The following is a 124524-nucleotide window of genomic DNA, read 5'->3' on the forward strand; positions in this document are numbered from 1 at the left end:
AAACTGCTGCGTAGTATGCCTTTAACAGTCAAATCTGATCGTACACATGTTTCATGAATGAAGCCCGTTAATTTGCAATATACATTTGTGTGGACAATGATGTGGATGCATATTTTGTGCAACGCATCAGATATTTTGCGGACAGCCAGAGCATGTTCCAGGGTCCTGCACACCTGACAGCTGAAAGCTGCATCAAATTGGATGGATTGTACATTATGCACCGAGGCACATTTTTCCTGGCTTCAGATCAGCAATGAGAGTCTGCTGCAATCAATTTAGTGCTACACCTATGCATTCATTCTCTGCCCAGCTCACTAGATCCAATGAATGTGTTTATGGCTTCTTGCTGGCTGCAAAGCTCCCAGAATAATTTTTGTGAGCACTGTAGTTCCAAACCTGTTCCATTGTCATCTGGTATTTGGCACAGCTCTGTTGTCTGGCATATTAGGTTTGTGACAGTGATGATGAACATTGTGACTAACAAGACTATACAGCATGAAAATAGCATCTTACTTTCCTTATGTAATTTTATTTTTTAAATAGTACAGATAATGTACTAAAAGAGTTACTAAAATAGATGGGCTCTGAAACACTGAGAATTTAAGGAAGGAGTGAAAAGAATAAGGAAGATGAGACAGTAAGGTTTGAGAATGTATGTTGCAACTAGCAGGAGGGTAGGAAGACATTGCCAATGTCATCACTGGCATTGTATGGCAGTATAGTTCACTGGATAAGAATCTTAAAATATAAATATAATTTTGAGTAGAGCATCTTTTTTGGAACTACAGAATGTAAATCCTTGGAGAATTTGTCCCTGCACAATTGTGAAAGCCTACAGCCGTACACCATTGTTCTCTCAGGGACTTCACCACATTGCTATTTGGAATAAATTGGCCATGTGGGGGAGGGATGGAGGGAGGGAGAGAGAGAGAGAGAGAGACCTTCAAAAAAAAAAGTTACACAAGAGGGTATAGTATCTTCAAATACCATAAAAACATGTCCTGAGTAAGCCTATTATTCCGAATGATCACACAACTGATTATAGTATGTGTTTTCCTTCTCATCTGTAATGAATAAACATTTCCACCCACTCTCATTAAATAACCACTATACATGCTCCATTGTCTTAAAAATATGAATTCTGTATAAGACGTAATAAAAATGTAAGAGAATGTGAGGTGTTGTGTGATCAATCAATCCAGTTTAATTTATGTACGGAGTAAAGTGCAAAATAAATCTTATGGAACAAATAAAGATCTTCACACAGTGATGAGATGAGAGACAGGGCTAAAGTATATTCCTCATGTATATTAATGTGTTAGCAGTTTTCGCGGACCGGTCTTATGGGTCAAACCTCATCATAGCACTGAATCAAAATTCTTGATCCAAGAGATCCTAGGAATACTGGAGTAGTATCAGAGCATGGGCCATAGAAAAAATATTACCAAAAAATTAAATAACCATATATAAATTGATTGGCCACAAATCTAAATTTACTTAAACAAACACCTATAACACATGTAGCTTTTTAATTATCAGATCATCAGAGGGCTTTGACAGGGTACTAAATGTGGTACCTTTTAATAAAAAGGCTCAAAGAGTACTCTACATGATGAAACACATTTTCAATGGATGAATACACCATGTTCTGTATGAATGAGAGATATGAAGTGCTGTCATTCAACAGAACTATATTTTACTGGAATATAAGGGAGGAAATCAGTACTCCTTGGATTCTCCCTGATCATTGATGAAGCATGCAGAGGTTAATTGAAGAAGGGGTGTCCATCCCTCTCCCCCTCCTCTCTTTCACTAGATTAAATATGCAGCTTTTATTTAGTTAGAAGTCAGTTTAGGCAACTTGGCAAGAAGTCAGTTTGTAACAGTTAGTTGGAAGTTGGCATCTGAGCCTTGCATCAAGGTCTGGCACTCTACATTTCACCTCTGGTCTTTTGGAATATCCTGCTGTCTTTTGGTTTTTGAATTTCAGCCTTGGCACATCCTAGGATTACTTTGTGATAAACACGCTGTGGTTTGATTATTTTCTTTCATTCCTTTCTTGTGTGACTAACTTGTTTGTAACCTTTGTTATTTGTATTAAGGTAGTTGAACCTCGTCTTTAGATGATATGTGAATTCTTGTCGTAACTTAATTTCTTAATTTTAATCTGGTTTCGAGTTTTACGTTTTGATAAAAGTTGATCCAACAGTTTGCCCTGCCTATCAACAAATTTAATTTGATAGTTGATATCTTTGATAATAATTACCACATGAAATCAAAAAAATATATATTTTAACTGTTGATGCAGAAAATGAAACATATTTACAGAAACATGAAACGTGTTTATTAGTTATTAATCACAGAGGAGTAATTTGTACACAAGTACGCAAGTCAGGAAAACTTGTTCAAATGAAAAAAAACCCACTTATTTACTGTTTCTTGTTGGCTTTCTCACCAAGCCCTTAACAACTGTCAGAATCAGTAACCTGCTCAGAGTCTGTAGTGCTCACCACTGAATCGCTCTCTAGTGCTCTTTGTAGGTTTCCCTTTGTAGTGTAAATGGAGGGAGTGAATGAGTGAGCCATTCCGAACACAGCTGTGTTAACACAAAATGTGTTGCTTTCTAACACATAACATAACATAACATTAACTAGATGTGGGAGTGCGTTCAGAATTATATGTAATTTGTTGTTTTTAACACATCTGTTTTGAAAGTGTAGGGCTAGGGTTACAAAAAACATCTTTACAGCTAAGGTAAGTTCAGGGTTATGTTCATAAATAAGTGAAAAAAATAATGCTAGGGTTAGTCTTTGATTTGGATGGTCAAACTTTTTTCAATATTGAGGACTTCCACAATAGTATTATATACCTTGGTATTTTCCAGTGACATAAATATTTCAAAATAATTCACTTAAACCAGATTACATCCACAGATTCTGTTGTTGAATTGATGATTTTTAGATTCTTCATCCATTTTAATGGAAACATCCCATATCTGAGATGACTCCCAGGCCTGTAATTAGGTTTAGGGTTAAAATTATGGTTAAGGTAAGGGGTAGGGTTAGGACTAACAGTACACGTTAGGGTTGAGAAGTTTAGGGTTGTGTTCAGGAACACAACTTGAGACACAAAATAACGTAATGCCCCTTGTCATATTCTTCTTTCATATCCATGATAATTACGATCATACTGATAAAATTGTAATTGTTTGGTCTGCCTTTTTCTTGTAAACCTCACGGCATGGACTGGTGCGACAAGCCCTGTTCAATTATAACTGCAAAAAAACATTTTTTGTCCCCACCATGCAAGTTATTGCCTTGAATTACTCCCACTCTGTTTCCATTATTAGCTTGTGATGTTGAAGATAATGGTGAAATATTTTCCATTTGAGAACAGAGACTCAGAAGATGAGTAAACCTTGCCTTAGAGCAGTGGCAGTCAAGAGCCATAGATTTAAATATGCCCCACTAAGCTTGCACACGCTCCCAGTCGGACCAGGAGCATGAAGGAAGTGATCTGCAGATGACCATCCTCAGTGGAAGGGGGGAGGTGACAGAGTGGCCTTTTTTGGATCAAATCAAAACTGACACCCCATCCATAACACTTGGATTGTCAGTGTAATAGACCCATATGTTAAGTTACTTCATTATTTCTTTTCGCAGACTCAGTGTTCAGTGTAAAAGTTTTTAGCAAATAATTAGAAAAAATAACTCAATTTTGTTTCTCTGTCTCTTTGTTTCATATTCAGCTGTCTTCATAATTGTTCCCTGTCAATGATGCCATTACTCCAAAGTGAATGCACACCTTGCAATACCAAGGAACTTGCAAGTAAAACTTAAAAAGAAAGTTTGAACACTCTTTTCAGGTTCAATACTGAAAATACTGCATTGGAGAAAAGAGGGTGCAACCTTTCATTTTCAATAATACCATTACTGCCTCCCAGCAGAAATTAAATATTCAATTTTTTATTAAAATATAATTAATTTTATTGTGTTTACTTCATAAAGAATGTATAAAATGCGAAGTAGTGACTATTTTTTTGTAGAAAATCTTTTCACTCCTCCCATTCACAAACTTTATCAAACCAAATATTTCTCTTAATTTCATCCAAAGGAAGAGACAGTTTATAGACAAAATATTCTATATTATGTGGGCAGTTAAGATTGGTATAACATCACAGAGCTGTTCACATTCTATACAGTACGCTAAAAGGCTGCAGTTGATCTGTGTGTAAGTATTCATCAAAGTGAAATGATTCAGACTCAGAGCAACATGTTCTTTGTGTTCACCATGACGCACTGACAAGTGGGAGTGGGGGTAAAGCTGGGAGTCCATGGCTATTCAATATACCCAGATTTGTGTATCCAATGAGTCTTCCTAGAATACTGTATTTAGAAGGTATACCATTTCTTAATTAAATATCAGTTCCAGAAGTATACCTCTTGGGCCATGTATACACAAGCACTCAAAATAGATTATAACCTACCATTTATACTTTTGAGAGTTAAATATGGTTCTGAGCTTCTGTGACTGAATACTGGGCTTCACTGCATGCTACCTTTGAAACCCTACTGTAAAATCAAGGTAGCCACACTGAGCCAGGAATGTGCTTTTCCAATACCAAATGTCTTATCTGACTCTATTTCTTGTAAGCTGCAAGTAGGACTCTCATGGTGCACATTTGTAAGTTTCATATTCAGTCATGAGTCAAAAAGAATCTATGTGCCAAAACTGTCTCAGGCAACAAATATGTCTGATCCAAAAGACATTTGTCATTAGTTATAAGTATACGTAACAAGTTCTCCAGTCCTTCTCCCCACAAACCACACAATCCATCGTTCTTAGACGCACTACTGCTTTATTGTGCGCTCACACAAAACACGGATACACAAACAAAATAAACCACACACAATAAGAACGGGGATTAGCTGAGATGTCGCTCCCATGTGCATCTGTCATTCCTTGGCCCCGGTCTCACTGCAGGCAGAGCATATAAACAATTAGCAATTAATTGGGGTTGTAACGCCAGCTAAACCGCTCCCTCTCCGCCCAAAGATGGCGCCCTAACCACACCACCCCTCCACAGTATACTGTTAACAAAAAAATATACTTTAAATTGATACAGTCTTGTGATTACTGTGCACCAATCATTATTACAGGGGTTCCAGTAGTTGAAGCCAGTTGAGGTACGCATGAACAAAAACACTGAAAGCTGTCTCAAAAATGACATCATGGCCAAGGTGTTCCTGGTTAATGGTCTTCATGTCTTGAAAGCTGGCTACCGCCTAAAGTGATTTAAAAAAGTGAAGTTGTTCACCTGGCACATTTGTTCTAATACGAACTTCAGAGTTCTACCACTGAACCATCAATACCAACATGCCCAGGAATGATGCAGTAACTCAAGCTGAGGCAAAAAAGTTAAGGAGGTGTTCCTGCTTTTTGGCACTACTTTCTCAGACAAATAAAAGCTTTGCAAGCCCACCATTGGTGGTTCAGTGTGGTAGAATTCTTGCCTGCCACGTTGGAGGCCCGGGTCTGATTCTTGGCCTATGCAGTACTGAATGGTTGGATGAGTATGAAAATTATGTGAATCATATGCTATGGTCTTAGCAGTCACCAGATCTCAACCCAGTTGAACACCCATGGGAATTTTGGGCCGACATGTTTGAGAGTGCTCTCTAACACCACCATCAAAACACCAAATGATGGAATATCTTTTGGAAGAATGGTGTTCCATCCCTCCAGTAGAGTTCCGGAGACTTGTAGAATCTATGCCAAGCAGCACTGAAGCTGTTCTGGTGGCTCATGGTGGCCCAACACCTTGAGCCACCAGACCCTTTATGTTGGTTTTTAATTTCATTTGGCACTTGTCTACATATATATAATCTGTAAACAAATGCTAAATGTTCTAGGGGGAGGAGGAAAAGGCATTTTCATAGCGGTACATTTATCTTTGAAATCCATATTAGTTCAATTATATTATATTATATATATATTATTTCACTATTAGCATCATTATGCTGCTAGATTTGTAATTATTTTACATTTAAATTCAAAGATGTAAGAGCAATGGTGGTATAACTGTCATTGTTCCACTCTGACATCTGTGCCAATGTTTATCGTCAATAGAAAAGGTTTTGGCTTGATGTCTCCTCTCCAATGCCACAATGATCCACAGTCAGTGGCTAATATATAGTCTTTGGTTGCTTATGAAACCAGCCTGGCCAGATGGATAAATGAACTGGGTTGCAAGCTCTCCTGATTCCAACTTTATGGATGGGTTTTTATTTTTCATATATTAATTTTTGTCTATTTATCTCTGACATAATGGCATTGTTTAGTATGTAAATGAATTAACGATGAGGGCAATTTATCCGTTTTTTATTTTCTACTGTAAATGTTTATACTATCTTGTGTGCCTTTTGCAAATTTATTTATATTCATGAAACTAACCTTACATACTAATTGTAAGGACTAATAATGTACTCCTCTCAGTTATATTATACTGACGAATTGCAGCCCAGGACATTACACATCTTTCAATTTTCAATATAGGGAAAGATCACTGTCAATGAAATCCATTTTGTGCGAGAAAGAAAACAATTAGCCTTTATGATTCTGTGTCACTATTTTATTGTGCTATTCAGAAGGCAAGGGTCAAAAGGTCCAGGGAAAGTAGTGTTCAGAGGTGGTAGACCAGTGGGTAACAGGAAGAAATTAATATTTGTAGGTACAACACAAGGTGTGGGGTGATGAAAGTAAGGAACGCACAGGATTGAATACTGGCTTTAACAAGTGTGTGATTCACCTGTACAAGACACAGATTTAAAAACTTGCAAAGTGAATATGCTAATATGAGAATATAATCTTGTTAAAATACAAGAGATACAACTGTAGAGATTCCTGGAATGACTGGCATCTCCAAGAACAGACTTTTGTTACTTATGCCCAATGCTCTTTTACACCCACAAACAGAAGAGGAAGTCTTTGTGTTAAAAGCTAAATGTCTGAGTAACTCATGTCCCTGTTGAAAGATTCTTACTGGCAGCATTAACAGGACTGTGGGTGGAAAATCAGCATTTATGTTACAGTAACTGTTTGACCACACCATGTTGCTTTTGGTGCGTGGAAAACTGTTATTTTGTAAAGAATTAAATGGAAATGTGCTGCACAATTAAATATATGGTGCAAGAAAACGGTCTATGTCAATTAACATTTTTATATTCTTTTTGTGAACATAATATGTGACAAGAACACAATGCAATTAGACTTGATGGGATTATTTTTCTTAATTGCGCTCTCACTCATAAATAAAATGAAATGACATCAGATAGACATAGATAGATAGATAGGTAGATATATCTATCTATCTATCTATCTATCTATCTATCTATCTATCTCCCTTTGTCTTGTACTGTACGTCAACACCATGTGCAAACTTCAAAGCTGATTGCATAATTCATGGAACCGGGGCAGTGGATATTCAGAGCAGCTTTTTGTTTCTCTGATGGAGGAATTACATAAGTACCACGCAGAGATGAATTCAGGTCGTGTAGCAGGGAGTCTTTGTGAGTGATTAGACGAGACACTCAAAAGAATTTCATATGGATGGGTTCCGGCTCTGGGGAGAGGCAAAGATTAACCCTGTCCTGCCCAGAGGCTTGACCGGCCCGGCGTTACACAAGCTGGCTTGCTCTGCTTCACTGCACTCTATTTCTGACCGCCGAGCGTGCTACTCTGAAAATAACGACAGCAAAATACACAGCAGTTGCTGACGTCAAGCTGAAGCCTTCTCCCTTGTGATGTAGCAACTGCGTGGGCTGTGTCTCACACGCACGGTTCTCCAGCTCCACACACTGGCAATAACCTCTGTCATGTATGGCATTCCTAATGCTCTGGAGCCAGAGCTCAAATGTACAAATCCTCATAATATGTACTGTGCATCCCAGTGTCGAAATGTAATGTGTAACCACTGACACTAGGCCACATATCCTAGAATAAAGACTCAACCATGATAAAAACTGGAACATTATTTGAAATGATAACACATTTTGATATGTTTTCATTCTGACAGGGACCAATGCACCACAAATGGTAGCATTTTATTTTAACGCATATTCATTTATTTATAATACATTTTATTCATCATATATACCATGTGTTACTGTTACATGTTTTCAGTTAATAATAACGTTGAAAAGTGGGTAAAGACAAAAAAACCTGTACAGGCATCCTAGCCGGAATTTTGTAGGTGCTTGTGTGCACAGTCGGTAGTCCAAAGAAGAGTAGATGAAACAGAATGTACCCAGGTCAGGGCATGAGTAATGGAGTGGATCCAAGAGCTGAAAAATAACATGTCAAGAGGAGAGGTCAAACAATAAATGCTTTTTGGCTGTGGGAGTCTCTCTATTTTTAGCAATGAAACAGGGTGATTACCAGAGAACTACTGATTATGAATTAAAAATATGTTGCTTGTACTGACTAAAGGAATGAATGATAATACTATTGGATGATTTTGTGTATAGAGTAAATGTACAATATTGTTTTCTTAATCTGCTCCAGATTATCATCACAGGATTGCAACTGTCAAAACAATTTAAAAAAAAATGAAATTCACTAATTCTAGAATGTTGCAATAATTTCATAAGCAACTGTTCAGACATTCACTCACTCACTCAATCCCTCTTTGATTCACTCACTCATTCACTGAGAAACCTGTTACCCATTTCCCACAGGCCAAGAGCCCAGCTTGTTTTGCATGTCTAGGTCTTATTTTAGTCAAAGTCAGCAGGTAGAAAATTGCAAGACCTTCATTAGAAGATAGGGGACAGCTTGAGCACAGGCCTTGCCAGCAGATTACTCGGAGGCAAACCGTAATGAGCTGAAATGGACCCTTGTCTCATTAATTGTTTTAATGAGTAAAGCTGTCAGTGAAGAATGTGGGCTATAGAATCCAGCAGAGCATTTTAAAAAGACAAAAATGCTGGTTGCTTTAGACAGATCCTAAAAGATATCTCCATAATGTAAAAAAGAAATTAATTTTATGGTGTTATGTTCTAATTTGTCTCATTTTATGCATGCAACTGCTAAAAGGATATTCTTATAGGTACAAAGTTATTAAATGCTAAAATTCACTCATAGTTACTAATGCATAAGTTGCCATAGGCATATTTTAAAACTTTTAAGACAAGTGCAGGTTGATATAATCACACCATGTCCATTCAGTTAGTATCACAACAAAATGGTTGTTTTTCATTTGCCATTTTAGGCCAGTCTGTTTCTCATATATGAAGTTGAATGAGCCATCAACGCCAGGGAGTTCCCTCAATGCACTGAAGGAAATTGAACAGAAACTATGTGAAGATACAACAATAAACCTGTTTGTTTGTAATAACAGAAAGGCTGCAGGATCTTGCTGAGGAATGCCCAAAGTAAAAATATAGAGGTGCCATAGTGACACCTAGTGGAGAGTAGTGCCTTTGTATGAGAGGAAGTATTTATTTATTTATTTATATATGGTTGCTCTGCCTTTATAGCTCTTCATCCTTTTAGACACTTCAAAGTTTGGTATATACACATGATTTTCTTCATGTAGCTTGTGCTTTGAGATGATTTATTGATATTGAACAACTGAAAAATGAAGATTGGCATGTTCAATATTTTATGCTAAATTAAATCTTGTTTAAATGTGAGGTGATTAATTCTTTTTTTTTTTTTGCCTTGCTAATTTTTGCCCTTTGTATTGTGAGTTTGGTATTGGTTACTTGACAAGTATTTGCGAGATGATTCAAGATGGTTACTAAATCATGTGACTTTATGACATCATTACTGTGAGAATGAAGTTTGAAGCAAAAAACCTGTTTTCACTGTGAAATGTTCAAGAAAAAGTGCACATTATAATTTTGCCATAAAATCAATAAGGGCCACTAAATCGCTTGTGCAACATGTACTGCATGACCTGGGTGTATTGACAAAAAGAGGTGGCCTAATGACAAGACTGCTTATTCCTTGTATTTACTATTTGGATAATGACTGTTCAAAAGCATAAAAGGTTCAGCTTCAGCAGGCTTTCTGACACGTGGCAGTCATGCTGTGTGACAGAGCAGATTTTCCTTCACAATTTAGATACAGCACCTCAAAGGGATTGCATGAACTTTTATATGCTAAAATATGGAGTTGTTCAAAAGGAGCTGACATTTCAGTGCTGCACAGAAATTGGCTTATGAAATCCAGCATGGTTGCTTATCCATATAATTATGTCAGAGGCTATGAAGGCATCACATATCAAAGGCTACTACTGACTGCATATGGGAAGAGTATGTAGTGGCGTTGGGCGGGGCTCAGCTCTCCTTCACCCCACCCAATTACCGTGTCACACCAGCAAACACCTTTTGCTAGTTTTTTTTTGTTTTCTCAATGTCATGTGAAACAGATTTTCTTGAGAATCATATTTTACATACTTATAGTTTCTTAAAATGTTTCTAACAAGTTACTTGCAACTGGCTAGTTTTTACAATGGCTGGCATAGATGTGTGGTTTAAAGCAAGCAAATGCAGTTCAAGGAGCTCCAAAGCAGCTTGCACAGGACAATCTCCAGAGGTTGTACATGTGTATATGTTACCTGGTTTAAAAAAACAAAAAAACAACAACATTCACCATACTTTTGGTTGGAATTATTTCCTGTGAGGCATGCACCATGAAACCACTGAGCTTGAAGAAAGATAAAGCTGCTGTATACGCTGCTTTATAACTACTTGAAGTGTGTATTCTCAATTTAATCACTAACACAGGAACACAACTATACCAGCCACTGTAAAGCCAGCAGGTCATCTGAAACCTCCAAGCTTCCAAAATATCCTTCTCTACTAACAAACTGCCTTGGCCAATTGAAATTATGCCCTAAAACTAAAATATTATTTTAGAAACTCCAAAAAGTGAACTATCATTTTAAGTGGGAAACAAAATCCTGAGTTGTGAGCACATTCAGAGATGCTCTTGTGGCCACGGGGTGTCAGCATTTATGCATTTCATGTGAAGCAGGGCAGGGCATTCCAACACAGCACAGCGGTATTCAGCCTGAAATGGCGCGCTCAAGTTTATTAAAAATGTATACATTTTCGAGTGATTTATGCAAACACGTTCAAGTTTGCTATTTTAAATATCAATGGGTTAGCGTATCTTCAAGTTTTGTTTTTTAAAAACTTCATTTCGTTTCATTTTTTTTTAAATAAGAGGGTATTTACTAGCTGGTTGCCCAGTACTTACTTGCCCATACTTGAAAAGTAAAGGAAGAGGCGAAAGCACTGCTGCTTAATAAGTTTAAACATGTGGGGGGCATGTGAGTTGTGTGATTTTCTTATTACTGGTGGCTCATATGAGACAAAATATCAGAATAAAATGTAGTTTGTTTGCAGGTTGTTTGCAGTTGCTGAGCTCACTAGTGCATTCTTGCTTCTTAACAATGTATTTGTATTAACTGTAGACCCTTTTTTAGCCTTCCTGTGTATGAAATAATGATGCAAAGATGGCGCTGACATCTTTCCAACATGTCAGTTCCTCAGATTTCTGCTCTGCTAGAGCTGCCCCAGTCAACTGTAAATTCTGTTACTGTGAAGTGCAAAAGTATAGGAGCAACAACAACTCAGCCGCAGTAGAGTAGAGGCCACACAAGCTCACAGAATGAGACAAAATTTTAGAGTATAGAACCAAATCATGAGACAATATGCCATTCTCCCAAAATTATATATATTACACTGAGCGTGGCAGCGTTGGTCAGCGCTCCCATGTAAAACAAATGATTTTTGAACCTTGATATTTCTGCCATGTCAAACCCAATCTCAATGCCATTACACAGGTGGAGTACAATAATATAATTCTAGCTCATATGGGAATTGTTATTGTTATTGACTTATCAATATTAGCATTAGTCAAGCAATTATTACATGTTTAGTGTTGTTTGTTGGCTATGTAATAAAATCACTGCATGAAAGATATCATTGCTGCAACAATGATTGCATCACTTACTAACAATTCCTGGTAAACTGAACCATATCAATTCCTGATAATAATACAATAAGCCATTCTCTTTTACACCTGAAGGCGTCCTCTGGAGTAGCACTCTGGTCAGGAAAATATGTTAGGGTGTATCGTAAAGGTTTTTGCATTAAGTAGCAGTTTACACAAGAACCATGTGACCTTCTTACAACCACCCACAGTAATTAATATATTCTGTTGTCAAAAGTCACCAGTGCTTTATTTCAAAATAATGTCTTCCCAGGGAGTCGTACACTCAATGCAGAATGCTCATTTTTGATGGTATTAACATCAAATATGAATCAGGATTTATCCAGCATTTGGGGCTGAGCATTTCTGAGCCCACCAGGCACAGTCTCAAGCATCTGTATCCACTCAAAAAAAGATTTTAGTTGAGAAAAAACTTCCTCTGTGTTTTAGTAATATTTAGAGCAATTCTGACTGGAAAAAAGAACTCCCAAGAATTATCTTTCAGAAGAGACCAAGATTGTGCCTGTACTCAAAAGGGTTCAGGAATAGTAACCATTTTATTTCGGGTATCTCATTTTCAGGCTTGCATTAAAAAGGGGGAGATACATAATGAATTAATCACAAAAAACCTTTTAAGAGAAATGTTTGCATTTGCCGAAAGGCTCAAAAGACAGGACATGAAATTGATAAGCCCTAACACTAACATCAGCCTGCTCTCCAACAAGGTGTATCAGCACAGATATTTGACAACTGCTACAGCCCCTGTATATGTCTACTCTACTTCAAACATGTACTCACCACTCTGTGTATATATATTCTATGTTCTCTAGTGTAATGTAATGATATCTGGCTTATATTTTGAAACATTTTGGATTCACAAATGCAAATAAAGTATTCTGAATCATCAGTGTTGGTCTATAAACCTTTCAACATTGATGATTTTGTTTTGGCCAGTTGCTCCCTTCTCTCAACGGACGTTTGATTGAACACGAGAGCCATATCATCAAGGTTGGACTGCTGTTGGTAGGGTCTCCCTTGACATTCACGCCTATGACAAGGTTCCAGATGTAAAATACAAGACACCGTCAGATCCTGCTGAAGTTTAGAAAAAAAAGACCACATGTAAAATAGGGAAACAGCATCCCAACAATGAAGTCAGCCTTTTGGATTTGGTGTTTGTCGACAAGCACCTGGCACTGGGCCTCTCCCATTAATCACTCAAGACTCATCCAGAAATGGATGCATGGCTCGAATACTTGGGCTCACTATGTGCATGACAGAAAAACAGGGCTTGCTTCTCCGGAGTGGAAAGAAGCAGACAAGTTGGTGGAGGATGCCATACTAACGCCACATAGTGTGATATATCTTAACACATAGCAATGGGACCAGAGCCAGATCTTGAGATCAAGAGTGACCTTTTCCACATTGGGGAACTTGTTGTACTGCTAGGAATCTCAGAGTGATACTGGACAACAAACTCTCCCTCTCTGAGAACATCACAGCAGTTTGTCAGGCGAGCAGATTCTTTCTGTACAGCATCCACAGAATCTGTCTTTTCCTCACCACCTACTCAACTCAGTTCTTAGTGCATGTGCTGGTTATCTCCCATCTGGGCTACTGTGACTCCCTCCTCACTGGCCTCCCTAAGGTCTGCCATAAAACCTCTGCAGATAATCCAGAATGCGGCAATTTATCTAATCTAAAACCTCCCCAGTTGTGTCTATTTAATCCTTGTTCGCATATCCTTCATTGGCTCCCTGTATCAGCTCAGGTCAAATTCAAAATCTTAATGCTTGCCTATAGGGCAGCTAAAAGAACAACTCTGATGTATCTTGAGAAGATCATTAGACCCAACAGACTAACTAGACTTTTCCATTCTGCCGCCTCTGGGTGCCTGGCCCCTCGCTCGCAGGGCACCTGTCTTTCCTGGTCACGTCTCATCTGGGCTCCAAGTGGAGGAATGAACTACCCACAAAGTCAGGGCAACAGAAATCATCTTCACTCCAGAACCATCTTCCAACAAAACCTGAAGACCCACCTCATCAGATTACACCATGGCTCCCCTAACCCCCTATAGTTTTATTTTCTTTTTTTGCTTTGGATTTGCTTCTGGAATAATGCTATATGTATGAATAGCTCTATAAAGACAAGTTTTTTGCCAGAGATATTTACTTTTGTAATAATACAAATAGTTGGTTTTTTAGGTTAATATTACAGTTATTCATTATAAATGGGCCTTCTGTATCTTCATGGTGATATCACACTTTTCTATTCCTGAGCCTAACACTGATGTTCTCCACATCTGTTGCTCTGGATACGAGCATCTGCCTAGTGATTGTAATGTAATGTAATGACAGCCCTGGGTGACTGTGAAGAGTTACCAGAGGAAAACCTTGGCTCTGGTTGTCCATATTTGCTGAACAGAAATCCACAGAAATATATTGCGCTTGAGATGGTTCAAACAGGTGCTAATTAGCTTCAGTATTCACATAGACAAAGGTGGAGATGGAAAGATGGGGTGGGAAAAACTGGCTACTCAGCCCTGATGGCACATTTTTATTGGCTCTCATTACCATTCATAAATTGGCTTGGCTGTAACAAACACCATGATCAAATACAAGGATGATTGGGCTGATGATATATACATTTAATATCCCACTACTTTGAGGACACTTGCTCTAGACACCAAGGTAAAGAGAGGGGCACGACTGTCAACTAAGCGTTACTTAGTTGTGAGTAGGATTTCACATGCAGAGATGGTCAGAGAGACAAGAGGCCCAAACTATCAGTAAGGGTTGTCTGGAAATGTCTGGCTAAGAAACCAGTCTGGGTGGAATTTCAGCATATCTGATGTCCTGGGTGAGGACCTGCACATCTCCAGTGAAAACAAAAGAATATGAATTTGAGACAGAAATAATAGTGTTAAAGGTGTAAGCTAGAAAATGTTATGTTTGACTCTTGGCAGTGGCATGGAAATCAAGTACTGCCTGGAAAAAAATGTGGGCGTTTATTTGGGCTTATTCTGGCTGAGAGTGTATTTACCAAATATTGCACATGAACTGTCATATGGACAAAGTGACTGCAATGTCACTCATTGGCTTTCCATGGACTTGTGAAAAGTATTTTAAAGCCATGAAAGTGCAAGTTTCGTGCTGCTATGTTGCACAAATTGGAGTCAGAGACTTTCAGTAGGGAAAGGGGGGGAGGGCCTTATATGGTTATGAAGTCTGAGCACATTGATTTGTCAGCCTGGGGCAGAAAAGCCCATGACCTTGATGTCTACTTATCCCTCATCCTTACCACTTGCAGAGAGCGAATGCAAGCAAACAAGGAAAATGTCAGGCAGCTGCAACAAACATGATAAATGACATCAACATCAGGTTTCCATGAATACCCACAAGCTTTAGAAATTAAGATGTTGCTCAACCTAAAATGGAAACCTCAAATGAAAAATACTCCAGCCTGTTTGACAAATGCACGTTAGCAATGTCGATATTTTCTCTACATAAAATGCACTTTGCCGGTCGAGAGCATGTAGTTGTTACAAAGCTGTAATAAATTCAATAATGTGACTAATATGTATCGTGACATAAAAGTTCAAATGCATGTCAGATTATAAGCATCGACCCAAAGGCTCAGCAGGTCGAGCTTTATGGAATATATAGAACTGACAAGCTATCAGCCACATTTGACATGTCTTGCATTTGTCAGCTAATGTTAGCCAGCTAGTCAAATGGTTTGGAAGCTGAAGTTGCTAACTGTATTAGGATATTGGGGTAGCTAATATAGCAAATAAGCATTAGCTAGTGATGCTAGGTCACAGTACGTAGGCTATATTTGCTTGCTGCTTATCAATTAATTTGTGTAAAGCAAATTAAAAATAGTAAAGAAGTGAGTAAAAAACAACTACAGAGAATGATTTTTAGAGGGTCAGTTACTAGGGCTGTAAGCTGAACATGCCATAATGAATTTAACATGAATGACTTGATTTCTAGTGATATGACATGCAATGTGTGTGATGGTAGTCTATGTGCATTAGCCAGCTTCACACAGATGAGAGGAGGACGATGGGTCAGATTGTCTCATTACTAAGCGTGTGAGAAAATATTGTCCAAATGACACAATCACTTAACAAATCAGTATGTGGGGAGACATTAGGCGAAGAGGAAACACCTATTGTGACTACACAAAAAAATGATTGACTTATTGTTTTGTCCGCATTGGTGCCACTGACTTATAATGAAGCTAGTGGCTGAAAGACCTACGCTGGAGCCAAACATGCTGGTGGTAGAGTGCAATGTCTCTCACCAAGACCAGGAAGTGAGCTTTAGAAACAGAGCCAGGACTGTGTCCGAATCAGCACACTTGATTATGATTGAGTATACCAGTTGAGTATTATTATTATTTTTTAAAGCTGTTAAGTATCAGAAGTTCCTGAAAATTGAGTGTAAAAATTGCGGCTGGTGAGAAATTTTTTTTTGGGGGGGGCGCAGTTTTGGGGAGGACAAACAAACTGAAGCAGCACTTCATAGATCAGCAAAAAATAAATAAATAAATAAATAAATAAATAAATCTAAAACAACACAACACACTGTAATGTTGCCTAAACACTGGCCAGCAGAACTACTTGAACATATTTTGCCCTCCTTAATAATATAAAATAATATGTAGAGATGACAAAATGCCCACTTCACCTACATCACCTAAAGTTACCAACAGGCAACAGCTCAATTTCTAAATATAAAACTACTAAAGTCATTTTTACTACTACTGTTACATTCTATGAAGTCATAAAAAGAGTAGGAAAATATTAGCTAACTCCAAGGTCATTTATAGAGCCTTCTGCTGCCATCTGCTGGACAAAATGTGAATATGTGAATGCTGAAGTTTAAAGGAGGCAACAAAATTCACCAACCCACGTAATTACCCGGGATTATCGGAGCTCTCACTCTCATCATGGCCACGCAAAGCCAACTCAAAGGCTCCACAAAATTTCACACAGTCTATTACTCTGGACAGGATGTGTCGATTATGTCACCTCTTCGTTGTGCCTTCTAATGCCAATCCTGTAGCCTTCATCTAGCTGTTCAGCAATTCTAAACCTGCCAAAAAAATGTAGTCTCATACTATTCTCTAGATGGCTGCGGCTACTTTCGTGCCGTTTGCATTTTCCAGAAAGATGTTATAGGTCTTGTACCCCCGTCGTTGTCCACAACGCTTCGGTTCCGACACTTGGAAATACAAAACAGGGAATTAATAGGCATTACTTACAACACCACATCCAGCTAGCCAACTCCGTTTGTCATAACAAGAGCGGGAGAAGCCCCGTGTGTAGGCTCGTCCTCAATCACTTGCCTGCTGCTGAATTTGTAAATCGGGTCGGTCCGGTCCAAGCTCCTTTATCCTCTTTTTTTCTTCCAGCGAACGCCTTGTGAAAGGGCGTTTTTATAAGGAAATAACCGAATTTTCTTTGATTTTCTCAGTTCCACTTGAAGTTGCCATCTCCTGAAAGTACTGGTCAGCTAGCTGAGGAGCAGGAGTGACAGTCGCGCATCCGTAGTTATATTAGCTAATGGCGGGTGTGAACATGAAAGATAGCGTCGAGAATTGTCCAATCACGTTAGATCAAAAAACATAAAAACAATACCAATTCGCTGATGATAAAAGTGTCTGGGGCGCAGAGAGCTGTGCCCCAAGGAAAATCTGAAGCAATCATTTAGAGAGCAGCCTCAGGTCACCTGCTTGCCAAAAGTTGAAGGACTTACACACTCATTTGGCCGGCGCCCTTCACCCAGGAAGTATATGTATTCACACAGAAATTAACCAAATACAATTTGATTTTGGAACCAATTTTTAATGAATGCTGACAGGCACTGACAGACTAGGCTACCAGGCGCATTGTACGAGTAAACACTTTTTATTTTATAATTATTTTGCATTTAAGGGGGCGGCGCCCCAGCGCCCCGCATTAAACAACCACCACTGTCAGTATTTCTGCGTTTTCGCTAAGTAGGCTATCTTCAAGTTTGCTATTTAAGAAGTAAATTAACATTTTGTGGTCTCATACGTCTCGTTCCTCATCTACAGTACAAACAAACACAGACGACTGTGGGAAATTTAAATGCCGGTATTGCTGGGACTGCATTTAAATGTATGTATTTTATTTACTTTTTATAGTACATTGTAAAAAACTGACCTTGCACTGTTTACAGAATATCTTTGAATCAGCTTTATGCCCCCTACTGAATTGGAGTGTGAACTACATAGGTGTAGGACGCTTTATGACACTCCCATTGTATGGTTAGAATTAGGGTGGTATTTTTTGCATACTATCCATCACACACTAAATAATACTTTGAGGACACAGTAGTTAGGAGGCTGATTCGGACACAGTCCCAGTCTTGGTCCCTTGGAAATGACTGAAAAGATCAAATTGTGCGTTAAAAATGGCAGAGAATTAGCTTCATTTACAGGGTTTCTGGACTTTCTGTCTGATATTAGGTGAGGAGCTTGGTTATTTGGGTGACCCTCATAGTATGGTGCATAGTCCATAGTAATGCATATCAGTACTTCAATGGGTGCCATTCGATGTGGTTTGGACCTCCAGAGAGGCTTTACTGCCCCCATCACCCAGGAGGAGGTGGAGTTTTTGACAGACGAAAGGGTGGTCTAAATTGCACAGCCAGTCCACTGAGCTATATTGTGCATATTGCCAACAATAGTTGCATTTCATTTCTTTCTTAGCACAATGCAAAGGCCTACTTCCCCCGTGATAAAGTTTGTTTCAGTGCTTGTAAAAGAGGTAAAAAATATAAATGTTGATGAACAAACCAGGCTTTGCAAAGGCATGCATAAATAGTTTGAATGCAATCCAACTCATAAACAAGAAAGACTAATGGGCTAGTTGAAATTTTTTCACCATGACTTTGCCAATTAAACAGTATGTAGTCTCACATAAATTGCCTTGGTTCTAAATTCGATTTGATTATTAATGGGGCAAGCATTGTTTGACATTCATGGATCGTGCTTGATTGTTGTGATTGCTTCTGCCAGGCAGTTTTTTTTTTTTTACATTGCTCTCTCTGTTTTTCCAAATGTTGTGACACTTGCAGAAGATGACCAGCAATATATAGACTCCAGAATGTTCCCACATGCAGATTAGTGTAATGTGTATATACAATATATTACACTCACACTTTTAGTAACTGCTCCAACAATCACTAATTGTGTTGAACTGTACATAGCATGCATGTAGGGCATACATGTGTTTTTACCCTCCAGGGTCATCATTAGATGTGTTCTGATGAATACAGTGTAAGCTTGAAACATTAACCAGACCTGTGGTTGAATAAATCACACTGTTTTTGCAAATAGTAAATATGCTAGTTTCATTCTTTAATCTTGGATATTATATTTCAAAATGGCAAGGTGTAATATTGTCGGGTGTAATTTTAAGGAAGGTTGTAAGTGTAGAATCGGAGGGAGTCATAGTCATAACACTTTTTATTGTGGCTCCAGCAACTCCCCATTAATTTTGTGGGTGTACATTAATTTAGAAGATGCATTTATTCAAAGCAATGTACAACACAAGAAACATTTATCCACCTGAGCTATATAAACGGTGCTAGACATGGCAAACAACATTTCAAGACCAGGAAGTCTATGTGCACCATCAATAAAGTTTTTAATTTAACTGTGCTGTGTTAACCTAGAACTATAACACACATCATAAATACGCAGAGATGCATCCAATTCTGTAAAACCTAAATTAATTATATTAATTCAGACCACCATGGGAAGTTCATTTCCCCACTGGAGTGTCAGTACAGACAGACATAATTACAGGGAAGAGCATCCATGCAGGGTGTGGACAGCCAGTCGCCCCAAGGAATTGAGGGATCTGGCAGGTGGCCATAGTTTTTAGATTGATTCGAGGTACAGTGGTTGCTGTTCCTGTCCAGTGCTAGTACCAAGGTTTAAACCTGAGTCATAAGTGAGGTGAGGTTACACAGTGAGTTACACAGCTCCCTCACAGCTTGTTACAGTGGCATTTCCACTGCCAAACCAGCACAAAAGCTTGGTTTCTCATATATGTGAATTCATGCAGTTTTTAGCATATGCTCAATATATTTTGCAGCACAAAAGATTGAAGTGGCTACATGAGACATCTGAGCCAATCAGATGTATGTGCATGAATTAAGTCATTGAACATTTTTCATGTGTGCTGTACAAGCAACAAGGCTACTGTAGCAGAATAAACAGACGGCAGCTTGAAAGCTGACTTTGATATTCAGAACCATAAAATTCACAATGTTCTGTGTGGGTTTTAATTGAAAATAAACTGGTTTTGGAGAACATAGCCATGCTGAACCACATTGCATTTTTTGTCTAAATATGGACGCATGATTCCTTATAATGGAAAAATGAAGCCCAAAGTATTTTTATTATTCTTTATTCAGGCTATTAAATTCCATATCCAGGTTTATTGTAATTTGCAAGCCTTTGATTGCAGATGTTCACACTGAACTGCCATGTTTCATCCAGATGCCTTTTTACTTGGAACATTTGTAACAAGGCACTGCATCCCCATAACAATAGATTTAAATCACAATAAATGATGCATAATTCATTCCCTGGATAAAGATCCTGATTTTTATTGACTTTCTGTTTGAACGAAATGCAAAGAGCTGAAGTCATAGAGAGCAAGTCTGCGCTTCATAAAACCATGGTGGTCAGATAAATCTCTCAGAGGTTGGTATGTTCTTGAACTGAAATCGGAGATACTTTACAGCTGCGAAAACAAATCCACCTATGGGTCTTTAACATGTAACCTGTCTGGAGTGTACTGCTTTTGAACTTATTCTACTCTCTGTGTTTCAAACATAAACGCTCTGGTCTCTGGCTCATATAATAGTGTTTGTGCCAAGAAACCTGCTGGCATTCTTACACACATCACTGTCATGGCTACAAACCCCACTGTTTCTGTCCTTGTTGAAACTGTGAGATACTTGCTTCGGGGAGACCTTAACACCAATAAACAAGTAGTGAGATCAGATGGATCAGTTGTTGCTGAGCTCAACTGATGAGAACGGGTCAAGTGCACATCACAGACCAGAAATTGATACTTATGATCCAGTCTGGACCCAGCTAATAAAACATGTTCCATAAACTGGGCCTTGTTCTCAAGTCAAATAGTCACCATGACAAACATTATATTACTGGACAGGAACATAAGGACTACATATTTATGTATATTTATGCTTTGTTTTCTTCAGTATAATTTTAATATTGAAATAATGACAAACCCATAAACTATGTACTGGAAGAAACCAGTCAGTCAGTCAGACAGAAGTCAGACATGTTTGATTGAAAAGACAGGAATACTTGGATACATGATTCTCAAAGGCTTTCAGTTTAAGAAATCCAAGGTATCAATGGATTCAGGCTCAGTCAGTGTCTCATGTAACTGCAATAATGTTCCTCGCTCAATACTTGTCGAGCATACAGAGCTGTTATTTGCTCAGTTTCCATATGTAATACATGGATGCATTGCATGTACTGTGTGTTGCACTCTCAGTTTGTTCAACTTTGGCATCTGGGGGCTGGGGAGGTTAGGTTGTGACATATCTCCACGTGACCACGGTTTTACAAATGTAATAGAATTGCAAAAAATTATAGCCAATTCAGATGAAGGACCACACACTGCAAAGGGATATTTCCCACATAACAAAATGATATGCATGTCAATACACTTGAGTGTTTACTGAGTTCCTGTCAGTTGAGAAAACCAAGAGGTGTTTAAGCACACTATTAGCAATATGTATTTTGTTGACTGCAGTTTCAGAAGTTATGTTATGAAATTATATGGTAAAAATTTCAAAACAAAACATTTTTTTCAGTCATCAAAGAGAAAGGGAAGACCCTTCAGCTTTGCACTGTGTTCCTTTTCATGAGTTGTTCTGTTCAGTCAACATGTGAGCTACCGTTGTGACAAGAGGCCTCATATTAAACAAGGTACCTGCAATTTTCAGTTATCTGCAGATTAAAATCCCCAGTGCAGAAAACTGGAAAGTAGGAGTACCCACCCTTTTTTCGCCAGGTATGCCGACTGAGAATTCAATTCTCTTTTTCAGAGATAACCTGCGGAATCAACGCAGGCAGGGAATGCAAACTTAATTCTCCCAGGTTCCCCCATCCAAGTAATAACCAAATCCACACCTGCTTGACTTCAGCAGTTTGACATGACATTGACATGCCATGACATGACATTTCTTATTTTTTATAAATGTCATTGCAGCTTTTTGATGGTAAGGGTTTATTTTGAACTGGAAAGATGCAAAAATTTACAGAATTAATATATTAATAATATAAGAACTAACAGAAGAGGTTTCCTAAGAACCGTGATTTTGGACTTTATATTCACAGTATTAGTGTTTGCTAGAATGCATCTAATCTTATACAATTAAATTTATGAGCAATCTTTGCTGACAACTCCCATTACTCTTTGGCTGAAAATCCAATGCCGGTTCTGAAACGATTTCAGGGCTGCGCTACTGGTTCCTCACAAAGCTAGATGGAAATAACAGAGTCTGCAGCAGAGCAACTGGACCACCACCCACTCATACCCCCTCGGCCCCCCTAGACACAGGTCTGTACAGCATAGGCATGAAGAGGACCTTGGCAAATGATGAAAGAAACAAAACCCTATGCAGGAATACTTGGGATCTGCAGGACAAGTATTTCCCCTATTACAGAAAGTGTTTGGAGCAGCAATACTGAATAATAAAATTTTACGATGCCACAAGGGGCAGTGGATGTGATGACCCATTGCAGCAGCCTTTGAAAGAAGTAAGCTTGTAGCCATTGAAAGTGAGAGTCAAGGCCATGCGCAGCCTTGAGAGGGATTCAAGGGCAGTCTGGAAAAGTATTCTCGACCCTCCTTCATCATTCTTGACAGGTCAGTCATCCAAAGCACAGAGTAGCCTGTCATCACATCATGCTCACTATGTCTGTGTGGGCTTCAAGCTCATGGAGGTTTTGTGAAATTGTTTCACATCCGAGGATTTCTGTTGCATAGCTGTGGTGGTGGTGCGTACAACAATACAGACAGACACACGGACACTCCACGCGCTCGGTTGTTGTCTGCTTTTAAAAAAGCATTTATCCCAGTTTGGACAAAATATAAAACACTTTTATTCACACTTTCAGAAAGTACACTTTAGTGTTTTCTTGGTTGTTTCCTAAGTGTTATGACTGCATAATAAGACAGGGCAGGCCCCGTGAAAACCATAGGGATGCCCCAACTCTCTAATGCAACTGTGTCTGGTGGCTGTAGTTGATATTTGGCAGCCTCTGAATGAAACACTTTCTTTCTCTTTTGCGTTTTTCTTTTTTTTTTTTTTTTTTAACTCCCAGCTTATAAGGTCAAGGGTTTGCCCTGCTCTTGGCCTGAGGTAACAGACGTCTGAAGCCCACCCTGGAAAACTTCAGGGAGACCATGTGTTGCAACATTTTTTTTTGAAGGAAGTGGTCTGCATCTTGGGTTTTCCGAAAGTCAAAAGTTCAAATTTTGTATTAAAATACTGCTTCATCTATCAGCGCTCCCCCTCTCTACAGCCTGGCCTACTGGGAAGAGGTCAATGTTTGGCTGAAGTTGGCCCATTGTGATGAGGAAGGGGGTCATCCCCCCACAGGGCTCAGGAGTGAACCCTCTGCAGCTCCACACACATGAAAGATCGGCATGAAGCCGAATGTCAAAGACCAGACTCCCAAATGAACACACTGTCTGGCTGGACCCTATCCCCCAAGGACCACTACTTCCCCAGAGCAGTGCAAGAATGTGACCTGTTTGATAATTAATGTGAGGGCTACAAGAGACGGGGGTGGGGTGGAGGGGAGTCTAACGCCATCGTAAAACATCCCTCTGTCATTGCACACTAATGGGTTTGAAGTAGTCATGAAAATATTTTCTGCTTTCAGAAGACAGTGTGAATATTGACAACAACAAATATAATGTAAACTGTGGTTGTGTAAAGATGTATGAATATAATGTAATATGAAGGGGGGGGGGGGGGGACAAATCACCATAAAAATGGGAGATGAAATTACTGAGGCATAAGGTCTGACTTCAGAATAATTTTTATTGTTTTTTTTTCTCACAGGAATGTAATTGTGTTATGTCTGGGAAAATGTCAACGTATAAAGAAAATACATTACCTTAAGTGCTTAAGAAAAATATATCGTATAAAAGATTTTCTTTATTCAAATCAAAAAAGCGACAGAAGAAAGCAAAAATAAATAGAAAAAAATGCAATATCAGGCATACAAAATACATGTACATTTATATTCTAGCAGAATAACAAGGTGCTACATTTGGAAATACAAACACTCTGATTCCTGGAGTCTGTAGTAATTAACCTTAGAGAGAATATATTACAACTTGTTCAAGTGCTTTGAGCAGTTTTGAATATATTACAAAAGGTTTACTGCATGCCTTTTCCCATCTGACTGTTAGTAACCTTTAACTAACGACTAAATATAACATTAAAACCTTACATTTTAATGGTTCTGTATTACTGCCTGAGAGGCACTAGGTCATTTCCATCACACAGAAAAAAATAAAGCTAAGCTCAGATATTAATTTCACTAAAATACATGTACAGTATGCAATGTTGTAAGTGCTTAAGAAGAGCCAATCCTGCGAATCAAATTTAAAGCGTGACATGCCTTTGAAGCAATGGTTACCAACCCTATTCTTGGAGATTTACCATCCTGTATGTTTTCACTTTACCCTACTGGCACACCTACTACTAATTAGGAGCTCAACAACATCTCTAACTGTTAAAGATGTGCTTTGTTAGGGTGTGAGTGAAAACCTACAGTACGGTTGGTTACCACTGCTTTGAAGCATGCAGAGACAAAGGCAGGAAGAGAGCAGAGATTCTGATGACAACTTGACTTGTTAATAGGTTCCAATGTCAAAAAACATGTCAACCAACCTCTTCATGCGACCAAGCCGTTACCCCTTCAAAACAAATACAGCTGATCAAAGCATGAAGTCAGAGAACCACAGGGGAGATTTTTTAATGTATCTTTAGCATCATTTTTACAAAGAAATGTGTTCCAATTTAATTGCACATTTCCTTGTCAATAAAGTGCGGTACTTAAAATGTGTCAACTGAGTTATCAAATTTATCAAATTTATTGGACAGGGTTTATTGTGGTATTTAAACAATAAAACAAACAATAGTATACACAAGCTGCCGTGTATTTAAAATAAATAAAGTTAGCAACAGGTACTGCATGTGAGTGTACAGCAAGTAAAGGTGTAGCAAGTAACATTTGTGAACTATTATAACCGTTATTTATTGTTTATTTATATTTTTTATCATTTATTCTGTTTAGGATATCACTCAGGAAACTAGAAATTAAACTTTTCAAGGACACTATCTTTATAAATATCTTTTGAAACAATGCAGTCAAGATGTGTACAGCTTGTCATCACCAGACCTACTGAATGCTGGGGAACTCTTTCAAAATGTCACAGGTCTTCTTGTGGATGACCTCACGAAGCTTACGCACACGGCGGACGCTGGATGTGCCCACAAAGCTGTCAGGCTGCAGCACAGCCATGCCATTGTGCACATCTCCCATGATGATCACCTGCCCGTCGGTACTGGTAATGTTGGGGCAGGGGCAGTTCCAGTCCATGTTCAGTAGGGTCACCTCCAAGGGCTCCTTGCCAAAAAACTTTAGCCCCATCTTTTCATCTTTCAGAATCTCCTCCACTGTGATGAGGGCATGACCAGAGTCTTGGTCCTCCGTCAGCTCTGTCATGTGACCCAAGATAACGAAGTCACTCTTGCAGAAGCTGGTCACCATTTTCTGTCGTGGCTTACACATCTTGCAGTTCTGGTTTTTGGGGAAGGGACACATGTCTTCACAGGCTTCTTTGCTCTCAAAGTTGTTGGCATTACCCCCACAGCCCCCGTAGATGAAAGACTGGCATTGCTTTGTCACGCTGCTGTACGCCCAGCGGGGCTCATAGGCTTTGCAGGGACCCTGTAAGGTGGGAAGGCCACAGGTGTTAGCTACTTCTGCACCACAGGAGTGCATGCATGACTCATAGGTGTCAAAGTGGTTCATATTGTTGTTGCAGTTGCCATAGCTAAAGGTGAAGCAGTTGTTCTTTTTGGCCTCATAGTACCAGCTCATCTTTTCCTCCCCACAGTCTCCGCTGTCTGGTATCTTCAGACACTCCTCTGCAGGAAAGACAGTGGAATTCTTTTGGTCATCCTTCTTGACAGGGTCCCTCTGGATTACAGAAAGGGGAAAGTGTGCATGTATGGGACCAGCTGAATTTTTTGCCGTACAGGTGTAGATGCCAGCGTCCTGGATCTGGGCATTGTAGATGACCAGCTGGCCGATGTTGGTGACCACCACATTCCCACGGACATGATTAGGCTTCATGACAATGTTTTCCTTCCCTTCCATCTGTTTTTCCCAAGTGATCTCTGGCTTAGGCTTTCCTGTCACCTCACACAAGAAGCTGGCAGTCTCGCCCACAAACACAGACTGGTGAACAGGGTTGCTGACCATGATTGGAGGCTGGATGTCCATGGGCGTGGTCTCCAAAAGAGCCGTGGTTGGGCGGACGGTGGTCTCCACAGGAAGTGGACTGGTGTTAGGCCAGGTGAGATGGTACCTGCAGGTCACTACGGACAGCGAAATGCCCTTTGAGCAGGCTTCCGCATCCATGTAGCATTTGTTGTAGTAAGTCATGCCATCTGAGGCGCAGGTGAAGTTGGGCTCCCTCTCACAGCGGTCCCGGCACTTGCACACTGGCTGCCCATCCCAGATGTCACACTCAGAGCCCTGCTGGGCACACATGAACTTGTCGCATGTTGCTTCCTTGGGCATTCCCATGGGACCCTTTTTCCCCTTGATGTCCATGTAGCGGGCAGCCACACAGCTCCTGTTCCCACAGACATTTGGACAGCACTTTTCAAAAGTCTCACATTCCTGGACGGGAAAGGAACAGCACCCACGTTTATGTCTGCCCTTACACTGGACTGTTTCACAATTCATCATTCATTTAATTACTTTTCAGCAGCATTCATGTACTTTAATTTTGAACGCAAGAAATGTCCATGCATTAACTACACATTCACAGTGAGAAAGCACAGCTTTCAAATATACAAAAATGTATTATTCATTATTATATATCAAATAACATTTTTTTTTAAATCCTGAATTTCAAAGCACTTTTAAAACTAATTTTAAATTCAAATTTTGTACTTCAAATCGAAATGGGGAAAAACTTAGAAAAACCTCAGAATGAATTTATAAAATAACTTACGAATCTTAAGTTCTTATGTTATTTCACAAGTTATTTAAGTTCATAGACTTTTTATGTACGGCAATTTCACTTGATAGTAGACTGATTGCACTTGATTGCGACTGAATGTATCCATAATTCTCCATCTAGCAGCGCAAGGAAACGTAATGGCATACAGAGACTTACCTGATCAGATTCGCACTCCCGCATGCAAGTACTCATGGCATCCACCCATAAATTGGGGTTCATCTCGTTTGGACAGATACCCGCATGAGAATATACAACTCTTGGCAGAGCCATACCCTTCACGCGGCCGTCCATGAGCAGGACAATCCACTGCCCAACAAAAAACCAGATCCAGCGCGGAAACAGCATCCACCACATCTTCAGCGTTTACAGATTTCAAAGCTTTAAGGGGAGAAAATAAGAACGAAACTCTCCTGAAAAAACTATCCAAGGTAATCTGTCTTAAATCTGTTTTAATTGAAAAATAATATCTCTCAATAATAATAATAAAAACAAAAAACCAGCAAGACCTCGAGAGAGTAGAGAGATATGTTGTGCTCTTTCGATTCAATGGAGTTCTGACTCAAGTCTTGCTAGTTTCGGTAGCAGTATTTATACCCTATTACTTTCCTTTTCAAGTTAAGCCTACAACTACGCTGGCTATTCCCCCGACTACTCGCCCTTACGCGCAAGTGACAGTTATGAATTGACTCTGAGAACTTGAAAGGATTTCAGACTTCAAAAACATCAGTCGTAAAATTGGGTTGGGACACCTGCCTGTTTCGGAATCGCTGAAAACCCATTTTAACCCTTTGCACGTTTAATCTGCGTACAGGCGTGCAGTGGGAGCTATGACACGTACAGAGTTTTTTTTTTGGCCATCCACTGTTCTTTTAAGCAATATTTAGTTTTCTAATCCTTATTGTGAAAACTCTTTATAGTTGGCGGACCCCGCGGCAAGTAACCAAGGGTAGGCTACCACCCCTGCTCCCCGTACAGGTGTGATGGAAATATCTGTTCGTGGACTTTAAAGTGAGTCATTCTTCATTAAATAACGAATTCAGGTTTCACGAGGTATGTCCAATACAACTACACGTTAATGCTGTTGAAGAAAACTCCTCATTGACTTATTGGCGCATTATTATAAGGTTGGATTCGTGTTAGCCAATTCATCGTTTGCGAAATACCGAATTATTTTTTATTAGTTTGCCACACTTTTATAGCATTGGCTACGCTTTTTACAGGCATTATTAAATTGCACCTTATCCCTTCATATGGTCACAAATTGTAAAAAATAAAAAATAAAAAATATATTACCGTGCAATTCGGTGTTTTTTATGATAAAATGGCGGATTTCGTTCGATTTGTAAATATGCTGAAGTATGTTTCAAGAGGGTTTAAAGTTGTGAGTTCAAGCGCATATGAAAGCAAGAATAAACTTTGAATTAGATAAAGAAAGAAAAAACGCACTTCCCTTCAGGAATGTGTTTAGTTATTATCTCGTGTCAATTATCTCATCTAAAAAGCCCCTGAAACAACATCCAGACAGGAAAGATTCTTATGAGCAAACACCAAACTGTTCATGAGAGACACGTCTTTTTCCAAACCCAAGAGTGCAGACCTGGGGGACATTGTACTAGCAGTGCTTATAGTGTCTGTCAGAGGCTTGCATTAACATGAGATTGGCCACTGTGTGTATCTTGTGGTTTCCTGCCACAGAAAAATGTTTATTAAACTGTCTGCAGCTGAAAAACGAAATCTCTTTTTCTCTGTTGTGGTTTGGACTTGATGTTCATGGCATATACAATCCTCTCACATTTGCATCCTGAAAAAGTAGCTTGATTCCAAAGTAAGGTACACGTGGAGTGAAAAGTTCTGTTGAGGACAGTAAAAATGCCTATACTTGCTCCTCCACATTGGATTTACAGCAAGCTTATGATGTAAATCCCAAAATATAAATAAATAAATAAATAAATAAATGAGTGAGTGATAACCTTTATCCTGATCGGAGTGGTCTCATCCAGAATGACAATGCCCCCATCCCCAGAGCACAAGGGGTCACTGAATGGTTTGAGGAGTATGCAAATATGATGTGAATCGTATGATATGGCCTTTACAGTCACCAGATTTCAACCCAATTGAACACCTGTGGGAGATTTTGGACCGATATGCAAGACAACGCTCTCCACCACCATCATCAAAACACCAAATGAGGGAATACCTTTTGGAAGAATGGTGTTCCATCCCTCCAGGAGAGTTCCAGAGACTTGTAGAATCTATGTCAAGTTGCATTGAAGCTGTTCTGGCAGCTTGTAATGGCCCAACACCTTACCGAGACACTTAATGTTGGTTTTTCCTTTAATTTGTCACCTGTCTGTATGTTTGTGTATGTATGTACTGTATATATATATATATAAGTTGGGGTAACCATGCAGCCTATGAGAATGTTCAATAATTAGTTGATTTTAGCATGCTGCCCTAGTCTGGTGATCTTAGAAACATGTGTATCAGCTATCAACCATACTTCTATATGTTCCTTTGTCTGACATCTCTCCTGCCTGTACTTGGGCTGCTCGTGTTCCCCTGTCTTTCCACTTGTCCCAGTTCCACTCTGCCACTCTGTCCATCTGCCACACTCCACAGTTACAGACAGATCACATGCACACAGCATGGTAGCCCCATAATTAACAAGGTTGTACATTATTATCCCAAAAACATTCAGTCGCCCTTTTCAAGGGACCTTCACATCCTGTTAGCCCTTTTGTTTCAGTTTACAAGTGTCCCAGCATTCCCACCTCACCACTGGGAAGCTAAGGCCTCACATTCTCTGCATAGCGTGGACATGTTGGAATGAATGGATGTCAGAAATTGAGTAACAGATCTGTGCAGAGAGCCTGCCGTTCACACTGACTTTAGCACATGTGTTGTCCACAAACAGACCTTGACTTTGATCGTCTTTGATCACTTGCAGTCTTTTTGAACTTGTGCCAGAAAACAGCAAAAAAATCTGTTGTTGTGATCATTTATTTGCAAGATTCTGTAATGTATTTTTGTTTCACAGTATGGTAACTGTGATCAAAAACAAAAAAGTGCATTTATTAAAATACTAAAATCTGCCCCTTAGACAGAATGATACCTTTGTGGACTTTGGCAAATATCTATGTTTCATCTTCTGATTTTGTGACGATCTGTCATCCAAAACAACAGGGTGTAGCTGTGTCCGGTCCTTTTCTTCCACAATACCCTTTTCTTCATAGGGTTATCAATGTTTTAAAAACAAACTGTAAAAATATACAAAAAAATTCTTATGTAATAAATAATTTAAATCTTTTTTCTAAACAACTGCTGTATGTATTGTGCTTAGTTACAAACATTTTAAGTACGAAGAATGGAGATTTAAGAATAATTGAATCAGATAAAAATTTAACAATTGAAATCCATGCAAACATCTTAGAATACTTGGAATTGCCTTTTTGATAAAATCCCCAAAGCTTTTTTTCCTCTTATAAAATAAAAAAGTACAGCAAATTTATTCATAGTTATTGTAAAATTACAGTCTCTTTTGGAAGATCTGTTAGTGTGATTGCTTTCTTTGTGCCCGCTTCCTGTCCTTTATCCACATATACTGAAAAAGAACTTCACAAGCTTATGAAGATACAGTGCAGACATTGGGGGGTCCAAACTTTAATCTATTTCACAGCTCTGTAATAAATGTCACAAGGTTTGTCTAACACTGTAAATCAAAGATGACTGAGACTACCCTGCCTGTAGTCTTGCTTGTCTGAAGGGAGGACTACAGTTTTATCTGACCAGATAAATAATTTATGATCAATTGTGGGAAAGTTTCATATATACTGAGAAATACTTAATTCAGCATGTCTACATAATTGAAGTATGAAATAAATATTTTTTGGAGAACAATAACTTGAATGTTAACTATAACTTGAAATTCTAAGTGCATGTATTAATAATGAATATGCATTAATTATAATAATTATTGAACTTGTAAAGCTTATTTGTATGTTCTTAGTATATGAAACAACAATGTACAATTAGCAAATTGTACGATTCTGAGGGGATGTATATAATGTATATAATGTAACTGTATATAATTTGGGATTTTGGAACAGTGGTATTTGGCTGGCTCATATACTAGCTTGCTAAACTAAGTTACCACTAGCTACAGTAGTTAATTGATACACAAGCAGATGCTATAACAAAATGTCTACTGTTTGCTGAATATCTACCTAATACATTGTTATAGTACCTTGATTTCTGCTCCTTGTATTTACGTGCAGCTCTTTGAACTTCTTGCCAGATCTCTGTGTTTAATAAAATCCCCCAAAGTAGATGATGAATGTTACCGTATAAGTGATTTTATTAAAGAATCGCAGGCTTTATTTTGGTGGATCATTATGTCTGTCTAGATTTAGAAAAAATAGACTTTCGACATTAAGGTTTTTTGTGACATGATTACTGGAAGTAGCCAATAATCTTGTATGTCGCTACTGATCTTTCAGAAGATGTTTTTAAGTTTACTTTTTTAAGTGTTAATTGCATCCCTGTTTGAAGCTATGCCTTTGTTTGAACAAGCACCTTGAACAACATTCGGACAACAGATAGTGTGGAATTGGGACATTTGTCACGTTTATAGGAGTGGAGATAGCCACAGTAAGCCCCTGATTTAGAGTGTGGTCAAGCTGGAACTCCGAACAACTGAACGAAAGAATATCTGTACTCAAACAGTTCCCCAGACTATGCTGAGTACAGTAACATTGTTGCAGAAATGTTGTACTCTTTCTGCACATAATTCAATGTTTCTTTCTTGAGGTTTTATTGCAGGGATCGGCAACTTCTGATCATAGTTGTTTTACTGGCTCAATGATTTATTTGATCCGACCTTTTAGCTACATTTCTAACCGTGGTGTATGTAATCTACAAGTAAGGTGAAGTTATGCCACAAAGTGAAATGTCTAGACTTAGTTTGTGAGTAAAATACTTCAGTTATGACCAGCTTAGACAAAATCCCCTTGATTTCCATTAAAACCAGAAGACTACTTCTTCTGCATAGTGTTGCAAGTGGCATTGACAGAAAATCCAGTGACATACATCTAAAAATGCATAGTTTAACTTCTGTATGTACAGATAATGAAAGATTAACCTTCAGTTTAACATTACAATGGAAACAGCATTTTAATATTTTTATTTATTACCTTTATTTCAGTTTTTTCCTTATAAGGTATAATTTAAGAATAGACAGCTATTGCAAGAAGTTGGTACGTGACACCTGATGTGTAGCACCCTCTCCCCTCCCCACCCACACACATGGTTTACAGTTGTGCAACAGATTAAGAGCTGTAAACAACTCCATTTATCCTCAGGACAAGATTCCTGGAAATTACTTGTCCTCAAGTGCTCTTTGCAAAAATGAATAGTCATCCTTGCCAGATAGTCACTGAAGAAAAAAAGAACACAAATGGGATATTATTTTTTATTTAAGCTTATTACGCTGTCTGAATTTTGGACTAAAGAGAGGTGCTCAGATGGGCAAAGTGCCCAGATAATCTTATTTCCAGACATGAAGAATGAGTGAAACCAGACCAAACCCATCTTAGAGAAGGCAGTCCTTTAAAAGCAGCAAAGTAATTGAGTCAGATGTCACTTTATCTGAGCTGGGACAAGTCGACAGACTGTACAGTGTACAGAGGGTACCAACAAGTCTATATTCAACAGCACAAAAGGACTTTCCCATTGAAATGTGCCTGCACCCATGGATACTTATGACAGATGTTACTATTTGTTTAATGGACTGTGGCATTATGTTAGTGGCCAGCACTATGTTGACAAATCTTCAGTTTAGAACAAGCATGGGCATCTTTGGACAGGCACATTTTTATTCCCAGAAATTATTCTGGCTCAGTTAGTTGATTAGTTAAACTGATGCCAGCTCACTGGTAGGTTAGATCACAGTAATTGCTTCTCGAAGGGACCCAAGAATATTCTGTTCACAGCTATCATTCATAGGCTTATCAAAAATTTAGCTAAAATGTCAGATCATGTAAACAATTACTCTAGTTAAATAAGAAGTATTAAATCCAGAAATCCAAAAACAATTACCGTCCTTCATGCCCACCTCTAGTTTATAAGTACATGGTAACATTTGTTCTTAAAAATTAAGACCCTAACCCTAAGCACAATTAAATGTGTACTATGTGCAATAACAATATTAGACTTATGTATGTTCTTAAGTATGTAACTTTAAGAACATGCAAAGTATAAAGGTATGTTTTAAAGATTCTTGGATTCACAATCTTTCATTGCTTTTTTTATTGCTGTGCAATCCTCTCATAGTGTGTCTAGACATTATATTTTGTGGGCAGGTAAAGATATGTATTGTTTCAATGAGATTTGACAGTAATGAAGCCATTAAGCTAATTAAAATTCCTTTCATGTACATGCACTGTACATTAGAAACCAAGCAATGTGGAAAATAATGCAGACTTGACCCCTTGATCCAAGTACAAAGACATTTTCATTAACAGCTGTCCTGTAGTCATGCAACTAAGCTGCAAACACTTGAAATGTCACCCACTATGGGCATACTAAGCACTTCAGCTCTGCACACCAGCACAGAACCCGACAACCTCCTGGGGGGTGGACATGGTTCAACAAGTACTACAGCTAAGAAACTTTGGATAATTCTCTAAGAGGCTTCCATTTCTATACCTGGAGTACTTTGTCTGTGGTATAAATTAATTATTGTTTGTCAACAAATTGGTTCAGGAGGTAATATATTCAACCAAGGACAGAACTTCATAGGTACATGTAAAAGTAAGGCCACAGAATTATGGGGGGTGATACAAAATAACAATTAAAAATACCCCCAAAAATACAAATCACATTTTCATTAATATGAAGAATAACTCTAAACATAGTTGAGATAAACCTAATATTCACATTGTGTTATGTTCAAATTGTATTGTATTGCATTATTTTTGGCCACAACCATTTAGATGTTAAAGGCTCAGATGATATTGTGATGGTCCATCTACATGTGGATGTAGGTTCATGTTCAGGGTATCAAGGCCTCCAGCACTGATTGAGCCCATCTGACATCTTTCAGGCAACAAGGAGACTATTTCAAAGTGCTGGCACAGAGAGAGCACAGCACACCGCAGCACATGATTGATACCTGAAGGAGCAACTACAGCATACTGCATTCTTTACGTCCGTCACACAGGAGACAACTCACCTCACTTGCCCCTAATAAAGACAATACCTGATATGCCTTTGATCAATAAGGTGTTTGAGTTTGAACAAAAATTAATAAACTCTTGTCAAACATGTCTAAGGGATGATAGACAAGACCTGGGGCTATGAATGCACTGACAATAAAAGGTTGATTGTTTTTAAGCACAAGAAAACATTTTGCAAGCTTTAAACTGAACAGAATGTTTTAAATTGCTCAAGATGATTTGCTAGTAGTTTCCTGTTCTGCTCCCCGGAGGCTGTTTGGCTCTTGCTGTTGACTCCATTTAAAATTTGCCTGCGCATTGCCAAATCATAGCTTTAAGTGTGGTTAGTGTGATTTTGCAATGTGTAATTCATAAAAGATTTTTTCTGCATTTGTGAGTTTTCAAAGTCATCCACATCATCCAGTGTGTTTGAGACAAGACAATTTTTTTCTCCCCACAACAAAGGTGTCTACAGTAGACTCATTTATCTATACTCACTGGTCGCTTCCTTAGGTACACCTACTTGTTAATGTAAATAGCTTGCTCCTTCAAACAGTAAATCATGTGGATGCGACTCTGTATGTAAAGCATGACATGGTGAAGAGGTTTAGTTCTTGGTTTCCCAAACATTAGAATGGGCAAGATATGTAATCTAAGTGATTTTGACTGTGGTATGATTGTTGGTACCAGATGTGGTGGTTTCAGCATCTCAGAAAAAGCTGCTGCCCTCTTGGGATCTTCACGCACTACAGTCTCTAGAGTTTACAGAGAATGGCGTGATAAATAAAAAACATCCAGTGAGTGGCACTTCTGTGGCCAAAAGCACCTGATTAATGAGAGAGGTCAAAGAATGGGCAGACTTGTTCAAGGTAACAGAAAGGCCAAAAATTCTTAAATAACAGCTGTTTACAACAATTGCGTGCAGAATGTCATCTCTGAACACAAAACTGATTGAAACCTAAAGTGGATGGGCATGCGATCACCAAAACTAGATAACTGAAGATTGGAAAAATGTCACCTGGTCGGACGAATCTCAGTTTCTGCTGTGAAATGCAGATGGTGGGTCAGAATTTGGTGTATACAGCATGAATCCATGGATTCATCCTGCCTTGTGCCAACAGTGTAGGCAGGTGGTGGTGGTGTAATGGTAATAGGAATGTTTTCTTGACAACATTTGGCCCATTAATACAAATTGAGCATCATTTGATTGCCACAGTATACCTAAGCATTGTTGCTGAAAATTTGCAGGAACTGCATGATGGTACTGAGTCAGCATGAACCAAAATACCTATTGTTTCCAGCACTTTGTTGAACCCATGCTGTTGAACCTATGCCATCAGACTCTTCTGGAGGCAAAAGGGGGTCCTACCTGGTACTAGGGGTGTACTAATAAAGTGGCCAGTGAGCGTATGTCAGAGCCCAACCGATATATCAGACAACCAAAATATGGGGCCAATATTTGCAGTTTTTAACATACCTGCATCAGTAATCAAGGAGGACATGTAACCGATATATAAGACAGATATAGGCTATATAGTCTATTTCATAAACACCGACACATGGATGCTCCTAGGACTCCATCTACTAGTGTTTCTTGCTGTCCAGAACTTTGTGGATCATGCAACCTGGAATGTTTGCTATTGATAGTTGCATCCTGTTACCTTTACCTATAGCCTAGTCTACTTTGTCAGTGAGCAGAGCTTGTGAAAACTGTCAAGGCTAATGTATACTTTGTCCAGACACTTTCAAATAGAGTTGCTCAACAAAAATAAAAAAGTTGCAGGATGTCTGGCGTTTAAGCCTGCAGAGAGGGTTCTGTTGTTTGTATGGTAATGACACTCCTGACCTTTTGTGAAAACATGGCGGTGCCTAACGAGATTATTAAAATTATAGAGGAGGAAGAAATTTTAAATCTAGGATACTTTTATTAATTATAACTATGTGAACAGAAAAGAAGTGGTCTCTCTGTTCCACAAAAGAGGGTAAACCAGGAAGAATATGTTCTATTTAATCAGATGCGTTAATGCTGGATGAAGAAAAATCACATCTGTCCCTATAGAGTTGGGTACACACCCATCACCTGTGGAATTATCCATTATCTGTTATCACTGCATTACCACCATTAGCAATCACTGTATTTGTTATCAAGGGAACAGGTAGAGAGCAAAATATGAACTCACAGGTCCCAAATTTTTCTTGTTTTTTGGCTGGACTGAGTGACTGAGTAATGAAGTTACATCATTGGTCGGCCAGTTCGGTCCAGCTATATATTAGGTTTTGACTTGGTCTTGTTTCCACCAGGATTTGCACTTGTAAATGGAGAACTGCAAACCAAACCCAAAGCATGACACCGCCTCTCTAGGTGCTCTTGATTAAAAGTCGAAACTCTGCCCCTGTAAGTGGTTGCCAACTATGGAAAACACAACAGTACGCTTCCATGGATTATGAGCTACAAGAGACCTTTGTTTCAAGTGCTGCATAACACAGTAATAATGTTATGGGAGTGAGCTGGAAAATTCAACATCCACAAACCACCTTTATTTCTACAAGAGCATAGGCTAGCTATCGCTACCTAGACATCGGTACAGACAGGCTAATGCTACAGAATGGGTTGGAAAATTTAACAACCATTACTATGCTAGCTAGCTAGGCTAGGCTAGTTAGCTTATTATTTGCGTTCCAACTGCAATTTAGGTCTGAGCTAGGCTACATGTGATGTTGTTTTCACTAAAGGAACTAGCTAACATTTGCAAATGGCTATTTCTTTACCCACAAATAGTGGTGGTTAATGGTCCTAGCTAGCTACTGAGGGGCTAGTTCATTGTTACTGTGTTATTGTGTCTTTGTGTGTGTACTGTGGGGAAGCTAGCTACAGATTGGCTTGCTAGACTGTCTGTGATGCATTTAGGATATGCAGCAAGTACAATTTGCAAAGTGAGCCCAGGGCAGTATAAACGGGCTTGCAGCCCGATTTTTGTGGTCAGTCTGTTCCATGCGTTCTTAAAGCTTTTGCCTACCAAATAAAGTGCAATTTGTCTTGGTGAAGACCTAGCTTGATCTAGTAACTGGCTTGTCACTTAATGCGATTGCTACACTAGTATCAGAAGTGGGCCATCATATTGAAGACAAACTTGTGCGCCTACATGGAAGATGGGCAGAGTGGCTGAGCGAGTGAAAGAATTCCTCAGCAAAATTCAGCGGTTGGGACAGAGGAAGGCAGCAGACAGGAAGGAGCAGCTAGTCCAGCTCACCGAAATGTCCAACCAGTTCAAATGGATACCTCTGTGCCATCAGTCCTTGAACTGCCTCTGCACTGCCCTTGTTATAAATCGAATTCTGGCAACTTGTGAACTGGCAGTGTAAAGTTGCCAAAAGTCAACTCCCCCCACCATTTGCACTCTGTAGCCTACTGGCTATATGTTCGTTTAGGCCTATATGGTCTGGAGCGAACAAAACCTAACCAGACAATTTTTGAATTTAGAAATCCCACCTGGATGGATATTTTGGTCGCAGAACAAAATGAATGTCTGGGAAAAAAACAGGATCTGGTAAGCCTACCACACAGGGAAAAGGTCTTATTTTCATTCCTGCTCACAAATTCACTATATCTGCCATCATATTGATATTGGTCTCAGAAATCCCACATTGGTCAGGCTCTAATGTATATCCATCTGTATGACAGGTTATTAATTATTAATTGATCCAGTCATGATTTAGTTGAACACATTCATTACAAAAGAAGAAAACCAACTTACTCTGGATCAACACTGGGCCTGGCTGCACTCTTAGCTGGAACTTCCTCCATCTAACTTCCCCTGTGGTGTAAATCCCAAAACCTATTGATTCCTGGTCCTGTTATTATTTCTCATGATTAACAACTTTCCAAGTTGCCGTGAAGATGAATGGTATACTGCCCACATTTGCACAAGCAATAGCACAGGTAAATACGGCAAAAACAGCAAAGTGAATAGTGTTGTAGCTACCAAACTACATGCAATAAGGTGAATAGGAATCAACTGCAAATGGGAGATCCTTATTCACATTTTGTATGATCAACATTCATATGAAGCACTGAAAACACCAGTTAAGGACACATCATTTTAAAGATCTCTTGTTTCTTACGTGGGTCACATTATCATTTGTATAACAAATCATGTCAGACTTGTCTTCTATGGTACACTGTTGACCGAAAGCAATTAAAGAATCTTTGATCACCCCCACCAAAAAAAGAGTACTCAATGTGCCATAAACTATATATAAAAAAATTGTATAAAAAAAATAACAAAAAAACTTATTAAAAAAGCAGATGTATTGCCACAGACATCCCACTGGGAGAGACGTTGACAGTGGGGCAAAAGAAAAAACGGAGACAAGCAATAGAATAACAATGTCGACTTTGTTTTAATACACAGTAACTTCTTGCTTTGTCACCACTTGGAATATATGAGTTCTCCCCCCCTTAATATTCCCCACCTGCAGCATCAAATGATCAGGGAGGAAGGAAGCCAAACCTAGTAATATTTCATGTGGCTTGCCTACAGGGAGAAACATTACTTAGCATCCTGGCACCCTGGACTCATCCATCCTCTGCTGGGACATCACCTGTCAAGACTGGTGGGGGCCGCTGCTCCCAGCATAATGAAAAAAACAACACACAGTCATGGTCGGAAAACAGCGCTAGGTAGGAAGGCCAACAACGTGCTGTACCCGAAATCCTAGCGCAGAGCGTGAGGCGTCTTGCTGCGAGGTGTCTGAGAATAAACTTGTCTCCCATCAGGAAGTCTGCAGCGCTGCCAATGTTTGTCACTCTCCGTGAACCGCATGGCAGGGAATCTTTCAAATCTGTCCATTTATCAAAAACCCTGCTCGAGTGAACGTGTCATGACTAAGCTGATCCCTCTTGATCTGATGAATGAAAATAGCCGTCTCATCAGAAATAAATGTAATGCTTGCGGTGTTGGCACTGTGCAATTTAAATTATGCATTTAGGATATCTTGATGTTTATAATTACAGCCAACATTAATAAAGTTACATTCAGACATGCACACAATTTAACCCGAACACTATGCCCTCAGTACTGATTAAACCAGATCCATAAATATCTCACAATGACTGACTACATTCTGACTACACCAAAACATAAAAACATTACACCCTTCTTGAAACATAAAAGTACCCATCAAGAAAAATGGCAGTAATTAAGGAATTGTCCAGTCCAAAATGTCAGTGCGTTCCTTGAATGTAAAACTTCCCAAATGAATGGTAGGAGGAAGCAAGAGTCAATAGTGACTAAAATACCCCCTCTTGTGGTGTACCACAAAACACTGTCAATTTGAAAGCATCTAAAAACTAAAAACGAATCACTATCGGCAGCATAGACAACACAGAAATAAAAAAACAAGCTCAGCAACAGTTAATTACCATGCTTTATTGAAGAACAGCATTGGGTCTTCAGTAACACAAGTTAAAAAGTGCTTAAGTATTTATCAAATTACATAACACATATAAAAATATCAGACTCTGAATGCATAGGTTAAGTCAAACTACTCCTCCTACTAGAAGGTTAATTAGTACACAGTCATTTCTTCTGAGACAGTCAGATGACTTAAGCAAAAAGTATCTCAAACTGGAGACATTGATGCGTGTCTTCACAGAAGAGAAACAGGACAAGACTTATCTAACCACTCCGGTAGGACATCAAACATTCCCCTTAACTTTCAGTGAACAATCATTTTCTACAAAATACTCCTTATACATTTTGGAGCCTCCAATCATTCCATTTCTCACTCATAAATCTAGAATTGTCACACATGGTTTGCTTCCATTTTTCAATTTCTCCCCACAGTTGTTAAAGGAAGACATGGTAAATAAAAACAATTAATCTATTATGATTCATCCAGGCAGTACTTTCAGTAGTTCTCTTTTCCTCCTGTGCTGAATTCATACTGTATTCATTATAACATTGGAAGTTGTGCACTTGTAACCATTATTTTTCCCCATGTTTTCTACAAGTCTACAGTGATAAATTATTAATGTAAAAATATTATATTTCCTATAGAACATGGGTTACATTACCTCTTGGTTAACAAGGATCATATTTTAATGATTACCAAAAATTTCACAGTATTTTAAAATCAAATTAATAGCTATGGTGACCATATTTAAATTTTGTAAGACACTCTAGGTAGAAATTTACCTGCAAACAAATGAACAGGCCCACACATATGGGGTGGGTGGGGGAGGGGGTGTATGCAGGTGCACCAAGGGGGAAAAAAAGATACCTGACACAGAAAAAGATTAACGCATCACAGTCCAAAAAAATCACATCATTAATCAAATCCTGACTAATTCACATCCATCCCCACATGTTAGTTCAGCAATTTGCCATTTTCTGTGTTCATACAGCATAGAGGGATCTGAGCCAACTACATTAATGTTAGGTCACAGTAGCTACACAAATCACTCAACTTTCCAGATGTTCAAAATACAAATATGCATATTAAACCCAAAAGCCAACAAAAAGTGTTTCTTCACAGGAGATAACACAATATCACTTGTGCTTTAACACACAGCCTTAATTTGAAGAGTACAAAGAAAAAAGTTTTAAGAGAAGCATTTTAAATATGCAAAAATATCCCCACCTTAAACAATAATTTACCCCTCATAATTTAAAATTACATTCTCTATAGCAAAATGGTTCTTATGGAAACATTGGCTGTTTTGAGTACAAAACACTATCAAATTTGTCTTCATGTTTTTATTTGTCACAAATTCAGATCATAAAAAACGTGTCAATTATTGTTTGCAATCAAGCCCGAATGTAATGATATCAAATATCAAAAACAGCAAAGATCCATTTGTTATATTTCAGATCATTATCGCATATGCCATCTACGTTGACATACCCTGTTCACAAGCAGAATGCCATTACTGGGGCAAACAGCAGAGCAAATTGGATGTGTTGGAATCTGATCCCTCTCCCAGGGAGGAGGATTTGCAAACCAATTCTGTTGCAAAAAAAACAGCAGCATATACTGCAGTCTGCACTCCTCACTGGTAGAACCTTTGCTAACATAATTTTCCCCAATTGCTTTTTGAGCAACAATGATATTTATCCAGTTAACTGCACAGTAGCTAAACTAACAAGCTTACAGTTCCTGACAGTAACCTGAACTAATAATTTAAACATGGCTCTAGCTCACACATGATGAAAATCATGCAAAAAGAATGATTTGTGCTGGAATTCCTATTTTTGGGTTTTGACTGTTCGAATGAACTTAAGACAAATTAACTTTTTATAGTGATGTTAGTCATTTGAGCTGCGTATCTGTATGTCAAACAAAATTAACACAGAAACGGTCACATATCTTAAGAGCTGAACATTTTAAGCCAGTGAAACAAACTGAATTTTTCCACACCTTGAAGCAAACTTTTGTGGTACCTCAGAAGGCAATACATTAGTATTTGAATGACATGAAGAGTGAAAGTGCTCTTAAACCCTCCTCCCAAAAACACCACTGAAGCTGCGACAGTGTTCAACCTCTCCGACCACCCTTCATGAATAGTATTTAAGTACATCATTGGGTTCAGGAGGATGCTTCCATTCCAAATAAGAATCGAAGCAATAAAGCAATTTTCTAAACTGGTCACACAAGGACAACTACAAGCAACCCCAAAGACCAAATAACTTCTGAATACAGAGGAGACAATTAGACAATGTTTCAAAGCACTGCCATGCTTTAGCATTAGTGTTTGGTTTCTGTGTTGTAACACTGTACTCTACTATCACCACAGACAAAAGATACAAAATGTAAGTTAGATTTAAATTAGTAAAAGGAATTATCGCAAGTGGTGAATGTAGGGTGAATTCTTGTTTTGTAACCTAGTCTCTGTATGCAAAAAAATTAAACAATATAGCTTGTGAGATATCAGTATCCATAGGTGAAAAAGTAGCTAAACAAACAAATCTAGAATTTTTTAATGTCCAATAGACACCACCAACATGCACAGCAGGCTGGTCTCTTGAGGCCTCTACACATACACCCAACTGTAGGCACCACTACATCATCATCCACATCCATTTTCTTATAAAAGGCCTGCCCTCTTCAGAATCTTCCCCTTGTGAGGAAGTCAGACCCTGAAGAACACTGGTTTCGAAAACTCTCCTACCTGGACACCCAGCTGGATTCAGGCATTTCATGCATTTCACCTCAAACACACCTGATACAACTCATCAAGCTCTTGCTTAATTACGTCAGGTGTGCTTGAGATGGAACACATCAAATACCTGAATCTGGACAGGGGTACTCGAGGAGAGGTTTGGAAAGCACTGCTCTATAAGGCAGTGAAAAAGTCTTCCTGCTTGCCTTCATGATTCAGGGATGTTTTTTGAAAAACTGTAGGCGTACCAAAAATTTTGATGAATAAGGTATGGGAGGCAATGAGATGCTTGTGCTTTTCACATTAAGCTGGAATCAGCCGCTATAATTTGAATTAAAATGTATATTTAAAAATCTGTATTAATTAAAATACAAGACTCCCAATCAGCTTATGTTTCTACATCATCATCCATGTATAAACCCGGAAAATTTGATTTAAATGATTTACAGAAGGGTTATGAGCTTCAATTCATTACATTACAGGCATTTAGCAGACGCTCTTATCCAGAGCGACTTACATTGAGCGACTTACATACTGGAGCAATGCAGGTTAAAGTACCTTGCTCAAGGGTACAACGGTAGTGTCCAACCGGAGAATCGAACCTGCGACCTTTAGGTTACAAGACCAACTCTTTAGCCATTACACTACACTGCCGCCTATTCATGTTTGGATTATGAAAACTATTGTCTGGATCTTCTGTGGCACAGTGTTAACATCACATAAAGGCTCCAAATATCCTGACAGTATCCCCAGGCCTTCTTCAATGCCTCAGCAGTTAACGGTATTTGCAGACAAAACTTCTAACTTTAGAATCTGTGATAATGGCTCCACACTACTTACGTTCCAAACAAAGTGCCATGACACACCTGGTCATTCTCCTTGTTTTACATAATTGACTATTAGTGTCCTGTCTCATTGCAGTGTGAACAGACCCCACTTCTAACTAATAGGTCAACTTGGAGGCTTTCAAGTTGTAGCATGGTCTGTCTGTCAGACTGCCCTGTTCTCCACCCGGCAACAAAGACAGACTCTCTGCTCTCTCCAGCACCACCTCCAGCTCCTGAAAGTCCTGTAGCCTGGCCACATCTTTGTCCTGAGGATCAGAAAAATAGCAAATAAAGTTAAATGTCAACTGCAAGACACCGGATTAACACTCAGCATACCTGAAGGCCTTCGCATTCAGGTTTGTAAACATGAGAAAATTTATATTCAGTGCAAACTTCTGTTACCAGAAAGTGTAATTTTCCTTGTTATTTGCCATAGGCATTTACAAAGTCCTTAAATATAAAACATTTGTCCATAATACACCAATGAAACCAAAACAAACAGGTTATTTCTAATAGTCATGTTAGTCATTTGGTAGTTTTGTTTTATTTGTAGCGATTTAAATGTCTTTACTGACCATAATATGCAAGCAAACTACATTTCCATACAGCATTGAGTTCTACGATGTCTCCTTCCCCGCAGTTCAGCCTAACCGAGTCCTAATCTGGCTAGCTAATTTTATGGCAGTTACAACAAGCAACTCTATTTTTGGTAGGACTGCAACAACGGGGCCAGCTCTACAAAAGCGAATGTCTGTGATTGACTGAGTGAGTGATGAAGTTACACCATTGGTCGGCCGAGTTATGAAGTCACACCAACGGTCGGCCGGATCACGTGTGTTAGGTCCAGCCATATACTAGGTTTTAACCTGATCTTGTTTTAAGGATGACAGCAAGACCATTGAAGGTATGAAAACCATTATAAATCAGGGCATGTTCAGGAATGCAGAGTTACTATCAGGGACAGTTAACCGGTTCCATAAGGGCTATAATGCTCCCCGATAGGGATATGCAGCTTCTGGCAGGACAACAAAATGAACTACAGTCAGTAACTTTTCACCACTGTAACAGTGTCTCGGAGGTTAAAAGCTGGTGTGATGTGTTTATATAATCAGAAATGTAAATAGGGAAAATGGCTACATGAATGTAATTTCCGGGTACCAAATTCCAGCATGAAAGACATGCCCCACTTCTGTGGTCTATACCATCTTTGGAAGTATTGAGAAGGAAAAATATTCAACTGCTGATAGGCATTTCACCAAATAAAACGTTTAAAAAAAAACACCACAGCGGCCATTTCTGAAAACTAAGGATTTGACACAAGGGGAAGAAAGTAACAGCAAAAATCTCTGTTAGCCTTGCGGAAAGAAGTGGGATGGGTGAAATACTTGCCTTCCTCAGCATGGTATTAGGCAGCTTGCGGATCTTCTCCACGTGGTCTGAGCTAATCCCCAGCTCTCTACAACACACCCTGAGAAGTGAACGGTAGGTCAGCTCTTGTCGGTCCAACTCCACCTCAATGAAGTCATTTTCTCTGGCATTAGGGTTCTGGATCCGCACCTTCAGAACCAGCTCTGAAACGGAAAAGATTATACACACATTTAGCATATTTCCATTTGACATTGTTGCAAAACAGCCATCTTAAGTGTACTTTGAATCAAACACATAAAAGTTAAACAAAGTTGATCTTTCATCAGTTAATTTAGGACATAGGCACCCAGAACACAACTGCTTGGATTCCCAGACGTATCATTCCCATTAACAAATAAACTCTCCTCGGCAAACTGTAAAGGATAGGACAGAATTTTATGTTGCATCCATAAATGTCTAATATTTTAAGCAAAAGTGTTAAACTAAACTTCTGAAAAGATGTAAAGAAAAAACAAAATAGTGTGGCAAATACACATGATTTGAATGGCTGGGTGTTATACCTTACCTTGCACATTGACTGGGAATGTGCTAGTGAAGAAGAATGGCTGGAAGGCAGGCACAGACATGCCAGCCTGAGTTGTGTTCAGCTGAGGCGGAACAGATTGCTGTCTGCTGACAGTGGGGTTGTCCACATAGGAGCTGGAACTCCCATTGGAGGAGGAAAGAGATGAGCACACCAGCCCACTATCTTTAACTGTTTGGGCATACTCTCCGTGACTGGAATGGCGGACCTCCAAGCGTGATCCATTTGTAACAGCCTGAGGGTTGAGTGGCAGGCCATTCTGCTCTGGCACTGGGATGTAGGCAGCCTGCCTCTGCCCCTCTGTGTCAGCAAATGAGCTCTGCTCATGCTTATTTGGCTGTGATGGGGTTGGGGCGGTGGCTGGCTCACAGTGAGGCTCCTGGTCCACTGTGCCATTTCCGGAAATGTGGGACTCTAGGATCAACTCCTTTGTATCTGTCTTTCCATATGGGAACTGTGGGTTTGACAGATAATTTGGGGTAATAGGCAATTCTGGCTCCTTCACCTCAGGAATGTCTTCTTCCACTGTGAACATATTAAACATATTATTTGTTATTAGCCAAATATGCCAAAAACGTGTTAGTTTGAGTAGCAGAAAGGAGATCATGATAATTTAGGCAAACCTCCAAGGAGTCTTCGTATATCACGCTTAGACGTTAGTTGGACAGCCAATTCTCCTTTAGTTGTGAGAATTTCTTTGTCAGCTCCGGAACCAATGAGGTAGGCCACAACCTGTTCATGGTTTCTCTTACATGCCCAATGAAGACATGTCCTAGTTGAGAAACATAAATAAGCCTGCTTTTCCACTACATCACTTACAGAAAATAGGCTAGTTATTTCTCAGCTAAAATTAACACAATGAAAACGTACGTTGATCTCTGATAAAGGAAAGAACGATCATTGTTTATTATCAACATATTAACAAACAAATTTAATTCACTGGTACCACAAACAGGATTAACTCAAACTGAATTTAGCTCACCATCTGTGATATGCATACCAATTAAAAAGTGAAACATCGCTAACTTAGCCAAATAAACTTCCAGATCGAACTGCAGTAGCCATGGTGTCCATTTTCTTGATCTATGACCAGGGAGCGAGGACACCACCTTGGCCGTCATCTAGCTAATACTTGGTTCATTTTCAGAACTTTTTGTCTTAGCTACGACCATCCATATTAACGCATGACACATTCGATTACAACTGGCAAGTCATTTGCTAGACTATATAATACCTGATGAGTTATGAAGCATGCTTGCTGCTCTTTATCGGCTTACTTTCATTGAAAAAATCACGAACTATTTAGCGATCCGGTTAGAGAAGCTAACCTTAGCTAAATATTAACATGCGTTAGCACACCGAACAAACGTATCGACAGCAACCGAGTACCAAGTATCCAATTTAGCGATGTCGGATACCTTAGCTACTGATGGTGGAATAATGGCGCTTAGCTACTGACGTTAACTACCACTCCAGCTACTAGACTAACAACAAATAGTTTTACACATACCATCCATTTATTTCGTTTTGTGAATTGATATTAACTCCACTCTCCACTAAAATCCGTACTTCGTCAATGTCTCCGATAGCAGATGCCTCTCTCAACCGCTCTTGCAATTCTTTGTCCACTGATAATTTTGACATTTCTGTCAATGTTGTATGGCTTCATAAGCAACAATTGTAGCTAATTTACTTTAGCAAACAATGTTTTGCCGCTACGAAAATACAGCGAACTATACCACCTTTTGGTTATCGAGAAATAGCTATAGTCTAAGGTAGGTAGCCTAGCCTATCAGACACGTCGATGATAGCAAACTAGTTAGTCAGCCGATTACTCCATATAACATAACAGCTTTAGTTTAAATTTACCGCACCAGCTGCTTTAAAAGTATTCTTCTGGTGGTGCATTTGAGTTTCTAAAATCATAGCTAATGGTTATAGCTTAGCTGACTAGCCACGCTATCGAGGTGTCGTTAATCTTAATGTAGCTAATGCTACGTTTTTACCGACTTGCACTATCGATAGCTAGTTTGCAAGCCCACACTCGTCTTCCGTTTCGTTCCAGCTCTTTTCGTTAGTTACTCCCACTGAACAGTTCATTGGTTACTCCGCCCCAGTGATTTGGCCGCGCTTGCCACTCTTTCTAGAGAACTTTCTAGCTACTAGCTAGCTACTACCACCGAGCATACATAGGCACTGGAGAGGGTAGGTGGGCCAGGCGGTGAAGCCGTATATGCCTATTTTTTAGTCTCTGATACATGCGCAGGCACGCACGCCATCAGTTCATTGCCTTCAGCTAACTTGTCTAGTATGACCCAATGAAGACTGCTGTGCTATGTGCTTGTGAAGTCCCGGAAGTAAGCCGGTACTGCGCGTGTTGAGGTCAAAACATTGGGCCTTCCATTAAAGTGAATGGGGAATATCATACTTTTTGAAGTCAAAATAAAACGTCCTCGATGGTATTTTGAAACTGGATTGACGACTGTTATGTTTCATATGAAAAGCAGATTGAAAATATGCATTATGTAATTTAAAAAAAGCATATTTAAATGTATATTTTCCCAACACTTCTGGACCAAAACAGCCATTGCTTCAGAAACTGCTGCACATAATTAAATGTATGATGACAAAAATGGACCGACGAGGTTTTCTTTTGTTGTTAAATCACCTTGGATTTTTACATTGAGCATTCAGCAAGCTCTATGGGAGATCACATGGTGCAGATCATATGATGTAGGAACATACCATTTCTTATTTGAGAGGCTTTAAATATATATGTTGACGATGATATTTCACAGTAAATGTTTATTATACTTGCAATTAATGTATCCATTATTATTACCTCATAATTATTAAAGGAAAATAAATTCTATTTAAAGTCACTTATTATTCTTTTTTTGAAGATGATATGGTTGGTGTTCACAAAATCGGAAAGCTGGGGAAAACAGATTTTCAATGATATCCAGCTTATTTCTGTTCAAAAGTGACAGTTATTTTTATTATGCTACTGCACACGCTGTGTTGGTATTAAGAAAACTGAGGATTTGCAGCAAAATGTAACTAGCTAGGCTACTTAAATTATCATAAGGAAACGCTTATCTCTGTGATGACCAATTAAAGCCAGTGTCTCACACTTTGCGAACTGTCCGCCATTTTGTTTCTGAAATCGGAACAAATACAAAACGGTCAAATCGGTCAAAACACCGAAAGGGACCACGGTTTACTGTTGTGGTGGTCACTTGGGTAGTTGGTTAGCAAACATGCTTTCAGCTGCGCAGTTACTCGATGAGCTAATGGGTCGAGACCGAAACCTGGCACCAGATGAGAAACGAAGTAATGTTCGATGGGATCATGAGACCGTAAGTTTTTTTGTCCTTGTCAGCTCTTAGCTACCAGTTAGCTAGATACCGAGGATGTGGAGAGGCATCATACACAGTGGACATGACGCGAATTCGAATATCTTATTTGTAACCTGACGACGATGTTATGTAGGTAGTTAACATTTGCTGTCTTGTTTCAGTGATAAGTTAAGCCAGTTAACTGCACCAGGCGTTTTAATTATGTGCGCTACTGGTCGTTACCTCACTCTCGGACCTGGTAACGTAGACTAATTACTTGGACTAGCTAGGTAGACTTGCAATCCTTGCTGTATTATGACACAGGCAAAGGCTCGAGAAACGGTGCCTCTGCTTGGACGTCCAGTGCTGTTGTCAATTAGCCTAATGTTGTTAATATAAAACAACTTGTTATGGACAAACCCAAGACGAACGACCGGGAAATCGCACGACTAACTAGCGAACTACCAACATAATAAAAGGCCTAACTTAGCTAGACTAATTGAGAATTTGTGTATTTGTAAGTGTGTCCTTACAGGCTATGATAGTTTGCCTATCTATGTGCATTCGAAGTAAAAATCAGCGTTTAGCTTTTGAAGTGTTAGCATAGTCTTAGCTATAGCCGATGTATCATCTTTGAGCAAGGTACTTAACGTTCATTGCTTCAGTAAATACCCACCTGTATAAATGGATACAATGTTGATCTGGGTAAGAGCGTCTGCTAAATGCCTGTAATGTAATTTATGCATGTTGATTTAAGGGGTGGTTTTAGGTATGGGACACGTTTAAAACATGAAAATAACTTGTCACGTGAACTAACACATGCCAAATATACCATTTGACTTTAATAGAATATTCTCCCTACAGGTTTGCAAATATTACCTGTGTGGATTTTGTCCTGCAGAATTATTTACAAATACCCGATCTGACTTGGGTGAGTATTTATTCATTAAGTTTTCTGCTATCTAGTTAGGTAGTGCAAATGGGAATATTTTGAGAGACGTTAGAATTTCTGTACCATAAATTCCCAGTATTTGATGTTTTATCTTTTTGTAAAGGTCCAAGAAACTCGGTTCAAATTGTGGTTATATTCTCCAGAAGTGACAATTGATTGTCGTCTTAATATTTCTTTCATGCTTTTAATGCAGTTATAGCCATTAAGTTGTAATAATTGTGGCCTTTTCAGCAGTAAAGGACAGGGTGGGCGCGTATCCTCCGCTCATTAATATTAATATCCATAAGACACCTTGTATGTAAATCATTCCTTGTTGCTAGGTTAGAGCTGGCTGACCTGTGCAGCAACATTAGACTACCAGACAACATGAAAGAAAGCAACAAAAGCTAGGTTTTACCATTGTATAGTTAAATTGGCAGATCATTCAATGTAATAATGTTGTAACACCGAGCTACTGTACAGTAACATTAGACTTGACAACAGTCTCAAACTCTGGACATTGCTCCCGACTAAAGAAAGGCTTTGAGCATAATGGGTAAGGTGTTGGCCTTGTAACCTAGAGGTTACAAGTTCAATTCCTGGGTTGGACACTGCCGTGGCATTGTACCCTGAGCAAGGTACTTAACCTGCATTGCTTCACTATATATCCTGCTTGCTATATAAATGGATGCAAAGGAATTGTTATGTAGAAAGTTGTGTAAGTCGCTTTGGATAAGAGTGTCTGCTAAATGCCTGTGACCTAATGTGATGATTCCACATATCTCAGCTTGAAAGCTATTTAATTATCACTGGCCAACGTTAGGCCAAGTTACCGATCTACTCTACTATGCGTCTGTTCTGCAACAACTGGAGAGTGTTGCTAGCTGCAGCAGCTGGAGGGAGGGAAGGCACTGCACCATCCACCAGTGCTAGCTTTTTAGCAAAGCAACATTGTTTTGGTGTCCTCCTGACGAAAATGGGCACTACAAATATTAACTGTTAGGGTTCTTGCAATATTGAAATGCCTGTGGGCCTCCAGAAATGAAACTTATTTCTTGTGGGTCTTTTTCATTTTTTGTAAAAGAAAAAAGCTTATTGGTTTTTCTGCATCCGTTGAAGGTACAATGCTTAGGCATTTACAGCTCAGCTTGCTCCCTCAAAAGTGTCGAGAGTACACTTGCATATTACAAATAGAAAGGATTTCTCCGATTTTATTGTTTTAGTTACGTACATTGTACCCTGCCCTTGGAAACACCAAGAGTCATTTGAAAAATATTTCTGGGCCATTTGTGAATGCAGAACATATTAAAACACATCAGCAGAGAATTCAGATTTTAGTTTCCTGGACCTTTAAAATCATTAATTTACTCCGTAATAGGGTATTAAATGTGCCAAATGTGTTTTCTCTTTTCAGGACCTTGTGAAAAAATTCATGATGAAAATTTGAGAAAACAGTAAGCAGCTTTTCTTTTGTAATGGTGATGGCATATAGTTAAGCTGCCAAAGTTTTTGTAATGGTGCATTCTAATTTGTGAGTATTGTTGGCTATTTGTATAGGTATGAGAAGAGTTCTCGTTTCATGAAAGAGGGATATGAGAGGGACTTCCTACGATACCTGCAGAGTTTACTTGCAGAAGTGGAGCGTAGGATTCGTAGGGGCCATGCCAGGCTGGCTCTGTCACAGGCCCAGCAAAACTCTGGTGTAAGTGTTGTTCTTGGCCCCCACTGGTGCCGGATTTCAACTGTACATTCATAAGAGCTTTGGGTTCATGGAACATACTGGTCATTGTAGATATATCCATTTTTGTGAAATAACTATTTACATGGCCATAACTTGACCTTGCGCTTGGTCATTTTCATATTTTTTGCTAGTTATGTTCTCTGAACATAAGTACTGACATTTTGTCAGTCTTTTTCATTATAACCCAGTACTTATGTAAGGGACATCAAACTGAATAAAATTTTTACACCTCCTTGTCTCTTTATTTGTTGATATTCTAAGCATTCAGCTTCCCAGTAATAGTCTCAACAGATTGATTTACTTAATTTTCAAAATTTGACTGTTGTCTGCCCAGTTACTTAATTTCACAAATTAATATGAATCATAAGATGTTCATAAGTAAGGAAAATATATGCATTAAGGAGAAATAAGCTGTGTGCTGTACAAAGACATAGGCAGAAAATTGCAGGACACTGTTTGTGAACATTTTACTTTTAACACATCAGGAATGTTACTTAATAAAATGCAGTGTGTATACGGCATGTTTGTATTGATCTCAGATTTGTTAAACAGGCTCCAGGGCCATCTGGAAAGAATGAAGAGAAGATTCAAGTGTTAACAGAAAAAATTGAGGAGCTTGTGCTTCAGGTGCAGTATTCAGTTGGTATTGTCCAATCTTGCAGTAGCTTGTTCAGCTGAACAGAAGTGATGAACAGTGAGCAGAGTGGAATATGCAATTTAATGGTGTCATTTTTGGTGTTCTGTGCAGATTGAGGAGCTGGGCTCTGAGGGCAGGGTGGAGGAGGCCCAAGGCATGATGAAGCTTGTTGAGCAGTTGAAGGATGAGAGAGAGCTGCTCAGCTCCACAACCTTTGTGAGTAGCTTTTCTCAACAGCACTTAAAACCTGCTGCTATATACTTACATCAACTCTTGAACTGGTTCTTTAAAATTGGGACAACATGAGTATTGTCAATGCCATTTCACTTTATTTTTAAAATAATGATATTTTTTAATGAGTTACAGTCTTCTGTACCAGTGATTTATCTCGGATCAGTTTAATACTCTTAAAAAAAATAAATAAAAAAAAATCATTTTTAACAATAAGTATTACATTACTTGATGTACATACCTTGTATTGTTCTGTTTTTGGATTGGCAATGCTATTTAATATTATTTATCTTAAGATACTGTGATTGGTCCTGAAATACATTATTGAGAGTTATTATTAGTACATTATTGTACATTAATGTACATGGAAAAATATCCTTGAAGCTAGTACTTGATGACAGTTCCTTTGTTGTGAATTAAAGGACACCCTTTGCATTACTGGAAATGTTTTATTATTCATCTACTGCTTTCAGACTATTGAGAACTTTGCAGCTCAAGAGAAGCAAATGGAGGTTTGTGAAGTGTGCGGCGCATTCCTTATTGTGGGTGATGCCCAGTCCAGAGTGGATGATCACCTGATGGGCAAGCAGCACATGGGATATGCCAAAATAAAGTCCACTGTGGAAGAGCTCAAAGTGAGTGTCAGGCTTTCTTTTATGTTTTATTTTCGTATACAGTTACATTACATTCAAAGTGAAAGTTGAAACCCAGTGATATATATATGCCCACTGGTATAATTCTTGGCTTGTAGCTGAAATCTCTGGGATGTTTGCCTCTGCTTACCAGGAGAAACTTCATCGGAGGCCAGAGGAACCAGAGAGAGATGACCGAGGGAAGAAGGAGAGAGAGGAGAGGGAGCGAGAGAGAGAGGAGAGAGAGAAGAAGAGGCGAAAAGAGGAGGAAGAGAAGGAAAAGGAGAGGGAAAAGGAGCGGGAAAGGGAGCGGGAGAGGGAACGAGAGAGGGAGCGAGAGCGGGAGAGGGAGCGAGAGAAGGAGAAGGAGCGTGACCGGGACAGGGAGCGTGAGCGTGAACGTGATAGACGTAGCCGCCGCAGCCATTCTCATAGCCGCCACTCCAGCAGAACATCAGACCGGAGGAGGAGTCGGTCCAGAGAGCGCAAGAGGTCAAGGAGCAAGGAGAGAGACAGGAAGCGCAGCAGGTAGAGCTCAGGAAGCCTCTGAATGTTCATATGGTCTTATTTCTTGGTCTGCTGTGGGCATATGGTATTCAGTTGTAGCCGTGCGGTGCTGATTGTAGCTCATGTTGCTGTAGGAGCCGGGACAGAGAGCGGCGGCGCAGCCGGGACCGCTCGGAGCGGAAGTACCGCTCGCGGAGCCGGGAGAGACGGAGATCCCGCAGCTCAGACCGCAAGGCCCACAAACACCGGAGCCACAGCAGAGACCGGGAGCGCAGGTCCAGAGACAAAGGTGAGAGCGCCCCCCCTGCTGCACCACTCAATGATATGATATTTTTAAAAAAATGTTTATTTTTATTATTTAAAAAAAAAGTTATGGTAGTAGGTTCCACTCTTGTGCATATATTAACTTATTGGTGGAATGTGTCTCCAGACCGTAATGATGCCGATCAGAAGAGCAGCAAGAAAGCGGTCAGCAATGAAAAGCCCAGTGAGGTCCCCAAAGCTGAGCCAATGGAAGTGGAGGCTCCCAGGGCCGAGCTGAACGGCACCAGTGAAGACATGCATTCTGCAGGTGACACTCAGTCCAATTAAAACTGATCTGATAGGACCTCAGATCAGGTTGAGGTAAGTGTAATCTCCTGCCCATCCTGGCTCTTCCACCTTCCTCCCCCCCACCCCCCTTTTTTATTTTTAGCTGTGTTCTTGATTTTTCCCCGTTTTTCACAGTGCAGTGTAAGTATGCACGGAGGAAGATGGAACTAGACAGATGAAGAAAATAGAAACAAACACAAACCGAGAGGAAAAACCAGTGTAGTCCTGCAAAACGTGTTGAGGTACTTCGTTTTGTATCGGCTGTATATGCATTTAATTTACTTGAAGCACAAATTATAACCCAGATTCGTCAAGTAGAGTTCACACTTGCATCTGTACTTTAAGTGAAACACAAATGTTTATTAAAGCACAGTTTTTGACTGATTAAATCAGTACATAATTTTGTTTCCTTTTTATATATAAAAATTATCTAGCTCATAAATCATTGACCTATCTTTAACAAAACCATTTTTTCCTAGGTCTCGTATTTAACCATTTCCTTCCCACAGTGATTGAAGCACGTGAAAGGATCGTTGCTTTTACTTTGTATGTGAATGCAGTCTGTTAGTCTTTCTTTCCCCAATGACAAGGTTGTTTGCCATTCTGTGCTTCATTGCCTTGCATTCTAATGCAGTTTGCTCTGAAAGTCGAGAGCCAATAGCATTGGAATGATGGAAGTGTAGGGTTAATGAATTATTGCAGCTGACTTCCATACCTCGCACAGCGTTGGTGTTGTGAGCGACCCATGAAAAGCCAAATTAAAAATCAAGGATACTGTCAAACTGTGCAGGTACTCACCCCAGGTACTCCTTTCTCTACCAACATCAATGTTTGAATGCTGTTGCCTGTGAACCTTTTTTAAAGCTTGCTGTCGTGCATTTTTGTTTGATAGACTTAAAGATCTTTATTCCATTTTCCTTTTTTTCTGTGTACTTAACTGGTGATTCAGTCAGACAGCAAAGCGGTTTGCATTGTCTGCAAATTTAAGGCAGTATCGTTTTGTCAATTTGTCATTTATTTCAGCTGAAATAAATGTATGTTGTGACAAAATGTAACAGTGCCTTAATTTAATCTTGAGAGGAAAGTTCAAACCACCTTGCCCTTTGAGTGAATCGCCCCCTTACTTGTAAACTCATCACCATATATTTGCATAAATGGTGAACTGCAAATCCGCAAAGTTGGTTATAATTTCAAGATCCTATCAAAAACCTTTTGTAACAGCTACCTTAAAACCTTACTCTATGCCTTGTGTTATTACATTATCAGCTTGTATAACTGGTTATGATATGTATACATCTTCTAGTGTTGACTGGAGAATAACTATTGTTTTCTTAGAAATGCAGAGCATTGTGAAATGACCTAAAGGTTTATATTAAACTTCAGAATATGAATTAAGTGTTGGTAAATAATTGGAATTAGTAATAATTTAAACCAAAAATGGTATAGGCTGACTACTGATTTCTCATGTTCCGATTAGTTGGATCCGTTAAAGAAATGTTACATTTCTGTGGTGTATCAATTATTGGTGAAAGGTTCTTGAGGAATACAGTATTCTGTATTGTATTTCTTGTGCTGTTAGCTGCTGCTACACAAAGTAAGGAGTGTCACGTACTAATGGAGTGTTCTTTCAACATTTATACACATTAGGGGATGCCATATGGAGGAAGACCTGAAGATTACCTGTCCTGAACCTGCTATTCTGCTCCTTAAAACAAGGTGAACCAGAGATGTAATGACAAAAAAAACTCGTAAAATAGATATAACCCCTTTCAAGCTCATTTTCAGGACTGCTCATCATTTTTGATATTTTGTCAGTAATTCATACTGCACACATTCAGAGTACATCCAAGTGTGCAAGTTCTGTTACCATTTAGTAACCAGAAATACAAATATTGTACATGTGGCTTGTTTGGTTTATAATTTCAGATTTTACTACACCATTTCCCCCTGTTGTACCAGTTTGTGAAAACATTTGTAGTGTTGACTGGAAATCTCAACTAGAGTCCAAAATTAATTTGACCTGTTCCAATTTCTGCCCCTTTGTGTAAGGTGTAAGTCATAAGGATCATCTTCTAGCTTTAAAAAAAGTTATGTTTTGATTGGAGTAAATAAAAATCTGTATTTTTTTGTGTTACGCTGCAAATAATAAATGATTGAAAGTATCTTTCCTGGTATCATTACTACTTTGAATAAATAAATAAAAAATTACAATTCTTTACATTACCTCACATCCATGGAAAAAGCATCAAAATGAATTTGAATAAAAATTCTGTTACATTTTAATTTTTTTTAATAAGGGCATAAACTTGGAACAACTTCATACTTAAAATTTGGTTGTGTAATTCAAGTTTGCACAGATTTGGCTCACAAATTAATCACATTTGTATTTGAATATAATTTTTTAAAGAAAAACTTTATAAAGGAACTTAAATAACAGTACAAAAATAAGCTTAGGTCAACATGAACTTGGTGCTCATTGAAGTTACAGTGGCATAGTTCTTAGAAAAATATAAAAAGAAGATCCAGGTTACAGGTAACTACTCCATATAAAAGTATACATTCACTGGTTTGAGTTATGAGAAGGCACTGTTGGCTTTGTACAGATTATGGATGTTTTCCTCAGGTAGCTCTTTTAAAATGAACCAGCTGCAAATGAACTCAGTCTTTTTGTGCTCACGTTGTAAGTGGCCTTGAAAGGAGACTCTGCTCCCTTTATGGTCCATTTCAGCATTGATGAGATCTCCGACCACTTGTTCACAGAGCAGCTCCTTTAGAACTCAGACTCCACTGCTGTAACATTGGATTACAGACAGGGGTTTACATAAGTGGTATGGAAGTACGCATTGACAGCAAAAAGATTAAAATGCATGGCAATTTTCCTAATGGAAAGCATACCTGAAAATAGGCAGGCATTTGGACTGTTATGACAAAATTGCCACGCATTTTAATCTTTTGCTGTTAATGCGTACTTGTGTACCATTTATGTCAACTCCTGATTATGGGTAATTTTCTTCATGATGGCCTCTGCAAGTGTGTTTATCATTTTGTTGTGCTACATTTTTGTGAAGCTGGTGTAAGAAGAACACAGGATTTCTTCTGACCACACAATCCCACAAACACCACCAGAAACCAGTCTACTATTTCTTTTTAGCCAGGTATGCTCTGAAGTCACACCATCTGCGTAGAATCAATGCATGGCAAGTCTTGAGGTATTAAAGTGTACAGCAAAATGCAAAGCAGACTGGAGCAGCTTTATATTTACAATTCACAAATTAAGTAGACCTTGAAAAGAACCACAAATAGACCATGCTGAGACCGCCTCCTATAGTGGTCTGAGTTTTGGTTAGTTTCAGATGGGCCTGAGTTTGTTTGGCGTGTTCACATGTGCACAAAAATGCTGAGTCATTAGTCTGAGTCCACCTGAGAGGCTGAAACGAAGTGTGAAAACACCCCAAGTCGTGGTATTATGCCAGTCCTGCATCTTTGGCCATACCGTAGAATATTCCTTTCTTTCCTATAAGGTTTGTTGGAGTGTCAAATTCAGCTATTTGTCCCTTGTCCAATACGAGAACTCTGAGGAAAGAGAATACAGTCCATTAACAAGAAAATATAACCTACACACAGTGACTCATTCCCACAAAAACTGGCTCTGTCTGCATTAGAACCTGCATTCTCACAACCTCACTGTTCTAAGGAATTTTTCCTTCAATGGTACAGAAGATCCAGTTTGGAACCAAAAGCCTCCCCAACGATGGCATCTCAAATTTTATTCACAAACCCTACAATGGGATTTCCTCTCTGACACTGTTGGTAAGCATAAACAATATAGTTACGTGAAAAAATATTTGTCACACTGAATGGTTTCAGATCTTCGGACAAAATGTAATATTAGGGAAACTGAGTAAACACGAAACACATTCATTACTGCATTCATTGAAAACCGTTATCAAATGCCGATATCATCCATGTAAAAAAGTAATTACCCCTTTAGTTAATCAAGCAATTAACCAAATTTAACTGATAATTAGATTCCACTGATATAACTGCCAGGCTTGATTGCAGCCAGCCCTTTTAAATATAAACCTAACTCATATTGAAGCTTACCATTAGAGTGAAGTAGTTGCCACAATGTTTCTAAAAAACACTGTCATGATTGAAGGAAATTCCAGAGGAAAGTTTTTAAAATCTGTCTGGAAAGGGTTACAAAGCCATTTTTAAGGCTCTGGGATTCCACAAAACTGCAGTGAGAGCCATTCTCTCCAAATGGTGAACATGTGGAACAGTGGTGAATCTTCCCATTAATGTGAATTAAAGAAGTTCTGCAAAGAAGAGTGGGCTAAAATTCCTCCACAGCGATGTGAAAGACTGATACCAAATTATGGGAAGCGTTTGGTTGCCGTTATGGCTGCTAAAGGCAGTGCGCTATTAAGTTTGAAGGGGCAGTTACTTTTTCACATGGGTGACATGGGTGTTTGACAACTTTTTACATGAAATAAATGAAATAATTTTCTTAATGTGTTTTGTGTTTACTTGGGTACAATTTGTCTAATATTTAAATTTTTCTCAAAAGATCAATTTTGCTAATAATTAAGACATTGTTGGGGACAATGCAGCACTTGTCCTTGGTACAACAATTATCCTGTCTCTCACATCATGTATAAAGGAGTACCCACCTTGTGTAGTCCAAGATGGTGTTAAGTCTGTGAGCAATGGTGAAAACGGTACAGTCCTCGAACTGTGTGCGGATGGTGGACTGAATCAGGTCATCAGTCTCCAGATCAATGGCAGCTGTAGCTTCATCGAGGATCAATATCCTGGTCTTTCTCAGCAGGGCCCGGGCCAAACAAACCAGCTGTCTTTGGCCCACACTAAACACAGGACAGATCCACCCAATCAACATCACACCAGTTTATACAAAAGTTGGCTTATAGACTGACAACTCAATGTTTTTCAGTTGCATGTGCAGCTGTGTAAACAATGAGCCCTCTTTCCCTTACAGACTTGTCAACAGTCCAAATAGTACATTTAAGCTACCTTGAGATTAATTCATGATGGATCACTAGAAATTTCATTGTCCTCATATACTGGAACCCCTTGAGGATGTGTGGACGTACATACAGGGTTGGAGTCCTGATCTATGTGGTCACTTCTGGCACTACGATCTTTACTTCACTCTAGTGTGTTTCTTTTGCACCTCTGCACCTTGAACTAATGCACTTGTTGTACGTCGCTCTGGATAAGAGCGTCTGCTAAATGCCTGTAATGTAATGTAATGTAATAAATGTTTATTTTACATTTATGAAATGTACTAAATCACAGTTTTAGAATTTGAGTTGCCATAAAGCGTAAAAACACCTGGATTAGAATGCAGAGGGATCTGCCATTTATGTGTTAGCTTTGGAAACATCCGAAGAATTAACCAACGACCATCTGTCAATATCTTTGTGAGCACAGAGCATGCCTTAATGGGCTTACCTTAGGTTTTCTCCACCTTCAGAACATTCAAGGTCGAGTTTAGAAGGCTGGTTGCTAACAAACTTTTTCAAGTGGGACAATTCCAGTGCTTTCCACACCTCCTCATCAGTGTACTTCTCAAAGGGGTCAAGGTTCATTCTCAGAGTCCCAGAGAAAAGGACCGGTTCCTGCAACAATCATGCTGCAATTAATTTAAATTAATCAGCTGTGCACATTTCAGATAGGATCCCATCGGAGACATCATTTGTAAATGACCAGGAATCTTCAGCATAGCTAGTTATACCTTTTCAGACCTATCACACAAAGTTGCCCAAGATTGGATCACATCATATTATCAGAAGATAATCTAACAGGCATTTAAAAAAACAATTTAAGAATCTCAATTTGTAAATAAAGTAAAAAAAAGTCAAATGTCCCTGTTGATTTTTAAAAAACTAAAGCAGCAAGTGGGAAAGTGAAATTTGAAAATATTTCTTAATATCAAAATATCTTTGTCAGCATATACACTTTTCCTGAGGTAATACCTCCATTATACCACCACCTTCTCTTACTATCACCAATTGCCCATGTATGTCTTCCCATAGGCAATCCTTGTATTTATACAGTACCTCACTATACCATCACCTGCTGTCTACCACCTTCCAACTCTCTGAGCTGGTCAAATGGATACAAATGCATTACTTAACACCTTCTAGCAAGCCACCTAGTGGGCAGGACGCTGGTGGCCTGATATTGTTCCAACTCAGACATTCACTGATTCTGCAACCAATCTATGCATGGAAACAACAAACTCTATTCTAGTTTTATTAGTAGACAATACATGACAACGATGCCAAATTATAAGTGCCACCATTGAGGTGTAGTTTGTCCGCTTAACAAGCACCCTTGCCCAGTCTCATCTGCAATTATCATGACACATTGGAGAACAGCATCTCTCTGGGAGTTCATAATATTCTTTCACCACCAAAAATTTGCATTCTGTCATAGCAACATAAAAAAGCCAACAATAGCCTGAAGGTATGCCAATACAGTGGTGAAAAATGCTGCACACTGAATAGCGAAATAAACACAAGGAATTCTTATGCAATGATACCACGTCATTCTACTATCAATATCTGTGACTAAATATGGAATAAAAACAATCTTACCATTGGTTTTACAAGTGACAATGTCCCTTTCAAGATTCAGTGGTCATTTATTTTCTTGAATAATCCATTTCAGAAATAAACGCGCAAATAGAAAGTGGGGGTAGGCACTTAAATCGACAAAACATAAAACCCCACTGGCTTTTTATGCCATTGTAACTTTTCAGTTGGTACTGAAGACACTTTATGTTGCTTTGTCCTTTAAATTGTCACTGGTCAGTATCTTTTTGTATAGGGGCATTGTTAGTGTACCCTGGGCAGTGTTAGCATAGTGGCTTGTACTGGCCTGCTTTGTTAGAATTCCTACTACTTATAAACAGGGCATGAAACCAGAAACGAAAACAAAAACCTTTTGTCTGGCCACTGTGTTTTTTATCGTCCATAGGTTTCTTCAGTGGTGATGGGGTGGGGGGCTCCATGTAGGCAGTCGTGGTTAATACAGTAGTCAGAAACCAGGTGCATCTCATAGAATGACTACTGCACAACTAAAGAAAGAACTGTCCTTTTTACTGATGTTTATTATTTACAGAAACATGGTCACAAATAGGTTTTGTGACCGGTTGCTAGGCTGGTTTCAATGCTTGCCAGGTAGGAGAAATAAAACAAAATTACCGTTTTTTTTTGTTGTTTTTTTTGTTCTAACCGATTTAAGAATGTTATGTTGCAAGCAGAAACAAAAGAACAGAAAAGTTAAATTCCAATTCTGCCCGGAGTGAACGGATAGGAAAAAAATTTAATTTTCAAGCCCTGCTTATAATGAAATAGTCTTTTAAGAGGCGGGCATTTCACATACTGTAGTGTAAGCGTTAGTTGGCTCAGTCACAGCAAACGAAGCAATCACTATACAGAAACCACCAAGCATGAGTTCGAAGTGGTAAGTGGCAAATGACAGCTTTTTCAAATAGAATGACCAGAGATGGAAACGGGCACTCGACAACAACTCGACACGGGGACGACAACAAAACACGCCCATAGAAAATGTCATGTAAACACAAACTTACGATAGGGGTTATAACACAGCAATATAAAAAAAATTCAATAAAGGAAAATGGATAGTTGCAAATTCACACACCTCTCTGTTGCAGAAAATAGTTAAATATGCATTGTTACATCAGACAATACAAAAGTGGGCCAACAAGAAATGCTATGGATGAGATATGGTGCTTAATTATGGTTCAGATCAAAAGAATTGGTTTCTGAACTCTGCAAATGGCTTGTTTGCCTGTGAGCTAACTGTACTTTTATCTCATATTCATCATAAATCCAAATTCAAAAATAACATAATTATAAAATATATTTAGCAAAATAACAAATTTCACTCCCATACCATTCCCATACACCTGAAGGGCACTGTATGTACAAAACATGAATAAAATCACTGGAATATGTGCATTTCAAGACAAAACTCTTGGGGAAAATGGAATCAGTTAATTTTTAACTAGTGTAGTCACCCTGAGATTGACATCCCTTTTGCAAGTGAGCCCTGAAGCTTACATGTCTTGGGAATTCTGCAACAGAAACAATCACAGCACAACATAAAAAGCAAAGGTTGAGAACTTGGTTAGGAGGAAGACTCACCTGGGGAATAATTGTAAGCTTGGACCTGAGGTCATGAAGACCAATGTCAGAGATTTTCACCTCATCAATGGTAATCTCTCCACCTGCTGCCTCCAACAAGCGGAATAGGCACAGGGTCATGGAGGATTTTCCAGCCCCCGTCCTTCCAACAATGCCAATCTGTAGGAACAACATTATGCGGTAACTTAACTGGTATCCAGTGGCTACTATTAGTCCACATCATGAGTTCATTTTTTATTTATTTTTTGCCCGGTAAAAAAATAGGCAGATAAGAGAAGCAGGAAAAACATCATATTGCTTAACACCTTGCGTGTAGGATCTCATTCACAAGTGAACTTAGTTGTATTGCTTTAATACACAATCAATATCTGTGCCATTCTGAAAAATTTGGGAAATGAAGATATAAACTATAAAGACCAAATATGAAACCTGTGGTATGTTTGCAGATTTTAAGCCACAGCCCTTGCAGAGCTGCACTATTAGCCTTTTGAGCTAAAGACCAAGGTCCTCAGAGATGACATCATCTTCTATAGTGAATGTTCACACATTCCCTGATGTCTCAGTACTCTGCTACACTTGTAAAATAATCATCAGTTGTACAGTATAAAAAGCATTTGTTTTTTGCCAGGGTAAAAAAGGACCGTTCAAATCCACCTGATTTGTGCTGTGTCACCATCCATTATCAAGTATATAGGCATTGTAACAAGTGTGAAAATTACTGCAAATACAGCCAGAGAAGGAACCAAGGCCACTGTCTTCTTTCATTCAAAATATAAATCCAAACTGAGGGAGGAAGAAAAAAGCATCAGGGCACACATTCTTCAACCAGATGGGATATGACGACAGCCAACATTTCTCTCACCTTCTCCCCTCCTTTTACACTGAGAGTGAGGTTCTTCAGTACAAGATCCAGCCCCTCCCGGTACCTCACACTGTAGTCATGGAACTCCACTTTCCCCTGGGTTGGCCACTCTGGGGGTGGCTTCTTGTCTTCTATCTCCCAGGGAGCCTAAACAACAGAGGTTAACACACCTTTAATTTAATCTCAGAGTGGGGGGTCAGGCTTACAAAGTCCTGGTCTTGGTCTTCAGTCAGACACAACTGACTTGACCACAGCACAGGAATGTAAATGTGCATGTAAAAACCAACCACTCTGGCTGCAAACTGCTTTCCAACACTGAATACCAACAGCACATATAAACACAATCTGCCACAGCACTCACAATTGTAACACTTGAACACCTGAACCTCTCTAGAAATAGAATTTGTCTGAAGAGATAATGAGATGACATGAGATCTTCGAGGTGAGCCTACCTCAGTCTGTGTCTCTGAATACTCCTTCACTCGTTCTACCGCCACAATATTGCTCTCCAAGTCCGAGGTCATCCTTACCATCCAGTTCAAGGACATGGTTACCTATTAACAGAGAAAATTCACAAAATATCCGCTGTGAAATGCTGCCATTTCTCATTTAATGGAAGCCGGGGCATTAGCTCAAATGTATTCAGTGCTTGTAATTTAATGCAGTCATTTCACACACAACCTTAAACAGAAATATTCTTAGGCCTGAAAAGAAATACTAACAGGATGAACATTACTTTAAAATATACAAAGTGTTTCACCCACCTGCAATGCATAAGACACAGAAAGTCCCACAAGCCCTGGACTTAGGCTGTCCTTGCCCATCACAGCAAACAGTGCGGCAAACAGTACAATGCAGTTCCCAATGAACTCAACACGAACCCCCAGCCACCTGCGCACAACAACACAACACATATCTTCATACTGCGACATACTGATGTGTGTGAAATTGCATTTAAGTGTGATTTTACAAGGTTTTAAATGAAAACCAAATATGGATACATGCATGGAGCTAAATATACAATATGCTTTATGATGCAGTGAAATCCTGCACCTACCGGTTTGAAACAATGCCAGGGTAGTAACTCCGTTGGTTCTCATCCACTTTCATATCACTTATGAGAATGAAGGCACCTTGCCTCATGTATGCACGGATCACACTCGTGCCTGTGATGGTTTCAGAAAAGTGAGAGTATATAGGAGACCTACTGACAGACTCCAGTCTCTTTAGCTGGCGAGAAGTGGCCACGTAAAATCTCTACAGAAGAAAAATAAATATTATTATGAACTACTGTAAGAACAAAACTGTGACACAGATAACAAATGACATAGGATTTAAGACAGCTGCACTCATCCAATCTGTTCAAATTATTACACAAGTAAACATTTAAAAAATTCTGTTTGAAAATAAATGTCCATCATATCTGAAATATTCTGTTTTATTTCATCACATTATTTCTAAAATGTATTCCAATGATAGATTGGAGATAATGGACTTCCTGAAATTAAGTTTCCTTTCATCATAAAATTATGAAGGTCCTGTGCAGATGTATCGAATCTAACCTGACCATATCTTTCGATGAACAACCAGTCATTAAACACTTAACATACTGTAATAAAACACTTAAGAAACATTTAAAATATGAGTGTTTAGTGCTATCGTAATGTTGTAGCAAATGGTTTGGTTTTTTAATGTCTAAATAATTCAATTACAAATAACTTATTTTGTAACAATATAAATTACACTTGAATCGAGTTGTTAAACCTCTAAATGTCCCAGTATATACTTTTGAAAGCATGCATTTGACATTGAGCGCTGATTAGAATGCAGATCTTTCCCAAAACACACAGGAAATATGCGACAGATAGCAGTTAACAGATTTAAGCAATCATGCCAAGTATAAGCCATTACAAACCCCAAGCAGAAATGGAAGAGAAATACAAGCAATGTAAAAATAATACTGTTTCAGTTGTCATCTGTGTTTGGAAAAGACTAGCAAAGCCATTTCACATCAAAAACATCCCTCTTGACCCGCTTCTTTGGGATCACAACTTGAAGACCTGGTCCAAATAAAATTTCCAACCAAATGAACACGGTCAATTGTAATCTTCAAGGCACCTAATTACTTTAAATTTGAAATGGAATGTTAAGGATACTCAGTGTTCACAGTATATCCTCTGGACTAGATTTTGTATTGACTTTGCAAGCCAGTGCTGTATTTTATGGGGTAGCTTCATAGGACTTAAATTTTCAATTCAATTGATTTAACTGTACGGGTGAATGATCCTTGATTCTCACCTCCCGTCATACAATTTTTGATAAAAATGTGTTTTTTATCAAAAAGGGTAACAAGTCCATACCTAACAGAATGTTAGTAAATTTCACACAACTAATCTTTCACACAAAAATTAAGCACATGGGGTTGCACACTTTTTCTGAAAATAACTGAACAAAATGCCAAATGTGTCACAGTGAATTAACAAAGTGAAAATAGAGAAAGAAAATACTTGTTTGGCATAGCCATAAAACCAGTCAAATGAGGTCAAAGTACACAACATGGCCAAAAGTATATGGACACCCAAACATCTCGCTTATATGTGCTTATTGAACATCTCTTTCCAAAACCATTGGTATTAATACAGAGTTGGACTCTATTTGCTGATATAACTGCCTTTACTCTTGTGGGAAGGCTTTCCACTAGATTTTGGAACATGGCTATGGTGATTCGCTTCAATTCAGCCACGAGAGCATTAATGAGGTTGGGCACTAATGTTGGGCGAAAAGGCTTGGCTCGCAGTTGGTGTTCCAATTCATCCCAAAGGTTCTTGTGCTGGTCAAGGTCGTCCACACCAAACTCGGCAAATCATTTCTTTATGGACCTCACTTTGTGCATGGGGGCACTGTCATGCTAAAACAGAAAAGGGCCTTCCCCAAACAGTTGCCATAAAGTTGGAAGCACATAACTCCCTAGAATGTCACTGTATGCTGTAGCATACTCGACGGTCCCGTTCTATGAGATTGTGGGCCTACCGCTTCATGGCTGAGCTGTTGTTGCTCCCAGATGTTTCCACTTCACAATAACAGCACTAACACTTGACCAGAGCAGCTCTAGCAGGGCAGAAATCTGACAAACTGACTTGTTGGAAAGGTGGCATCCTATGACAGTGCCATGTTAAAAATCATTGAGCTCTTCAGCATGATCCATTCTACTGCCAATATTTTTCTATGGAGATTGCATGCCTGTATGCTTGATTTTATGCACCAGTTAGCAATGGGTGTGGTTGACGTAGCCGAACACACTAATTAGAAAGGGTGTCCACATACTTTTGACCCTGTAGTGTATTTTAAGATGAACTCATTGCTCTTTAAATGATATATATTAGGTGTTCACTAACCACAAAAATCTAAATCAACATGGCTGCATAATGATGCCCTATATTATGTTCGCAAATTCCAGCCACAGCCCGTATTAATGGTCTATTTATAATGTGCAACAGAAAATCTGCCCTCAAATTTCATTGTGTGGTATACGCCAAGACTTTATCAATGGAATGATTATGTTAAAATTATGAGTCAATGCCTAAGGACACCTAGCAGCATGGCAGACTGAGACTGAAAAGCCATTCAGTGATCACTTGAGAAGGAATCATAAGTTAAACAGTGTTATTCCAATCAGTTTTCTTTCCTTGCACCCAATGTACTTAGTTAACTTGTAAATACAGTTTATGGAAAGCTACAAGTTGACATGATGTATCCCACTAAATTATGTAGAGCTACAGCAAGCAACGGATATTAAAATATTAGTAGCTTCAAGAGGAGACAAATGATTATTCAGGACAAATGAGTGGTAATGTTGGCAAGACTTCACAAATTAGGATGAGTTATGGATCATCTTCAGCTATTAGGAATGATTTTCCTTAGGCAATGGGTCAACATGAGGAAGCACAGTTACCATGACATACTAACAGCCCCATTCCACAAGCACTACTCACTAGGACTAGGAGATTGCTGTTCTTTATCTTCCACCTGTTTTTTTTTTATCTTTTCAGTTCCATGTGGAGTCATTTAGTTACACAATTCAATAAACTGTATTTTTTCACCGGTTTGGCTTTTCAAAAATGTTTTAACATTCATTTGTTGTGGAGGAAAAGTACTAATTGAGTTGCCGCTCAGGTGGTGTTTTGTTAAAGAACAGCTACAAATACGGGAAGAGTCAAGCCTCACTGTGGACTGAGACTCGGCCCTCTGGCCATTGACTGACCAAACCACATGCTAACTACAACACTAGGACAGTTGTGATAAACTACAACAACACAATACGTGGCATGCTGTATTAATGAGTTAGCCGACTTGTTCCTATTTACCTGGACCCACCAATAGAACATCATTAATGGGACTATGACTATGAGGAAGATAGGGGTGAGGGCAGAGCATATGAGCAGCACGTTTACTGTGTACCAGAAAGTGCGCATCCAAATATCAATATTTTCTGGAATGTGAGAGTCAATTGTGTCCACATCTTTGCTGAAGCGATTCAAAATTCTCCCTGAGGGAGTGGCTTGGAAAAAGGCCTGTGGGGCTCTCAGGATGGCGTGGAGCATGTTGCAGTGGATGGAGCGGGCCGCCTTCAGCATACTGTAGGCCCGGCACAGTACACAGATGCCCAGAAGCAGAACACCTGTGTGGCAGCACAATGACAACAGAACGGAGTGATTAATTCATCCATTTAGTCATAAGTTATCAAAAGAAGTTGGCTGCCGTGCATCTCAGAGGGAGCGGACTCATTTTCATGGTAACATTCACACTTTGCGGCCGTTCCCTGGCAACAGCTCCTTTAAGCTGGGAGTATACTTGCTGCGGAAAGGAACTTCGGCTAGTAAGAAGTAAATGATGCAAAATTACGCATTTGTGGGGAAAAACAAAGCTCTGCATTGACTTTGGCCACTGTAGTGTGCACATCCCTGCTGGCTGAGCAAGCCGAGATGTAATTGGTCTAAAATATCGCATTGGTGGCTGCTTTGGGTGCGTCCCATCTCTCTCTCTGTCTGACTGAACGGATAAACATACATCTTCTCTTCCTTGTGTTCTTTTTGTGCAGCGCTGAATAAACTAAACAAAGCGACATCCACCTGTCAAAGTTTCTGCTCCTTTACCGCAGACATAGTTGTTTTCTGTGTAAGGTGGTGCAAACGTTGTCACTGTTTCTTGTGGTTATCACGACCACAGAAACTGAATCTGCACCCCTAACCCCCAGCGTTGACTGTCACTACATGAACAGTTCCAAGCTGCACTGAGTATACACATACTCGTATGTAGAGCTGTGCTCGGCAGTGGTTCGATTTCGGATGTGTTCGCCTTCTGATCAAATATACTCCCACCTTTAGATTCTAGAGCCAAGAACAGGCAGTTTCACAGTAGAATACAGACTGGAGTCTGCAGTGGCTTCGTCCCACCAAGGTCAGAGTAGGTTTAAGTCATTCAGGTTACCCCTACATTAGCTCAGTTCTCTACAGCAATTCACCAGGTACTCCAGTTACCATTAGTGAGAGATTTGCCTCTACACTGATCGGCGCTAACTCTCATGTCATACTGTAATGTATGTTCTTTCTGGATGACCCAGAGGCTGTAGCTCAGATCCGAGCAACTTTCGCTGGACTTTATTCCCTGGACATGGGAGAGGAGGGAGACAAGACTGTGGCTATGGCCTTTGCAAACCCAGACCAGTATGTCCTGAAACCCCAGAGGGAGGGAGGGGGTAACAATATCTACAGTGCAAACATCTGCCAGGTGCTGTCAGGAGTGAAGTGCAGGTCAGAAAGGGCAGCCTACATTCTGATGGACAAGCCCCAGCCTGTCTACAACTATCTGCTGAGGAGCGACTGTCCTCTGAAACTCAACACATGTCTGAGTGAGCTTGGCATCTTTGGAGCCTATGTGAGACAGGGGACAAATATGCTGCTCAATGAGTGTGCTGGACATCTTCTTAGAACCAGAAGTGCAGAATATTCCGATGGAGGTGTGGCAGCAGGATTGGCAGTCCTGGATAACCCAATTCTCGTCTGACCTACGTCCTGGAGGATAAACCACCAGTTGGAACAGTGACGGACCAGAAATACCTCAAGTGACCTTCCTTTTCCCCCAAGGGTGCTGCTCTATCCTACAAATAATAACAAAAAATTATAAATGCATATTGTTTTATGTGCTGCTGGATGTATGCATTTCAAAAGACAGTTTTGGCCTTGGGGGTGGGGGAGGAGGATGTGGGGTTCATAGAAACCACATTGTTTCAGATATTGACATTCACTGATGAGCAGCCTTGATGTAGAAACTGTATGAAAAAATTGTATGGAAAAAATATTTTTGAACACCTGACAAGTGATTCAAAAATGGTTGTGTAGGAGTAGAAAACCATGAAATTTCATAGTCTGCTAACTCCTGCAAACTTTGTCAGAGCAAATTTCCCATTTATGTTCAAATATACTGTAGGTGTATCCTTTGCAAGAGTATATGTTTTGAAAAATAAAAATCATGGCCCTAATTAAAAACACTGCCATTGTACCCTTGAGCAAGATACTTTAACCTGCATTGCTCCAGTATTTATCCAGCTGTATCATTGGATACAATGTAAGTTGCTCTGGATAAGAGCATCTGCTAAATGCCTGTAATGTATAAAATAGTCACAGCCTTGCAGGCAAGTGCATTGGAGCAGTGCACACAGTCCTCCTTGTGCAGGATGTGAGAGGTACAGCAGGGACTCGAGAGGCACAATTGGTCATTTCAAATTATAGAGAAAAAAAGCTATTTTTGTTATAAATAAATAAATATCACCACAACAATTGCACACGTTTTCAACAACCACACTAGATTCAGATAATACAAACTGCAGAGCAGAAGATGCTTTGTTGTAAAAAAGTAGACACTTGGATGTACATATGGCACTCACTCACAGGATTGGTGTGCAGAACCTGATCTTCATTTAAATCTAAAATACCCCAATGCTTTTTTCTCTGCAAAATATAAAATAGCACAGAACATGCTATCCAAAACAAACATGCTTCAGTAACTGTATAAAGAGCATCACTTGGATGTAAAAATACCAAACCAAAAATTATTCATCAAAGTCACCAAACAATCTGATAAAAGTTAAACAAAACATGGCTGGCAGTACAGTCAAGTGAATACTGTGGGCTCAGTGAGTGAAAATACACCCAACTGTGCTATTGTCCGCCATTTCCTCCTTATGAATATGTTCAGCCCTGCTAAGAATCACATGAAAACAATGGGCTGATGAAACCGTCAGCTTTTGCATCTAAGTTAGCTGTTCACCAACAGAGGGCAGCAAAATGGTTGCAAAACTCTATTCCGCAAGGTACAAGGAAGGAAATAAGGAGATTGCTAAATCTCTTACTCTCCCTGCTAGTAAAAAATGTAAATCCAACGCTCCTACAAAACCGCTCGCACTCAAGTCAGTCGGGTAGTAGACAGGCATAATGCATAAGCAAGGCAAATTTAGCAGATTTTTGCACAGCGCATGTTTGTATGCAAATTCCCCAGCAAAATATCCTAATCATTATCATGGTTGATATCAAAATTATTTTAAGAAGTTTTCTCATAAGTGTCAAGTGGCTTGTTTTATGGTGGTATTCCTAGGTCAACTGCACAGTTAATATCGACCAATATGTGGAAGGGGGAAACGGACCTTCAGAAAAGATGCAAGCTGATGGCTTCAGCATGCTGTCTCATGAGTGCTCAAACTGTGAAGCTGTAGGTTTGTGCACAGATATGATTATAAGCAAGCAGCAGACAGAAGGAAATACAAAGAATTAGACACATGAAAGCCAAGGGGAAAAAAGCACCCCAGTTATTAAAGTCAGGGTGTTGACCAACTAATCTAGTGTGTCAGTTATTAGAAGGTTGTTACTATGGAAGAAAGAAAAAATGATTTTATTCAACAGACTTTGTATTCAAAATGAAACGTTTGAATGTAATACCTGCACAAAGACGTATATGACTGCAAGGGGTACTATGACCACAGCAAAGATAGGGGTGGTGACAACGATTACGGCCATGGTCGACATGGAGTTAAAAAAAGTGCCCAGGAACATGAGGATGGTGGAAGGAAGCACTTCATCAATGACGTAAATGTCCTTGGAGAAGCGATTGATAATGCGGCCTATGGGGGTGGTGTCAAAGAAAGACTGGGGGGTGTGAAATTTGTTTTCTAGCAGGACAGAATGCAGCTTTTTGGCTGCACCAATGTTACCCATAGCCAGTGTAAAGGATGAAATCATGACCAGGATGCCTGTGTTAGAGAGACCACAACAACAAAGAAAAAATCCATGAGAATAATGCATCACTTCAAGGGACTGACTGTGGAGGAGGGAGGAACCATAACACAAAAGTAACAATAATAAAAACACAAATGCCCTCAGCATTAGACATTTTCCTTTGCAAGCTGAGGTCCATTACCAGCATGGATTACAGAACTTGCTAACTACAAGGCTAATGACCATCATAGAAATTTAAAGGCCAAAAAATTGGAGAAGTGCTTGGTCTATATATATATATACACTGGCGGGTGACAAATTAAAAGAAAAACCAACATAAAGTGTCTTAATAAGGTGTTGGGCCTCCATGAGCTGCCAGAACTGCTTCAATGCACCTTGGCATAGATTCTACAAGTCTCTAGAACTCTACTAGAGGGATGGAACAGCATTCTTCCAGGAGACATTCCCTCATTTTGGTGTTTTGATGACAGTGGTGGAGAGCGCGGTCTAACACGTTGGTCCAGAATCTCCCATAGGTGTTCAATTGGATTGCGACCTGATGACCTCAAAGGCCATAGCATATGATTCACATCATTATCTCCGCCAGGCGGAGCCTGGAGGGAATCATGCGTTTGGTCGCGTGTGTTTGTGCGTGTGTGTGTGTTTGTGCGTGTGTGTTTGTGTCTCTGTCCGCAGCTAATCTCGCATACTACTGGGCCGATCAGCCTAATATGTGTTGTGCATGCTGACAGCAGGCCAAGGACCTGAATTCTCGAATATTTTGCAAATCGGTCAACCACAAGTATTTTATTTGAATTAATTTCCATCATTGTTGTCCATTGAAATAGATTGAGTGCTAACTCCTCACCGGCCACTAGGGGCCGCAAGTGATCAACAACTGCTTCTGTTTGGAATGCCTGGCAGAGATCTGCACTCTACTGAGTGCACTCTTCTAGTTTTCATAGTTATCAAACCATTCAGTGACCCTGAATGCCCTGTGGATGGGGGAAATATCACCCTGCAAGAAACCACTCCCATCAGGATAGAAATGTTTCATCATAGGATAAAGGTGATCACTCTGTACTGATTTGTAATGACCCTTCCTTCTAAGGGGGCAAATGTACCCAAATCATGCCAGGAAAATGCCCCTCACAGCATAACAGAGCCCCTCACTGTAGGGGTCAAGCATTCAGGCCAGTACCATTCTTTTGGTGTACACCACACATGCAATCACCTTGTCAAGAATATGGTGAAGAATGACTCATCTGACCATATCACTTCTTCCCACATCTCTGTGGACCAGTGCCTATGGTTTTTGCCCCACTGAACTCTCAGATGTGCATTCCTCTTTTTAATGAGGGGTTTATGCACTGCAACCCTACCATAATATCCCTCTTTATGTAGTTGTCGAGTCTGATCACGTCCTGCATTGACATTCTCAGTCACCCGAGGAAGAGTTGCTCTTCTGTTTTTCCTTACATATCACACTAACGCATGGGCATCAAGGTCATGTGAGCTTTTGACCACAATTTCCAACCCTATTTACTGATGTCTTTCCCATAGATCTAAACGCAGATGTTACTTTAGTTACTGTTCCAAACGAAACACTAGCCAGTTGAGCAGTCTTTGTGACTGAAGCTCCTGCCATCCGTGCCCCAATAATGAACACTCTTTCAAAGTCAATTAGATCTTTTTCTCTTGCCATCTTGATCGAAAATCCAGATCAACTGGGCCTGCTCAGCATTTTTATACATGCCACAGAGCATGATAGGATGTTAATTGTTTAATTGTATCATGCAGTACACCTGTGTGGAAGCATCTGCATTCATTATGTTTCTCCACTCATTTATTCAGGTTTTTCTTTTAATTTGTCACTCATATATATATAAACAATGAGCTCCATAATGTTATGGAAAAATCCTTTTTTTTTCTTGATTTGGCTCTGTACTCCACAATTCTGTATTCAAACAAGTCACATGTGGTTAAAATTAACATTCTCAGTTTTATTTAAAGGTATTTTTATACATTTTCGATTCACTTTTTATAAATAGTCATCCCATTTCATGGCATCATAATGTTTGTGACAAATGGTGTAACAGGTATTTCTGACTAGTTATGTGTTTTCAATTGCTTCCTTAGTGCAAGTGTAAGAGAGCTTTCATCATCATTATCAGTTTACAAATCTAAAATTTTAAACTGGAGTACAGTGTCAAATCAAGAAAAAATGTCTTTGTCCAAAAAAAGATATGTATACAAATATAGTATTCCATTAATGAAATAAAAATTTAAATGATGCCAATGCATTCCTGTTCAGTGGGTACAGCCTGCTTGCTGTACTAGAAGGACCCTTACCTTGCGTGAGGCCTAGTGCAGCATACACCCCCACCCTCATTTGTGTATTCTGCTCAGTCTGATTGAGCCCAGAATCATTGGTCCACTGACTCAGCCAGATGTTGGCTCCGATGGCCGCTGCATTCTGGCAGCCATAAAGGAAGCAGATGAAAATGGACAGCAAGGGCCCAACGGCTTTGGCATACTCCCAGAACACCTTTAATTTCACCTGCAAAGGGATGGGAGAACAGGGGAAGAGGTCACAATGACATACACCTCACTGTCTGTGAAGAATCCTTACCAGTCAAAGGAGAAAAACTGTCAATACAGTGAGCGCCATAATGTTTGGGACTAAGAAATATTTTTTCTTGATTTGTCTCTGTACTCCACAATTTTTAGCTGCGACCGCAGCTCTATAGCTCTGTCTGTCGGTTGGTCCACAAAAGTGTCCCACCCCGTAGCAGCCACAGTTTTTGCCCCAGGAGGCTGAAATTTGGCATGGAGGTTGGTCATGACCGAAGGTACAGCTGAGTAACTTTCAGGCTGATTGACCAAGAGGGGGCGTGGTGATGGGTGTGGCCTATCACAGAAAGGCGCATAACTCCCGAATGGATTCACAGATGTGCACAAGATTTTGTGGAAACGTTGGTCATGAGCCAAAGAAGAGGTCACGTGTTTGTATGAGGGTGTGTGAGTGGATGCATGCACACATGGATGCATGTGTGTGTGCGGTCGCAGCTATTGCGGCTTGTTAATGTGTAATCAAACAATTTACTGATTGAAGTGCACATTCTCAGCTTATACATTTTGGGTTCACCATGCAGATATTACAGCACTTTTTAGAAATAGTCCCCCCATTTCATCGCATCATAATATATGGGACAAACGGCATCACAGGCGTTTCAGATTAGTCCAGTGTGTTCAATTGCTTACTTAGCAAATGCTTCCAAGACTACTAAGGCAACCATTGATATGGAATAATTTAGAAAAAAATTGTAGCAAATACATTTCTGCTAGTTAATTTAACACTAAAAAGGTCAGAGCTGACGCCATTATGTGTTTGGACTTTAAAATGCAATTTACTCCAACACCGCATACCCTCCTCCTTCCATGACTTTTCATAAACAGCTGGGCTTAAAATAACTGAATTGTTAAAATTCTAAAAAAAATTGACTCATTAAAGTAATACAGGCATTTTGTCCCATTTTCTTCACAAAGCCCACCTGCCAGACAATAGGTAACAGGTGCTGATACCCAGGTGTGAATGGGTTGCTCTCTCCTCTAGCACACTATTCAGCATCTGAATGAGAGACTTTGATACGAATTGCTGGGTCAAGCGCCATAAAAACTAATTTCATACAATCACACAAAATTAATTAACTGCAATCGTTTTATGAAGATGATGTACTTTGCTTACTGACTTCAGGGTGCGGATCCATAATTCTGAGCACTGTAGTCATAGAAATGGTGGGTTTATAACTCTATGTAGATGACAACTCTGATAATTTGTGACTTTGGTGACTTTGGATAAACTCTGAATAGATGACAGGATGGCAAAAATCATGCAAGCGAATGGGACCAGAGGAAGCGCTGGAATTACTGATGAATGACTGAATTATGGACCTGGCAGGCGAGTTGCATGAAAATTACATGAAGTTCAAGACAGAAGATGCAGCTGCCAAAGCAGCCACAGTTGCAGCATCACCTCACACGCCCATCACTCCTGGGAAGAAAATGCAGTGCCAGGCTGGCAAATGCAGACAAAATAAGGCTAAATACAACTGCAATTGATTTGTGTGCAGACCCTGCACACACAAACAACCAAAGCTGTGCGTTCCCTGTGGAATTGATGAGTAAGAGGAGAGAGACAGCACGTAGGTAAAAGCTGAATCGAAATAGCAAGGGAAGGGTGAAGGGAGCGGAATTTGTTATGACCAACAAAATTACTTCTTCTAAATATTGCACATTTCTTTAACTACATTCTCCATTTTGTGTTTTGCTTATTTTGCACAGTGCTTTTCGCAATGTGCCTGTAATATGCATATCTAAAAAAACCGATATAAATTAGAAATAAAAATTTCTAATGACACAGACATGTCCTTTATTTCATGAAAATTGTTTTGCAACATAATGTTTCATAATCTTTATGAAATTAGGTTGCTGTAGGTGCTGAAATTGATGATGTAATACCGCATTAGTGTGTGATATTCCGAGTAGCATGGCAATGTCCCGGCAAACTCACATTTCTGCATTAGCAAAGTTATTCCCATCTCTGATTTCCAATTACATCAAGATTGTGAAGGTGGGACAAGATGCACATCTTGTATACATTCTCAGTGATAAATTCTAGCTCTCTATTATCAGGCCCAATTGCAATAGCTTTTAAGAAGAAGGAGCCATATTGGGCCAGCAGAGGGTGCACAGTGAAACTCACCCTTCCTGTCTCTGCGGTCTCTGCCTGGATTAGTTTTTCCACTGGTTTCTGCTTCTTTTCTAGCGGTTCCACGTGCTTCCTCTCACTGCAGCGTCGCTGCCGAACGGACATCTTCTTTGGGTTCTCCATATCATTGGAAATTACACTGATTTGCCTGCCAGAGGTCAGAGGGCAGAAACCGAAAGACACTTGGCTCCTTAGAGTCAATCAGCATGTCTTTAATGCATTTAAAAACCTATTGCTATGCAACAAAAGTGATTATGTGAGATCATGAACCAAGGAAAAGTGTTAAACAATTCCCCTCCAAGTCAAGCGCTCATGTCCACCTAAATACTCCTAGCGGTTATTTTGAATGAATTATTGACTTGTCCGACTTAAATTTTAAATCACATTTCAATTACAAATCCATATAAACATTTCAATAAACATATTTAAAGATGCAAGGTAAAATACTAAACATTGTTCAAAGAAAATTCTTTGGTGACCTGCACAATATTAGCAATTCTACCTTTAAAGTATTTATACAATTTTGCATAGCTACTGAATAGAGACAATAGGCTATGCTGATATATTGCCAACATCGGTAACAAAGTTAACAAATGACTTTCTGATAGGTAGTAATTGCAACATAAATACACCAGCAACAAACTGTTTTGTTGCCCACTAGGTGGAAGGACAGCATATGAAAATGATAGCAAATGCTTGTTGTACCGTATGAACTGTCTCTTCGTCTCATTGACAACAGGCTCATCCCCCATGTCTACGTGGTTACTCAAAGCATCATCAGGGAAATCGTCATCTTCAATCATTGCCACTGAGCCAGATTAGATCAGATGTCATTAGCACAGATCAGCAGGAAGGAGGGAATTAACACTTTAACATGCTGCAAACAGAAAATGCTGCTCCCACAGCACAATGTGAAAAAATGTGAAAAAAACTAACTATTATACAAATTATTGAGAATCCTAAGAGACTAAAGACTGACTAGTCCTTGTTGCATTGTGCTTGTTATTGTCCTCATTTAGATAATTATCCAATTGAGAAACAAATAGAACTTTTAAGCTCTTAGTTACAAATTGGGAGAGACTATTTTTGAATATCCTTCAAATAAAATGAAGACTGTATTAAAATGTGTTATAGGGCACCATAAGTTTAGCCTGTATGTGGTAGTGTGAATGTTTTCAACAGCTGGAAGGTACCTATTTCCTCATCCTCCTCTGTGATGTCTTCCAGCGCATAGTTCCTGAGGAACTCAGCAAAGGCTCCATTTTGTTTGAGAAGATCATTGTAGGAGCCCATCTCGGACACCCTGCCATCCACCATCACCATTATGTTATCGACCTGGGGCAAGAAGCTGATGCCATGTGTCACCAGGATCCGAGTCTGTTGGCACATGCACAACAAGAAAAAAAATTTAAACTTGAAAAAATGTTAAACACCAAACAATATTACATAATATTGAGAATGCCCTGTAAATGATTTTTTGGAGAAAAGGTAAAGAAACATTCATTATTACAATGTCTTATAGTTTTGGTTGGTTGGTTGACTAGACTGGTGATGACAATTTCGATAGTGCTTGATTGGGAAGCTGGTATCAAAGCGCTGCTCATTCCATTGCTGAACAGCATGCTGGAGTAGACAGCAACACGTTCGTACCTTGGTAAAAGCACCCGTTGTCTACTGTTGGGAGGTTGTGAAGAAAATGCACAAAATACCTGTATTTCTTTATTGAGAAAATTTTATTTGAAATTTTAAAACACAGTTATTCTAACCCCAAATATTTAGGAAAGTTGTGGAAGGACAGCCTATAGCATTTACGGCTTGGGGTAGGCTGATTTTAATTATAAAGGCCTGAAAGTGCAATGGTGTCACTCTGGCCTATCTAGTGTTAAATGAAACTCACTCACTGTCCCTTTGCAGGTGTGTGTGTGTGAGTGTCTGTCTAATTGAGAACCTTGGTGCTGACTTCTGAGAAAATCGCATCAAATAGATGAGGATATATGCAAGCAAAAACAAGGCTTGTGATGCCTTCTGAATATAAAATTGCATTCACTTTCAAATACAACAAGTACCTTTCCTTGTAGAGCTCCCTCTGGACCGATAACTTTGTCAAAAATGTGCTTTGCCACATGAGCATCCACAGCAGACAGGGGGTCATCTAGCAGGTACACGTCAGCCTCACTGTACAGAGACCGGGCCAAACTAACACGTTGTCTCTGTCCCCCGGACAAGTTAATGCCCTGAAACACAAGGCAGCATAGTGCATAAGTTGTAGCCAAGGGCAAACGTATAAACTGGTTAGGCAGCTGTAATACTACACTTAATTTGACAGTCAAAGCATAATTGTGAAACGCTAGCCCAAAAATAAGCTGCTGGCGAATGTTAAACTCAATTTTGGTTGCCACTAAAATGACTAAATAATGACCTATGACTTAATCCTAAACCGCAAAAATGCTCCTCACCTTCTCTCCAATTTCAGTCTGGTCGCCACCAGGAAGGACCTCTAGGTCAGGGGTGAGGGCACACGCGTCCAGCACACAGCGGTATTTCTGCTCATTGTAAGGGTTGCCAAATAGGATATTATCCCTCAGTGTGGCATTCTGTATCCAAGCCTGCTGGGGCACATAGGCCACTGAGCCCTAGCAAGGAGAGGAGAATTATTAAGCATGAAAAAGTGGCTATTAAAATGCAAGTAATGCACAGAGCACACAGTAATGCACAGTAACACATTTTGCCAATAAAAAAAGGACTAGCTGTTTCAAGACTGGCCACGAGCATAATAGACTCATTGAATTTATTTAGCTTAAACTTCTCTGTAAATGCATTTGATTTAATAGCCTTCTTTTACGATCTACTTCAGGCAATCTAACCATAAATAAAAGCCAGACTGCATTGTCTGCGCCATTTGAAACTAAGTAAATTTGCTAATCCTGCAAATCATGTTCTTACTCATCATTTCTTAGTCACCTTTATATTTAATACAGACATAAATAAATACAGACCTGATTGGGCCAAATGCGAATGCAGAGGTTTTGTACTTGTCTCACATTCACATTCAACTGCCTTGTAAATAGGGCAGTTGCATCAGCATTGGGACTAGTTGGCTTGAAGTAACAGAGCCCTTACCTTTCAAATCCCCTTCAATATATACTGTATGTTCCTCCATTCTTATTGCTTGACTGCCATAACACAAGCACATTGCTTCATCTAAAAGCAACTAACCCGTATAGAGATCTCCCCCTCCAGCTTCTCCATCTCTCCCAACAGCGCTGACAGCAGTGAAGACTTCCCACAGCCCACGTTTCCCACCACCGCAAGCAAGGAGCCACTGGGCACCATCAGATTGATGCTGAGCAGAAGGACATTCACAATATTTCACATGCAATTCCCTCATAAGTAAACAACATTCCTAGAAAGATGCATGGCATTTAACGTGATAAATGTGGGTATAGTGGAGGCATAGTTAACGTATTGTAGAATAACACTTGAACTTTTCCGAGTTGATAAGTTCCACAGTGCTTGAGAAAAAAATCTTGATTATTGCCTCAAATGTGCGCTTACTTGTGAAGGGCTGCAGGTTCACTTTTTGCCCAGGTGAATTTCCCATTGACAACAGTCACAGCATGATCTGAAAGTGAATATTACCGTTATCCTCTCCAACAGTCAAGTTCTCAAATCAGGTGACTAATGAAACAGTTGTATGCTAATCACTCCACTCGACAATTATACCATATCAAAAGGGCCACACAGGAGTGCTGGATATTTTGTACTTATACATTTTATGCAAAGTGATCAAATTGATTACTACTTGTTTTAATTTCTCTTCCATTTCTTAAAAGGTTCACATAAATGTTTAAACAGCAATACAACATTAAATGAAATGGCATTCTCCAAATGAGAACATCTAAAACTACAGTTCATACAAGGCAAGCATAGATTAAATATCAGCATAATGTTTCAATAAAATTACCACATAAAAGAAACTTGAACAACAGTGAGCACACACCACTTCAGACAGACACTGCACTGAATCAACAATAGTCAGTGCCAGTTTGTGCCACTGTACCCTTCCATTTTAAAAGGGTTTGAGGTCATGCCAGGACAAAAAACATGCAAAAAGCAAAAGGAATTTTGATGCAGATGGAATTGCAGAAGGCAGTTCAGCTCTAAAGGTGGTTTTCCATTTTGATTCTGCACTCTGTACACAGGGTAGGAACAGCTCCACCTTAAGACAGATCAATAGCCCTTTAAATAGATTCCTTGTGTGAGAGTTGTCCAGCTTGTTCACCAACAACTGTTTAAAGAGGGTGCCACACAGTCTCTAATTATATGTTGTATGGGTGTGTCATTTTAATAATCTGTGTCTATTATCAGAAAGGAATTGATTTAAAACCCAAGAAGGGAGGCAAGTAGGTTTAGGGAGTTACTATGGGATTCCACTCAACAAAGTACATGAAGATGAGTGAAGACAAAGATGTGAAACTGGCATATATCTGCATTAGAAAGAATGGTTTTGTTTTCATACATAAATGAATAATGAAAAGTGTGAGGTAAAAATGTCCAATATTTTTGTGTGGTCTGGTGTCTTAAACCCTGTAAGGTGGGCCTCTTAAGGTCAGCAGACAGGGACGCCCCAGTTTGTCACATTTACACATTTCTGCATACAGTGAGCTCCTTAATGTTTGGGACAAAGATAAAATATTTAATATATAAATATAAATATAAATATTTTATAAATATAAATATTTTCTTGATTTGACTCTGTACTCCATAATTTTAGATATGTAATCAAACAAGTCACACGTGGTTAAAGTGCACAATCTCAGCTATTTTTTGGACTATTTATACAGACTTTTAAGACAATCAAAAGACTGTAATCAAAATTAGATACTGAAAGCTCTCTTATACATGCACAAAGAAATTGAACACACCTGACTAATAATGACACTTATTTGTCCGAACCATTATGGTGCCCTGAAATTGTGTGATGACGTACAAAAAAGTGCTGTCATTTCTACATGGGGAAACCAAAATGCATAATACCCTTTAAAAAAACTGAGAATCAGCATTTCAAACACAATATTGTTTGATTACAAATCAAAAATTGTGGAGTATAGAGCCAAACCAAGAAAAAATATGTCTGTCCCAAACACTATGGAGCGCACCGTATGTATTATGCATTTTAAAGGAGAAATATGTGTCCTAATGTGCTGCATAACAGAATGAAATGTAACATGAAAATAAAACAAAAACACCAAGTGTACTTGGAGGCCCTATACAGGCTGCTAATACATTATTTGAGTTTAATTTCATCTAGAGTAGGAGTATCAAATGAAGAAAAGAATATGGACAATTTCCTTAAACAGCAAGCAGCTTTCTACTAATACACTAGAGAAGAGCCCCAGAAAGGTGAAGGTTGTCTAAACAGCTCACTTGAAACTGTACGGCACAGCGATTCAGAAGGCTCTGACTATCCAAACCAGTTCAGGCTGGCTTGGAGGTGATAGCAAGGATATGATAACAAAAGCCCTCAGGTGCGGCGTTTACCTGATGCAATGTTTTTTCTATCAACGGTGTCAGGGTCGAGCTCATCATGACTCAGGAACTGCTGGATGCGTTTCAGAGAGACACTGGCCTGTACAAACATGACAGAAATCACAAATGTCTTGATGATGCAATCCCATGGTAAAGAAAAAATACATAACCCCCACACACATTACAGTCGCTGTTGGTTTTAAACATTATTTAACAAAAAACATTTTCCTGTTGGAAACATACTTCTATATAATTACTATTTGTTTAAATTTTATTTAATTTAATCTGTTTCCTTCCAGATAAAATATATTAATACATTAAGCACACTGTAGCTATCCTTTCACAGAGAAATACGGCATCCTTTCAGCTGTCCAAGAAATAGCACGCAAATAGTCTGAAAGTTTACCTGCACAATGCTGCTGATGACCTGGGGCAACATGTTGAGGGGGAATCTCAGAATATTGAACAAAGACAGGGACACAAAGGCCTTTTGGGCATCTAGAATGTTATTTTCATCCACTGTCACATACACAGCAAATGTTGTCAAGGCAACCTGAAATAGCAGGCAAAAAGAACAGAATGTCCATTTTTACAGTTGTACAAGGTAAATGCTGGCATGTGAATTTACAGGTTGTAGTTGAGGAAGTGTCTGATAAGATCTGCCAATATCTTAATTTGATCTACAATCCTAACACTTACATAACCATGAGAAAACTAGAAATACCGCCTCGCGGATGTATGCCTCCGCCAACCAGTAGCCAGTGCTCTGTTTGACCATTTGGATATAAAACGTCATCACTTCATCATTTTATCCTATTAGACATTTGTGTGAAACTTTGTCATAATTAGCATATGAATTCTTATGTTTGTGAGGTCACAGTGACCTTGACCTTTGACCACCAAATTCTAATCAGTTCATCCTTGAGTCTAAGTGGACATTTGTGCCAAATGTGAAGAAATTCCCTCAAGGTGGGGGAATTCCCTCAAGATATATCACCACCAAAATCTAATCAGTTCATCCTTGAGTCCATGTGGATGTGTGTGCCAAATGCGAAGAAATTCCCTCAAGGCAAAAACATGTTTTGTATTCCCTCAAGGCAAAAATGTGTTTTGTGAGGTCACAGTGACCTTGATCTTTGACCACCAAAATCTAATAAGTTCATCCTTGAGATCTCTGGGAATAAGCTAAAGTCTGAAAATCAGCTTCCCCTAAAACAAAAGAACAACAGTACTGCCGAGGAGAAAATTATACTATTTTATACTATTGCAACATTAACACAAGCATATGTGGTTATAAAACTACATTTTCACTTTTTTTTTCCATTTGACTTCATGGTTGTATTACATCCTAAAAAACTGATATCACCACTTTCCTCCACTTTCCCTTTAATAAGCATAATAAATAGACAAATTTATTTTATAATTTGTTTTGAGCTAATGGAGCACGTTTATTGCATAGCTTGTTTTTCATATAAGACCTGGTAAGATTACTCTTGCAGGATGTGGCAAAGGATGCCGATAAGATAATAACGACCCACTGACGCAACATATTTTCTGCACACGCAGCTGATAGTTATATTGATATAGAATTTAGATGGCTATTAATACCATGAATGTTTAAAAAAAAAAAAAAAAAAACTAACCATGCAGGAGTGTACAGAAACTGCCTTGCAGCTGACCATAATCGTCAGAGATTTTACATGAGAAGAAACTGTACAGAATCTGTATTCCCCAATTCACCATCCTCGAGAGAAAATAGGCACAATTTCAGATGGATGGACCGTACCATGAAAGGAGCGCTGGTCCAGGCCATGGTGGACAATGCCCCGAGGTACGCCATCTTGCGAAGCACGTTCAGCTCATTGTGGCGGATCTGGAGGACTTTCTCCTGGAATGAGTTCTCCCAGGCATACAGCTTCAGCACCTTGATGCCATTAAGGATCTCATTCATTAGCTTGATGCGAGCATCTTTGCACTGCATTTGCTCCACCTGAGGTATCAGGAAACACAACAGGGCCATCACAAGAACTGAACTGTAGAGGGCTTTTCTTTTCCCTGAAACCGGGTTTGATAAAATCATCATAACAACAACTCACTGACACAGCTACAACAGCAATGAAGATCACCAATCTATCACATTTATCAGTTTGGAAAGACAATAATAATGATGATTATAAGGAGGGATGAGTGAAGAACCTGGAATGCCCTGGTCTTCATGGCAATGGCTGCATTGAGGGGGATCAGCAGTACCATCACAGCCACCCCAGCCAGGACAGAGGGACCCAAATACTGCACAATAAGAAAGCATGAACATAAACTACATGGGCAGATTCACAATTCACAATGATCAAGAATTAGCATAATAACAGGATATGGAGGTGTATATTTGAGTGCCATGACACTTTTGCAGGTATGTGGCAATACCCTGCTGTTAAATGAGGATAAAATCTTCCAACACACGAAGGATGAAGAGGATAAAAGGATTCATTACTCAACAAAGGAACTGCTATTCAACCAACTTTATTCCACAAGTAACGTAAATCCATTGCAGGGCTGTTGTCCACTGCTACTAGAATAAATCAACATGGAATACATTTGACATAAAAATACTTTCACTGCAGTTTTCAATTACACAATTATGTAGTCAAACTGCATGAAATTATAAGGTTAGATTTATGGTAAGAATAAGATAAAGGGTAGGGGCAGCAAAATAGCTTTAAAGATCTTTAACACATATATAATGCTGGAAATATCCAGCATTATATACAGTGCTATCCACTGACACCACTGTGCCACCCAAAGAATGCAGTTTTGATGGAAATCCAATGGTTCATGTATACTCACGCAGATACTTTGCTTTCAGAAAGCACTGTATCTTGCGTTTGCATGATCTATAGATAGAGGAAATATACGGCTCTCAGTGCGATATCTCTGATGCGGAAGTAACTGTCTGCTGTTGAGCAATATCATTTTTGGTGAAACTGATAAGCTGTATTTAGCTTGTTTTGTGGCTGCAGAAAACATTGCATCATCAAAAAGTGAACAGAACACACATTCACAGCGAATATAACTAAACTGTAGTTTGTTTGATTCGGGTTTATTTGGTTGCATTTAGTAAAGCCAATTCAATTTTGCCTGATAATGAATCAAAATTCAAGTTTCAGAGGAGCTCATGTGTTGAGCTATAACAGAAATATTTGTCAAAAGACTTCTTCTGCACCCCTCTATTTTTGAAAAACATCTCCAAGTTAACTGAAAGCAATCAAATAAAGACAGTAGAATAAAGACATTGTAGGCCTGCGGGGACATGTGTATGACAGAAACAGAGAGAGTCAGTGCACCTGCCACAGGAAGTAGAGTGCCAGAATGATCTGTAGTGGCGCTGACCACAGCATATTGAGGAAGGTCGTGAGATCCATGAAGCGTTGAGCATCTACTGACATCAGGTTTACGATCTCACCCACAGTAGCGGAACGCCTGGCTGCGTTGGTGATGACCAGAGACTGGAGCAGGGTGAAATGTCTCACGTTAGATATGAGTCCACAAGTATCAATGACTACAGCCTGCAGTGGAATACCAGCTACTCTTTCTTATGCATGCTGCATCCTACAGAAAGGTTACATGAGAAGAAAAAAAGAGGTATACTGGCTAGACTTAAATGAACATTTTGCTTAAATTTTGACTAAATTCAAGTATCTAATACATATTCCCTCACAAATATAAATTGGCATATTAATGTTGTTGCCTGCTAAAAATCACAAAATTGTACTTCTGAACAGAAAAGAAAACATGCACGTAACCATTACTTAAAGTTAAGCACAGATTTAACTAACAATGTTTGAATTTGTGTGCACATCCTTTACACAGATTTTTTTCGTATGCACTGTACAGTATGTGTGCCTGAGTTGTGTGCATGAGTTGGTTGTTATACATACAATCTAAGCATAGAGCAAAGAGAAGACTGGACTTTCTGTCACAGTGGTTCTGAGCTCTTGGCCTACCTTCCTATAGATGGCACCGACAATGGCAGTACGGAGCCTCATTCCAGTGACAAAGCAGTACTGAAAGTGCTGGTGCAGGATGAGGGTCTGCAGTAAGGCGCAGGCAAACATCAGGAACGCCAGTGCAAAGCCCCACCACTGTGGTGCGTCCTTCTGCTCTGTGAAAGAGATCAACAATCTGCCAAAAAAAACATTGACAATATCAGATTACTGCATCATGGCTATTTTCAGTTCCATTAGATGGTTTGCAAACCAAATAGGCAGACTCATGTTTGAAGCTTTATGAAAGTGCAATTATCAGATATTACAGGGAAATCCTAAAAGCCACATATTTACAGACACACTGAAGTATACCCATCATTCAAATGATGGTGCCTTTTTCAGAATCACATACAAACAGGTACTGTTCACATCTTTGTGAGTTTATACTTATGCTTTGCATGCAAGCAAATATATGCACGCTATAAAGACATGCACGTGCTGTTTCAGATGTCAAAGATAGAGACCAAACAAAATGCAAAACAAAAGGTCCTTGTTGAGTTCTTGCACACCAGGAAAATATTGCAAAAGAGTAACACCACTAAGGTCTGGGTTAACATGATGCTCCAAAAACAAATAACCCCAGCCCACAGAATATTATAACTTTTGTACCACACTGTATCCAAGAATTAATATATGTTTTAACTTTGCATTGAACCTAATTTTCTCCAAATTTAATTAGGTATTTCATCTGAATTATGTCAGTACATATCAAGCTGTATAAATGGATTGTCAATAAAGAAGGAAAGTAGTGCAATTTGTTCTGCTAAATGCCTAAAATGCAAATGTAATTAACTGATAGTTGACATTTATGTACACAGAGAAAATGTGTGATTCTGCAGGAAAAATATGAATGGACTCGTCCAACAGAGAGTGATTCCATCACTGTCCCAGCTCTTACCTGAGAAGCACAGGGTTGACAAATGTGATGACATCCTGCAAAAGTTTGTAGGCGGAGCCAATGAGAAAGTAGGGCCCAAAGGCTTTGAGCAGGCAACGCAAGAAGGAAGGCTTCCTGGACTCCTGTTGTTCAGACAGCAACACCTCTGCCTCCTCCACACCTCCACCTACATGGTTGGCCTCCGTGGCTGATGGAGTCTTGCAGTACAGGGCATGAGTGTCCTTCTCATGGTCACCACTGAGAAAAACAACCACAAGCCAGTGGCATTTAGCTACTTTCTAAGTTAATGTCTACGTTAATGTGATGCAGCATAACTTCATTCGTTCAGGGATAACTGGATTTTTTTTTTTTTATGACAAAAGGGAAAGAATCTGGCTAAAATTTTTAAATGATGAATGGTGGATGAGGGATTACTGAAACTGAGTATACTTAGGCCCTGTGTGTTCTTAATCTCTTGATACAGGGTTTGACACAAGGCACCCTTAAAGATCAAAGCCGTCAAGTTAAAGAGATGAAATACAAAGAGAAACAAAGAGGAATTCACTATGGTGGCAGCTAAAGTGTTCAGGAAAACCCCCACAGTTGTGACAAGTGTATAGAATGGTGTTAAAGAGACTTGTTTTCATAGTGGTATGCTGTAGGGGAGAATTCTTTGTGAGCTGAGATGTTTGTGGAACAAGCAACAATAGACTCAGTGAAGTGAGTTAACCACCCAGACTCACACAGAGCACATACTGTATACACAGTTCCGAGACAAGAGGCTCAAAGGCCCCACCCTGCTCGCTCTTGCATTTCCTCAAGTTCCCGTCCTGTTAAAGAAGCTCATTTCTAAATCAATCTTTTGTTGAGAGCAAAAAGGCGAAACCGAGAAGCAAATGCAGAATGTACAGATTCTTATGTGTACTGTGTAAATAACAGACAGCCTGGAAAGCATGCATCTCCAACAACATATTACAGTCATACAAATGTATGTCACCAGAGGAAATCAGCAAATGTAAATAAAGACTTAATCCATAACATAAGTAATTGGTCATGTTACTCAGTGCAACAGGCAAGTCACCTGACCTAAACAGAATACATGCACATGAATACATGCAGCATATAGTATTACATATGCACCAAATCTAAATGTCTCTGTTGAATACTGAGAAATGAGTATATACATTCTAATGCAGACAACAATTTTATGTTCAATTTTCATTCATTCATGTTCATTCATGCATGTTCATTCAATTTTATACATTCAAAAATCTAATGCGGTGTCAAAAACAAGAATGTGATTCATCATTCTTTAGAATCATTATGGCACACAGTTATTTGTGGTAGACCACTCACATATAACCACCAATAAGCCTTGCCTCTGCTTTTAAAAAACATAAACTGAATTTAATTCATTTCAAAACAGGCAAGACAGACTGTGGTCTGTTTCACTGAATCCTATGAATCTGTTATCAAACACATGCTTCCATTAAAGAAACAGGTCATCAGCCAAGTCTGAAACTGAATCCCATGCAAGGTGAATCCTTAGCATGTAGTTAATGCCCCTGCCTTTAGAATGATTTATTTTCTAAATGAGTGCTAGATGCATACATGGATAGACAGATAACTACAGACAGAGATCTGCATCTACAGGGCTATTACAATAATTATGCTTTTGCAATTTTCTTGAATTGGCTCTACACAGAATAAAGTGGTACAACCAGCAATTACTGCTTTCTTACCTCTGAATTCTGGAGTTTTCAGCCTTCCATTCCTGGAGCAGTTTGGGTACAACAACCTCTGAACTGTCTCGTTTGTTCAGGGACCACAGGTCTTTGTTCTCCAAAGGATTTCTGTAGCCCTTGATAGCCATACTACACAGGGGAGACAAGTAAAGTGTAATTCTAAAATTAATGTAGTGTTTTTTTTCTTGCTCTCAGAATTTTTTCCAGGGTAAAATAAACCCAGTGAAACCTTTTTTTATTTTAATCAAAGACTTGTCCCATTTGACTCGTTCAAATGTTATTTTCCACATTACTAGCAGAGCCATACACATCATTAGGTTTGTATTTGGGTATTAGGCTATATTCTGTGACCTACATTAGCATTTAACAACTGGCTCAAATTTGAATATTTGTAATAGCAGAAAACATCAACAAAAGTAATAGTGATTCAGTTTCTCCTATAATAGCTTTAAGGTGTAATGGAAACATTGAAAGCCCTTTGTAGATAAATAGGCTAGATGTCCAAGGCTGTAGCACTTGTGCTATGTTTAATCTCAAGGCACCTTGACAAAGAACTGACCTTGTGAACCACCAGAAGGTCATGGTTGACAAGAAGCCTGCAGTAGTCTCTGGACATGGGTTCTAACAAAGTAGTCAAAGAAACAATGAAATAATGAACATATGAAGATTCAAACAAGGTGTTACTTCAGTATCTAATTACAGAAAAGTTATAGTTTAAGGAGACTGAATTTGGCTTTAACATAACTGTATTACTCTCGTTTGTCTTTATCAATATTTTTGTCAATATGAGTGTTTTGCTGTAATACGGTAACCAAGGTAATGTCTGATATACATGACTAGGCAGAAATGCAATGTTGAATCAAAAAAGTATCACTGTAACATTCTGTCATGCTTGCCTTTATGAAAAAATCATGTGTTCAAAAACCACATGTTCAAAAACCACATATGAACACCCAACATGTGAACTAGAAAAAATAAGTATAAGTTGGGAGTGGAAAAAGATGACCTATGCTATTTAAAGTCACGTTTTATATTTCATGTGTGAAAATTTTAGTTTACAATGTCAGTGACGTGAAAATTTGAAGATACAAATGACTCAATGCGACCTATTTTCTTTTCACATGGGAAAAGGCAAATTTCTCATGTGATTTTTGTGTAAGGGTGGCTAATCTCAGCTTCAATTTGACACTGTGAGGCAATTTACATCAAGGGTTTCATTCATATCAACAGACACCATAAACAAGGAATGTGGAATTACAGGAGCCTGGGCTAAGGTAAACACATTAATAGCCACATTACCTCGCTTACAAGATAAAGTTTAAAAGCTAGGAAGAAAGTATTTGCACATCAGATTTCTTGATAGACCGGGGACAAGTACCTGTACATGTACAGATGATTACACTATAAAGTTAATGACAAGCAGCTGGGAGCAAAAATGTTGACGTAAACAAAGTGCTCTTTTAATTTGAAACAGTAACGCTGTTCTTCCCACGTACATCAGTGGGAGGAATTTGTTTATATTTTAGGAGTATTATCTTGTCAAGGAAGTTATTAAATGTACCACGAATGTTTGCTTGTTTTTCCATCTACAGGTAGTGAGAATACATTTTACATACTGGATATAGAAAGGTATAGGGCCTATTTAGCAGACTTCATGGAATTTTGTAGGGTTGATGTGGTTTTGGTGCTTAGAGGAGTGGACGGTGTATGGTTTCAGAGCAAAAGAATATTTCAGTGCTATTTCATTTAATAGGCAAGACATGCATCATTTTATGTCAGGGTAGGGGTTGTCCTTGCAGACCATGAAACAGAAAGTAAATGCATGTCTAATAGGGACTGTCTTTAAAGGAGGGGGCACATTTGGGGAGGGGGTTCAGACTCACAGGGTCAGTGACCACGCTGGAAAAGAGAGGCGGGCGCTCATTGAAGCAGGAAAGGATGAGCTCTGCCAGGATCAGCCCAAAGTACAGATAGAAGGTGGTGAATCGCAGCTTGTCTGTTATCTCACCCTATGAAGGAAGGCAGAGACAAATGCACATAATCATGATCAAGCTCACAGTACACAGTTTGTTTTGTTCCTCTTATTAACCATCATTTCAAATTTTCCAACCATTTCTAAACATATTTTGTAAATATAAATTGCTGCAATCTTCAAATAGCATTCATATGACCTCACACCCCAGCATATACCTCCTGGGGTGGTGTGTCTGTGACCCTAAATGTCTGTTAATTAGATAAGCTTGCTGTAGGTAGGTCTAAGGAACAACAGCTACCATTCTCTTTCAAAACACCCGTGTCCTTGCCTGCACTCTACCTAATCTAAACTCTATACTGAGAAAAACAGGGAAAGAGGCAGAGAGGGAGAGTGAGGGACACAGATAACCATGCTGCGAGGCTTGAGGGTAGAAGGGAATTAATGCAACGGGAGAGACAGGAGTGAGACATAAAAATAGGGACACTCCCGGGCATGAAGCCTGGTAATTCCGAGTATGAGGGAGACAGAAATATATTTGCGAATGCTCACCTTCTCGGAGGCCTGGATGATCTTTGAGCGGAAAGGCACAATGGCACACAATACAGACAGGAACCAGAATATGAAAAGAACTCCAGAGGACTGAACCCCTCGCAGACGCTCATACTGAATCAGGAAGGTGGCCAGCAGCTGAAGGAAATAGAGACACATTTTTGGGAAATGGATCTATTGTTAAAAATAAACTTTACCCCTGGAAGACTGCACTAGAATGAAGCTTAGCGGTTCAGCAGTCTTGTCTGGCCTGGTATTTTTTGATTAGTCATCAGCTGCAGTTCCATGCTTTGGGTAGGGAGGGGGAACTTTTTCAGTTGATTAATGGATGTTGCTGATAAGTTATTTTTTCTGTCACTCGTGTGACCTCTCTGCTGTCATGCCACTTCAGGAACATACAATATGGTTCATTACCTGTATTGTTTATTTCACACAATCTTAATTAAAGGAGCCCAGTGTAATTGAAGCTAAACAAAATTATGTTCTACTCCAAAGCGCAGAACACTAGGTGCCTTATATTTCTTATCATTGCATCAATTCGCATTTTCATATGACCAAAAACATTTCATTTCATTCCTCAATACCTTTATACCTCACAAGATGGCACTTCATCCTACAGTAACACAAGGATCCTAAACATACTGCTAAAGCAAGAAAGGAGTTTTTCAAAACCAAAAACTGGAAGATTCTAGACAGGCCAAGTTAATCACCCAATTTGAATCCAATTTAACATACGTTTCATAAACTGAAGAGAAAACCTAAGGCAACTAGCCTCCCAAAAGAAGCAGGAGCTGCCACTGGTTGCAATACAGGCCTGACAGAGCATCACCAGAGATGAGGCCCAGCACCTGGTGATGTCTATGGGTAACAGGCTTCAAGCAGTCAGTGCATGCAAAGGATATGCCACAAAATACTTAACATGAATACTGTCCCTCGAATAGAAATTTAAAACTGTGGAGTATATATATTTTGTCCCAAACATTATGGAGCTCATGGTACATCTTATTAACAGATCAATCAGAATGGACTACACTGTGAGGTCAGGCTTGGCAAGAGAAATAGTTTATGTAGATAGCAGAATGAGGGACAATCTTCCTTGTTTCTGAAGACAGACTTCTAACTGTCACCAACTGCCTTTGTGAGTACTGACGAAGCTTATGTCTATACATACAAGAGCATAATAGCATTGTCTGTTACTTTACAGTTGAGTCTTTTGGTATACCCACCATTGTCATACCCATTACAAGTGGGGTGACAAAGAATACAGGTGGTAGGGGGTTTCCTGGCTGTATCTCATGGAATGAGGCAAACAGATCTGTCCAACATACAATCCATAACAGCAGGCCAATAACCTGAATGCAAAGATACACACATATCATGTTGAAATTATACAAAATATTATTCCTTGTTCATTTCTGTCACAATATACATATAATAATATTCAAGTAATATTCAAATGATTCATACACTATATGGCCAAAAGTATGTGGACACCAGACATCCAACATTTCATCCACAATTATGGGCATAAATATGGAGTTGGTCCACCCTTTGCTGCTATAACAACCTACACTCTTCTGGGAAGGCTTTATACAAGATCTTCGTTTCCATTCAGCCAGAAGAGCATTAGTGAGTTTGGGCACTGATTGAGAAATTAGGGGTTAGGGTTGAGGTTAGGGATCTGTGCAGGCCAGTCAAGTTTTTTCCACATCTTGACAAACCCATTTCTATATGGACCTTGCTGTGTGTCCGGAGGCACTGTCAGGCTGAAGCAGAAAAGGGCCATCTCCAACTGTTTTTGCCACAAAGTTGGAAGCACAGAACCATCTAAAATGTTATTGCATTAAGATTTGCCTTCACTGGAACTAAGGGGCCTAGCCCAAACCATGAAAAACTGCCACAGTCAAAGGGGTGTCCAGACGCTTTTGATCATACAGTGTCCAAGAGTAACTCATTGAAACACCAATATTATGCTCTGTACATTGCTTACTTAGATTACTAAAAAAACTGCTGCTTGTTAAGAATATGCATAATAAAAGAACAACAAACTCAGCCAGCCCCTTTTTGCCAAGTTGAGCCAAACTTGTACCAATACCATTTTTCTAAGCCTCCTGTTGAGGTTCACCTTAATACTACTAGCATAAATCTACAAATAAGTGTTGTCCTCAAAGCAAAACAGAAAGCTTAGAGAAAGGGCAAACATTTGGCTTTTCTATTCTCAATGTACCGTTTTCACTCTGTTCAACAGTGACATCATGATGTAGCCTTTGTTGTTCTTCTTCAGATACAGGAAATAGACTGGGAAGAAAAGCCACAGGTAGATGCAAGGTATCCATGATAGCACAGACATCTGAAAACATTTTGTGAGGTCAGGGGAGTCTGTGTGTAGGGTCAAATTGGCATCCTACAAGGAGAAAAGAGGGCACAGTTAGGAATAACAACATCAGTAATTACATCAGTAAGATACACCCAATGGGCAGTTTGGAATGATAGAGTATACAAATGAAAAAAACAGAAACAACACAAACACATGTTAGACTCTAGACACTAGACTCTTTCCGGTTATTGCAATTGTAGAGGCATGAAATGCAGACGAATAGGTGATGAATAACCTAGAAATTGAACAAAATGGAAAATGGAAATACTGTATCTAACACATACATATAAAATGTATGGAAGGACTATAAGAATAAAAATAAATCTAAATATAAAAATGTGCAAGCAATATATAGCTCTGGATCAAAATGCCTATGGTTTTTTTTTGGATGCAAGTGTTTCAGGTAGTTGTTTCTACAGTAATTATTGGTAGCCAAAGATACAGGGATATTTTAACCACTTTTAAAAAGTAAAGATTGTACCAACTAAATCACTGCCCTTAGCTAACGTGCTCTCCCTGTGGTAATATGACTAACATAATCATTTAGCAAATCTGTATGAGCGTCACAACTGGCTCTAACACTAATCTGTTTAATGTGAGAACATAAGAGGTTAAACAAAACAGCCCTTGCAACCTTTGCATTTTTATACCTGACCAAATTAATGCTGAACACTTTAAATTCCAGTAAATTAGCAGAATAAAATGAATGCTAAATGATTTACATTAAATGATGCATTACTATAAATTAGCATTGCAAGTAGCATTGTAAAAACTGTGATGCATATTCATACCCCAGCAACGGTGCAGTTTCTTTCAACTAAAGGACACAGTATATTCACACCGAAACAGCTGTCCAGAAATCTCTTGTTCACTAGTCTGTGTACTGTAGTATTGGAACTAAATTCCAACTCATATGCGATGAGATTCATGCATATGCTAATGTATAATCTCTATTGCTTTTGTAAATATCCAGGTGAGCACAACACATCAGATATAAGCTTTACATTATGGCTTGTAGCATATGGATGCTATTAATCAGGTCTATGGCCAGCCATTGCACTAATGGCCCACTAAGGGCACTTGGCAAAGTCAAAAGATCAACCACCTTAACATCAGAAAACCTGTATAACTACTCCCACTTACTCTTGACAATGATCTAGTCATCTTACTTTTCAATGTAGGCAAATAAAAATTTCCGCACTGGGAATAGAAGAAGTCAGCACAACAATTAATGTTTGTTTTACCCCCCCCCCCCCCCCCCATTTCCTCTGGATTGAGTAATTTCCTATGCTTACTTTGTCAAAAAGACACCAAGATTACTAACATAGAGATTTGCAGATGGAATGGTGTACGCAACCATCCTGGCTGGCTAATAATGGCTTAAGATATCCTTTCTCTGACCTTTTGTACCTAAATAACAGATGTGTCTTCTCTTGTCTGTAGTACTTGATATAGTCTTGGCTTGTTACAACAAAACCAGATATGACTACATTCTCCTACACCTATTGTTTCTTGTGATAGCAGTTCAAGTGATAGTGGACACTTCTTTCATAACCTAAAATATGACCCCAGTGAAACATGTTTTTACAGGGGTCAGATTACAAACATACCATCTGATTTATGGACCCGTTTATGATTTATGGACATTTAGGTTGCTAAGCTACTAGGCTTGGGTCAAGTAAACTGTAAACGCAAAACTTGCTGTCCTCCAAAAAATATTATTGTGGAATTGCTGCAAAATGACCATCTCCACTTGTAATAATATGAACAGGTTTGATCTTATCCGGATTCCTGAAACATAGCAGCAGACTCGGATCATACCACCTGACAATTGTTTCCCAGTAAAATTCAGTCTGTGGATGGGGTGAGAAGGTGAGATCTTGCTATTTTTCTCCCATCACAATTTTAAAATGACATAACTGCCTTACAGGACATTACCACTTCTGACTGCCTACACTTCAAACTGTTAGGTTCTGTTCCTTTAATAGTTGTCCCCACCTACCATCCAATTAAAAGGATCTCTGTACTTATGTGAGCTCTCATGAGTTCGCTCTTGCTTGTTTTCTACCCCTACCCTCTAGTATTCAGTATCAAATTTCAATATCAATGCTCACCCAAAAGAATGTTCCTTTGCTGTTGATTTTATGTCTGTACAGTGCATGACTGTATAAACTGTACCTATAATTTGTTAATACACTCAAGAATAACAAGAGCCATATACTGTCCTTCATCAGCTCCACTGGCATTGGTATTCTATAACTGGGCTATAAGTTCTAGCCGTGTTTGATCACATTATGATGACGTATAATGCAGTGTGTTTTGGCTCTGTACTCCGGAACACGGACTGTGGAATAAAACAATGAATATGAGGTTAAAGTTAACGACTGTTAGACTTAATATGAGGGTATTTTATTTAATAGCATACCTCAAACTAAAAAACAAATTAATTAAAGAACAAATTCAACAGCTACAAGACTTAAGTCATTTGATCAATGATGGTAATAACAGCATGACCATGTTTGAGACAAGGCTTTGAGATGATCTCCTTAAAATGGAACAAGCTAATGAGCTAACATAAGTCATCCCAGCTTACAGCAGTGTTCTCCAAGACCTGCTGTGATTATTACAGTTTTATGGTTTTTCCCACGGCGCCGCAAGACTGCTGCCGTGGGCTATGAGCCACAAATTGTGGTCACTCACTCACTCACGGATGACCTTTGGAGGCGCATGCGCAGACGGTGCGCCATGGGTCTGGACGGTTTCATGCTTGTTAAACAGCTCACTCTTTTTTTGCTCTTCCAAGTGTAAAACACAGTGACTAGGCCTCTTTTCCCCAGGTATCATGGTGCACTGTTCATTGTGCTCAGCATAAAGCAATACCATAATTCCAAGCAGCACACAACACACCACTTGTAAGAACAATGTGTGACTGTTCATCACAAAATACAGGTATCATATTTAGGCTGAACACGTGTGTATATAAATATACACATCTTACCTCAGTGTTTTACTGACAAAATTGTCTGCAGAATCTCACTTTTTCAGTCTTTTCATATCTCCCTGTCTTTGTCGCACTCAATCTTCATATGTTGTGGGTGCAACCAAACTGAAAATACTCCTAATTAATTTGTAGCAACAGCACAGCTTTTTCTATATCAGTTACTTACCAATGGAAACAATGCCAAATGGAGGCACTGTATTTATAAACACAGTGCCTAACAGAATAAATTATCCCTCCTTCAAAAACCCAAACTGAAGTCCAAATGAATTCTACATAATGTAAAGATCTGAAATTCAGAATTTTACTACGAACTCAAATCCCACTATGTGCTGTAAAGGACTGCCAATAACCAATTAAAAGCAACCATTCAATAAAACTTTTTGTAAACTGTTTTCTTGGGGTGAAGGATGATGCAGCAACAGATCAATGCAGAAGGCACTTTGGCAAGAGATGCAAGCAATAACCACAAACACATGCTAGACAGAAGCAGATGATAAGGAAGATACTGAATCTTGGTGAGAGCATACTTCAGTATACTCCAATCCACCAAAACTGCATAAAGTATATGTAGCCAGGTTGACGTAATAGTGGATTTGTGCATTCTTGAGTTATGCTCAGTAATTTCTAACTTCCATAACAATGCAACCCCACTATACCATTGTGCAGCTGGAGACAAAAGATGACTCTACTACAGCAGCCCACACGAATAATGCACAAGATAATGCTGTTTATCTGTTTTGCTGTACATTTAATTTCACTTCTGAATTATATTCACTTCAAGGTCAGAAAGTAGCTTTAAAGTGAACAACAACTTGTTGGGTAAGATTTTGGCTTCTGGTTTATGTCCAGTGTCTGTGTATAACTTTACCATGTGACTGCAACTTCCCCCTCCAGTGCTCTGTTCAATTAGCAAGGGCAGCAAATGAAGGAAGTGATAATGTTCTAGACTGTCATCTTGTCTTGGCTGCTCTATGCCCTGCCTAAAAAAGTAGAGCTCATTACTGTCAGCACAGTTCTGCTGTATCAGCCATGTCTGTACACCAGGCTATTTGTTAGCTGGTGAGTGATCCAACTGGCCAATCAACATGTGACCAAATCATAACACATGATTCTAATCAAGAGAATCTGCAATTACTCATATTTAGTAATACAGACTATCATTTGTTTGAATGCAGAATCTCTTGTAAACAAGTTTAAATAATAAATAAATATAAAACAGCCTCTTGAGAAGGAACAATTGCATTAATAAGGAGACAATTTTTTTGTTCTTTGGTTGCCTGAGCTGACTTGTTTACATAGTGTGTACACACTGATCTAAGTACTGTATACATTTTCTTAAATAAAATATTTCTTAGCCAAAGTGATTCTATACATTGAGTTGGTGTTCTTCTTACTACAGGCCTTACTACAGTTTAATTGAGCTTACGGTATTACCCAAATAGCCGATTTAGCTCATATAACCACAAAAGAGCCAAGTTAACCTTCTAAATAGGTCTTAAAATGTACCATGACTCATTCAAAGAACATTTGTACCATAAATTAAACAAAACTACATTTATATAAGCAAAGTAATGCTTAAAACCTGCAATGCATTTACTAGATTATGCGATATTTATCAGGAGTTATTAGGCCAATGCCAGTAAGAAACATATTTTATTGACACAACAACATATTTCTATGTAGTTTTAGAAACATATTTCCCTTTTTGCAGTTTTCTAAGAAAATAACCTTAATAACTTCAGTATGAACTTTTCTGTTCTCACGTGTGCAATGTTGCTAAACACAGAAACCAAAGTTCCCGAAGGGAAGCGAATCCTTCATTTACATCTTGGGAGGACAAACCTCATTTCCAATTGGGCCGAGTTACATAAAAAATATAACAAGACAAGTACAATTAAACAAAGTAATTACAATCAACTACAGTCAGACCCATGAATAATTGTTTAAAGTGTTCCAATGAAATGAGCATCCAGTTTCAAAACTGTCTTTGAAGTCCCAGTATTTGAGTATTAACAGCATTCACCTAACAAGGACAGGTTTTTGGTGTCAAACAAGTACCTAATTTTAACATCACACCTCTGAATTTCCTTGGTAGTGAATGTGAAATGTGAAATCGTGGGAGAGATTATTAGAAAAAATATATACTCTTACAAAGGTGTCTTGTTGTGTATAAAGGACATAGAGCCAGCTATTTTGAAGGGTGGGCAGTTTTGTGGTGCTTTAAAATTCTAAAGAACATATTATTCATTCATGGCCTCACTCTGTTTTCTGACCTTCTGATTCTCTGATTCCATGAAATGCTCTTATAAACGTGGCAAGTCTCCACATATCACAAAAGTAAACACAGCTTTTCTTATCTCTCCCGTGCTAGTTTCCTTTCTTACACAGGCCCTGTATATGGTGGCAGACCTTCTCATATTGTGTAGTTTGCATGAAGTAACTGCAATATACTGCTCAGAAAGGGACAGTCCAAGCAGACTAGCCTATTGCTCCCAAAGCGGAACTTGTGCTGTTTATTATAGGCCTGTGGTCGTTAAAGAGACTGTAAAGCTGTTACTGCTGCTGTTCACTTTAGCAATGTTTTTACAACCTTCACTAAAGTATGCAGCATTTCGTTGAGTGCTGCCAAGTGAGCACATGCATGGAATTTAAGACGTTTAATAGACATGTCCAAATATTTAGCGATGTAACCCAGCTTAAAAAGCCCAAAATTGGACTAAACCATAGCCCTTGTCCTCAAAAATCATCTGAGTGACAAAGAGGCACCCGAAATGTAAACACAGTCAAAAAAGAAAATTCTCAACCAGGAACTGTCATCAAAATCCCAGCTTTTTAATGCTTTTCTATGAATATTATATTGTCTTTTTGGTAATCATTCTCTACATTTGTTATTCAAAAAAGTGAAAAAAAAAATAAAAAAAGATTTTTTGAAGAATAAAATTCAGCAGAAATGCGTGATATATTCAGATAAACGATTGCTAGATATGTATATACAATATCCAGGACAAAACCATCTGCTAAGCTAATATCTTGCCCTAATACTTCATTGTAGATTTAGACCAATATCCTTCTAATATAAAAAAACATGACACCTATCAACTCTGTGTGCAATGGGGAACCAAGAGGGGGTGGGGGTGTATTTATATATACAGAAGGGTGAGAAATTAAAAGAAAGACCTGAATAAATGAGTGGAGAAACATAACAAATGCAGATGCTTCCATATAGCTGACATCCTACCATGCCCTGCGGCATGTATAAAATGCAGAGCAGGCCCAGTTGACGTCGATTTTGGATCAGGATGGCAAGAGGAAAAGATCTAAGTAACAGGGCTTATTATTGGGGCACCGATGGCAGGAGCTTCAGGCACAAAGAGTGCTCAACTGGCTGGTGTTTTAATAGAAACAGTGACTAAAGTGACATTTGTATTTATATCTATGAGAATGACATCAGGAAATAGGGTCCAAAATCGTGCATTTGTGTGATAAGTAAGGAAAAACAGAAGAGCAACTCTTCCTCGGGTGACGGAGAATTTCAATGTAGGATGTTATCACAGTTTCAGCAAAACCAGTCCATCGACAACTACTTAGAGAGGGATATTACAGTGGGGTTGCAGTGCATTACAAAGACAAAATAAACCATAGGCACTGGTCTACAGAGATGTGGAAAAAAGTGATATGGCCCCACCCTTACTAAGACACCTTATGTTGGTTTTTCCTTTAATTTGTCACCCATCTGTACATGCACGTACACATGGCCATTTTTTCATACACTGCTACATTAAGCACAGGGTTCATACACTTTTTCACCAATGATTTTCAATGACTTTTCCATGACTTCTCCACAACCTTTAACTGAATTTCCATGACCAAAACAAATGACTTTATCACAGCGGGACGATTTAAAATAATTTATTGTAACACTAAGTAAACTTAGGTCTGTATCTGAAACATATGGTGCCTCTCTAAAACAAATAAACACCAGACAGACACACTTAGATACATTCTCTCATATTTTAATTTGAATAGTTTAACATTTTTGTCAATGTCTCAAACAGGGCTCGAAAAGTTTATGTTCAATTTATTAGCGTTATCGAAAGCTGAAAAGTTGAAGCGAACGATTACGGCATTTTTTTTTGAAACGTTAACGTAGTGTTTTGTGTAGCGACCTGGTTGAAACAGCTCATTTCTCCGATGCAGTTTACTGGCAGTTGATTTAATCAGCGGTATTAATGTGACGAGAATTGCTTTGTTGTTTGAATGCATAACACGCAATTGCTTGAAGAGTCGACACATTTTAGGCGTGACAGTTTAACTGTTACTTGTAAACCGTACTGTTGTATTGTCGTTTATCAATAAAAAATCTATTGCATATATTGTTGGTGCTCCTTACATTTTGGTGGGTGCTCCTAACTTTTTGAAGTTGGGGGCACCAGTGCTACCAAGTAAAAAAGTTAATTTCGAGCCCTGATATATTATTGAAGCTGCACTTCCCTGGCATATTGTCGGCACAGTAGGGCCTACGTTTACTAACTGGTACATTAGCAGAAGCGTGCCTGTTGGGCTTGCCTGTAAACAGACTGAGCCAGACCGAATTAACTTCTCTCACCACCAAAATACCGCGAAGGTTACGTGCCAATTTACGTTTTATTACTATACATACTATTTTTATGATTGGATTAATTAGTAATTATATTTGATGCAACTTTAGCAATATTTCCATTACTTTTCCAAAACTTTTCAAAAAATATAATTTTCCATAACTTTTCCAGGGCCTGGAAATTGCATTTTAAATTTCAATGACTTTTCCAGGTTTTTCATGACCGTACGAACCCTGTAAGCAGGACACACGCAGAAGTTAGAAATGAGATTTTAAATGATTCAGCAACAAAGATCATACCAGATCATACTACTTCCACAATCCACCAGACGGCTGTAATCACACAAGTCTGTTTATTTTGGAAGCAGAAGTAAGGTGAGAGCAAACAAAAAAAAGACTGGAGACAAGTGTTCAACCTAGCAGATGGGATCTATAGATGTTCAGCCTATGTAAATAATCATCGACATGCATTTGCACCTCTTCAGTAGGGCCTACATTGGCAGGATGCTAAATTACATTACTACTGCCATTCAAGCTCAGCCTACATTACATGATACATGAGTATTTGCCTCATGTATCATAGCTTATTCAGCAACCAAACAACTAACACAAACAAGCTATAAATAGCAGTAGTATTACACAAGGACATAAACACACATTTACATTTACACACATGCACACATACACACAGACATGTATATATGTATCCGCAATTTATTCTCAATGGTTAACATTGGTTAACAAAATAATTCCTATTCTAGCATCCTTTAACAAATAAATCATTGATCTGGATCGAACATCAGAAATATAGTGCAATATAATGCACACAATGCATCACTTGTCAGTGAAATGATGAAACTATCTGCTTCCCATTCTGAAAAAGGGAGTGCAGTCTGACTCATTTCCTTTCTGCTGTGTCATACCCCCTCCCCCGGTTATCAGCATAGAAGGAAGTATGACCACGATCGATAGCTGCTTCATTTTCAGCCTGAAGCAGGTAACAGAGGGTGGTGTGGCAGGTGGCTATTCTTTTTAGAGCACTGACAATGGGGGCATGTAGGTGTGAAAACACACCCATATGCTCTTTGACAGCCTTTGCCAGAGAGCATTTTATGAATATTTACCCTGGGGAAATTCAAACAGCAAGGGTTGTACAATTCTGTAGATGTATTGTCTAAATGGCCTTGAAATGACAGACAGAAAATGGCAGGAACAAATATTACTCAACTTAAGCAAACACTGTCATGGACCCAGTATCCTAAGGCTGATTATGATGTGTGAAGATCAAACTGTTTCAGCATATACATATTACACATACATATATATTCACACACAAACACACCCACTGAGGAGATTGCTTCAGATTCAAACCTTCTCTCAAAGAGCAGGCTGATCTTAACATTAGGGCCAAGCGGCCAAAACCAGGCTCCGTTTTTGAAGTTCACTTCCTTGTCTTGTGGAGAGACGTTGCTCACTAGCACCAGTGCGGTTGGCTACAGAATAGTTTTTTCAACCACCCATTTCAATAAAAGTAAATGGTAATAATACGGTCAAAATAAGAGAAAATGTAGTGGCAATGTCTCTTTTGTCTTTGCCTAATGTCTCCCCATATACCGATTTGTTATTGTGTTATTTGAACAAGACTAATATTTTGTAGATTGATTTTTTTTGTGTGGACAGTTTGCGTCACTGCCAAGTCACTGTATCTCATGCGCTTAGTGGACAATCAGACTTCATGTCACTACTGTGCAGTCTCTGGCTCTAATTTGTACAACATGGAGGCCCCCATGAACTGCACTTTTTACTGAGCTCAAGGAGAGTCAATGGATGTAAACTAACTTAGCTACCTAGCTCTTCTCATGATGACCATACAATTAGCTCACAACATTAAGTAGCCTAGGCTAAGTCATCAAAAATGTACATTTACATATATGTAATGTTATATACAGTACATTTACATCTGGCTAGCCAGCTATCAATATGATGTGAAACATTTTTGCTAGCTAGCCATATCAAATAATTTAAACAGTGACTGAGTGGCAGGCTGCTGTCAGCGTGCCTCCCTGTTGCCTGTGCACACTGGTTAACGTAGCACTAGACATAATGGTCTCGCATTGTTCTCATGTTCATTTAGAACTTTAGAACGATGGAATTTTTTGAACTTGGAGAAGCTAGCCTGATTTTGTAAGTTAGCATGGTGTCTCCCCATTTTAAGTCTATGGGCAATTCATCATCCAAATTCAATTTTTTTAAAAGTCTCATTCAAATTTCAATAAAGTCTACAGCCATGAAAATATAAAAAGCTCACGTCTCAAAATGATCAGTAGAATGAGGGATCTTGTGTCAGGATCTGTTCGGTTTAAACTGAGTTATGTTAGGGTTAGGGCACAAAAAAGCCTTCATTTTAAGGGGGTATCCACAACACAGTAATAGCGTAACATAGCTATACCAAAATATTGGTATTTGGTCAGCCTATGGCAATTGTAGTCCACCTCTGAAATGGCATTGAGAAACGGTGGAGATATCGAGGTTCACAAATCACGATTTTACATGGGAGAGATGATCAACACAACCATACACCATGCGTTACCTGTTTCAGCGTAACGTATGTATGTATGTACTGTAGGCATGTATCTGTGGCGGCTGCCGGGCCAAAAATTGAGGAGGCAGAAAACTTAAATATTATTATTGGTCTTGACTTGTTTTCAAATCATTTTCCTTGATTAACAATACAGTGATCAGGTCACAAAATACTCAGTATCATCAGGTATGGCAAGTTCTCCTCAATTAGATTAGGTGAGAAATAAAATTATTTTTATTTGCATCACAAAATGTTGTGCACATTTCAATCAACATTATTCTAAATTGTGCATACATGTACTGTTTGCCTTTCCATGCTCACACTCAGATAATATTTGTGGCAAAGATATGCAATGCAGATTTTGTAATTTAAACAATTTTGAGCACAGGTTTTGTTAGCCTTTATTGCAGGTTGTGCTGAAAGCCAAATGGTAGTTAACACAGTGGCATATGTTTTTCACAGATGAGGAGGTTACTTTGGATCTTTGATAGTTTCTTTTGGCCTCCACACTTTGCTCTTGCCATGACTCTGATACTAGTCAATATTTGTCTCATCGGTCCAAAAGACCTTTATCCAGCACTCTGCAGGCTCTTTTAGATTATTTTGCAAACTGTAATCTGGCAATCCTGTTTTAGCAGTTGACTAGTGGTTTGCATCTTGCGGTGTAGCCTCTATAGTTCTGTTTGTCAAGGCTTTTGCAGACGGTAGTCACTGACACATCCATGCCTGCCTCCTGAAGAGTGTTTCTTATCTGCCAAACAGTTGTTCGAGGGATTTTCTTCATTACAGTGAGAATTTTTCATTCATCAATGGTAGAGGTCTTCCTTGGCCTACCAGGCCTTTTGCAATCATTGAGCTCACCATTGCTCTCTTTCTTCTCAATTATGTTCCAAACAGTTGATTTTGGTAAATGTCTCTGACTATTTCTCAGTCTCATTATGGCTTTTTTCACTTTTACAGGAACAACTCTTGTTCTCAAATTGACAAATGCCAGTAACAGACTCCAAAGGCAATCACATCCAAAAATCATGACTAGATACTGAAAGCTTTCTTATACCTGCATTAAGGAAGCAAATGAGCACACATGACTAATCAGGAGCACCTGTGAAGCCATTTGTCCCAGACATTATGGTATCTTAAAATGGGGGGACTATTTTTTTTTTTAAAGTGCTGGAATTTGAACATGGTGATATGTATTAAAATACCCTTAAATAAAAGTTGAGAATCTACATTTTAACTGCTTCTGAATTGTTTGATTAGAAATCTAAAACTGTGGAGTACTGAGCCAAATCAAGAAAAAAATTTTTCTTCCCAAACAAAAATAATACTGTTGAATAAACAATAAACCCACACAAGTGAGTCATTCCAAAGGAACGTGAACTTTATACATACCGTAATACATATGCAACTATCCAATTTCTCCTGTCTCCTGTCCTGATTCTCTAGTACCCTCTATTTCCTGGCAAGCATACACTGCTTTGTTAGTAACAAAACAAGTTCGATCAGCATGATTACTTCAGTTTTTGATCAATGTTGGTCTTTTAACTGAAATAACACAAACAATGCCATGCTTGTTTTTAGGACAAGCACCCTGAACATTTTGCATTTTTAGCAGTTTTCTGAAAACCACTTTATTGCGGGTTCATGCACTTTCTTTTGTACAGATTTTTTGAAATTCTGACATGATTTATGCAAATAATTTCTAGTAATATGCTCTTTACCTCATATCCCCTTTTAAAATGTAATTATTGATATCTTAATATAAAATCAAATTAGAGCTTGATAGTATTGTACAGATAGCAGGGAGGAAAATTGGAAGAAACCAGTTTCAGACAATGAACCACAATTCTAATTTGTCACCGCAAACCCAATCAAAGCTAAAAAAAAAAATCATTAAAAATGTTTTAACCAAATAAGAAAGCATGGCAGTCTTTTGTCATTCAGATTAATAATCCTGGTAGATGTGGTGAGTAGCACAACTGTCTATTATTCCTTAAAATGATTTTAAATGATTATTTTCCAAATTCAATTGGTTTTGATAATACATCAACATATTTGTCTCATCCAAATCAATAAATACAAGCAGATTAATCCCTGCCTGTAAGATGCTCCAGAAAGATCAATGATGTAGTTCCTCACTGGGAACAACTTGGAATTTCAATTTTCCGGAATGAGCACGGCTACTGGGAACATTAACTACACTTGCGACTACACCAGATCGCAGCGTACAGACATAAGTGAGTGGAGTAGTGTTGCACATTTGAGGGAGCTGTGTCATTGATGGGAGGAGAGCAGAAGGAATAACATAAAGTTTGATACATTTCAGACAGAAGCCTGAGGATTTGAAACTTCTGATTTCAAGCTGGGAATGATGGCTGGGCTGAGTCTGGCACATTTTATTCCCAATATCCTGTCAAAGTTCCTTAAGTATGGGGAGATAGTCAAAGGTAATTAGCTCTGCTTGCAGTCTCTACAATGGCAGTTTTCTGATTTTGTGCAGTGAAGAGGACCTTAGATGCAGGCTATTGCAGCTGAAATAGCAAAGGAGGTTTTTCTGAGGACAGTGCTGATGGTGGGGTCTACTTTCTGAGAATCCTCGGAGGATTTGAGGAATAATGTGGTAGACTGTAGAGTGCTGGATCTTAAGCATCCATGGAGAGTCAGTCAGGCTGGAGTACAGTTTAGTCGTTATGCTGCACAGTGAGTGATATGATGCCAGAGAAAGTCATTAAGGACCATTTCAGCTACTGAGTTAGACTTCATGTATGTCTTGTAATGAGATGTCATTGTTGTCATACTATAAATTAAGATATCTAGGTCCTGCCTCAGGAAATGGTGTGTTGGATGCAGTGCCAATCAAAATTACTGGATGTTTGAAAGGCACAGTTAAACACTCACCTTTCGAGGGCTAAATTCCATAAAACACTGACTTGTATTATACTGACATATAATACAATGCCATACCTTTCATTAGGCCCCTGCAGCAAAGTGTATTTATCTCCATAGGATTTGTAAATATGCTTATTATTTCACAAACTCTAAATTGCCCTGGGAATTCTCTAATTCACAAAATAGAATACGGACTTTTTGGAAATAGTCTGTACTCTGTTTTCTATTTTGTGAATAAGAGAACTCCCAGAGCAATTGAGGGGTTGTGAAATAATGAGCATATTTACTTTCAGCACATTGTTGAGTCAGGGCAAATACAGAACCAATGCTTTATCAGAATTTTTAGAATCTTTTGTGTACACAGAGCAGGAGCAGTAATCAATCTAGTCATTCACACGTTATATTTTTAGGGCCCTTCTGTCCTCACTTGCTCTCCTGTGGAAGCTTGCCCACACTTGTAGCATTAGGGTACTTCTGCTTTTTAATGTTTTAATACTGACTCATCCAGTATGAACACTGTAGGGCTAAAGACAAAAGCTTCAGCAGAAACATATATGAGATCAGATTTGATGGATGAGAAGCGAGGCCCTCCACATACTCCTTTTTTCAAATACAGAAAAGCACAGGAGAAGAATGAGGAGAGATATCTAACAGATGGCATTACAACAATTATTGTTTCTTTAGAGTAACATTCTTTTCAGGTAATAAAAATGGCGCATAAGAAAAACATCTGGGGTACATTACAATTCTAGGTACATTTCTGCAGAACAGTGTGTGATATATGGCCAGTGCAAACAGCTTTGAATCTTCCAATTTTGTAGTACTACAGCTGGCTACTAGAAGAGTCAGAGAGGCACCTTTCTTTTTCACAGGGTTGTTGGAACAGCAAGAAGGTCGCAATTAGTTTTGTAGGGCATCAGTAGTTTCACTACATACAGTATCTTCCGATTAACCAAGCAGTGTTATAAATGTGGACAACAAAATATAAATCTAAATGATCCTGGCAGTCAATGTAAGGAGGGCCAGACCGGGGTAATAATATATGTCCTCTTGCTCATTTTAGAAGGAAGCCGTGCTGCAAATAATGAGTGCCTGGTTGTTACGTACTCTGTCCTGTTATTATTTTGCTTGTGTGTGTGTGTCTTTAAATTCTAGGTGCAGCTCACTGATGAGCTGAGTGAGGGCACCTGTGTGAAGGTGTGGGCTGAGCCTATAAAAGTGGCTCCTTGCCCTGTTCACACTCTCTCACTCCCTGATACAAGACACAGCTTCTTGTTTGTTTTTCTGTTTTCCCTGTTGTTGTCTTTTTGTAAATAAATGTCCCTATTCTTTTGCATAAAAACTGGTGTTGTGTCCCTCCTTATGTTGTGGCTTTTTGAGCTGGTCGTAACATATTGGGGGCTCGTCCAAAGCTCTTTATTGAGTTAGGTGAGTTAATCTTTGTACCCCTAGAGCTACAATTTCTATTTTGTTTCTGTTAGTTAGTAGGTTCATGCTGATGCTGCCACATGAGGTAGAGTTTTCATTTTTTTGAGCTTGCCTGGTTAAGTAAGCCTGTGGGTGTTGGTGTGACCATCACCACTTTGTTATTTTTGTGCGGTAACCCTGGGGTGGCCCCTCGCGTGCCGAGGAAAGCCGACTAACTAGTTGAGTTCTAGTTAGATAGAATTTGTTTGTATTCTTGAAAGACAGAATTTATACACACAGACACACACACACACACACAGACAGGTGACAAATTAAAGGGAAAACCCCCATAAAATGTCTTAGTAAGGTGTTGGGAGACCACAAGCAACCAGAACAACTTCGATGTTCCTAGGCATTGATTCTACAAGTCTCTGGAGCCTCTGGAAATCTACTGGAGGCATGGAACAGCATTCTTCTAAAGGATATTCCCTCATTTGGTGTTTTGATGGTGGTGGTGAAGAGCGTTATCTAGCAAGTCAGTCCAAAATCTTTCAAAGATGTTCAATTGGGTTGAGATCTGGGGACTGCGAAGGTCATAGCATATGAATCACATTATTTTCTTATTCCTCAAACCATTCAGTGACCCCTCGTGCTCTGTGGATGGGGGCATTGTCATTGTGGAAGAGACCACTTCAGGATAGAAAGGTGATCAGTTAGAATAACTTTGTATTAATTTGCAGTGACAAGTGGACAAGTGGACAAGTGGACCCAAACCATGGCAGGAAAATGGCCCCGACAGCATAACAAAGGCACCGGACCCCCTCATGGTAGGAGTCAAGCATTCAGGCCTGTACCATTCTCTTGGTGTATGCCAGACATGCACTCACCCACTTGTTGAGAATATGGTGAAGGATGACTCATCTGACCATATCACTTTTTACCACATCTCTGTAGACCAGTGCCTATGGTTTTTACACCACTGAACACTCAAATGTGCAATCCTCTTTGTAATGAGGGGTATGTGCACAACAACTCTACTATAATATCCCTCTATATGTAGTTGTCGACAGACCGTTCTTGCTGACACAGTCTGATCACGTCATGCATTGCCATTCTCAGTTACCTGAGGAAGAGTTGCTCTTCTGTTTTTCCTTGCATAGTACACTAATGCACGAGCATCACGGTCATGAAATGTGCATTTTCGAACACAATTTCCTACCCTGTTTACTGATGTCTTTCCCATAAATCTAAATGCAGATGTCACTTTATTCACTGTTCCTATTGAAACGCTGGCCAGTTGAGCAGTCTTTGTGACTGAAGCTACTGCCATCGGTGCTCTAATAATGAACCCTTTTTCCAAGTCATTTAGATCATTTCTTCTTGCCATCTTGATCCAAATCCAAGGTCAACTGGACCTGCTCGTTTTAAATTTTATCATTTTTTGGGATAATTTGACTGAAACGCAAATATATACAGAAGAGTAAATGATAAGATGCAGAGGGCATATTAAATGCAGAAGAATAGCAAAGGTTGCAACAGGCATGCATACATTTTAGGAAGCGTATTTTCAAATGACCACCTAAAATGATGTAACTCAAACATGGTAGAGGTATCAGCAATTTATTTTAGTTGAAAGGTGGATGGTAATATCCCCACACCCCAAACATAGCACCAGCAATTATGCAATATGAATTTCAAAAGGTGCTTATCCATCACAATATAGGGTTATTATAGGATAAATAATAATCACTCAGGTGGATTTACTGGGGCAGGGTGATGTACAGTATGAACAGGCAAATGGCACAAACTACAGAATATGTTCATATATACCCACAAAATCAGGTCTGGGATTTTATTTATGGGTGTCTTTGTTCTACACATATCTTAACAGTAGCATAGTTGTCTGTGACAACAAGGTCTGTCTTGTCTTCTCTGCTGTTCTCTCAGTGAGGACAGCAAAATCATGTCATAAATGCCAGACAGTCCCCAGAGCGATTTCTACCAGCTAGCAGGTGCTATAAATTGGCACCCTGGGGGCAAAATGCTCATAGACCTTCCACATCTTCATCTTCGCCTTGTGTGAAAGCTTGTTTAATTTCTTCCAGTAATGCAAATGGACATGGATGATTAGAAATCCACTCAGTAATCTACCATTTATTCTGTTCAAGCAGATTTCAGTGATGATGGCCTGCATTAAGGCTTCACTAAAATACAGCTGTAAAGGAAGATTTATTTAACCTGCACTGACAAATGTTTCCACATGTCTGGCAAACAAGCCTATTATGCCCGAGTAAGTTACTGGGTCTCTTTCAGCTCTTTCAGCTTGTCATACTGATTGCAACTGTGTATAAGTTACCTACTGTTGTTAAAGTGGAAGTTGTAAGCAGATTTATTCCATATGGAATGTAGTAGAACAATAAAAATCAATACGATCAGGACCAAAAGCCTTTCAGTTAGTAGTTTGTAAGCTCATGAAGCCAGTTATTTGAATTCTATTACATAGATTAAAAAACAAATAGCTTGCTGAAGAACTGTTATCTGTATGTCAATTGCTATTGGGTTTAAATCTTTCCAAAGGATATGAATGACTTAGAAAGAATAGTGGTAATAACATACATAAATCATAATTATTAATTTTAATATCTAACATAATATGTTTTTAAAAATGTGGGAACAAAAGCCTATGTGTGTGTCTGCATGCATGTGTGAGTGTGTGTGCGTCTGTCAGATTCAGGACAATTATTTCATTTTACTAGAGCTTTTTTCTCCCACTCCTGATACTGTTGGTGATTGTTGACAGTCAGACACAAATGGCCCCATGATATTTCAGGTTCTTAAGCTCAAACCACTAAAGACACTAAAACTATTCTAATGGTTTCTTATGTAATGAATAGTTGAACAGACCTATTTCACATACTTGCTAGGTCATAATCAAACTGCTGATCTGCAGTTTGGCTCCAATAAGAAAACACCCAGCATGCCATGAATGGTGGAAGTCACTTAAGAATTCCACTAGAGTCCACCTCTGGTCTGCCTGACTGCCTTCAGTTTCTTTTAACTTTGGGAAATACTCAATAGCCACAAATTAAGTATAAACTACGCTATAGACAGGAATCATTATCGTCATAAATCACAAAATGCCATACTCGGATAAGCGGATAAGAAACAAAAAGATCTTTGGCTTGTGATAACTTTTACAAAGTAAGAAAATACCAAGTCACGCAAGCATTTCTAATGTACAACAAAAACAAGGGGAGACAGGTTTTGTATCACTTGGTTCCCTTTTCTCAATTCCCTGCACGTTACAAACAGCCAAGATACGTGACACACACTTCCTCTGTATTTGTATGAACTTTGTACTTCATTTGGTCTACACAGCAGGATGTAAAAATATATTTTTTTAACCGAGGCTCTGATTTTACTTTAAAGATAAACTTTACAAATGCAGCTGTACAACTGTTTTCAAATAAATTATCAGAAACAGTTGGGGGAAAATGTCTGCTGTGTGACCTTTGGCCTTTTTTTTTTTTTTTTACAAAATTGAAAAACTAAATGCCTTAAATCTCTTATAATCACATATTCATGAATAATTATATCAATACTGTTTAAGTTTAACACTGGAACTGAGCATGTGCTCTTCCTGTTATGTCTGAAAAACACCGACACACAAATACACCCCCCCCCCCCCCCCAACCACCCACCCACCAACATTTAATAATAATGCTTAATTCCTACCACCCTACCAGGTATGTGCTAACTGGAATATTTACAAGACATTGTTGAAAGATGTCCAGAAAATGTAATAATTCTTTTTGTAATTTCCAGTGAGGCCACCACCAGAGTACATAGACAAAGCAGGCTGGGGCCTTTTTATGACAATAAGGGACTTCACAGTATTAAAAAAACTAACAGACCAGAGCATATTGTATGCACTATGTAACCTGGAAAAGAACTGCACTACTTTACTGCAGTGATGCAGTATAAACTCCCGCCTCTTGGTTGCAAGGCAGCCCATAAGTAACCAACTGATGGGTCTGGGGAAAATATCCTGACTGTACGAAGCTTTTACACACATTAAGTTACAAGCAATGTGCCAGCATCTTCAGATATATTAGGTGTGATGTTTAAAACCCTGCAGCAAATGACACAGCAAAAATACTATACATGCCAGGGCACATAAATGTTATGTAACAAAAAATGCATGTTATGTTTAAAAAAATTCACATTCAAACTTTGTGTGACAACACAATACTGGGCAGATTTCAATACAAAATTTAAAATAATGTTCCTTTTATCATGAACAAATAAGTATATTAATATTTCTGTGTCGTAACAACATTTATATGGAGGCCCTGCATTTATGACTTATTTTAGCTGTCTTCAAACTCTTCAATTATAAATGTTTCTTGTGAAATAAGAAATATTGGCTTAATGACAGCAGATTTTGTGTTGAAGTTTCAAGAAAAGTAATATCAATTTTAAGGCATAGGCTGCATAAAAGACAACCATAATGAATACTGCATTTATGAAAATGCCCACTCATGAGTAGATCCATCAAGGGTATTGCTAAATTGACTCACCACAAATACTTCCAAAGAACTGAACAACATTCCAAACAACATTCAGTCAGAGCTTCTGATCAGTGCGTGGTTATTTTTTTTTTTTTTTTTTTTTTTTTTTTGCAGAGTCATTCTTTGAGAGCACTTACAGAGTCAAAAAAACTAAAAGTACAAATAAATGATGATCATGCAGATTATTACTTGTCAGTATGTGACATATTTCAAGCACCACAGCATGGGCATTCATCAATTCAAAATAATTTCCCCTTCTTTACACATCACCCTGTGGCCCGCTTCCCAACAGCACATCCTAAAAGCAGCACATCCTTTAATGTTTTGCACCAACAGAACAAAATGGCCTAAATAAACACACATAAATCACAGTTTAGCACCACCTTATTCACTGATAAATTAGAACACTTATAACAGTGTATTTTCTCGGCTCTGTTCCTCTCTGTACTCCTAAGCATACTTCCCATCGCTGTCTTCTTCTGCTGCTAGGATGATCACCCTAATCCTGTTTTGGTTGCTTTGCTTATTCCCTGAATCATGATCATCTTCACCACCCATTGGGATAAAAATCATAATTTTGCCTTTCCAAATTGCTATTTTTCTTCCACGTGAGTCCTTATCTGCCTCTGAAATTCTCCCCTTCTGTTAAAACCCTCCCTCTTTTTCAACCTGGTTCATTGTATCCATGCTTTAAATATCCACTATCTTTGTTATCACCGGTTGCAAGTAGATGAGTACTTTAATTCTTTTCAGATTAAAAAAAACAATATATACAATATATATCATGCATGTACAATGTTTTTGTTACCCTTTAGCTATACATGATGTCTACAAACCAAACTGCATTTTTGAATTGTGCTTCAGACAGATTATCTGACAGCTATCTTTAAGTGATTTAAGTGAAAGTAATCTGAAAGGAGTACTGCTTCACACTTGGTCCTATAATGATTATATAAATGATGGAATCAATTCTGGCAACTCAAATAAATTTCAATTGGAGTACAAGGCACCTGGAAGATTTGTTCATGACAGCCTTGGAATTGCCATTTTAGCCTGCCTGTGGTAAACAAAAAAATTGCAAAAACATACTGCTAAGGTTAGTCTTTCACTTATTTTCATATCAATAAAATGCCTGCTCCATCCTGTAAACCAGGCAAAAATGTAGCAGCTTTCAAGGTTGACTGATTTTTTGCTCATATTAACTGTGTCACATAGTTCATAAAAACGCACCTCTAGTAAAATATGAAAATGGCAAGATTTTGAAAAAGCTGTTTGCAAAAAGTTCTTAACTATAAATCCTGGTTTGTATTCATATCTGCTAAGCACCATGAAATAAATAGAACTCCAAATCAACAAAGGTCAATGATAATACTTTCATGTGTAGAGACCACCAACAACAGAATCACCACAGCATCCAATTATCACTTTCTGGATCTAAACAATTAAATGCTCAAAAGCTATATTAAGCTTTGACAGCATTGCCCCAAGCCTTTCAGAAATCAAGCTCATAACATGCATAATATATTCCATCTAAGGTGTCAGCGAGATTGACTGACATTCTCCCACAGGAAATGTATAAGCATAGCAAAGCATGGCCTTGATTTGCCTCTCTTCCACATCTCCCCTAAGCTTAGAAGTTCAAAACATTTGAATGTAACAGTTCAAAGTTAATAAGCTCAAGACCATTTCAGAAGGACATATAATGCAGAACTGTCAAGTCATCTACTTGTGCATCCCCTCCTATACTGCAAGCTTTTAATCAATGGAGCATTAACACAGCTGAAGTTGCTTAAATCATCTTTGTTATTTAGTTATGTAGTCTAAATATATACATATTCCAGACAACTTAAAATATATAACGCTAATAAAAACTGTTACGGCTGCTTGTACAGTGCATGTTCTCTATGATATTCCAGTCAAATATAGCTTGTTCTTCAATTAAAATGTAAAGGGTAGCCTAAAGCTTTCCAGGACACTAATGGGTCCAGGTGGCCTCAAGAGGTGGGGTGTGTATGTGTATGTTTGTGTGCATGTTGGCACAGGGGGTCTTTCTCATATTTTTATCCCCACACAAATTATGTCTTGTTCCGTACCTGCACATTGCTGCACGGCTCTGATAGTTTGAATCTCTGATTAGTCTTTTTTTCAGGCATGAAGAATGTGAATGTATGTATTTGTATAATAAACTATATTAGTGTTCACACTAGCCCATGGAATGCTGCATCTTTGGAATGCAGGACGTCTCAAAATCTGCATTTTACACTAATTCACTTCTGTTCTGATAAAGTTAACTTTTTTCCATAATATCCCAACTCACAATAATAGCACAATAAGTGTTTGTCATTAATAATTTTATTATGACACTCGTAAGAGAAGTGGGATGAAATACGTTACAAATAATGTTTTGCCGTTCTAATCAAAACAGATTTTGCCACACAGGCTAATAACAGAAACCTTAGGAGCGATTTCTGCTTTATTTACTCATGCTGCACAAACTACAGTGGTGAGGGCAGAAATAAATTTTTGGGCAGGCTTGTGAAAAAGTTGGTCGGCTGACTAGGTAGGTTTTTTTCAGAATACATTTTCCACACAGCACACAACAAGTAAGCTGTAAAACTATGGAATCTCTATGCTGTCTCTCCTGCCTTATTGTATTTACAGTATGTGTAAGAATACAAAATGTTTAAGTTACCGTAAAAAGGTTGAAAACTGTTCAAATAACCTTAATTATCACAGACAGGTTTATCCTCTACACATCCAAAAATATCTATTCAAAGTAATGTCAATAACTATATAATGGCACATTTAAAGTCAGACATAAATCTGTATTGAAGAACCTCAGGATTGTATGGGTGTGGCTGACTGTTTTAGTGGGACAGAATACTTCTATTTGCCTCAAACTATGGGAGGATATATAATAGCCGCAGACAATGTAGTGTGAAGCTATGCACAGATTTACTTTTACAATCACGTAAAAGTATCAAGTTTTAGTTTTCTTTCTCAATTTTATTTTGCTTCCTTACATCCTTCTTCTGATACTGCCCATTATCAGCTGTAGCAGGTAGGCTTACTACTGTAAACTCGCTCATATTTTGGTTTAATAAGTTATATACAGTACATCATACCAGCAATACTGTCCCATTCCTTAGTGAATACAGACAATATGATATAAAGGAGCTAAAATGTGGTATAAAGGAGCCTAATCAATTAAACTGTAAAATCCACTTAGTATAGTTTTTTGCTATCATTCATTTTACTTTCCTCAATAGAGTGCTCCTGTTTATTTTTATTCTGATTTCCCACAAGGATGTCCTACTTGATGGGGTGGCACGGTGGTGCAGTGGGTAGTACTGTTGTCTCACAGGAAGAAGGTCCTGGCCTGGGCCTTTCTGTGTGGAGTTTGCACGCTCTCCCTGTGTTTGCTTGGGTTTCCTCCGGGTACTCTGGTTCCCTCCCACAGTCCAAAGACATGCAGGTAGGCCAATTGGAGGCTCTAAGTTGCCCATAGGCATGAATGTAAGAGTGAATGGTGAGTGAATGGTGTGCCTGCCCTGCGATAGGCTGGCAGCTTGTCCAGAGTGTATTCTTGCCTCTCGCCCGATACACGCTGGGATAGATAATATAGATAATGGATGGATAAATGGACTTCCTACTTGACTACACATGACCAAAATGCCAGCAAAATAATAATTTGGTATCAGTCGAATTTTCTAGAGAGCTATGTGTGCAAATAAGACTTATGTTTATTTAAATAGCAGACAAAGCATTTTTGGCTGGACCGCAACAGCGGGGCCAGCCCTACGAACGTGAATGTCTGTGACTGAGACACTGAGTGACATTCAAACTATGTGGCCATGCTGCCTTATCGATTTTGATTTGAATATAAAAATACCTTAATTACAGCAAAATAATCAGATAAAAGTCATGGATCTTGAAGGGTTAAAAATAAGTCTGGCACAGATCTGATCCTCAGACAGCAGACCAATTGAAATATTTTAAACATATCCTAGAGAGAATCCTTTTACACATAATTTAGATCCCTTGGAATTGTTTCTATAGCCCGGTAATTAAGTATTGTTTTGTGTCATAATTGATCATACTTCAAGAAAAACAAGCATTAAAGTTACTATATTTACTTGATATTTTATTAAATACACAAATGATAGCAAGACAAGGCAAATTGAAATCATACTCGCATCCTGAACTTAATCTGCCTTTCCTCCTGATATGAAATGCACCATTTCACACGCAGAATGCTGTAACTGAATAACATTCTTCACTCTCACACAATTTTCAGTCTCCTGACTCCTCTTATAATTCAAGCCACTGTCGTTCTATCCCCTTTCAAATCAGTGATCACACAGAGTACCATGCTAAATTCCACCGTTAGATGACAAGGGTTCCTTAAGGACACGAAAAACTGCAGAATAGGAGACTAGCAAAGAAATGCGCTTTACCATGCTGCACTGCAAAAGCACCGGTGGCAGTGTATTCAGGCAGCCCCAACTGTGGAACCACAATACGGAGGCACTAATACTGCTATGTTTGCAGCCTCAGTCCTCACCACCTGAAGCAACGGATTGGGCTAGATTTTGAAGTCACCTTGGTTGACACACATTTCTACAGGGTTCGGAATAATTGAGGTTAAGAAAATAACCTCACACACTGCTTAACTCTGCTGGAGAGCACCATTATCATATGAACCCTTACCTTCCAGTTGGAGCGCTGAATTTGGGAAGCACCTGAGAAGCTGGTATCGGCATGTAGATACATTAATATCTATGTGGAAGTTTCAAACATTTAAATGTTTTATTCCTGGGATCAGCATGGCTCCAACTCTTGAAAAGTGTGATGAATTAAACCTTTCTTTTTGGCACCAACAACGATGAACTTGCTATTAGTCTTCCTGCCCCCAAATTACAATTTGTCAAAGTCTCTATTTTTGTTGTGATATTAAAAGCTGCATTTAAAGAAGCATTTAGCTCTGTCTGCCTTTTTTGTTTTAGATGTCTTTCATGGTACACAAACAGCTCGCAAACATAAAGAGTAAACAGTTGTAAAATATAGTATAAAATGTCTGAATATAGGAAGTAAAAACACAGTACATCCACACTAACTATCTGTCAGACTCAACTGGAAAAAGGGCCTGCATGATGAAGTCAAGACAGAGTCAAACACAGAATTCAAAATCTGAAGGTCATTTAGAGCCTGTTTCAGTACTGACCAGTTCAGATCAAAAAGTTATCAGCTGGCGAGACAGTTTTCAGATGTTTCCAGATCAAATTTTGTTCACTGTTGAACTAGAATGCCTGCGTGTAGTCTCCGAGATTCTGCGTGTCAAATTTTGCTTTACTTAGGCCTAACTTTTATCCAAAAAATGTGGGATTCTCATCTGCATCTACAGTTGCAGTTTGATCTGAATTAGGTTAGAGTTTGAAATACTTATTCATGGAATGTTACAGACCTACACTGAATGTACAGGCAAGAAGAAGGAAGCTCTATAACACATGCTCAGCTGCAAGCGGTACAGAGATCATGTGACTATCAACTGTATGTCTCCAAACACACAAAGCAAGTGTGTTCAGAGCATGAAGTACTGACTGTCCACTGCCCCATTCATTCTTTATGGTAATAGGGATTTTGTCCCTCACAGTGCAGCGCTTTTTAAATCCTGTAATATTTAATTGCATTCACAGATCTCAACTATTCATCCGTCCTAGGATTCTTTTGAAAAAACCTTTACCCTCTGACCCAAATACACTGTAAAACTTTCAGTGTTAAATCAACTCTTACAGAGTACATAATGATCCCTATTGGTACAATTGAATGAACACTGGACATTTTACTGTGTATCAGTAAAGGCATTGTTATAACAGTAGTGGCTCTGTACATATAGGGTATGAGAGACATTAAATAATTGCAGACTGGCTTACACTTAGAACATGGCACTCAGTGACAGGAATTGTGAGAACATAACAGGATTACATTTCAGATAAACATACTTCTGACAGAGGCTTCTGAAATTACTTTCAGAAGATTACTTTTCCCTGTCAAGCAAGGACATAGCTAAGAAACTGTACAGCAAACAATGACTCGGTCGGTTGACGGTCAAAAGCGTAAAACTAATGATAAAACTTTGTTTTATTATTCTTTTAATGTGGTGTCTCAGATGTAGACTAATTTAATTCAAACATGCCGATAGATTCTGCGATTACGTGACAAAATGGGAAATGAAGAAAAAATCTATTCCAGGAGTCTCGGTTTACTGTTTTCCCGCTGTTGAATAAAGGGGTTAAATCTAACCGTCTGGTTTCTTAAGGGAAAACGGTCACAGTCACACACACTGAGTGCCATGGTTACCTCGAATAACCTCCTAAACAACCGAGACCTTAGTGTAAGCAAGCATACCAAGGCACGTATCAGGTGTGGTATCTATGGGGGCTGAAAGACGCTGCCGAAATGCAAAAAACGTACGACGTTCTGACTTTATTAACCCAGGATAATTATCAGCATGTGTAGCGCAGCAAAACATGTCATGCCGTTTTGAAAAGATGATTAAAGTCTTAACAGAGCTCGCTATGGGATTTTAAGAAAAGATTTAGTTAATGGGCTTTAGCTAGCCGTCAGTGAAATCGCACAGCCTTCTGATAGGCTACTTTATTTTATAAATTGGTAGTGATGACGGCGTCAGAACACGAGTACGGAGAAACATGTTATAGCCTATCTACGTTATACATGAGATGCATGACTGAATTAATGACAATGTAGCCTACGTTGTAGCTTGTGGAGTCGTTCCGGTTAGTCTATAGGTAGCACACAATCACAGAAATGCCAGAATATTAATTCGCTGTGACAGAACAACTTGAACTCATAGACCATCTCGCCATTTTATACCGTTCATTTCCAAATAGTTATAAATGGGCCTGCACAGTCAAGTCTACCCACTGCAGTCACACATAGACTATGCAACACGTGTAAGAATAAGTGGTTTTTGCCATAATGAAAGCGAAGATTTGGCTAGTGACCCATAGCCTTGTCATTTATATATCAGTAATCAATGCGGTCTGAATAATAGCTCGCTGTAATAACTTGAGCATTTTTTCATTTCAGAATTCCACCCAGCACCCACCCTACACGAAGGCGAAAATATTTCGAGTATTTTTACATGTAGACACATTAGCACATTAGCTCAGTTAATCAAGTATAATGATAAAACCCACAGCTTCTAAAGAGAAAACGTACGGAGTCAAATGCACATTTAAACTAATAGATCATGTACAAACTATCTAAAAGTGAAATGATTGACAATTCAATGAATTCCATAAGATGGGCTACTGTTCTTAATTCGGATCGTTGTAGTAAAAGTGTAGAGTACAGTGAAAATTGTTACACTAGCAGTCTTACCCAGAAACGGGCTCCACAAAAGTGCTCCATTCCGCTTCGCCTCGGTGCTTCACCTCTCCCTAGTAGGCAACTACGAGTTAGTATCGCGTTCTTATTTCGCCCTTCAGTATACAAAGAACACAGCCTACGTACAGAACCAGTGATGTAGCCTAGTAGAAATTCTCTCTAAAAGCAGAGTTCTACTCCGCTTCCACTCCGCCTCCAGTGTCTCTGCCGTGTTACGTTACAGATTTATCTCCCCTTGTTACAGAGTAGATCGTTGTAGCATTTGGAGGTTGTCATGACCATGAGTCCGCCCATTGCTTCTCTCCCCATTTGGCCCGCCCTGTGCGGAAGTAAATTGCCGGCAAACACCAATCGTAGGTTAAATATAGAGTTCTAAAATACTCAACGAAGATAAAAGAGTATTGTTATCGAAATGCCAGCGCTCTTGTCAGTCGAAAGTGTATTTGTTCGATAATTTTGAGAAAAATGTAACGATTTGTCTGTCGGTAGGCTACAAAACACCAGTAGGCTAGTTAAACGCAAATAACGCGCTGTCCAAACAGTGAATTATGAAACTGCAACTCAATATTTAAAGCATGCAGACATGTAAGCGGTTTAGTTGTTGTTCGACCAAACATTAGAATAGGCAAGACGCGTGATGTAACCAACTTTAACCGTGGTAGCGCTGTTGGTAGGCTACCAGACTGGGTGGTTCCAGCATCTCAGAAACAACTACCCTCCTGGGCACTACAGTCTCTGGAGTTTACAGTGAAGGTTACGATAAACAAAAGCATCCACTGAGAGGAAGTTCTGCGGGCGAAAACAATTGGTTAATGAGAGAAGTCAGAAAAGAAAGGACAGGCTCATTCAAGCTAACAGAAATACAGCGAATGTTCAAATAAGAGCTGTTCACAACAGTGCAGACGGGCATCTCTGAACGCATAACACATTGCAACTTGAGGCAGACTGGCTACAGCATCAGACGACCACACTGTGTTCCTCTCTAGTCAGTTAAGAAAAGGAATATGATGCTAGTGGGCACGTAATCACCAAAACTTGACGAACGAAGGTTGGAAAAATCTCTCTGATAAATCTCTGCTGCAACATGCAGATGATGTGGTCAGAATTTGGCATAAACAGCATTAATCCATGGATCTATCCTGCCTTGACTGTGCAGGCTGGTGGTGATGGCGGTATAATGATGTGTAGAATGTTTTCTCCACACACATTAGGCCCCTTAATACCAATTTATCATCATTTGAATGCCACAACATACCTAAGCATTGTTGCTGACCATGTGCACCACTTTATGGCTAGTCCACCCTTTTACAAATTGATACTTCCGGCAGGATAATGTGCCATGCCACAAAGCAAGCACACATCTGAAGCTGGTCCCATGAACATGACAGTGATTTCTGTTCACTCTAATGGCCTGCAGTTTCCCCAAATCTCCATCCAATAGCGCACCTTTGGTGGAATGGGAGGTTTGCGGCATTAATGTGTGGTTGAAAAATCTGTGTGAAGTATGTAATGTTATCGAGTCAGCAAGGACCAAATCATGACTGAATGTTTCCAGAACCTTGTTGAATCCATGCTATGAAGAATTAAGGCTGTTGGTGGCAAAAGGGGATCATACCCAGTACTAGATAGGTGTACATAAGAAAGGGGCCACTGAATGTACATGAATCTATGCATTTTTTAGCTTGTGGCTGTACATGTATTTAAATGTATGTACATTTAGTATGTGATATGTAAAAACAATATATTCTTACAACCTGTACAAGTATTCTCTATAGTATTTTCTGTGTTATATCACCAGCATAAGTCACATAATTTACTTTACAAGCATGGGTGTTTCTACTTTATGGGGTTGGGTTTTGTTAGCGTGAGCATTCGTATCAACTCAGATGACAGCCTATAGTCTGGTATGGTCAAGGGAATGCTGTGCTAAAGCATTATTCCCCAATCAGATGAGTCAATTAGAAATCCTTTTCCCAGCATTGTAACTGAAAATGGCCCTCAGGTGGAAGCAATCCGTACGCAGTCAATGATTGTTTTTTAAAATTATTTATTTATTTATTTTTACAAATTACATTTTTGTTTGTGGTCGTGGTTAATAAAGAAGTTTGACAGAGAATACTTATTTATAATCTCAGCTGATCCACATTCAGTGGTGATCTGTGGGAGGGTAGACTAACAACCAAATTATTTTTATCAAAATATCTGTGATGCAATGTTTGTGAAAAATATTAGACTTTCAAACATTTTATTCATTCAGTAATTCTAATTCTAAATTTTATGTTGATGTAGTTACAGTAACTCAGCTCAATGACAAATATATGTACTATATGTAGCTGTTTGAACTGCATTGAGTATCTACAGGTATTATGACCTTTTTAACAGCTCATGGTGCTGAGGTCAAATGCCTTTGGTGAGCAGTATGGTATTGCTCCAAGGATACCCTCAAGTAGCAAGAAACATTGGCTCCATGGGTTACATGCAGGATTCTCTGGGGATTTATGGACCTCACATCCGGTGTTAACTTTATTTAATCCACCGTCAGAGCTTATTGTTCTCCATTGGTGCTAACCAGGACATCACTCATCCTTCTTAATCTGAAAATTGGACTAGATATGATGCTTTAGAATTTACAGCAGCTTTAATGTGCCCTTTAGTTTAGCTGCTAGAAAGAAAATGCATAAATATGTTCATCGTTCAAATAAAGGAAGACTGAGAGTCAAATTCCTCACTGTCCCATTTGTGTGCACAGACCTGGGTTTCTGTTAAGAAGTTTGGATGTTTTAGATAGATATCCTCTCCTTCTGTGCTGATGTGCACATAGCCAGACAGCCACCACATCAGCAGGAGGCTCTAAGACTAGAGCGAGCCCAATTGAAAACCCAAGTTGGCAGCCCACAGTAATTCTGTAATTTCTGGAATTAATCAGTGATGTAGTAAATTAATAAAAATTGCTCCTAATTTCTGGGCGGCACGGTGCAGTGGGTAGCTCAGTCGCCTTATAGTAAGAAGGTCGTGGGTTTGAATCTCGGCTTGGGGCCTTTCTGTGTGGAGTTTGCATGTTCTCCCTGTATCCGTGTGGGTTTCCTCCAGGTACTCCGGTTTCCTCCCACAGTCCAAAGAGATAGGTCAATTGGAGACTCTAAATTGCCCATAGGTGTTTGAGTGAATTGTGTGTGTGCCCTGTGACAGATTGGCGGCCTGTCCGGGGTGTATTCCTGCCTCTCGCCGAATGCACGCTGGGATAGGCTCCAGCACCCCCGCAATTCTGCTCAGGATAAGCAGGTATAGATAATAGATGGATGTTCCTAATTTCTGTGGCTCTACATCGTTTCAGATTATTTCAGAATTAAGAAATAATTTAGGGCATTTTATTTTCCTGATAATTGTGGCTTGAAAACCATTGTGTGTGAAAGAAAATAACAGCACACATTTTCGCCCACATTATAATGTGATTATAATGTGGTTTTATATTGTATTTGTGGATATCATGCCAAGATATCAAATGGATGATTGCAGATTGATCCTGACTGTACATACAGTATGTGCATTATAAAAGTTTTGTGCACTATTGGCTGAATGCATTAAGTAGAAAAAACCAATGTTGAAATGTACTCATGTTATTGAATCCCATTTGGCAATATAAATTTTGGCTTACAGATTGTGTATGACAGAAGTTCATACTCATTCCTGATGACCAACTGTATATGCAGATTTGTTGCTGCCAATCTCTTTTAAACAACACTACAAATAAACAACACAGCATTTGAATATTATACAAGTTATTCAGAACTCATATTAATAGTTAATGTGTTCCTGATTATTTATTTGGAGAACAAAAAATAGCTAGAATCCAGCCTATAACCTTTGAAGTACTGGCACAGTGGTTTTGCCTTCTGCACTGGTTGGTGCTTCAGTGTAAGAATTCAGAGTTGAAGATTGTTTGAGGATTTGAATTAGCAGCAAATAAAATATATGTATAAAATGATTTATTTATCATCTTTGGATGCAATAACCATGTCAGCAAGAAGGGTTCAATATAAGTTTTTATTTAAGAAAATGCTGAATATTCAATTACTTGTGGTGACCATGTCTTTTATTCAATCATATATCTATGGTATGGCTTAGTCCTTGTGGACATCAAGTTTGAGAAAGACTGAAGCTATAATATAGATGAGTTCATTTGTATATTTAGTCACAGATGCTACAAATTAATTTACTTTTACTTATAAAAATGTCCCTTCTTTGAGTTTAGAGCTGAGAACAACAATGGTATGTACCAAATCTCCTAACAATGGGACTTGGCATATGTGAGATTTTTTTTTTGTTTTTTTTGGGGGGGGGGGGGGGGGTTCAAAATGAAAAATGCTAGAATATTATGGCAGAGGTTATGGATCTATAAGAATACTCTCAGTATCTGAGTGGTGAAACAACGCAAGTAGTCTTACTTGATGCTGCTGGAACATGATTAATTTAATGATGTCTTGGTTATCTGACTCCAAAATAATGTTTTAACCTTTTCTCTGTGCTAAGAGGTGTAAATAGAAGGAGACTGCAAATGATCTGCCAGTAGTGTGGTTCTATATGGATCGCTATCTAACAATTCCACTTTTCCCTTACATACCCAAGGATCAAAGAAAACCCCTAAGGCATCAAATAAAGACGTAATCACAAAACAAAACGGAAACATTATTTATCTTGCTTGTCCAATCTCCGTACGCCTTTCAAACCGGGTTAACCTTTATAGTAC

General features: G+C 38.9%; 4 protein-coding genes across 13 annotated transcripts; 1 reads left to right on the forward strand and 3 right to left on the reverse strand.

The window, feature by feature from the left end:
* Positions 1–24163: 24163 nt before the first annotated feature.
* wfikkn2b (WAP, follistatin/kazal, immunoglobulin, kunitz and netrin domain containing 2b) lies at positions 24164–27724 on the reverse strand. The gene is made up of 2 exons (XM_035403151.1): positions 27527–27724; positions 24164–27024 (listed from the first exon to the last, which is right to left on the reverse strand). Exons 1-2 carry the CDS (start codon positions 27722–27724, stop codon positions 25513–25515), a joined length of 1710 nt encoding a protein of 569 aa, XP_035259042.1. The 3' UTR covers positions 24164–25512.
* A 12266-nt stretch (positions 27725–39990) lies between these two features.
* LOC118220726 (ankyrin repeat domain-containing protein 40-like) lies at positions 39991–47907 on the reverse strand. Its single transcript, XM_035404884.1, has 5 exons — positions 47031–47907; positions 46144–46292; positions 45503–46045; positions 44959–45140; positions 39991–43835 (listed from the first exon to the last, which is right to left on the reverse strand). Exons 1-5 carry the CDS (start codon positions 47162–47164, stop codon positions 43686–43688), a joined length of 1158 nt encoding a protein of 385 aa, XP_035260775.1. The 5' UTR covers positions 47165–47907; the 3' UTR covers positions 39991–43685.
* Positions 47908–48280: 373 nt separating this feature from the next.
* Positions 48281–56290, forward strand: LOC118220724 (luc7-like protein 3). Of its 6 annotated transcripts, none has more exons than XR_004764006.1 (11): positions 48281–48879; positions 49723–49789; positions 51204–51243; positions 51347–51491; positions 52083–52157; positions 52279–52383; positions 52872–53033; positions 53185–53558; positions 53672–53826; positions 53968–54918; positions 55776–56290. XR_004764006.1 is itself a non-coding variant. In XM_035404879.1 (11 exons), exons 1-10 carry the CDS (start codon positions 48781–48783, stop codon positions 54126–54128), a joined length of 1383 nt encoding a protein of 460 aa, XP_035260770.1. In that variant the 5' UTR covers positions 48281–48780; the 3' UTR covers positions 54129–54161; positions 54264–56290. The 6 variants fall into 6 exon arrangements, 5 of the variants coding, with proteins under 5 accessions (XP_035260770.1, XP_035260771.1, XP_035260769.1 ...); XM_035404879.1 differs by having other exon boundaries at positions 53968–54161; positions 54264–56290; XM_035404880.1 differs by having other exon boundaries at positions 53968–54161.
* A 110-nt stretch (positions 56291–56400) lies between these two features.
* abcc3 (ATP-binding cassette, sub-family C (CFTR/MRP), member 3) lies at positions 56401–120150 on the reverse strand. 5 transcript variants are annotated; one of them, XM_035404873.1, is made up of 31 exons: positions 119772–120054; positions 93172–93348; positions 92171–92296; positions 90945–91082; positions 90304–90429; positions 88980–89041; positions 88418–88549; positions 86697–86933; positions 85757–85934; positions 85097–85258; positions 83952–84044; positions 83542–83745; positions 82162–82308; positions 81768–81855; positions 79782–79848; positions 79443–79569; positions 78683–78859; positions 78293–78460; positions 77420–77603; positions 76932–77034; positions 76221–76374; positions 73808–74015; positions 67553–67866; positions 64246–64445; positions 63953–64079; positions 63641–63742; positions 63189–63335; positions 62327–62485; positions 59604–59770; positions 58802–58996; positions 56401–57701 (listed from the first exon to the last, which is right to left on the reverse strand). In XM_035404873.1, exons 1-31 carry the CDS (start codon positions 119799–119801, stop codon positions 57593–57595), a joined length of 4608 nt encoding a protein of 1535 aa, XP_035260764.1. In that variant the 5' UTR covers positions 119802–120054; the 3' UTR covers positions 56401–57592. The 5 variants fall into 5 exon arrangements, with proteins under 5 accessions (XP_035260764.1, XP_035260765.1, XP_035260768.1 ...); XM_035404874.1 differs by lacking the exon at positions 67553–67866 and adding an exon at positions 71180–71490 and having other exon boundaries at positions 119772–120053; XM_035404876.1 differs by lacking the exons at positions 56401–57701; positions 58802–58996; positions 59604–59770; ... (2 more) ...; positions 63641–63742; positions 63953–64079 and having other exon boundaries at positions 64317–64445; positions 67647–67866; positions 119772–120150.
* Positions 120151–124524: the final 4374 nt, after the last annotated feature.

The sequence above is a fragment of the Anguilla anguilla genome, chromosome 2, assembly GCF_013347855.1.
Source record: "Anguilla anguilla isolate fAngAng1 chromosome 2, fAngAng1.pri, whole genome shotgun sequence".
NCBI classification, from domain to species: domain Eukaryota; kingdom Metazoa; phylum Chordata; class Actinopteri; order Anguilliformes; family Anguillidae; genus Anguilla; species Anguilla anguilla.

Coding starts and splice junctions, on each gene's coding strand:
- wfikkn2b (XM_035403151.1), bottom strand. CDS start 27,724: ATGTGGTGGATGCTGTTTCCGCGCTGGATCTGGTTTTTTGTTGGGCAG. Junction 27,025..27,526: donor GGGAGTGCGAATCTGATCAG/GTAAGTCTCTGT, acceptor TTTCCCGTCCAG/GAATGTGAGACTTTTGAAAA.
- LOC118220726 (XM_035404884.1), bottom strand. CDS start 47,164: ATGTCAAAATTATCAGTGGACAAAGAATTGCAAGAGCGGTTGAGAGAG. Junction 45,141..45,502: donor ATTCCCAGTCAATGTGCAAG/GTAAGGTATAAC, acceptor TTTCCGTTTCAG/AGCTGGTTCTGAAGGTGCGG. Junction 43,836..44,958: donor CTAATACCATGCTGAGGAAG/GCAAGTATTTCA, acceptor TCTGATCCTCAG/GACAAAGATGTGGCCAGGCT.
- LOC118220724 (XM_035404878.1), top strand. CDS start 48,781: ATGCTTTCAGCTGCGCAGTTACTCGATGAGCTAATGGGTCGAGACCGA. Junction 51,492..52,082: donor AGGCCCAGCAAAACTCTGGT/GTAAGTGTTGTT, acceptor TTTGTTAAACAG/GCTCCAGGGCCATCTGGAAA. Junction 53,827..53,967: donor GCGCAGGTCCAGAGACAAAG/GTGAGAGCGCCC, acceptor ATGTGTCTCCAG/ACCGTAATGATGCCGATCAG.
- abcc3 (XM_035404873.1), bottom strand. CDS start 119,801: ATGGAGCACTTTTGTGGAGCCCGTTTCTGG. Junction 88,550..88,979: donor ACCTTCTGGTGGTTCACAAG/GTCAGTTCTTTG, acceptor TCCCCTGTGTAG/TATGGCTATCAAGGGCTACA. Junction 77,035..77,419: donor AGAGGAGGATGAGGAAATAG/GTACCTTCCAGC, acceptor AATCTGGCTCAG/TGGCAATGATTGAAGATGAC.